The 144179-nt window shown below is 38.1% G+C and overlaps 7 protein-coding genes across 14 annotated transcripts in view; 5 read left to right on the top strand and 2 right to left on the bottom strand.

The window, feature by feature from the left end:
* Positions 1-27539: 27539 nt before the first annotated feature.
* Positions 27540-33626, bottom strand: LOC117407017 (tripartite motif-containing protein 16-like protein). Of its 2 annotated transcripts, XM_034011547.3 has the most exons (6): positions 33084-33624; positions 31028-31123; positions 30710-30943; positions 30210-30354; positions 30042-30125; positions 27540-29221 (listed from the first exon to the last, which is right to left on the bottom strand). In XM_034011547.3, the coding sequence occupies exons 1-6, from the start codon at positions 33576-33578 to the stop codon at positions 28713-28715; spliced, it is 1563 nt and encodes a 520-aa protein (XP_033867438.3). In that variant the 5' UTR covers positions 33579-33624; the 3' UTR covers positions 27540-28712. The 2 variants fall into 2 exon arrangements, with proteins under 2 accessions (XP_033867438.3, XP_058885114.1); XM_059029131.1 differs by lacking the exons at positions 27540-29221; positions 30042-30125 and having other exon boundaries at positions 30137-30354; positions 33084-33626.
* A 5820-nt stretch (positions 33627-39446) lies between these two features.
* Positions 39447-65704, bottom strand: LOC117406913 (CD276 antigen homolog). 2 transcript variants are annotated; one of them, XM_034011316.3, is made up of 8 exons: positions 65417-65704; positions 56434-56595; positions 55920-55996; positions 45430-45789; positions 44215-44514; positions 42965-43084; positions 42365-42403; positions 39447-41628 (listed from the first exon to the last, which is right to left on the bottom strand). In XM_034011316.3, the coding sequence occupies exons 2-8, from the start codon at positions 56439-56441 to the stop codon at positions 41525-41527; spliced, it is 1008 nt and encodes a 335-aa protein (XP_033867207.1). In that variant the 5' UTR covers positions 56442-56595; positions 65417-65704; the 3' UTR covers positions 39447-41524. The 2 variants fall into 2 exon arrangements, with proteins under 2 accessions (XP_033867207.1, XP_033867208.1); XM_034011317.3 differs by having other exon boundaries at positions 65421-65704.
* Positions 65705-73617: 7913 nt separating this feature from the next.
* LOC117406955 (uncharacterized protein C21orf62-like) lies at positions 73618-90458 on the top strand. Of its 3 annotated transcripts, none has more exons than XR_009329410.1 (3): positions 73618-73768; positions 83104-83167; positions 83991-84337. XR_009329410.1 is itself a non-coding variant. In XM_034011434.3 (3 exons), exon 3 carries the CDS (start codon positions 87521-87523, stop codon positions 88202-88204), a length of 684 nt encoding a protein of 227 aa, XP_033867325.3. In that variant the 5' UTR covers positions 73618-73768; positions 83104-83167; positions 87455-87520; the 3' UTR covers positions 88205-90458. The 3 variants fall into 3 exon arrangements, 2 of the variants coding, with proteins under 2 accessions (XP_033867325.3, XP_033867322.3); XM_034011434.3 differs by lacking the exon at positions 83991-84337 and adding an exon at positions 87455-90458; XM_034011431.3 differs by lacking the exons at positions 83104-83167; positions 83991-84337 and adding an exon at positions 87455-90458.
* Positions 90459-90790: 332 nt separating this feature from the next.
* Positions 90791-108439, top strand: LOC117406539 (uncharacterized). Its single transcript, XM_059029666.1, has 16 exons — positions 90791-91097; positions 92060-92293; positions 92870-92996; positions 93957-94135; positions 94242-94378; positions 95576-95738; positions 96628-96743; positions 97316-97982; positions 101452-101482; positions 101980-102089; positions 102366-102486; positions 102592-102770; positions 103210-103367; positions 103793-103961; positions 104598-104713; positions 104986-108439. The coding sequence occupies exons 2-16, from the start codon at positions 92245-92247 to the stop codon at positions 105670-105672; spliced, it is 3009 nt and encodes a 1002-aa protein (XP_058885649.1). The 5' UTR covers positions 90791-91097; positions 92060-92244; the 3' UTR covers positions 105673-108439.
* Positions 108440-108883: 444 nt separating this feature from the next.
* LOC117407285 (interferon alpha/beta receptor 2-like) lies at positions 108884-115365 on the top strand. Of its 2 annotated transcripts, none has more exons than XM_034012109.3 (7): positions 108884-109185; positions 109623-109706; positions 109860-110032; positions 110685-110839; positions 111206-111359; positions 112508-112623; positions 113661-115365. In XM_034012109.3, exons 2-7 carry the CDS (start codon positions 109690-109692, stop codon positions 114300-114302), a joined length of 1257 nt encoding a protein of 418 aa, XP_033868000.1. In that variant the 5' UTR covers positions 108884-109185; positions 109623-109689; the 3' UTR covers positions 114303-115365. The 2 variants fall into 2 exon arrangements, with proteins under 2 accessions (XP_033868000.1, XP_033867998.1); XM_034012107.2 differs by having other exon boundaries at positions 109623-109755.
* A 254-nt stretch (positions 115366-115619) lies between these two features.
* Positions 115620-127589, top strand: LOC117407286 (interleukin-10 receptor subunit beta-like). 2 transcript variants are annotated; one of them, XM_034012111.3, is made up of 7 exons: positions 115620-115802; positions 116837-116963; positions 119936-120108; positions 120850-121013; positions 122017-122152; positions 123937-124091; positions 125471-127589. In XM_034012111.3, exons 1-7 carry the CDS (start codon positions 115751-115753, stop codon positions 125699-125701), a joined length of 1038 nt encoding a protein of 345 aa, XP_033868002.3. In that variant the 5' UTR covers positions 115620-115750; the 3' UTR covers positions 125702-127589. The 2 variants fall into 2 exon arrangements, with proteins under 2 accessions (XP_033868002.3, XP_033868001.3); XM_034012110.3 differs by having other exon boundaries at positions 122017-122158.
* Positions 127590-139037: 11448 nt separating this feature from the next.
* The window catches only part of LOC117406763 (interferon alpha/beta receptor 1a-like), a 12389-nt gene continuing 7247 nt past the window's right edge, over positions 139038-144179 (top strand). Inside the window, exons 1-4 of one of the 2 annotated variants that reach the window (XM_034011050.3) lie at positions 139038-139189; positions 141382-141508; positions 141598-141782; positions 143410-143567. In XM_034011050.3, coding sequence (XP_033866941.2) covers positions 139129-139189; positions 141382-141508; positions 141598-141782; positions 143410-143567 — 531 coding nt within the window. In that variant the 5' untranslated portion in view covers positions 139038-139128. The remainder of the gene's footprint in view (positions 139190-141381; positions 141509-141597; positions 141783-143409; positions 143568-144179) is intronic. The other variant, XM_034011051.3, reaches the window with a different exon arrangement.

Genomic DNA, 144179 nt, shown 5'->3' with positions numbered 1-144179 from the left:
GGACTTAACAAAACTTTCCCGAGGGGGGGCAGACGACAGCAGAGAATTTTTAATTACTTTAAACAAAAACAGGAGAAAAAGAGACTTCTTGGTTTCTTTACATCAATGAAAATAAAAAAAGCTGACAAATTCATAACTTGCCAACAGGCTCTTTCAGTGGGGGGCAGCTGCAGCTCTCACAGAGAAGAGAGAGTTATTGTAGGGTCTTTGGGGATGTGGGTTCGACAGGGGCTGAATCACGGTGTATGGGGTGTTGCTATATCACAGTGTCGATATATCATAGGTGGGTGTTCATGCCCTTCCACTGCTGAATGCATTACAGAAATACAGTAAGTAAGTACTATACGTTTAGCATTATAATAATACTAAAAAAAAATTGATATAACTTTAATGTACTAGAACTCATTACATTTAAATATGACTTTAAGGATTACACTATTTTTAGGAAAGGAAGTGTCAACCTGTGTTGACTCCTTCCACCCTCCAGTAATGTAATGTGGTCCACCACCCTCCCTCCCCCTCCAAACAAACAAACAAAGAAAAAAATATCTCAATAAGGATGTTATTAATGAGCCTTACATTAGCATGAAGCAGCTAGTTAGCACTTGTTTCCCAATTACATGGCAAGTATTCATCACAATAAATTAACATTTATAAACTAGCATCCACACTATAATAAACAGAGTGCACAGATTAGAACTACCAGCAGCCCCTGTAATTAAAACGGTGGAGCGGTGCAGCTACACCACAGTGCTGCTGGCATTAAAGGTCTAATTAGGGTTTTGTTTGGAGAGCATTAGTTGATTGTTAAAGGTTACCTCGCACCTACTGCCAATTGAAATTCCAGTTTGCTAACATCATGTCAGGTTATATCCATCATCATCTGAATCAACAACATTGTGTGTGTGTGTGTGTGTGTGTGTGTGTGCGTGTGTGCGTGTGTGTGTGTGTGTGTGTGTGTTTTGCGTGTGTGTGTGTGTGTGTGTGTGTGTGTGTGACCATGTGTGTATCATACTTGCCTTATTAAGGTGTATAGTACCATGGTAAAATATATGAGGGTGTAGTAAAGCCAAAAAAAAGCATAGTGGAAGTACAGTAAAGCACAAGCATGCAAGGTAAAGAGCAATGGTTAAGCTTGGTGAAAGCATAGTTTAAGAATGGGAGAAGCAAGGTAAGCAAATTTACTTTACTTTTAACCCCTTTAATATTTCAATCTGTGGCACCGTTTACCATGTAAATTACAACAGATTACATTTGATATAATAATTGAAGTATTAATCCAAACTGATTTCAGTCTTAGCACCTTGGTGATTATTATTATTATTATTATTATTATTATTATTATTATTATTATTATTATTATTATTATTATTATTATTTTCACTAATATAATCAACTCTGAGTTAAGAATCATTTCTTTTTTGGCATTGAATGTTTATTTATTTATTTGTTTGTTTGGATACCCCTGGCACAGCTGAAGATAAAAATAAAATAAAAAAACACCAAGAACAATGATCATCAACAACCCTATTCAACAACAAATAAATGAAGGTGCTTACTGAGATGCTAGGATTCAAATTGATTTTGACTCATACTGTAGCTTGTTCAAGAAGACAACATTATTGTCCATCACCCCTGGTTATTCCCTCTGTGCCTGGTATTGTTGATTAATAAACTCTGGGTTACCGTAACAGGGTGAAGTTTTATGTGTGTGGGTCGTCACTGAATAATAATGAGGCAGACACAGAGCATTGGGTGTTGACACCTCTGCACAGATTTAATAAACACAAGTGCTGACACAAGGGTACCAGCAATGGTATAATAAAGAAAACAAAACAAAGCAAAGCTAAAAATAAAAGTTTGCCACACAAGGCAAGAACTAGCCACATTAAAACAGACATCCCGCCCCAGGAACCTACACTACGAAACCTTCGCTATATTGGCTGGAATTCACATCCCCTAAACTAACCTACTGTTGTTGCTCCCGAAGTCCCTGCCTTTCACAGGCATCGTCTTGCAGTTGAGGGGTTCCATGCTAGTTATCCTGCAGAGCTGTGGCGCAGATGCTTTTTGAGTTCCGCTCAGCATCCCCGGGCATGCCCCCCAGCCAATCCGGAAGTCCCAATTAGCTAAGCACCGGGCGAGCATAAATGCTCAATTGGTTGCCCAGCAATGCGTCTCCTGTTCTGCCTCCCAGCTGCACACATTTGCACAAGAACCAGCGACAGGGCTCTCTCTATCACAGTTACCAATACTTGTTTTTTTTTAATTCTGGTATTTTTGAGGGGTACTAGGTTTCCCCATAGCCTTGTGGTGGAGCTGTGTCAATGATATTGTAATCCCTATCCCATATCTTTCATTGGGCATACAATCCCCCAGGGTGACTGGACTTTAGAGTGGCCTAATTGAGGGAAGACAATGTTGTGATCACCCGTAGATAGTAATCATATTCAACAGGCCCTAAGCTGGTCTCTGCTCACTAGTTCTAAACAGATTGTAAGCTCTTCTACCTCCATTCTGTAGGCAAAAGCGACAGTTAGATCAGAAGCTTGTTAGCACTGGCTAACATCTGAAACACTCCCTTTCATTAATCTGTGCTTTTATTTTTAACTGTAGTTCCAACTACAAGTTGAATGCAAGCGACTGAGGGGGCGACTGAGGAGTTATTATTCTGAGAATGTGCGGTGCGGGGCCGGCAGAAGTAAAGGATGCAAATGGCCCCTGCTGTTCTGCACAATCCCCCAGTCTGAGCACAAACAGTTTCCATATTTCCCCACACTGGAAGCTGCCAACACAAAGCTGCTCCTGGATGACTATGTATTAATGCTCTTTTAGGGAAAGACAAAAGACTGGTTCCATTTCTACTAACCCACTATATAAGTACTGCTGACTCTTTTCTGTAAGACCGTGGTTGGAGCATGTATTTCCACAGAAGGTTGAAAGAGGTTGTTGGAACCATGTTTAAAACCTTGTCTGCACTTTTGCTGTCAACATCTCTGCAATACATATTTCAACATAATCCCTATTGTTTAGACGGTTTTATTCACACAACTTTTCTGCTGCATAATTATTATTTATTTCTTAGCAATAATAGTATTGTACGTTACCGGCAGTGTGTGTTACAATGAATAATACAATAATACAGTTAATTTGAGCAAGGGATGGTTTCTTCCTGGTTTATAGTGTTGATCTTAGATCAAACCATATATCTGAATGTTGGTTCTCACTGCAGGACGCTCAGTAAGTCCTTGGTATGCATTTACAGAACTCTTGTTCCTGAAGGCAAAGACCAAATGGAAAGGATTGGACTTAAGATGCATTAGCATGGCTTAGCTCTCTGAATGCTGGATCCATGCTCTAGGTTCATTATCTTAAGCCACCTACAGAGATAACAGTACATTATCTAAAGCTGGCTTGTAAGAGAAATCGTGCACAGCAGTACTGTTACTCAGTGCACTAAAGCCTTAGCATTTCACATTTCTGTGATCAAGTGGCACAACTTCTGAATTGTCCATGATTTATCACTGGCATTTATACATGTAAACTGTATCAGTGAACTATTCTAAAAATGAGCCAATGGGAAGTGTTTCACAGTAGTTGAAGGAGCACATTTCAACAGTAGAGATCTAGAAGTGGTTCTGGAGGGAAGGAATACAGGAAGAAGGATATCAGATCAACTAGAAAAGTGGCATACCAGAAAACAACATTTATTATGTACATACACTTACATGAACTTGTAAATTCCATTATTCAAGAAAATGATTAAGTTTAAAGTTTAAGTGGATAATTTTATTCTGATACAAATTATTATGTGTTTATGTGGTTGGTATTGTAAATTGTTTTGGTTCAGTGTTACCAGAATGTATGTTGCATGTTATGTGTGTGTTTGTGCATATGTGTGTGTTCTTGTCTGTGTGTGTCCCTGTGTATGTTTCTGGGGGGATTGGTACACTGTTACTACCAGCGTTCACTATTCAGCACTGGATGTCGCTTCACATATGGTTGATCCGCTTCCAATGTGTTCATGTACCCAGAAAATTCTATCATTCAGCTCTGTATTCTCCATGGGTTTGAACAGATTAAGATGTAATCCCTACTGAATACTGGGGCGGGTGATTGGGTTGAGGGGGGTGGGGTTAGGGTTGGGGAAGTAGGAGTGGGGGGGGGGGGGGGGGGGTTGGAGGTGATTGGTGATTCTTAAATCACAGATCCAGATGTAAGATTTCTTCTGTTATTTGTTATTTGAATATAATACATAGTACACCCCATTATTTCAGAAATATGTTACATGTCTTTGTATCGTGTAAACAGTATAATAGTAGCTATACTGTTTAATTATTATTATTTAACCTAATATGATAAAAAAAAGATACAACTTGATTTTCTGGTATCAGGTGACTTACTAGTGTATCACACAGAGATGTTTCATAGGACCTACCCCTAACACCCTGAAAGCATTTTTTTCAGACATTCCAATTCAATGTATAAAATTTGTAGTCAAACTATTACACTGTCATCTTATCACATTGCAATGTCATATGCTCGATGAGGCATTTGTATTTGTGATAAGTTTGTAAAAGCTGCTCTTGAAGGTTGTGCTTAGGAATTATATGTGGTTCCTGTTGTATCAACTCCGATTATCCTCCACAGCATTATTTAAGTCTGCCGAATTCCATGGTGATTCCTGTAACTCCAATGGGCCACATTTTCAAAGCGTTTATTAGTCTTTAACACATTTTTTTTAAAGAGAAAAACCCATGAGGTGTTACAAAACAAAGGAACAACAGACATTGGATTATATTGCTTAGCTGTGTGGTTCTCGTTTTCAAAAGTTTAGTTTGGTTACAAAACCATACATTATTTAAAGACTGGAGAAAACACTTTAAAAATATTAACCTGTTGCATATGTTTGGTTGATTAATACTATTTTTTTGGAAACAAATTATAAACTTATTAAAGCTTAGTAATGTGTGATTTGTCTTTTTCTCAGATCAAAACTGTCACAATATTTTTCTTAGCTTTATAATGTGAAATGCCAAGTACTTCCTATCTTTAACAAAACATTAACTGCGCAATATATAGAATAGCTAGGGTACTGAATGCATGCTGGTGTATTCTCCCTTATACCACTTGCAAAAACCTTAAGGGAATTCCATTTCTTTATCCTAGAGCACCTCTAGTCTACACTGCCAAAGAGGGCAGAACAATAGCTTTCAGCTTGGGCAGCATTTCTCCCAGGCAATGTGCTCGTGACATCACTACCCCTTGTGAAATGAGAGACTTTAATGTATTATTTAAAATACATTTTAATATGCTTGGAAATTCTCTGGGACATTTTCTGATCAAGCACTTAATACATAGATTGGACAAAGTAGTTTTTTTCTTTTTTTGGGGGGGTGGGGGGCAAATAAGACAAAGTTTGTATCTCAGAACTCCATCAAGGAGGTTCTGAACCCTGAGCATATATGAAGTCAGCTAAACAGTCTCCATTGCCCCTGATTATAAAATGCACACACAATAAACCCATTTCCCCATATAAAATTACACCAACACTAATTTACTCATGTGCAGGGCAATCGCCCTGCTACACTTACATTTACATTTTTTATATATATGGGGGGGAAAAAGAATACAATTAACTTAGCGTTTGACAAGAAAGTCTTCTCAAGAGTATTGTTCAGTGTGAGGAACTATTTAAGTATTTACCAAGTGTAAGAACTACTACAAAATGTACAAAAATGCAGTTATTTTCACAAGTTGGTAAGTGGCTTTATGTTGAATCGGGAACCATATTTTTATGTGAAAATAGTACATGTCTGCTTGGCTCAAGTGCATGGTGTATCATTAATGTATATAGGCTATCTGGTAGCAGACAGCTTGGCATTCAGACTAAAGAAAATTATTCTGGTACTTTTGTCATTACAGTAACTATTTCCTTAATAACATAGCCACATTTAGTCAGCAAGAGGTTCCCTGTGAGTGATGTTATTTTGACAAAAGTCCTTATCTCAATATAAATTAATGCATAAACTTAAAAAAAGAACTACATATTTACCTGCATCAACATAGAAACATAACTCTATACATAATCTAAATAATATTTTACCATTTATTTTTTAAAGTTAGCAAACAGGCACATGGGCACTTTTAGAATCAGTGTATATTCTTTCGATACTCAACCCTATTAAATACCTCATATGAAGAACCGTTTAGTGAACCTGTGACTGACATCTATCTCCATTGTGTTATTAGCTTCCTTGACTCAAGTGAATACCTCTTTGTAGGTCAAATGGATCTGTAAGCTTCTAACCAAAAAAAAAAAAGTATCTCCTAATTCTACCATGTTAATTCATTTGGAGCACATTTGTTCAAACAAGCTTTAGATGCCCATATAGTCATTCCCTTGTCTCTGGTCAGCTGTCACATGCTGTTGTATAAACAGGGTGCTCAGCACTTATAAAAGTGTCTTTCCTCACACAATGTAGGGCCGGACTGTGGAGAATCACAAAACAAATGGACATTTGGAGGTGGCAACTCTTCTGTTAAGGGAGGAGGAAGCAGCCTTTCAGCTATTCTTGTAAACTTACTTCCACTCCTGTGATTCCTCCACAGAGACCCTCGTGGAGGCATGAACCCCCCCTGGACAGCTAAAGGCCTGTTACAACCTGCCCAGGAGATAGAGCACTCACCCCTGAGCCCTAAGGTCACAAGTTTAAACCCTTCTACGGAACACCTTGCTGCTGTCCATCTGCCCTGTTCTAGCTGATCTGGACTAGGTGTACCATTGTACAGAGGAGACTCGCCAATTCTAAACACTTTATTATACAAGCTTCATGTATATACTTTCTGCATGTCAAAGGTGTATTTACCTTCCATGGCCCCTTGAGTTGAATGTAACTTGCATTCAGGGTATTTTGTTATGGCCTTACATTTAGGGATCCAACTTGTATTCAGAGGTGATGTCATTTTGAGTAGATTCAATAATTCATTAAAGTTGTGAAGACAAATGGGGTAAAAAATAGACATTCTAAAATGATGTAATAATAATAATAATAATAATAATAATAATAATAATAATAATAATAATTGTCAATAGGTCCCATCGTTTCCTGGAGATTGCTAGTTTTGATTTGCTAATCTGGTTGAGTCTAGAACATCTTCGTATGCATGGTATACTGTATTATAGTGCATCAGATAAATAACCCAAATAAATCACCTAAATGTAGAATAATGACCAAGATTACATTCACTTTAATAAGTAGCTTCCAAGCACAATCAAAGTGTAAATGCTTCTGGTCCCAGATGAATGCATGATGCTATTTTTAGTGATGTGAAACCACTGCTGCCTGTTGCTGGTCATCTTGCCAGGACACTCTTGTAAATGAGGCTTTTTAAAGAATAAACAAATAAATAAAGTGCAGCAGTGTGGAGTAGCGGTTAGGGCTCCGGACTCTTGACCGGAGGGTCGTGGGTTCAATCCCTGGTTGGGGACACTACTGCTGTACCCTTGAGCAAGGTATTTTACCTAGATTGCTCCAATAATATCCCAACTGTATAAATGGGTAATTGTATGTAAAAAAAAATAATATGATATCTGTATAATGTGGTATCTTGTAACAATTATAAGTCGCCCTGGATAAGGGCGTCTGCTAATAAATAATATAAATACATACAATTAAAATGTCTGACAGAGGAAATTGAAACAGTTTTAGAAACAAAATAATGTAGAATCATGTAGTCTTATTTGTAAGTAAAATGATTAATAATGTGTTATTGTCTTGCTTTTTTTATTTTTGCGTTTTTATAATTTACTATGTATGATATATCTACTTATCTCTGTGTTGTACCTATATCATGTACCTATGGTTGTGTTTAATTTTTTTTACAACATAAATAAAAACAATTATATAAAATAATAATTGGCAATTTTTGAATAGAGCATATATGGGTTACTATATGTGTTCCACAGTAACCATTACCCTATCTGCACTCTCTAAGGACTTATAAGCTAGTTTTGGGAGGCACAACAACAATAATAAAAAAAAATCTTTACAATAACAATAGGCATTTTTTGTATAGTAGGTGGACTTGCTGCCTGCAGACCTCTACCCATCTAGAAAAACTTAAATGTACCAAAACTCTGCTGTATCTTCTCCAGCAGCGCCTTTGCATATATCCCCCCCCCCCCCAAACTCCTTCCTTGGGATATTACAGCAGTCCCCTCATTTCAGCAATTAGAGGGCTGATAGGAGTTGGACTACAAGACTGCCAACTCCTTAATGATCTCTGATTAATCCAGCAGAAGCTTGGGGGTGGCTTGGGGGCAGTGTCTTTCCTGGAATGAACAAGGTCTACAAACGTATGTTGGATTGACATGGCAGTGGCACCATACTGGAACTAGCTACTTGTTCTACTAAAGAACTGGACTATTGACAATATACATACAGTACAGTAAGTGTTGGCACTTACATGATAACAAAATCAAAGAAGGAATAAGCAAATACTCAACTATTCATGTATTCACTAAACTTTAAAACTTCTATCAACATAATCTATATGTGTTGGTAATGATAATGTGAAATATGTAATGTTATTCAAAAATTGTAAGATATGTATAAAACATTGTCTACTTTTGGAAGCCCTCTTCCTGGTTGTCATGTCATTCTGTAAAAAACTTTAATGATACACTTCATGGGCAGCAGGATTTTTAACTTATAAAGTTTGCTGCTATTGTTTGCAATTTAGGACATTTAAATATATTGAACACATCATGTTAATGCATTGTCTGCTGTATAGATAGATAGATAGATAGATAGATAGATAGATAGATGAACAAAGCATTAAAATGATAACAAGAATGCAAAATGAATGTTCCATTTACTTTAATGTAGCTTTCTATGCTGTATATTTGTACTGTATTTCACATAAAACTGTTTTGTGTGGCAAATCTGTACCAGTTTCCTACTGGTGCTTCCTACATTTTATGTTTAAACATATATGTCAGAAACTTTTATTTCAAAAGGCATAATAGTCCGCGTGGAATGCATGATACGTCCAATAGCCTGGAGATCGCCGGTTCAAGTCCAGGCTATTCCACTGCTGACCATGGACAGGAGTTCCCAGGGGGCGGCGCACAATTGACCGAGCGCCGCCCAGGGGGGAAGGCTTAGGTCGGCCAGGGTGTCCTCAGCTCACCGCGCACCAGCGACCCCTGTAGTCTGGCCGGGCGCCTGCGGGCTTGCCTGTAAGCTGCCCAGAGCTGCGTTGTCCTCCGATGCTGTAGCTCTGGGTTGGCTGCATGGCGGGCCTGCAGAGTGAAAAGAAGCGGTCGGCTGACTGCACACGCTTCTTAGTAAAGCGTGTGTTCGTCTTCGCCGCTCCCAAATCAGCGCAGGGGTGGTAGTGGTGAGCTGAGCCTAAAAAAAATACAATTAGATATTTCAAATTGGGAGAAAAACAGGGTAAAATCAATTGGCGACTACTAAATTAAAAAAAAGGCTTAATAATATTTAAGTCAAGCTCCAGGCAATTACTGTGATACCATTTGCTGCTTTGGAGTTGCTTGATTGCAATTCCAATTAAATTACATATATCTAATACAGTATATGTGTTTAAAAATACAATATACCATAGAGAGTTATATTTAATCATTTATTTAGATAGATGCCATGCAAATGTATAATATTAAAACACAAGTATACTGTAAAGCACAAGGTTATTTACTTCTGACTATTGTGTAAAGAGAAATAGCACATATACCATAATGCTTCTTCTTGCTGCTATAATTCATAGACAAAGCAGGAGGTTGTGACCTTCTTAATGGCAGGCCAGCCTATGTGTTTGGTAATGCGGGAGTCTGTGGACTTTTCATCTCGGTGCCACTGAGATACAGCCAATTATATAGCACTGTACAGGCTCGTAGAATTTACAATACTGGAACAACAGTACCAATTCTGTCAGCTATAACACTGATCATTTGTTGAGGAAAAAGAAAAGTTGAAAAGAGATGTACTTTAGCTTACATGACACTATATTTATGCCATGGAGTTTCTTAAAGCGATAATGATCAGGAGCTTCATCATTACCGTTGAATAAAAGGTGAACCTTCACTGAACAATACCAGAGTCAGTTCAGCTAAGGAGTTTGTTAGGAGGCTAGTAAAACACATGAATTTAATAGATAGGGGTAATTTAGAATTTCATATGCAGTGTGTTTGACTTTTTCTCGGATAAATGCTCACCTTATCTTCTATGTGGAAATAGAACGTTTTGCTGTGTTTAATTTGTGTGTGTGCTCTAAGTTATTGATTTGATCGGATTGAGCTGTAGGTAAAGATAGAACACAGGTACCCTCTACAAGTCTACTAATTGGGTAAAAGCCTGTCGATGTGTTAAAATAACAGCTTCTTAATAATTTAAGCAATTTTTACAGTATATCACACAATATTCCAGATTCTAATACAAACTGTTAGGAGAGTATACACCCACACAACGCATGTACAGACACTTGCATTAATATTCAATAGCTTTGTGTTGAAATCAACCAGGTATATACTTAAACCTGCAAACCACTGCTCAATTACCTGTCATGAGAAAAAGTCCATCTAACTCAGTTTACTGGCAGCACTGTTTAAGAAAGCTTGAAATGTCTTATCTATTACACAGGTAGCAATACTCCCCAGCCCTCAGCTTGCACTCCCTAAATTCACTGACCATTATTTCATTAAATACTACAAAATAACAACTGACAGTAAGAGATGCATATCTGCTTTCCTCCAGAGAGGAGAAGGCGAGACAGGGAAGGAAGGAGAATCAAGTTATTTTTTTTTGTTCCTCCTGACTAACTAATGTAAAGCAACAGGCTCTCTTATTAGCAATGTTGGTCAGCCCTGTCATTTTATTTCTTGGTGTTTTTATGTGCCCCCCCCCCCCACCCCCCTTCATTTGTTGGCTCTGACATCACATTGTTACAGAGCCTCGCTGTTCAGGCCCTGCCCGGCTCCTTCGTTAGCTCTTGTTTAATGAGCAGCTTAATTGAGCTGTCTGCCTGGCCACCTGTCACCCTGCAGCCTTATTACCATACTAATGGGCTGACATTGTACTCAACTGACAGGCAATAGGGAGGGGGCTGGCTGCATGTCTGGAATCAAGGATTTTAGCATTTGGGGAACTGAAGGAAAGGTAACGGTGGTGGTGGTGGTGGTGGTGGTGTGTGTGTGTGTGTGTGTGTGTGTGTGTGTGTGTGTGTGTGTGTGTGTGTGTGTGTGTGTGTGTGTGTGTGTGTGTGTGTGTGTGTGTGTGTGTGTGTGTGTGTGTGTGTGTGTGTGTGTGTGTGTTGGGGTAGGGAAAGTAGGTGAGGGTCTACAGCATTAACCCTTCATAGAAATACATGTTTACTCTCAAGGTTCACCCATGTAATGTATATACATGTATATACAGTCTAGACATGATGCAACCAGGGGTGTGGGCTTGAAATGACAACCCTTTGGTCAGTACAATAGCACTCTACAGGGTCCTCTGTATTATTATTATTATTATTTGTTTATTTAGCAGACGCCTTTATCCAAGGCGACTTACAGAGACTCGGGTGTGTGAACTATGCATCAGCTGCAGAGTCACTTACAATTACGTCTCACCCGAAAGACGGAGCACAAGGAGGTTAAGTGACTTGCTCAGGATCACACAATGAGTCAGTGGCTGAACCGGGATTTGAACCGGGGACCTTCTGGTTACAAGCCCTTTTCTTTAACCACTGTAACTATAAAACACTTACAGTATTTGAGGTATTAGTAATAATACTAAACTTTTTTTTTTTTTTTTTTAAAGTAGAACATTCTGTGACAAACGCTTCCTCTATAAGTGGTTTTCAGTGTCTACAATGAATCTTACTGAAGGCTCAATAACGTCTCTCAAAGACATTGAGACAGGTTTCTAGTTGAAACTTTTGTACTCCTACTCTACAGGGTCAGCAAAAGAAGATTCATTTAACTAAGTTGGTGTCTCATTCAGTCTCATTCTTCCTCTGTAGAAAGACACTGGTGTTGTAGAGTTGCAGCAAGGAAACAGAACAACATAGGAATTGCTAGTTAGCTTACAGACTATCACTATACCAGAGAATAAAAAGGTCCTGTATTACTGTGCCATTAATCAAATAATTGGTGCAGACACCTATTTTTTTGTTGACTTTTTCTGGATTCAAATTGAAAAAGAATTGCACAATACAACTTGGTCTTGTAGCTACTGTATTGTGGCTATAACTGAAAGGATGCCGTTACTTAAATCCCATCGAAATTCAGGACACAATGCTACAATAGGAAAGAAATCAAGGGTCATTACCTATAATTATGTTATAGTACATAATGCTCATCATAGCAGCTGCAGTGTACAATATTACTTTAGGGGACTTATGTATACTGTACATAGATGGGCTGGTACAGCATGTGGACAGCTACACAATTGAAGGGGTCAGGCTCAGGTCAAGATAATGATGAACTTTGAAACAACTGAAAATGAGATTCTTGGTTGGATCAGATTGATACATTCATCAAAGAAATGGGTTATTTTTACCATGAACTTGTTTGTTTATTAATTGTTAATAACTTTTTGTTGTTAATGGTTTGTTCATACATACCGCTTCATGAAAACAAGTCACAATGTTACATATAAACGTTTTTCAAATAATGAAACATGTGTGAATGTGATCAAGCTGGTTGTAACCAAGAATAAACAAAAGCAATGTAATTCAGGTGATGAATTACTATTTAATAAATCCATACTTTTAACTGAACTTCAATTTTCAGTTGTTACATGCTTGGTTGCTTTTAAAAAGAAATTGAAATGGTGGTTTGTTCTTCTAAATGCTTAATGTTTTTGAGCAATATAATGTAAAATGGTGTAAATGAATTAAAATACTGTAGCATGTAGTATTATTATTATTTATTTTTTAGCAGATGCCCTTATCCAGGGTGACTTACAATTGTTACAAGATATCACATTATTTTTTACATTCAATTACCCATTTATACAGTTGGATTTTTACTGGAGCAATCTAGGTAAAGTACCTTGCTCAAGGGTACAGCAGCAGTGTCCACCACTGGGGATTGAACCCACAACCCACCGGTCAAGAGTCCAGAGCCCTAACCACTACTCCACACTGCTAGTATAGTAGGAAAGAAAGTTCTACTAAGATTGATAATATTTTCTAAATTTCATGAAAATGTGGGTACCAAATCTTGCCCAGGGCCCTTAAATAAAGGAATCTGCAATGCAAGTTGTATATATACTGAATGCACTGTACACAGGTGTATATAGTCAGATGGTCCATCTGTGCAGGAGGTTATTAATACGGGTGTGTACTACAGTTTATACAGTACATACACATACACATAAACATACACATACACATACACATACACACACACACACACACACACACACAATGGAGTCATGAATAGAGAGAAAATCAGTTTTGAAAAGAGCGCTTCTTGTTTTAAGAATCTTATCAATCTGAAAGAGCCACATCAACCCAGGCCGAGTTTGTGTAAATATATGTCCATCAAAACTATATTCAGGGCGCAATGCACACAGCGCCTGGGTCTGAAGGACACACAGAAGTTAATCCCTGCTTTTATAATTTATCATTTTGTGTAAAAGTCTTTGTTTTTTTTTGTGCTTTTTTTGTGTTGGCCTCAATCAGTGTTGACTGAAAGCTATATTAACCAGATTCTGCTACCATAGAAAATAGCTAATTCCCTCTAATGAGTGAGCATGCAGTGAACACGAGGAAGTCTTGCATGAGGCACTTTTGTTGACAAAATACAACAGATGGCACTCAAGCAAAAGCCTTTAGAAGTCAAAACCTAAAGTTGCTTTATTTAAAATCTTTGAGGTTTTCTGTTTGACACAAGGTTACTTACTTGCAACAAGGAGTTTTGAAAGGGATTAGCTAACCAAAGTACAGAATCTGTGTCAAATTAAACTAAACTTCTGGCAGGTTAAACTTACATATTCCTGCCTAGGCTGTAGCAAGTATCCTATGTTTTAACCCCTTCCCCACTGGTAGGAACTCAAATAAATAAAACAGCTTAAAGTGCAGTGAAAGTCCAGTAAATTGGGCCAAAAATATGAAAACATAGTTAGACATGGCAGGGTGTGTGGTAAGACATATCTTACCTGCCCCTGGGTGCGTTGTGAGGCATGAAGCCATAGGATGAGTGACTTCAACCACTCAGCAGTGGGTAAAATATGTCTTACCACACACCCTGGAGTGCGTTATTGTGCTTTTAAAATGGCTATTTTATAAAACAAAATAACAATTTTCTTATAAATAATTATAAGAATGACACATTTCATTGTTTTAAAATCACAAAGAAAAATGTACCAGGTATTAAATATTGTTCCAAACTAAAATATAGTCCCACCAGACAATTTATATAATTTCTTTGTTATACATTTCAGGATTCCAAGCTAAAATACGACCGCGTCATAATCAGGTTGACCCCATCAGGGTTAATGGACCCATGGGGTTAATGGACATTTTTAGAAAGCTGAAATCTTTACGTGTTCAGTTTAGGGTTGTCTTGCTATTAAATTTACTTTACCTGAAGCTGGTCTGAAAAAGAAGATCCCATCTGATCATCCCTTCATGTCAAAGTGAGACTGCTTTGAATTATCATCTGAGTTTTCACACCTTCATGTAAAAGCATTGTCTGAATTAGTATCCACAATGAGCCAAACTACTTGTTGGAAATAATAATAATAAAAAAAACCTTAATGCGGTAATAAATACATTGCAGTGCTAAGCCTTTAAATACAATTATCAAACCATCTGATTCCGCCAATCTGAGTCGTGTTACTATACACCTTTAAATTATTTTCTTTAATTTCAGGGGGTTTTTTGTGTTTCTTTTTTTAAATTGATATCATGACATTAAGGCATTCATTCAGCTTTACCACCTAAGAAAATAATGGTAGAACTGCACGTAGTATATATTGTGACAGACCAGGGGGAGGAAGGGGAAAAGATGTAGTCAAGGAGGGGCCAAAAGACTACATCCCCCAGAATGCCGCGGGAGGGAGCTAGGATGGGGTACACCTGGCTCTAATAACAAATGAATGTCACCTGCCTGCGATTAACAGGCAGGTATTTAAACCAGGAAAAATGTTTTTTTCTGGGCAGTCTGCAGTCAATGTGAAGGTTAGGGGCTGTCAATAATGAAAACATACTGTGGAAACCTTTTTGTGTATTGTTATGATGTGTAAAAGTGGTTTTGGATCTGGTAAACGGCTTAGCTGTCCAGGTTGGTAGTTAGGTTCCTGAACAGTTTAGTTAGCGCTCCAAAACAGAGTTAGGTTTTGTTTTGTTTTTGTTCATTTGTCTTTGATTTCTGTAATTAATAAAACGGCACAAAAGTGCTGTTCAAAACTTCAAATTCTTGTGTCTGGGTCTGATTTTAAGGGGCTACGAACCTTCAAATAAGTGATATCTTTCACTCTATATATATATTTAAGATTTATAAGTGAGTGTTCAAATTTGTGGATGAACATGCAGTATGTAAAATACAATATGCTCCTCTCAAGTAACTTAGCGTTCTTTTCTCTTCATATAGGAGTGTCTTCAGTTTCATACAATGTTAATTTAGTATTTAGATACATGTGGTATAGTTTACCATATTTATTCACTGCCAACCAATCAGAAGGCTCAGTTTGTCCAAGCCATTTTATAAAAAAAAAGTTACAGAAAAATCCCATTGCATACCTATTGACATTTTTATTGTTATTTTTTTAAATCTTATCATGCAGTTAAACTGAGCTGTTAGAGTATTTGTCTTAATATAATAAAATATCAAGCTATTAGTCATTGGTTTTAAAGAAATGGATGCTTAAAAATGGCAAACCTACAGGATAACAGAGAAACTGCTCTAACTATGAAATACAGGAAGATGATTGTTTAAAGCTAGAGCTAAAGATAATGCAATCTGGTTCGTTTCACACAAATGAAGAATTAAGACCGCTTTAGTTAAGTGATTTGTCTTCACCAGCAGTGTGTCACTGAAACAACATTTGGACAGTATTGGCAGGAAAAGAGGGACAGTCACATGCGAGCTGAGAAAATGTGAAATCCGCCTTCATTGTATATCTCTCTGTTCCCCTTAAAACAATGGTACTGCCTGTTCTACTTTGTCTTTCTTTGCTGTTCTCACACACTAGACCTCGTACCCTTGGCAAACGACCCCTGCTGCTAACTTATGACCCTTTGTCCTGAGCGTGTGAAGTGGTGAAGGAAGCAGTGCAGCCTAGTGGTGCTTTAACAGGGCCTACAGCTGCGAGACCCATGTCTTAAATTAAAGGGTCATTCTTTTCCCCTCGAGAAAATGCTGATGAAGGGATTTATTGAATTCAAATTCAAAATTCAAAAATTCAAAAAAGCTTTATTGTCCATTAAATAGAGCATAACCAGCAACATACCATACTCACATACAAACACACACACATGCACACACAAACACTTGTCTACCTTACTAACTGCATGTTATTTTAAAGTTAAAGAATAAACTAAAATGATAACAGTGACTTTAAGATGGCATTACTTTAAAGTAACCTTTAATTTTATATATATAGTTAATTATATATATATTTAATTATATATATACACACACAAATTAGAAATGATTTAATTAGGACGAGTCCACTGAGATGTAAGTACCTGGTTCGTATGGAACATCTTGACAGCAGCAAACAAAAAACAATCAACCAGTAATCAATCAGATATACAAGCTAAGCAATCATCACTTTAAACAAAACTAGAATCTTTTAAAATGGCTTGTTTAGAAGTATCAAAAGTTATGAATATTTCTACAATCAGCTGACAAATTAGTTCATGTTCTGCAAAGTAAAACAACTAGATTAAAAAATAAAGAAATACAATAATATAAAAAAAAAATCTGAACAAAAACTCCTCTTTCCAAGTCAAAACTTCACTCTAGATTACTTTCATCTCTTCAAACTGGATGCAGCATTAAAAAGAAATCTAGGGATTTGTGTCATATTTTCTTGAAAATGAATATGAAGTGAAGCTTGATGAAAAAATCTTCACTTAAAATATTCAGTTACATAAACATAATCTAAGTTTAGGAAAACATTTGAAAAATGAATATTAATGTTTCTTTAAGAGTTCATTTTAAAATTATATTTTTTACCAAATATAACATATATTAAGGTTTTCATCATCATCATCATTATTATTAGTAGTAGTAGTAGTAGTAGTAGTAGTAGTAGTAGTCGTATTGGTTACAGACTACTTAGGTAAAGCTTTTCCTTTTACTAAGAAAATGTATACATTTTTGTTTAGAACTTTTCTTTTTTAATATTTTGTATATTCGAGTCCCCCCCCCCCCCCCCCCCCAATATACTCATTACTCATTATTTATCACAACCTCACAAGGTAACTTAACTCCCTCTAAGCAGAGGTCAGGGATCATCTCTGCACCACATTTGTCCCAGGTCATGAACTTAGGTTTCACCAACTCTGCAACAAAGTGGACACTGGGCTAATCCTAGCTGTCTAACTTCTGCTGGCCAATACTATCCTAACCTGACCTTCACTGACCAGCAACCATGGCAGATGGTCAAGGGTCACTGCCTACAGATGGTCTTGAACTTTGTCCTTGCAGGCCAGTCCTCTGAATCCAGGAAGAGTTGAGTTCAGAGGTCTCTGGGTCTTCAGCCATTAACTCCTCCCCATTAACTTTTAATGACCTGGCTTTTCACCTTGCAGAACATCTAATGGCCCCATTAGACAAGGTCATTTCTGTGGATGCTGTGAAACAGTTTTTGTAAGCCTGTATTCATTAATTATGCATGTCTCGATAAAGCCAATATGCTTATGCTTATTTCCCTCATTGTCAGTAATATGTATTTATTTATATATGTCTCGAGAAAGCCAATAGGTTTGTTTCCTTCATTGTCATAGCAAAGTGGGGGTGGGTTGTCCCTGGAGAGCATAAACACTCACATATGCAGGTCACCCAGGCCAACAATGTTAATACAATCACTGTGACACGTGGCAAGTCTGATATACAGAGTTATCATGTTAATCTATTAAAAAACATTCATACCCATTGATAAATTATTGATCAATACATAGTAACCCACCATGATGATCACAAGCTGATACCAATGAAATGGTTTAGTTATGATGGCACAGGTTGATGCAACATAAATGAGGTGATCTCTAGAGCAAACAGAGGAATCAAGATTGGCTTGTGTCTGCAATTGTCATGGGAAATGGGTTTGTGTCCATTGAAAAAAGTGTTTTATTTTTTATTCAATTACACATTCACTGAAGTTTAGTTACAAGTTTATAGATATGCAGTATGGATTATTTTGTATGTCCACCACTAGCCTTCCAATGTTGTGCTCATATCCTACAGTATGAATAATGCATCACCTAGCATTTTAGCATTGAGATATACTTTTTTTTTTAAACTATATGAACATAATTTAGATATTTTATTTAACATCATGTAATCAAAGAAAACCATAATATGTTTTTCTACTTTTAATAACAACATGCCAAAAGATGGTGTGCATTTAAAATGACACACCAATATTATATTGCCAAAATAATAATGCTGTTAGGCCTAATCAAAAAGATGAATGTATACAGGTAGCCTATCTATGATGTTAAATATGACTGCTAACTAGATGGTAACTTTACAAGTAAAGTTGTGGGGCTTGCTTTATTGGGAAAGTGGTCAAAGTAGCTGATTTGTGTCAAAAGTCAGATTGTTTACTAATTGTCTCATGCTTAGAATGTGCTAGAATTTGATATTTCTCAAAGTTCTATGACAGTTAATTCAACAGTGGGAAGTAGCCTACTGAAAGAAGCTGATGCGTTTACAGCTGTACCTCTTGATTGGTAGATGCCATTCCTGTTTTGATTTCATATTTGAATAGCTGAGAAGTAGAGGAAGATTTCTTTTGCTCTAAGTATTTGTCTAACTTGTTGGGAAAGTGGTCAAAATGGCAGTTTATAAAAGTTAGAGAAAATTGAGTTGGTGCGGTTACTAAAACAGGTGTACCTCTTGATTGGTAAAAGTTATTTGTTTTGATTTCAGATTTGAATAGCAGAGAAGTAGAGGAAGATTCCATATACTCTAACTTTTTGTCTTGCTTGTTGGGAAAGTGGTCAAAGTAGCTGATTTGTGTCAAAAGTTACATCATTGACAGTAAACAGAATGTTGGAAGTCTGGGAGTTTTTAAACAATGGGGAGCTTTAGAACGTTGAAAAAAATCCCATCAAAGTGAATGAAGATGGACAAAAAAGGACAAAAAGCTTAATAGTTTAAAAAGTATAGCAGACATCAAAAAGTTGTATACAAGCACACTATTCCAGACCAGTCTACACGTTTTAAAGTTTGAACGGCGTTTGTAGCTTAAACGGTGCAAGAGGAGTAGCGTGCCAAAAAATAATAAGAAGTAGTATGTCGAAGATTTAAAGTGGGGACTCTTGCTTCGCAAGCCCCACTAATAATGTGAAAAGTACAGTATATAGCATGTCTTACAAACAAACTTGCTTTTGGTCCGGAATACTATTTCTTTAAATATGTCACTGCAAAGCCATGATTTTTTTTTATTTATTTTTTTAAACTTCGTAGCACCTTAAAATCAGACCCAGGCACACAAATTTGAAGTTTTTAATAGCACTTCTGTGCTGTTTTATTAATTACAGAAACCAAAGCCCAAAAAGAACAAAAAAAACAAAACAAAACCTAACTCCATTCTTGGAGCGCTAACTAAACTGTTCAGAAACCTAACTAACAACCTGGACGACTAAGCTGTTTACCAGTTACAAAACTATTCCTACACATAACCACAACACACAAACGGTTTAAACAGTACCTTTTTCTTACTGACCCCCTCTAGCCTTCACACTGACTGCAGACTGCCCAGAACAAGCATTTGTCCTTGTTTAAATACCTGCCTGCTAATTGCAGGCAGGTGGCATTCATTTTATTATTAGAGACAGGTGTACCCCATCCTGGCTCCCTCCAGTGGCATTCTGGGGGATGCAGCCTTTTGGCCCCTCTTTGACTACATCTTTTCTCCTTCCTCCCCCGGTCTGTTACAACTTAAAGGTTTGCTTTGCTCTTCATTGCATTAGGGGAAACTGTATACAGTACATGCCCACATTCATCAGACTTTAGTGCTAAGTCAGATATAAAAGTGTAACCCTCTTCTGCTCAAGCTTTAATGCCACTCCTCCTCTGGTCCTTACTGCCTGACTTTGTACCCTGTAAACTGGAACACTGCCATTAATTCCCAACTTCTGGCAAAGTTTCTCGAATGACACCCATAGATCCAAGTCCAGACTCGGGACCAACATCTAGTTCTCTCAGCAAGTGACAACAAAGCATATTGGTACCAATTCAAGGGTTAAGCTTGATGATACTAAACTTACCACGAAATCAATTAAATTCCTATCTTTGCTTCATTCATCAGTTATCTGCATGCACCAAGCTTAATCAAAGCGCAATCCTATTTTACTGGTATTCACAGTAGTGCACTTGCTTACAGTATAATGATCAGTACAAAAGGATACTATTTAACTCAGTTTATATGCCCAGCGTTAGTTGAATCAAGGAGATCACAGAGATGGATATCATTATAACTAAGCTAACAGCAATCAACACAAGCCAGTTACAGATAAACTCTTAAATAGACCAGCTCAGTACTGTACTGGAGATTTGCATAACTGATACCTTGACATTTAGCTCATAATGATCTGCATAGTAAATATATGGTAGCTACATTCATGCAGGTTTCTGGTAATGACTCATTGCCAAGCAGACAAGTCTGCACATGTTAAATAACTACACACAGTTACTGACACATATTATAAGTAAGTTGAAAGTGATCAATAACACAGTTCAGCTCATTAGGACCTCTATACTGTAGGCTGATGTTGTGTCAATTACTTGTTTTTGTTAATGCCATGGGAATCGACTCAAACGCATACATTTGTTTTCAAAAGTAACCCATACACAGGAAGTAATAATTCCTCATTAGGTTGACACCATGCAATGTGTTTACAGTAATTATAAACTTAGTTATGTACCATGTAAACAACACAGGTCAATAACGTTATCCCTAGGCACATAATAATTGAACAGTCAGGAATGTGCTACATATTTAGTGAGCATATCCCTTAAATTGTGTTGTCACAATGTGCAGCAGTACTGATGTGTGTGCTCATTGTTGCTTCATCCGAATGTTAATAATGCTAACGCTAGCCTTAACCAGCACATCTAAAAAATCCTAAACTTAAATAACAATTTCACTTCATTTGCATTCATGACACTCCTATAAAGGCTAGAAAACATGTGAATTGTCCTTGATAATTACTTTGACAACCAACATAACTTAATCCTAATCTTAAAGCCTCTCTCAAACAGCAAATTTACTATGTTGTCCCCTAGTGGTACAAATTAAATAATCTATCCATCCATTACCATTAACCGCTTACTCCTTTACAGGGTTGCGGTGAGCCAGAGCCTAACCCAGCATACACAGGGCGCAAGGCGAGACTACACCCTGGACAGGACGCCAGTCCATCGCAGGGCACCACACACACTCACTCACACAGAAGGCAATTTAGAGTGACCAATCAACCTGGACAGCATGTCTTTGGACTGTGGGAGGAAACCGGTTTACCCGGAGAAAACCCACGCGAACACGGGGAGAACATGCAAACTCCACACAGACAGTACCCTAGGCCGGATTCAGACCTAGGACCCTGGCGCTGTGAGGCAGCAGCGCTAAACACTACGCCACCGTGCCACCCCAAATTAAATAATTCTCAGTAAGACACCTCAACTGCAAACAAAGATGTGTGAAAATGGAACCAAGATGAAAAAAATATATTCGTCTTAGCAGTCAAGCATAGGCTTGTTTGGGACGCATTCATTTATAGGTCCCTTAATTTGAAGGTGTTCTCAGGCCTGTAAACTGTTGTAACTGGATGGTTGGACTCTGATCTGTCAGATGGCACTCCTTGAAGAGTACACAGTTTACACACCTTGGTCTTTAGTTTTTCACCCCATTAGTGTCTCACACTTCCTGACACGCAAGAGCAAGAGCTGGTGCAAAGAACGAGTTACAATTTAGTGATTGGGTTGGACGGCCCCATACCGAATCCATGGTATTGTTCTTTTTTTAAGTTCAGCATTGTTTGACTTTCACGTGGTAAGTAGTGGGAGTACACTTATCATAAGCATGTCATTCTTGTAACCCTACTATAACTGTGCTGTACCTGCTTTTGTTATGACTGAAAACTTGCCGTACATACCTGGTGTTGTTAGCCATCCCTCCTAACCCATATCATGTTGAGTGAAAGACCCTATTTATCTTTTATTTCCTCGTGCTTCATGTCATGGCAGTGTTCTGTTTACATGCTTTTGCTGCTATATCAGTTAAAACTCAAGTCAGCTTTGCCTAGATATGGCATACATGAAACTGAAGAAAGTCCTAGTTGCCTGCTTTTATAAAACGTGATTGCAGGTAAAAGATGGATCTTTGCGTCCAAAAAACTTAGCATCCTGGTTTTCACAGGGACAGCACTAGGGTTTCTAGGGCCCTGGCAGTATTATATATTAAGATTACACTGAAACACGCTGCAACATATAATGGGAATCTTATTAGAATGTGAAAGAATGCAAAGAACGGATAAAACTACCATAAAGGTGAGACTCATTAGGAAGGAAGGAGAAAGCCTTTCAGTGATTTTCTCAGCTAATGCGTAAAGGGAGTGGGTTGTGAGGCACGGTGTTGGCAATGCATTCATCTGCAAAAGAATAACAGATCCGCGCAACCATATGCTAATCGGTGCTTCCATTTAAACAGCAAATGCAGAACACCCATGCCCCCTTTTTTTCTCTTCTGGGCTAATTGCCGCTTTAGACGACTCTGTTGTAAATTAGGCCCTGCATTGTTTCCTTTTTTTGCAAATTGCTTTCAGCCACCTTGCACACATATTGGTCTCGATTTTGAGTCACTTGTCGAGCATATGCATCGGGTCTCAGTGTTATCTAACCCCCCTATCTGGGACAAAGCCCTCTTACAGGCCCCCCTCCCCTAGCTGTGGTTATGGAAGCCTAGGACCCCTGCTGGGACTAACAAGGCATCCCGCTATGGGGAAGCAGGCAAGGTCAATGCCGACGGACCTAGGCATCTGTAGACACGACACGCTCCCTTCCCTTATTTTTCCACTCTTGTGGCCATTGTTAGGCCCCCACTGACCAGCTGCCTCTGATCACTGGGCCAAAACAGACAGCAAGGAAAAAAGGGGGGAACACACAGATGCCATTCAAGCCAGATTAAATGGCTAAAATGAGCCACGCCTCAGGACAATGGTTTCGTAAAAGGGAACCAGCGATCAATGCTGTGGGTTCCCATTCAGAATTGCTTTTTAAAAAAGGAATAGGAGGTGTCGCTTATGGTAAAACTACCCAGCTCGGCACCCAGCACTGCCATCCCAGCTTGTCCTTTCTTTATCAATAGACAGACTGTTCTTAGCCATTTTTTTCCACAAGAGACGGCTTTGATCTGGAAATTAGGCATTGAGGAATCAACCAAAAAGCTTAGCTCTCACCATAGGCCCAAGCCAAAGTAACTGAGCTATAGGGATGTAGCTGTACTTTGTTTGATAGGCCTTGTCTTTGGTGTAAACTCAAGACTTGCTTCCTTTCCAGACTACAACCATAGGGAATCATATTTTCTTCTTATCTACAATGTTCATCATGTTGTTTATTCTACCACTCAAGTCTATAATCATATTCACCCAATACAAACAGAAATAGTTTACAAGTAGCTGGGATGACAATTATCAAAACATTTTGATGACTATCATGTCAGCAGTGTGGAGTAGTGGTTAGGGCTCTGGACTCTTGACCGGAGGGTTGTGGGTTCAATCCCCAGTGGGGGACACTGCTGTTGTACCCTTGAGCAAGGTACTTTACCTAGATTGCTCCAGTAAAAACCCAACTGTATAAATGGGTAATTGTATGTAAAAATAATGTGATATATGTATAATGTGAAATAATATATAATGTGATATGTTGTAACATTTGTAAGTCGGCCTGGATAAGGGCGTCTGCTAAGAAATAAATAATAATAATAATAATCATGTCACCCAAGTCATAGGACTTGATTCCCCATGCTGACTAAAGATCCTGGTATCCCTAAACATAATTATCCCAGCTTCAAATACATGCAATCCTTAGCACAGGTCCCCGAATAGTATCCAATACTAGACATGCAAAACAACATGGTGTGACATTTGTTCTTCATTTTAGCCTTTAAAATAGTTTTCTGCCATTCTCATCACCCTGGTCGACTTTGTTTAAATAGATTTTTTTTCAGATATCCTCCTGTTTTACTATTTGTATACCTACAATGTTACATGTTTTAGTTTATTTATCCTTTGGTGTGCCATATTGTATATGTAATTCAGTTTCGGACACAGAAACATAGTTCATAATTATGTTAAAGTAATTATATAATTTAGAAGAAAAAGAAAACAGATGGTGACTCATCCTGCAATTCGAAGGATTTTCTCCAAACCCTACAAGTGGTTGGGAAAATAAGAAAATGTGCTGTCAACTTCTGGATTTCTTATCGCCCCCACAGTCTTTCCTTTATAAACAGACACTTGACCTGATGTTGTGGACGGCCTAATCCGCTGATCAGCATGCCAGGGAGTCGCACGCTACTCCCGGCCTAGTGGTAGGGGAGATTGTCTGAAGCACTTGGAGTAATACACTGAGGCCTGGGCCTATTGTCAGGCCACCCCTAAACTCAATTTAACCAAGAAAAAATCAAGAGACAGAAAAGTGAGATGTGGGGCTGGATTTTATGTATTATGCAGCTAATGAAACACTCTATTATACAATTGTGTGAAGTGAGAGAAAGAGAGAAAATCCTCCAACATCCATCCTCCCAGGCCTGGACACAGGTTAAAGCTTTACACATGAAGTCAAACAAAGGGATGAATGGCCTGACTTTGGAATGGGAAGGCTTTTCGAAACAGCTTGGCACACAAACAGTTAGCCCTTGTGTTTGGACCTGGATTGAAGGCTCCAGGTCCCTCAAATCCACAGATTTGTCATGACAAATTGGCTGGCCTTGAGAATGTTTGCTGAGGCCTTTGGAGAAAAAGATCCTGTTCCATCAGGATTTACACAGCCAAGCAGGCTGAGGGGTTCAGGAGCATGTCACTCATATCGGGAAATATCCTATTACACAGAGATCTCCTTGAATGTAAAGACTGTTTAGTAAGTAAGCTCCTATATATAGGAAACTTAACAATTTGGCTAAAAATATAAGAATTGTGTATGTTGTGCTAGGATTTTGACATCCTTCAACCCCCAACTGCTTTGTCATTGCAGGTAGAGGAGGACATTGATGACTGAGCAGAGATCTAGCAGTTTAGGTTCTCTAGACCTGATCTCTTACCACCATCTGATGCACCTATTGTTAGCCCTGACCCATGTGGAGACATTCCCCAATGCATGGTTGTGTCCAGTGCAAGAGGCATGCCTGCATGGGGGTGAGCTGAGGTATTAACATGTCCTGGGTGGAAGTGGGGATCCTTTTGTTATTAGGTGGCAGGAAATGGACAACGTGCTGATGTTTACTCTAATTAAACCCTTTGACCGTTGGTAGTGTTGCGTGGCACCATATGAACTCCGATTCCTGTCCGGCATCCTTCTAAACTAAACTATGACTAATCCCATTTATTATACTTTGCCCCCTGGGGCCTGGGCCTTTGAGACAGAGCTTGTGGCAGACCTGGAGATCCTGAGGGTGGGAGGTCCAGGAAACCTCTTCAGGACAAGAGTTAATTTGCAGCTAGTTTGTCCCTGCAGGAGGTAGCCAACTGATGCACCGAGCTTCTGGCAGCTACTGCAGTGTTACCCAGTTAACCAGCCTATTAATGAGTGTTTAATTAAAGTTAGAAAACAGGAATGCAAAAGTTAGAAACCATAAAATGTATACTCTTCCTCTCTCAAATGTGCCTTCCCACTCTTGAAAATAGAGGGGTAAGATATTAATGCTGCAGCTGTAAAAATCTGTTATGTTAATATGAGTTGTTTTTGCAAATAAGGCAGCCCTTACTCAGTTCTGAGTCAGTACTGTAGTTTGAAGTAGACACAGTAAGTAGGTTCTGGAGATAAGCTGGAACTTTTACAATTATTTTCTTTAAATAAGCATGCACCAGTAATTAAGGTCTGGTACTCAAAAAAAGCACAATTCATCAGTCCCTATACGTCACAATGGTGAGTTCTATTTTAATGATATAAACAGTGATGAGTCCTATAAGGCGCTCCATTAGTTAATTTGCATCTTGCACAACTAATTGGTATGAAGTGTCCGATTCAAGCTAGTGGGCCCAGTCAACAATAGGACAATACCGATTGCATACCAAGGCTAAAAACTTATTTAGTGATAGTTTTTATAAGTATGTGGTCAAAGAAATTTTGTTAAAAAAAAAAAAAAAAACATACACATGAGAAATATAAGTGCAGCATTTATTTTCTATTTTTCCTACCTTAGAAAAATAAAAAGCAAACCCATCTTGAATGAAAGTAACAAGAGTTAATGTTTGTTTAACAAGGGAACAAGGCTGCATGTAGTGCAATATGCGCATAGCTTCACTGAAGGTGAATATTTGCGTTGCGAGCGGGAGTGAGTAGGAGGGGGGTGTTATTATCTGTAAACCCCCTGCGTGTCTCATCAGGAGTGTGGACGTTTTCAGCTAGGTCTGGGACTTCTGAAGACAAAAAGTAATCAGCCTGTCAGTTAGGACCTGAAAGGGAGGAGGTTGGCATTGAGAGGCAGGATGCAGCCCCTCTTGCTACATGCCTTTCTTTTCTTTTTTTTCCTCTTTCTGAAAGAAAGATGGCACCTCTGAAGTGCCACTACTGGATTCCCTTCTCCATTACCTGTGGCTTTAATTAACATCTGAAGTCTCTTTGTACTCAGGCTGATGATGCCAGCATTGCTCATTGAATTCTGAACAACCTCCCTCTTCCTGGCTTGTAATCAAGTTCCTTTTCAATGAGGCCTACACAGCCTGGAGTTTGTCTTCTCCCTAATCCCTGTGTTTTACAGCACAAGGTGGAACACAATAGCCAGCTCTTCTAGCCTCTCTGATCTTGATACTGCTTGACGCGTCCAGCCCCTCTTTCAGGGTTAGCCCATCAAGTACGAGCTACTTTGGCATATTTCACATCAGATTACTCTCCACAAGTGTCCTTCAGGTAGCTCAGCGACAGTGCTGGACAAAAAAAAAAGTAAAGGACAGAGTCTGGAGAAGTATTGGAGAGAAAAAGGGAAACAGATGGAGGGAGAGAGGCTTTCAAATGCATTGTGTACACCTTGAAAAATAAATTGATCTTACTAATTAAAGGGCCAGTTAACTAGCTTACACCCATGCAGTGCTAGTTTCATTGTTTGGAGAAAAATAAAAGAAGAGACAGATTTTCAGAAACAGTTTTTTTTAATCAGAATGGGACAATATCTAATAGTTCAAATAACTTCCGAAAAACACTTTCTGCACATTTTCAAAGTAAACCTCAATTATGCTACTTGCGACCGATATACTGTATATCAATGTAATTGTGAATGATGTGAATAGCAGTCAGCTGGTACCAACATTGTTCATTGCACATTATTTAGTGTTATTAATTGTCAATATTGATTACAGAATACTAGAGTACTGGTTAATTGCTTGTTTTGGCTGCTATTTTAAGGAGCACTAACCAAGGTTTTAAATCAATTTCCTTATTTCTTAATAATATTAGCTATATTAGCTCTGCCCCCATTTTTCTTTTGTTGAAGATTTTTGTATTCATTGCTCGTATTTTATAATTCAATTTGGAAAATGCTGCTGTTTTTTGGTTCCTAATTTCTTCATGTACTGCAGTTCAAACTCACTCTCCCAGCAACCCACCTCAGGATGTAGGTCGACAAGCTTTGACCCGAGTTGAGCGAGACAAAATGCTTGACGGCCATTCGTGAACCGACGCAATAACAAACAGCCACGCCTGCGTGAAGGTTTCACTTCCACAAGGAACATTTCTGTTTAGCCATATTTTTGTTGACTGAGACATAGCATGAGCCAGATTGCAGCAGGGATGTAGAAAAATTGGCTCTAATCAACATTTGGCCCGATGGTTCAATCCAGAGAAGCTTCGATGGAAGACAGTTTTCTGCTGACACCTGCTGATAATGTTAGGAAATGCAACAGATTGCTTTCGTTCCAAACCAGAAAAGAGCTTGTGATAAACCAGCTTGTGATACAGACATTGTAAGTAACATTGAGAGTTAATATGCTTTATTCTCACATGAATCTGAATATATACATATCAGCACTTCTGAACAATTTATTTTAAGTTTTTGCATTTTTCTATTTAATGTTTGCTGTATTACGTTTAATTTGACTCAGAACTTCATTAAAAAAAGATCGGTAAAAACAAACTTGTGTAATTTAATTAAAACATTATTTATCAAAACCTCTTTAAATTAAACGTGACAGACACCTCAAAATCTTAAGCGTTCCCTCATCCTTTTAAAAACAGTTGACCGATTTGCTGAATTTCATTTTACTTTTTGTATTTTACTTTGAGTCCAGCATACTTCTTATTCGTATTCTTAAAGGTGTAAAGAGCTGCTTTTACTTAGACACAATATGGGATAAAGGGGTTCTGTAAACCTGGTTTTGAATGAGTGCAGCAAATACATTTCATGTGTAGATTCAATTCCATAAAATGTGAGAATACCTTCAGGATAATCCAAGTACACACCTATTACAGGAAAATACCTGCCTGAGCACTGTTCGGTCCTATTTCCATGAAGTGCATAAAAACCAGTGCTCCATTGAAGACCCCATGAGCTTCTATCAGATCCCAAAAGAACCCCCTTTCTTGCTATTTTTTTATATGTCATTCCAAGTTTTAGATTTCCCTGGATTGTAGCCTCCCAGTAATAGCAGCCCTTGTTCAAACCTTCACGACACATCACTTGACAACAGCTTAAAAACCTCTCTGGGTGGGTAGGATGAGGTTGTAAATGTGGCTCTGTGTTTGTCACCTCTCTGTTATCTTGAGAAACCCAGAGATATTCATGTGCTGTGTTTGGATCCAGTTTAGGTTTACAGTCATCTGGTGAAAAAAAAAACATATATTCATGACTTGTATACAAATATCCTATCAAACAGGTTTAAAAACAAGAAGATACATGAATGTGGCCCTTTAGGACCATTTAGGAAGCTTTATAGATGTACAGAGTATAACATGCTATTTGTTGAGCAAGGTATACAAATGCACAGAAGCCATAGGACCTACAATGTAATGTTGAATCCAACGTATTGAATGATATACTGTATATGCATTGCTGTGGAGTGTCAAAGCTGATGGACTCACAGTATGGTATCTTATGCAACATTGTGAAGTTTCAGTGCAATCCGGCATTCTAAAATCTACTGTAGTTGTGACCAAATGGAAGTAAGCAGATAATAAATAAGTTGCAAAAACCCACTAGGCAAGAAGATAGTAACAGGCAGTATTGGCTATCAGGCAGGCTAGCCTGCTACAATACATTCAGTAGTTTGGTCACCATGGTTGAGCTGCTGCATAAGCCACTCATTACTGTGACTGATGCTAAGACACTGGACACAAGATTTGGCTCCTGTAGTTTAAGGGGTTTAAGCAATTACATATGTCTTAAGACGTGACTTATGCACACCATGTCATGTGTTTGACAACTTTATTATCAAAGTGTATTTTCAGTTTTTTGTTTTGTTTTCTGTTACTGGAATATCAGACTAAAATGTATCTTATTCAGATTTAATGGCATCTCTTCCAATATAGCTATATCTGGTAGGGGGGGCTGTTTGTTTTCATATTGGATTTAATGTTGTTTATTAGCAAACGTATTAATAATGAAAAACAACTGTTTGAAAGATCTATAGATATATTTTACATTTTTTGAAGTCCTTCCTTGTTTTTGGCTTCTGTTTCGGACTGGACGTACTGTTTACTTCAACCGTAAACATAACTCCTTCCCCTGTAACAGAGTTGTAATTAATTATTGTTCTTTCATACACAGGTGTGGCTAATATTTTCAAAGCAATCTACTGGTCTGGCAAACCTTTCCAAATTGTATTCACATGCTTGTTGCAGATGTCCAGCAGCTCCTTCTTTAGAGCAGAACCTCCTGAAAATGTAATTTCCTCATCTAGTTTCAAATCGACGGCAGGTAAATCCAGCAGTTCCTGTTTCAAAGACTTGCATTTCTGGATTCATACAAAAAAATCATGAACACACACACACACACACACACACACACAAAATTATTCTATTGAACTGTGCTTGTGAACATTTGATTAAAGCATTTAAGTATTTAAACCATATGTGACACAAGGTAGTATGATGAATATTGGGTGTTTGAGCACAATTTAGATTGTGAAAAGAAAAATCAATTATACTAGGTGTCAATGTGTTTTTAGACTCAGAGATAAGGTGTGTGTGCAAGGGGAGGGGGGGAGCTAGAGCCATCAAACGGGTTAAAAAACAAAGTGTTACTCTATAGAATATAAAAGGCAGTGTGTATATATATATATATAATATATATATATGTGTGTGTGTTACCTTTAATAGCTGGACACCATTGTCATTTTTCAGAGTCTTCTCAATATGGTCTATATTCTTTTCTAGTTTGGTGCATTTCTGTTCCAACCTTTTGAACTGTTCTTCTGCTTTTTTCAGTGCACGCCTCTCTTGACTGTCTATATCGTCAATCGCTTTCTTCTGGTATTGTTCAATGGCTTTGATGAAGTCAGCGAAATCATTTCCAACGTGTTCTTTCTCTTTGTCAGCGGAGATCTGATGTGTATAAACATTTTGGTTAGGTGAAGAATAAATGCCTTTTAAATGGTGTTTTGGTATTTAAAAAAAAAACATGATTACCTTTATTAACTCCATGCAACCTTTTACTTTGCTTATCTCGCTTTTCACCAAGTGCACATGGCTTTGGAGAGTTCTTTGTTTTCTGACCAGCTCTTGCTATAAAGAGAAATATTACAACTGTTAAATAAATATTATAAACCTAATAAAAAGTTGGACAGTGCCTCAGCCAATCAAGATGCAGCATTTCAAGTCATTTTCTACCAGTGAACGCCTGCTTTTGTAAACAAAAAGCCTGATTTCTGTGTTAACAAGCACTATCAATCTAATTTAACCCTTTAGGGTCTGAGACATTTTCACCTGTTTTTTTTACTGCTGTTAGATGTGTGCCTATAACTCTTTAACTATAAAAGGTTACAGGTACATGTCATACATGATCCAGAACTCCGCTGCCCGCCTGGTGTTTTCTCTCCTTCGCTTCTCCCATGCAACTCCACTACTCCGCTCACTCCACTGGCTCCCGATCACCGCTCGCATCCAGTTCAAGACTCTTGTACTAGCCTACAAATGCCTTGACCAGACTGCACCCAGCTACATCCAGACCCTCATCTCTCCCTACACCTCCACTCGACCTCTCCGCTCCGCCTGCACTAGAAGACTGGCTCTACCTCCTCTACGCTCCCCTGACTCCAGAGCCCGCTCCTTCTCCACACTCCCCGCAGTGGTGGAATGACCTTCCTACAGAGGTCAGGACTGCCCAGTCCCTGACCACATTCCGGCGCCTCCTCAAGACTCACCTCTTCAGAAAGCACCTGTAGAACTCCTCTGTTTTTCCCCTGGGACACATTTCACCCTTCCTTAAATGCGCTTTACTTGCTCTTTTCTGCCCCCTATGTTACTGCATTCAATCCTGTACTTCAGAGTACTGTAATCTGCCAAGTGTTTAATCTGTAGTATTTTGTATTTAATCATATCCTGATGTAACTATCACTGGCACTTATCTGCTGTATTATTGAATTGTATTTTGTCACACTTGTACTTGCTTGAACCAAAGTCATTGTATTTATCTTGCTCTTAATTGTATTATTACTTGTACTGTGATACTTAATGTATTTGCTTACGATTGTAAGTCGCCCTGGATAAGGGCGTCTGCTAAGAAAATAAATAATAATAATAATAAATACATGAAATAAATGTGCATACACTAGGCTTTCATTAAAAAAAAGTTATACAGATAACAAAAACCACAAAGAGACACTTTTTAGAAGAAAAAAAAAACATAATTTATTGTTTATAAAAAATATTTTAGCATGGCCAGCTCAAATCTGACAGTGTACAATGAAACTTCAAACATGTAAGGAACATGGAAAAAAATTGAACAAATTGGATAGCAAATAAGGGAACTATGGCCATATATACAAAAGAGACAAAAAAAACTGATTCATTGAAAATGTGCAAAAGAAAAAAAAAACATTCAAATTATTCGTCCCAGACACCCTGATCATGTGGTACAAGATGGGGCTGTTCACTGTGGCCTGAATGGCCAACAAGGTGGTTACCTGAGCTACATACCCCTAAAAGAGCTTTTGTACAGTGGTATCGGCGCTATGCTTTAGTGCGAGAGATCTCGGGTTCACACCCGCCCTCCGCCTGTGTGTGGATTGCCTGCCTGCGTTAACCGAGATCGCCACAATACAATGCTTTGGCCCAACCACCCCCTTAGGTTATTATCTGCCAGTTAGAGACCTCTACATCGCTCAATAATGCTTAAATATGTTCAACAGTATCCTACCTATGCTGAAGTAAAAGAAACATAAAGAGTATTTAATAGAAAAAACAAAAAAAACATAATGTTAGAAGAAACGGAAAACAGCAAAACTGTAAATGTTTATAAGGGTGGGGCTGGCATCATTGCAAAACGTAGCTGTGCAAATGCAGTAAATAAAAAAAGCTTCCACTTAAATACTAATACTATGTTAAATTACTTAAAATTACATTGAACATATGTTATTTACATACTTAGTGAATAAAGCTGTAAAATAGTTCTAAAGTAAGGCCAGTTCTATAAAAATCAACTGTTTATGCTAAGTGTTAATGTATTTTCTGTTTAGGAAATTACCTTCATTTTAGGTATTTCTTCTTCAATAGGAATCACATCATGGTGTTCATGCTCTTGAAATGCACACAAGGAGCACATGCAGGTCTGGTCTTTTCTGCAAAAAAGACTCACGGGTTCATTATGCTTGCTGCAGTGGTTTTGTTTGATACCCACTGGATCGTCCGGTGACTTTTTTATGTTCAGCGTTCTAGAGTTTGGGAAAATGAGTGATCCAAGGCATGAAACTGGTCTTCCCAAAGTTCCAGAGTTTAATTTGCCCATGGTCTTTGCCACTGTTTCTAAGACATGGTTAACTGCAAGTTCTGGTCTCTCAGAAAATGTCTTCATACAAACAGGACATGTGTTGTCTTTGTTGTCTGCTCGATCCCAAAATCTCTTTATGCAAGCAATGCAGAAATTGTGTCCACATGGAATAGTAACTGGATTCGAAAATATATCTAAACAGATTGGGCAAGTAAATTGTTCTGCCGCAGATTGATCCCCAGCAGTTGCCATTTTTGCAACAACAGCCAACAGTCTAAGTTATGTAGAGCATTAAAAAGGGTTGGTTTTTTTTTTCAGACTGAATGGTAACAGGCTGAAATGCAAGAACAAGAAATAACAAGTACAGACAGTTTTCTTTAGTAACCTGGAGGGAAGGAGTTCTATAACAGACAATAGTTTAAATCACTCAGGCTGTGGGAGTCAGGCTGTGGGAGGTTGTTTTGTTCACCACGTTGGCATTTCTGCCAGTCTTAACTCAAAACAGTCAAACATGCCTTGATATGCTAGATTTCTGCCCACTTGTTGTTATAAGGTTGAACCCAATTAAACAGTTCCAAAGGAACAAAAAGATTGGTGCCCAATAAAGATGTGCCATAGTCACGGAGCATGTGCTGGACTGCACAGTAAGACTTACATACATTTTAGGCAGACAAGACTTACCAACCATGCCAGAGTCCAGGATAGACATGTTATGGATTGTAGAGGATATTAGGCCATTCATTTAAAAAAAGATTTGGTCAGGACACCAAAATTATTCAGATTTATAAAAAATGCTAGTATGTAGAAGGGCTTGATTAGAGAGGTTTTCACTGTGTATTTGGATACAAAATCCAATGCATTCTCCTAAAATGTGTGTGCCATTTAAACTTATATAGTGTACTTTATTATGATATAATGTCTGTGTTACATTTGGTGCTGCATTTCTAATTTTTATTTTAAGGGGATATATAAATGGGCTATTGTGGCAAAGTGGTAAATGAATACAGGTAAGTGCAGTGCAGAGCGGATACAAAACAGACAGACAATGATTTCCAGGTGCAAGGGTGTTTATTGATTTAATTAACAATGTCCAGAGCCTTATGGCAAACACCTGTAAATAATAATGTTGGAGTGATACAGCGGCGTTTATCACTCTGTATTTGTAATTCCCCGGGTTTGACCCGTAACCAAAAGTCCAGTTTTACACACCAACACTAAACACAAAACACAAACACAGTTCTTAGTGATACGTGCAAGAGGTGTAGTACAGTTCTCCGTGAAATGCAGGGGTGAAAGTGATGTCCTGGTTTATGCTGGCTTTTGCTATAGCTCCATATCGTGTAACTGGTAGTCTATTAAAAACAGACGACAGTTAACAAAACTCACGGTTCTCGATACAGCACACAGACTTCTTGTAGGTTTTCAACACTAACCATTTACAAAGGAACAGATCATGTACGCTAAGTCCCCTATTTATATCCTCACTCATGACCCCAAGGTTAACGAGCGCATCCGCTCCTCCAATCCTCAGATGCCACACCGTTTACTGTCTGGGTCATTGAGTTTGGATACCGTAGCTGCACCCCTTTCCTAAATGACCAACTTCCACCTACTCTACGAAATAAATTGGCGTGCCATTTAGTTAAGGGTACTCTGTTCCCGTTACACAGTGCCCTCACAGGTCGAGAGGGAGATCTAACACCAAGCACCATTCAATCTCTGTCACAGCTATATAAGAGCAATTTTGAAGCTGCCTTTACAAATGCACCTGTATTACCAAATAATGATATGTTTTTATACCATGTTACCAGACACACCCCCTACAGATAAGCTGCAAAATACCCTTTGTACAGCAAGCTGTTGTATTATCAAACCCAGAAAAATACAACATTCATAGTCTATGGAGAAAGCTGTACATTGATTGTGAGTTGGAAACAAATGCAGTTTTTGATTGGTTAACTGTAAGTTCTGGTCTCTCAGAAAATGTCTTCATACAAACAGGACATGTGTTGTCTTTGTTCTCTGCTCGATCCCAAAATCTCTTTATGCAAGCAATGCAGAAATTGTGTCCACATGGAATAGTAACTGGATTCGAAAATATATCTGAACAGATTGGCGAAGTGAATTGTTCTGCAGCAGATCGATCCCCAGCAGTTGCCATTTTTGCAACAACAGCCAACAGTCTAAGTCATGAAGCTCATTAAAAAGGGTGTGTTTTTGTGTTTTTTTCAGATTTAATGGTAACAGGATGAAATGCAAAACCAAGAAATAACAAGTACAGACAGTTTTCTTTAGTAACCTGGAGGGAAGGAGTTCTATAACAGACAATAGTTTAAATCACTCAGGCTGTGGGAGTCAGGCTGTGGGAGGTTGTTTTGTTCACCACGTTGTCATTTCTGCCAGTCTTAACTCAAAACAGTCAAACATGCCTTGATATGCTATATTTCTACCAACTTGTTGTTATAAGGTTGAACCCAATTAAGTAGTTCCAAAGGAACAAAAAGATTGGTGCCCAATAAAGATGTACCATAGTCATGGGGCATGTGCTGGACTGCACAGTAAGACTGACATACATTTTAGGCACACAAGACTTAACAACCATGCCAGAGTCCAGGATAGACATGTTATGGATTATAGAAGGTATTAGGTCATTCATTTCAAAAGAGATTTGGTCAGGACACCAAAATTAGTCAGCTTTCTAAAAAATGCTGGCATGTAGAAGGGCTTGATTAGACAGGTTTTCACTGTGTATTTGGATACAAAATCCAGTGCATTTTCCTAAAATGTGTGTGCCATTTACACTTGTAGTGTACTTTGGTATGATATAATGTCTGTTATATTTGGTTCAAATGCTGCATTTCTTATTACTTTTATTTCAAGGGGATCTTTAAGTTGGCTATGTAAGAGCCATTTTGAAGATGCCTTTACAAATGCACCTGTATTACCAAATGCGGGTTCAACAACATTTGAAAGATGTGTTTTTATACCATGTTAACTGACACACCCCCTACAGATAAACTGCAAAACACCCTTTGTACAGCACCTTGAATTTGTTGTTTTAATACCAACATGTATCCATTTACAGTAGCTCAGGCACAGACAGAATTTAGATTTAATTTCACCCCCAGATCAGGAAACAAACATGGTTCCTCTAAAATCGCCAATAACTTGGCTCACTGAGTAAATATGTTCTTTATTTATGTGCATTTGATTCCAACTCACAATCAATATTGTATGTTGTATTTTTCTGGGTTTGACAATACAACAGCTTTCAGCAACAAAACACATTACTTACCATTGCTACCTACATTATCATATTTTTATAATTTGTATTTTATTTAATCAATTGTCATAAATAGGTAATAAAGTACCAGGACTGCCAAAGCATCCATTATAAACACTAAAGCTTGTTCAGCAATGCTTTAATGACAAATACAGATTGCAGGATATTAAGAAAGCCAAATCATTCAATACATATGTGGCAGAGCAGGGCTCTGCCTTTGGAAATACTGGCAGGGATGGAGTTAAATTCTCCTCCCTGCCTAGGTTGATTGCGTCAGGTGGGAGCAATCAGTTAGTTAATTATCCAATTAAGGACCCAGCCACCTGGCATAAAAGGAGGCCTCAGCCTCCCATTTGGGGGAGAGTGTTCTAGAAGGAGAAGCAGCAAGAGTGTTTTGTGTGTGCTGTTTTTCTGTTTGTTTTTGACCAGTAAAGGCAATGCCCAGCCTGGAAGCCGTATTTTTGTAAGTTTTGTTTTGTATATTTTGTGTTTTGAAACCTTTTTGTTTGGCCTTGTGCCGGTTTATTTTTGTATTTTTGTTTATTAAAAACTTTATTTTTGAACTTTCAAACTGTCTCTGAGTCTCAACCTCTGTCATCCTTGTCACATTTGGTGTTAGGGGTGGGATAACACCACCTGGAGGCTCAGGGCAGTATTTTTTTTGCGGCAGCAGCGACTGGAGGACCCAGCCAGCCTTTTTCCCTGGTGCTCTTGGTGCAGAAAGGAGGACCATCGCTGGAGATCCTGCCCAGAGGTGCCACCAGCGGACTGGTGTGGGTGCTGTGAGGTCTACGGCCACAACTGGGCAGGATGCTCCTACACCCTGGCCCAGGAGGAGGCAGAGAACGACGGAGTTGTTTTTAAAAAGTCTCGCGGCAGAGTTGTGCCCCGGCTGTGGAGCATATGGGCACACAGTGGCCATCTGCCCCATGCAAACAGAGGGGAGAAGAAGGAGGCAGAGAGGAAGGAAGACATGGGAGGAAGAGGAGTGGTGCACCCAGTGCATGCAGTATGGGCACAAGGAGCACCAATGCCTGGAGCTGTTACAGGACACAGACCTGGAGTGGGAGGAGCCAGAACGTCCTGCGCCTGAGTGGGAGGAGCCAGAACGTCCTGCGCCTGAGTGGGAGGAGCCAGAACGTCCTGCGCCTGAGTGGGAGGAGCCAGAACGTCCTGCGCCTGAGTGGGAGGAGCCAGAACGTCCTGCGCCTGAGTAGGGGGGAGTCGGTGCGTCCAGAGCCCAAGAGGGGGAAGGCCGAACGTCCACAGTCCAGGTATCCACCAGCAGAGGGAGAGTTCCTGCTGGTTTTGCCTCCCATCGCCGCCACAAGCAGAGGGAGCATGCCTGCTAGTTCCCCTGCTGCTGCCGTCCCGAGAGCCAGAGGGGGTGGAGCTGCCGTCCCGAGAGCCAGAGGGGGTGGAGCTGCCGTCCCGAGAGCCAGAGGGGGTGGAGCTGCCGTCCCGAGAGCCAGAGGGGGTGGAGCTGCCGTCCCGAGAGCCAGAGGGGGTGGGGCCAGTGACCCGAGAGCCAGAAGGGGAGGAGCCACGGACCCGAGAGCCAGAAGGGGAGAAGGCTGAAGCCCCTTAGCAGTCCTTGCACATGCTGCTGAGAGGAGCTCAGGGGAGGCGCATCCGACTGCGACGGCAGGAGGTGCCAGGCCGACTTCAGAGGCCACTAGAATGGCCACAGCCACCACCGCCAATGCCGGAGTGTCTGGAACCGTTGCCACTGGAGGGGCTGAAGGAGAAGAAGCAAGAGTGTTTTGTGTGTGCTGTTTTTCTGTTTGTTTTTGACCAGTGAAGGCAATGCCCAGCCTGGAAGCCGTATTTTTGTAAGTTTTGTTTTGTGTTTTGAAAACTTTTTGTTTGGCCCTTGTGCCGGTTTATTTTTGTATTTTTGTTTATTAAAAACTTTATTTTTGAACTTTCAAACTGTCTCTGAGTCTCAAACCTCTGTCATCCTTGTCACAACATATCTTAAGAATTTTTTTTTTTTTTTTTTCGAAATGATACAGACCAGTACAGTAGTAACACATACCGTAGTGTATAAATTGCATTAAACCCGTACAGTGCTTGGAATGGCACACATCTTTTAGGCCACAAGGAAAAAATATCCTACTTTTGATAGGCATCAATCATACAATAAGATGGTTATGACATCCCTCCTGCAAAATGACCACTTCCTTTTGCCCATCTGATGTTAATAAGCACTTTACAATTAGTATAAACTTACATACTGGGCCCATCGGCCCCCAAAAATAATACAACTATATTCACAGTTTTAACATACAGTTGCTGAAGAAACTTTCAATCTGAAAATATCAATCTATAAGCTACTGTTAATATTGAATCAAAATTGATCAAGATTATTGAAATATAATTATAAGCTGTTCTGTGTTCACTTTGACAGTTCTGTTACAAAGAAAACCAGTGAATACATGAAGATCAAGCTCTATTTTTGTGAATTAGTGCCCATAAAGTCACGTAAACAAACGTTTGTTCTTATGATAAAAGATACTAGTAATATATTATTTTGACCCTTAGTAATATAAATAAGGTGACCAGTTTTTTAAGTCCTTAAAGTGGGACAGTATGGAAATACTGTAAATAACTTCCAACGTCCAAGCTACGGGGAAGATCTCAGGTTTTTGGAAATGTTTGATATTATATCATATTGAAAATGAATAGAGACTTGTGGTGATATTCTGAGTGGAATCTTTTACTTTCAAAAACTTTTTTTATGAATAAATGATCTTATTGTCTTTGTAATGTAATTTCTACACAACAGGTAGTCATTACATTACACAGTAGCAATTCAATAATATCAGATTCCGAGATTCTGCTTTATTGCTGATTACTGCTGCAAAACTAATCCCTTTGCTGCCTAAGAAACTGGATCTTCTCTCTTTGAGTTTCACTTTCTGTCTCACTCTATCTCTATGCTATCCTAGTTACTTCATAGGATCTTTTTTTTTAATATTAAATCACAATGACATGGTATTTGTTTTGTATATTTTTTCTATTGCAGTTTCTGATTGGATCATTGTTTTTCTTCTTTTAAACTAAAAGCTGTGATAAAGTAAAATACCGTTTAGAGCTACCACACCTACAGTATGCAACAGATAGCATTAATCTTAAATTCGAGTACTCCATTATCTCTATTTTCTTCTTAAACTTTGCAGAATAAAATATACATTTAACAGAAATAAAAATAAGGGGTCACCAAATTATTTGTATCATATACAGTACTCAATTATCAATGTAAATATGTTTTTAAAGACATTAAATTGGCACCAGGAGACCTGAAACTATTGTATTTCATTGCTAAAAACAACATAACATACTTAATGATTTGCACTCGCTGTACTTTTTAATGCTACTGGTCGTTCAACCTTCTTTAGTCACATCAAGTGTTGTACTGTAATAAGTTAGATATGGTAGAAACACAGAAGCCTGCATGAAAATACAATACAATATGAAATGAGCGTCCCAAGAAAGGTTCTGGGGACACTGGGACCAGTGTTTCAAAAGTGGTTTGGTCACCTTAAATGTTAATATTACTAGCCCAGGACCCATTAATATGTTGTCAAAATAGCACACTGCACCCGCACTCACATTATTGTAAATTACTTCACCACAGACTTCTTCAGTGAAATACAAAAACAAATACACTATATTTTAATTGAAAGACCAAAGCAACTCTTAAATATTGTATTGCATGTATTTTACTTTTATTATGTTTATAAGAATTCATAGAAAAATGTATTCATAATTTAAAATGCCATTCATTTTAGCTGCTCCAATTGTTCTCTGCTCACTTTGATAGATAGATAGATAGACAGATAGACAGATAGATAGATAGATAGATAGATAGATAGATAGATAGATAGATAGATAGATAGATGTGGAAAAGTTGAAACTAGAATTCTGTCAGTAACAGCAAAATACCTTGGAAGCTTCAGTGTGATGACTAGTTTTGTTTACTTAATTGTTAGTGGTCATGCCAATTTCACAACTAAATTAAGTTAAAGACTGTCATTGCATCACCTTAAACCTTGCAGTCATTCTTAATCAAGTTCTACCGATAAAACTGGGCTGTGCAGTACATCATTGAGTGCAGGTTTTAGTGGCCTCTCTTTCTGCCTTAATAACACAGTCTTCGCATGAAGGCAATAAATTAATAAAGCAATTTCAAAATCAAGGTCCGGAGAGACTTTAGCACACCACAGCCTCTTTTCAAGATGTTTAGGTCTTAAAATGTTTTACGTTAATGTAAACACAAACAAGTGGGCAATGTAAGGTGATGCAGGCCAAGAATCAGTCTTGAGTGCAGCATGAACACCAGTTTCGCATGTGGAAAGCTAATCTAATACAGTTCTTGTTTTTGGATTTTCTTTTCTTCCATTTTTTTTATTTCAGTCCTCAGGTGATTTTCTTAAAGTTCTACTTAGAAATTAATACCACCAGCCAGAAAAGTGAATAGCAGTCTTCTCCCAAGTGTTGAGAGCAATATTCTTTCCTTACTTAATCTCCTTAATTTCTTCTACATTATTATCATTATTTATTTCTTAGCAGATGCCCTTATCCAGGGCGACTTACAGTCGTAAACAAAAATACATTTGGCAAATGCAGTGCTCATGAAAGGGGAAGGACAACAACACAATGATTCCAGTCCACCTCAGTCCTGACCTGAACACCCCCTGCCATTCAGTCCTCAACCTTTCTCAAGCAGGGAGCAGAAGCAATTGTGCTAAATTGTGTGGTGGTTTTGTGATGTCCATGGGATTAGGCTGAGATCACCAGTCAATTCACTGATGTGATCTGACTTTGAACTCACATCTCCAGCGAGGCTAATGAATTAGCACACGTACCACCTAGCCAGCATTAGATTGGTCCTTTTTATGCAGTAAACATGTCAACTTGTGTGCTTAATGTTCTCTGTTTTGTTCAGTGGAAGTCTTTCCTCATTCCCTTTCTTTCCCAGTTCTTGTACTTCAACAGTATAACTTGACTGCTGGTCTGAAAGAGGAACATTTAACAAAACATATTTAAAAACAAGAGGGTATTAGCGTTAGAGCACACAACAAAATACTGCAACAGTAAATACTGGGTTTATTATGAAACATACAGTATAGATTTAAACAGGAATGTATTTTTAGCAATAAGCACAAGTTGTCAATTAAATGTTTCTTAATAACCATAGGCAAGTTAACCAGAAAATGTCAATTATTCAAATGAATATCTATAAACCTCCAAAGAAATGCTAAATTAGTCAATACATTATGAACTGTTTGTGAATGGCATGATGTTATTGTTAGTTGTGTATGGTTGAAGAATTATGATAATACTGAGATAAGATATTTGAAAAAAAACAGCTCAAGTGATAAGCCCTGGCAAGCATTGAGGCTGTAAAGGTTATTGTTGATAAAATTCCTTTAAAGTGTATTAAATAACATTTTATTATACTGGGTTTCAATTTTCCAAGTGTTTGGAAATTAAAATGGTGGTCTATATATCAAGGTGGTTTATATACATAAACTTTACAGTTAGATCATTTCTCAAAGGTATGAATTGGTGATTAGGCAAACATTTGTGTGTGTTTTTATGAAACAAACCAATAACATTTTAGAACATTTTACATGAATAATAGAAGTTTATTCAAGATTATTCAAAACATTCTTGAGTTAAAGCTTTGTGAATAGGGTCCACAATTAAATAAATATTTCAGAGAAAGGAAAGTGAATTAGAAACTCACCTTCTGAAACTGCATTTAACTGACTTGCATCTGGGTTTCCTAGATAAAAGAAACAGAAACAGCAGTTCAGAATTTAAAAGAACACTTTTTAAATGCAATTATTAAGCAAAACATACTTCTTAATCATTCACCAACACTATAAACCAGTAGCCCTCATATAACAGTCTGCAGACCACATGTGGCACCTCAGAATTGATGTGATTTATAATATTGTGAATTAAACACCCCTACTGTCACTTCACTTGAGGCTGCCTTTTGTTGTTCATTACTTTTTTTTTTTTTTTTTGTCAAACCCACCTACAATTTTGTGTCAGTTCAGTTAACAATGACCTGCTTTCTCTTTTATCAATAAAACAATACTGTATGTTCCCTCGTGTCATCTATAAATGATCTAAACCACAATTGTTTGCATATAGTAAATGTATATACTGTATGCTACTACTGTTGGTCCTCGAGTAATCACTTGCATTGGGAAATATAGCTGTATTAATTAGATTTTACCCAGATCTGCCTAACTGGTTAGTATATTTATACAAAATTTTGTTTCCACTAGGTGGTGCTTGTGAATAATGACTTCAATAATAATAGCACAGAACTTACTTTTGCTGAAAAACTTGATCCAGACGAAAACTCCAGCTATCACCAAAACAATTACAATTACGATTGCTGCTGCACCAAGCAAAATCTCTACTGGGAAGCCAGGAGGGTCTGTGATTAGACCTGAAATAGGACCAGAGCTTCAGATAGAGTTTTAAATATACTACAAGTTTCAGTTTTAATATTATTTTAATATTATTTGTATTCCATTTGTATTCTATCATCTTGAACAGTTTTGGTACTTTCATTATGAAAAGTGGGTTGAAAAACTTGTATAAATCAAATTTTTTTACTTTTGGCTTAGAGAGGAAATGAGCAGGAACAGTGCTTGTGACAATGGATAGGAAAAGCTAGGGTCAACTCTTGGCTCGTTGGAGCCTACAGCTGGGAAGTGAATTTACTTGGGAGCGTGGGAAAGCAGAAAGAAAAGCAACCCGGATCCCCCCACCTTCCACATTCAGGTGACCACTCTTGGTGAGGGTGTTGGCATGGCCCGGTCACACCAGTTCAAAGCAAGAGCGTGGATCACCTGGGGGGGAAGACTGAGACATGGGAAATGGAAAAAGGAAGGAAAGATGGTCAGAAGGAAGGAAGGATAAAAGAGGTAGATTTGAGTGAACACAGGAAAGGGGTATTGGTATAGGTGTGGCGAGGGGTCCCTCTGTGAGGCGGCGCAGGTTGCAAGGTCCAGAAGTGATTTTCACTTAGCCCCAGAGGGAGAACAGTTGCAGATGTAGCGTAGCATAGTGGAGGAGGATGGGAGGAAGAAGAATTTGAGAAGGAAATGAAGGTTGACAGAAAGTACATTGGCAGGAATGATGGAGACTGAGAGGAAGCAGAACCCTGAAACTCACTCTGAGGTTACAGTTCTACCGAGTCCATGTACAAATTCCAGCTACAAAGATGCATGTGAAGCTTGCGTGGAAAAGTTGAATTGAAAAGGAATACAGTGTGTATTGTTTTATCATGCAAATACAGTATAAATGCTGATTCATACATTTCAGAAATTCAATGGGATTTAAAGAACCAGACGACTATTCATCTTATTGAGATTTGGTCTTTTTGCAAGTAGTACCCATGAGTCATAGTCTAGTTGCAAAGTCAACAATATCTGGGGTTGAAAACAAAATAATGATCATGTTCAAAATACTTGAACATGAAAAAAAATAGTTCTTGTTCCTCGATCTCCTGCTTCGCTGCTGGGAAAATCCTTTTAAATACAAATATGAATTATGTTTGAAATTGGAACTCACAGCCTCGCAAAGATGATGTTTTGTTCTCTCCTGTTTTCTGGTTCTCAATGGAGCAGCTGATGGTAAGCCCTTCAGTAAGGTTGACAGTCACCTGACTGTCAATAATGTACAGTCCACTGTCAGGATCCTTTGTAAAGTTTGTCTGTCCCTGCGGATGCACAAGGGTTTCTCCATTCTGTATGGTCCAATGTACTTGAGGCTTTGGATATCCTCCATTTGAAATGCAACTTACATTTCTTTCTACTTGTTCCTCACTTTTCCAACAAGGGCCTAGGTTTATTGATGGGTCTGTAAAACTTGCTAAAGGAAAAACAAAGACAAAACAAAACTGGGAGCAAAATCAGGCATTCCTGGTAGCAAATCATATCATGGTTCATAAACATGAAGTAAAATGGAAATGTGAAAAAGACCGATTCACTGTCCTATCCAAAGTGTTAAAGCAATATGACAGTGAAAGGGTCTTAACGGAGGAAAATCAAAGATACAGACACAAAACAATAACTTAAAAATGTACTGTCTCTATGTAGCTGTAACTCAATATGGCAGCCATATTAGGTTCAAGGTCAATTTCTCGGTCAGTAAACATTTAGCATGAATGGTTTACCAAACCCTGCAAATATAAAGTCACTGCCTAAATGGTTTCTGACATACAGTACTTTGACACTGTAGCAGAATCTCTTTTACAAAGAAACTATCAGAAATGGATCAGAAATGTACGACATCCCACGACCGAACTTGACCGAGAGAATCACAGTATACACCTGTGGACCTAGCATAAAGGCATTATCTAAAAGTGTTAGGTCTTTATCATCCAGAAACCAAAAACTCACATTGTGAAAGTGAAGGGTCCCATTAGATTTTGCCTGCAGAGTTCCACAAAACTGAACATTTGAAGTTACCAGTAAACCATAAATGGTTTATGAGATGCACAGATAAAACTGTGCATAATAAAGCTTAATAAAACATCACCTATATTTGAACTGACAAGAGCCCAGCAGACAATTTGCAACTTTCTGAATTTCTGACTTTCACGCTAATATATATCTTGAGAAGTACTTTTTCAATAATGATGAAACTTGATCTTGACATTTCGTGAGTTTAATTTGAAATTCACAGTCGTAGCGAGGATGACATCCTTGTTCATATAAAAACCCAAATCTTAATATAATTCACCATGACCAGGTTTTATTATCATAACCATACTTCAAATCTTACCTGTGACTTCCAGTTTAACGGTGCATGGGTTTGACATGGGGCCTCTGCCATCATTAAAGTAGCAGATGTAAACATTGTCATCTGTGTGTCTAACTGGGGCTATCTGTAAAGAGAAATTTCCTTTTTCCAACTGATCTAGAAAAATTCTTGTCCTGTTCTTATATGCTTCGCCCAGATGCTGCAAGTCTTCTTTTCCCTTACTGAACTCATGGACCACGTCCTCATCTTTAGTCTGCCAGTATATCACCAAAAGTTCCTGCCTTTCTTTAAGAACTGCTGTAAGGCTGCAAGGAAGTGTCACTGTTTTTCCGATTTCCCCACTGATTACGGTGTCCCAGGACTTTCCTTGGCATACTGTAACTAAGAAGAAAGAAAATAATAGGATCATATTCATTTGTTTGTTTGTTTTTTTCCCCCTCAAAATTCCATTTCCGGTTGGGATAAGTTTAGATGGGATAAGTGTCAGTGAGGCACTTTTTATCTGTGTGGTTGGCACGCAAATGGTTTAGCAACACACTGGGATCTATTTTATTGATCTTACTAATGTCACTCTTTAACTCTACATAAATTATACCCAAGGGTGTTTTAATGACCACATTATTGACATTTCTACATGCAATAAAAATGTAATTAAAACAGATCCACACAAAATAGGTTTATATATTTGATGGCTCCATTATTAGGATCCGCTAGTGTTTTGATCATCATTTGATATGTTAATTAGTACTAAATATGCATAATTTGAAAACGAAAGATTTTGCAAGTACTGTAGAAGACGCAAAGTAGGGTTGTGCCAGATTTGGATTTGAAGAACAAACCAGAAGTGGAGGTAGTCATAGCAACAGTGGGGTACATTTCTAACCAACAGAATACATTATTACACAACTTCAGTTTTTTTTTATTTATTTATTTATTTATTTTATTTTTTGACTGCTGCAAAACCATAAAACCATAAGAGTTTTCAAGCATTTTTTTTGTAAATTGCAAGTGTTAGTCACCAGTCCAGTAAATGTTTTTTTTCAAAATGAGAGTACATGGAAAAAAGGCCTGTTACCTAAATTTACACACTTTCAGTTCACAATGAAAACAAATATTGCAAGTGGCTGAGATGTATCAAATCAACTAGGAAGGACTGTAAGGTTGTGGTCTACTGTAGTAAACCTTCACTCATGAAGCTAATTACATTAATCCCTGCAACAGCAGTACATTCAAATGTTAACATTAGACCATCATTAACATGTAAAAGCAGATAATCATAGCCTACATACACTGTATGTAAACATAGAAAAGGAAGTGTGACAGACATACAGACAGAATGGATAGAAAGACAGACTCTATACTCTGATATTCTGATATATTCAATAATTTGTACAAAAGAAGTTCCATCACAATTGCCGATGCAGTTATCTAAGATATATGTGAAACTATATGACATACAGAAAGACATTTGGACGAACGGACAGACAGTTTCCATACACCCAAAGATACACTCAGTAAGTTGTGTTAAAGAAGGTCTTTAGCAAATTTTATCAGAATTGGAGAAAGGTTTTTTTAGATCTATATGCAGGAATGTAAGTGTAACAACCATACAGACAAACAGTCACATTGACAGACAAAAAGCCTCCAAATACAATACCAAAGAAGGTGTTTAGCAAGTTTTGTCACAACCAGTTGTTCTCTAGATGTTCTCTAGATGTATTCAAAACCCAACCAACCAACCAACCAACCAACCACTCTCTCTCTCTCTCTCTCTCTCTCTCTCTCTCTCTCTCTCTCTCTCTCTCTCTCTCTCTCTCTCTCTCTCTCTCTCTCTCTCTCTCTCTCTCTCTCTCTCTCTCTCTCTCTCTCTCATACCAAAATGCATAATCAGACCAATAATAAATTCACCTGAAATGCCAAGCCAAGGACCTGTTGAAGCATCAGGCATAATAGTGCACTAAAGACCTTACTGCAAACCACTTTTAAAACAATAAAAAAAGGTCTAAAATTTGCCATGAAATATGAACAGGAATCTGAAGCAATCTTTTCTGAAGCAAATTACTTTTCTCCAAAAATGGACCACAGTATGTTTGGAGAACAAAAGGGAACACTTTCAATGAAGAAATCCTTGTACCTACAGTTAAACAAGGAGGTGGTTCAATCATGATACAGGGGGTTATTTTAGCAGTTCAGGGACTGGAGACATTCATGTGATTGAAGATTGAATGAATACAGCCATGTACTGAAACACTGATACCATCTGCTCGTAGGCTGATTGGTAGACAGTTTATCTTCCAACACGACAACATACCAGAGGTTACAGCTAAGTCAAGTCTGGATTTATTGAAGAAAACAAAGACAAATGTTCTGTAATGGCCTTCACCATCACCAGATCTCAATAAAATAGAAATGCTTTGGACTGGTCTGAAAAAAGCTGTAGCCAAGTATTGTGCATCCAGGAAATATGCAAGACAGAGTGGACTTAGATTTCACCAACAAGATGTAACATACTGGTTAAGAATTATCATAAACGTCTGAAAGCCGTAATAAAAACAAAAGGAGGACACACAAAATACTAAAGCAGCGGTGCCAATGTGTCATGAACAAATACTGTTAGTTAGTTTTTTTTTATATAAAGATTGTTTGTTAAATTACTAGAAATTGTGGATTTTGCTTTTGTTTTATAAAAAAGTGGTTCAAGTTTATCCAAATGTTTGTCCTTAACCTGTTACCTGGTATAATAAGCGTAGGGTGCCAAGGAGCCAATACTTTTTTCTGTGACTGAATATATTTGACATTCCTGCATTTCTTGAAAACTTGGCATAGACTAGGACAGAAGGTTTGGGCTTTGCATTTTTTTAAGGTCAGGAAAGTCCCAAATGATCTCACAAATCAAACAGAAACTGTGAATTCCAAAAAAATAGACATATGGTTGTCGATATTTTAATTGTTTACTCGCATTGCACTCTCAAGCAAACATAATCTGGTTTCTGTTGATGTGTGTCTTGGATATATATACATCTGTGAAATTGTGTGGTTTTTACATATTGTCATTTTGCTACAACTTTCAAAGGATTATTCTGGGAATACTAAATTCACGGTTTTTAATAAATGTAAATGTACATTTTTTTTATTTAGCCTATTAGGCTACATGACGGGGTACACCCCACCCTTGTGTGTGTGTGTGTGTGTGTATTATTTTGTATTTGTTGTATTATTATTTCAAATGTATGTTTTGTGTATGAAAACACAATGTTTTTTTTATTATTGTTTGCAGCCTGGATGGGGTTAAAATGCCCCATCCAGATAAATTTGTGAGAATGCATGGTTATTGATAAACTGGCTGTTGACTGTTGTATGATAAAACCCGTGGTGAATGTGCTTGAGGGGTAAATTAGGTAATTGATAGGCAGTTGACTCCTCGGCCACAGTATAAAAGACCTGCAGCTTTGGCTGAACGGGGTGGGCTACCCAGAAGAGGAAAGAGAGAAGTAAGAACAGATACTGAAAGGAAACAATTGCTACTTGTTTGATTTAGTGTTCACTTTTTTGTGTTTTGTCTGTTTGGTTTGGCCAGTGAGCCATTTTGTTTTGTTAAGTGTTTTGTTTTTGTTTAAATATTTTATTTAATAAAGAAACAAGCACATTTGTGTCTTGCCTGTTGTGTATTCCATTCATTTCCTGGCCTGGTTAGTCACCACAAAGTCAACCTGCCACAGCTATTCACACCACATTTATTCAGAGGCCAACTAAGCCAAAATACCTCAAAATGTTTATTTTTTCTAAACGATTATACAGACCTGATTGGAAAATGACAGCATGATTCACAGATCCGGCTAAGACTCAGCGATCATACAGTATGGGTATTTATTGGTTGAAGGTGTAAAGGTACATTTCCCTAAAAAAACTGGCCATGTCCTGTGATGATAAATGTAGCTCTCACCCTGGGAAATGCAAACTATTGTACCTTGAATTTGTATAGCTTTCCCAATGTACCAGCATTTATTATAAAAAAAAAAAAATGTTAAAAAAATTGCAGTAGCGTACTTCAGTCAGGTTCCTCATGGTGTCTCTCCATAGCACCCTACATGACTATGAAACCATTACTTTTTGTTGAAAATGAAACAATAAACATTAAAAGAGGTTCACAACAAACAATGCTAGTCAAATTTTAAGATGAAAAAGCTATTTGTAGCTATATGGCAGTGTAGCAAGGCAATTGTCCTGCACATGTGTAAATTAGTGTTGGTGTAATTTTACATGGGGAAATGGGTTTATTGTGTGTCTTTTTTTGTTGATTTGTGTGATTAAATTATTGTTTACAGACGGGCGCTCGTTTGAGACAATGCTGCCTGATGGGTTTGGTTGAGAGGAGGGGCAGTGGATGATTGGCTGTGCCGGTCCCCAATCAGCAGGTGGGCGGGTCTCGACAGAGTATCCATCTGTTTAAAAACACCCGGTGGAGCTCGCTCGGGACGACTGCAACGCCATGTAGAGAGGGAAGGGGAGCTGTGTATATTCGAGAGGAGCGAGTCCGCTCTGCAGGAACGATAACTACGCAACCCTGAAACTGCAAGCGGTGTTTATGAAGGCAATGCCCAGCCAAGGCCGTATGAAGCAGCAGGAGTCGTCGTATGACTACCGGCTCATAAGTAGGTTAGTTTAGGGGATAGTGATCTCAAGTAATGTATAGCGAGGGTTACGTAGTGTAGCCGGTTCCTGGAGCGGGACACCATAAGGCTAGCGCTCGCCCTGTGTGGCACCTTTTATTTGTAGTTTTTGTACTGTGTTTTATTTTGCCTTTTGTACAGCTTGCTGTATGTGTCCTCTGTGCGTTACCATAGCTGGTAACGTCACATGACCCCTTTATTTACTTTCTTTTTGTATTAATAAATCCTGCACGCCTCTGCTGGCATTTCAACTCCACCTCCCTTGTCTCTCTGTATTGCAGCGGATACCCACACACGTGACACGAGCGAGACCCTGTCACAGGCAGCTAACTAGAAATCTCAAAGTGATGTACATTCTTGCACCTTACAGAGGTTGTTGTGATGTAGATTTGAGATGTCGACTACAAGTGACTGTAAAATTGTAACTTCAGCTGGGGGAATTCTGCTGCCTTTAATGCCAGTTTGTCAACAGCATTAATACTTTGTTGTCTGCATTTAAAATGGCTGGTTCTGGGCGTAGCACTTTACTGTTCTTTGGAAGTTGAGTCAGCAGCAATCATTATATTATAAAGCAGAGCTAGTAAAAACAGAACAGAATCTTGTGGGCAGGAATTTCCAAATGCGTAAATCTAAAATATCTTCCATGTCAATGTTCCCTTTTGTTTCCTATGAAGCTTGGCTGTTTTTTTGTTTTCTTTAACCCCTCCCAGTAGGGCCTGTGGATTCTGTATTTGAGGCCCAAATGTACAAATTGGCTTTTTAATTTTTCATTGATATGAATTTTTCTTTTCTGTAAACTGGTTTAAGATGTAACTTGTTTCATATCGGGTCATTTAAACTTTAGCACCACTAAAACTTTGACTTCCTGTTTTTAAATTCATTTTTAGTTATTCTTTATTGGTTTTAGTCTACGACACTTGTGGACAAATCATGAAATACCAACCTTCTATAATCTCTTTGACATTCAATGCAGACCACAAAGAATGACCACAGCATTGTTGAGTAGACATTCCCTCAATGTATATTTTCAGCCAGCCTTAAACCATAAAACAATATACGGTAACATGTCACAGCCAACTATTAATAATAATTGGTACTGCATTAAAATGCCAGTGTAAACCTCAGAAAATGGTGCACTCTGCTCTCAGTGGGATTTTGCAGCCTAATACTAAAACTGTCTAATTGTGGCAACTGAAAAAAAAATTAGATTTGTAAATGTTTGGTAACACAGCCACCAATAAACATTTCTACATCATCCCATTGTTTATCAAAATGTTAATACAAATCAAAAGTGGGTGGCCTGAAAAGGAAACTGTGCAATAAAAGCATATGCAATTAGTTATAACATTTTCCAAGTTTCTGCCCCAGCCACTTGCGATGCCACATTGGTTGACGAATGAGGTAATAGCCATTTGACTGACAAATGTTCTGGTAATCAGGGTGCCTAATATACATGCTGTTTACGATTTTAATCTAGTTTAAAAGTGAGTTTCCTGCCTGAACCACCTCTTTGCTGAATTTTCACAGACCCGGATTACCCTTAATCTTGGACACTACCTAATATTAATTTATATTACCTTCAGTACAATTTAGATAAGATTAGCATTGGTCCACCTTTTTTGTAATAAGGGGCAACTCGCTCTTAAGTGAACATGGCAAAATGCATCTTATGCAACTTCCTGTTTGACTCTCTAGCCCAAGCAAAATAAGGAACAACTTTTCTGTGCTGACCTTGTTGTACCAGTATGTAGTGTTGTCTGTATATTCTGTCACGTTGCATTTATTTACTGATGGGAAGTTATTAATCGTGATGCTCTGCATCACCAGACTAGTATACAGCAGTCAGCATTGTTGTTTCAAGCACTTTGATATCATTTCAGGAACAGAAAACACTACAAGCATCTTTCATAAAAAAAAAAAAAGTGTAATAGGAAGGTAAAAGATATCTTAGCAGTGGGAAATTCTCCACAAAAATATAACAGTGGTAACCTATGTTTCTGTCAGTCAGTCATTTCAAATGCTATTTTTACTTCAGCTTTTATATATTAACTGCAGGTGTGGAAACTGAAACTGGGACCGATTCATACAACATAATTCCCCAGAGGAATTCCCAAAACAATGTGTAATTTTCTAGGAGTTCACTGTTTTAAAAATTAACAAGAACACAGCTGTACAACTTAAACAACACTGGTAGTTTTTACATGATAGTAATGTTATCTATTTTATAGGATAAAAAAAGGGTTGGCAAGGAGACAAAGGTATGGCTATTTTTTTCGGTTGTAATATATATATATATATATATATATATATATATATATATATATATATATATATATATATATATATATATATATCGTGCATTGTTTATCTGACCCTGCCGTACCTTATACATTTTATTTTTTATTTTTTTTGGATGCTTCTCGTGCCCCCTTTGGATTGCTTCGTGCCCCCTCTGTTGAGAACCACTGGGTAAATGTGATGGACTAGCCATCACAAGACCTCACACCAGCTGCCCATGCACAGTTCACCCTGGGTTGCCTTGATCACGGGTTCTTGAAGACCCCAATCAATGCGAACCAAAGACAGCTAAACGACAAGCCTGGCCTCCCCCCATCCAAACCAAGCTGCATCAACAACAGTCAAAGCTGCCACATCAGCAGAAAACACCTGTGGAGACCCGGAGTAAATCACTGATGCTCACAACATTGATATACATTGTAACTCCTGAATGTGGCTAAGACTTATGCACAGCAGTATATATATATATATATATATATATATATATATATATATATATATATATATATATAGTGCCGTGAAAAAGTATTTGCCCCCTGTCTGATTTTCTGCATTTTTGCACATTTTTTCACATTGTATTTGGTCAGATTTTGTTGTGGGTTGTAGCAGTATATAGAGGGAGTCAGAGAAAAAATGACACCAAAGTTTGGTGCTTCTTTCATTTGTTTGGTGTGCAAGGTAATCAAACATGCAATCTTCAGGTGTGAAAAAGTTATTGCCCCCCCTAGTTAACTCAACCCAATTAAAGGAATAATTAGGGTCAGCTGTTTGAGTAGAACCAGGCTTGATTTGGACCAGCCCTGCCCAATATAAATCTGACTAACTTTGGCCCTTACCATCAGAGTGAAGTTGTCAGCACACAGGTTCTAGAGGCACATCATGCCACGAACAAAAGAAATTCCTGAAAACCTCCGGAAAAAAGTTGTTGATGCCTATCAGTCTGCAAAGGGTTGCAAAGCCATTTCTAAGGCTCTGGGACTCCACCGAACCACAGTCAGAGCCATATTGTCCAAATGGAGAAAGTTTGGGACAGTAGTGAATCTTCCCAGGAGTGGCTGTCCTGCCAAAATCTCTCCAAGAGCAAGGTGTAAAATCGTCCAGGAAGTCACAAAGAACCCTAGAACAACATCCAGAGATCTGCAGGCCTCTCTCATCTCAGCTAAGGTCAGTGTTCATGACTCCACCATCAGAAAGACACTGGGCAAAAATGGGATTCATGGCAGAGTAGCAAGGCGGAAACCATTGCTCACTAAGAAGGACATGAATGCTTGTCTCAAGTTTACCAAAAAGCACCTGGATGATCCTCAAGAGTTCTGGAACAATGTTCTATGGACAGATGAGTCAAAACTGGAACTTTTTGGCCGACATGGGCCCCGTTATGTCTGGCGAAAACCAAACACAGTAAGAACCTCATACCAACGGTCAAGCATGGTGGTGGTAGTGTCATGGTTTGGGGATGCTTTGCTGCATCAGGACCTGGATGCCTTGCCATCATTGAAGGAACCATGAATTCTGCTCTGTATCAGAGAATTCTACAGGAGAATATCTGGCCATCCATCTGTGAGCTGAAGCGCAGCTGGGTCATGCAGCAAGACAATGATCCAAAGCACACAAGTAAGTCTACATCAGAATGGTTGAAGAACAAGAAATTTAAAGTTTTGGAATGGTCTAGTCAAAGTCCAGACCTAAACCCCACTGAGATGTTGTGGCAGAACCTGAAACGAGCAGTTCATGCACGAAAACACACAAATGTCACTGAGTTGAAGCAGTTCTGCATGGAGGAGTGGGCCAAAATTCCTCTATGGGACTGTGAGAGACTAATCAATAACTACAGGAAGCGTTTGGTTGCAGTTATTGCTGCTAAAGGTGGCGTAACCAGTTATTGAGTCTAAGGGGGCGATTACTTTTTCACACGGGGGCATTGGGTGTTGCATAACTTTCTTTAATAAATAAATGAAATATGTATCAATTTTTTGTGTTATTTGTTCACTCAGGGTCCCTTGTATCTAATATTAGGTTTTGGTTGAAGATCTAATAACATTCAGTGTCAAAAAGAAGCAAAAATGCAGAAAATCAGACAGGGGCAAATACTTTTTCACGGCACTGTATATATATATATATATATATATATATATATATATATATATATATATATATATATATATATATATATATATTATAATTTGATACAAATGCCAGATCCAATGCCAACTTAAATATGTACATGTTTGTTTAAAAATAGATCTCAACAATCACAAAGATACAAAAACTATAGAGATTTATACCCTAATTATTTTATGATAATAGCAGGGAAAGCCCACTATGTAGTCTAATTATGAAACTGAAGCTAAATGAATAAGAGTATCACTGATGATTGTTATGTGGCTTTAATAAGTAGTTTTACTGGAACTGATGTACAAATCTAAAATATGCAAAGTTTGGTGTCATCTTGCTTACTGTAATACATCCTTACAGCAAGCAGTAGAATGTACTGAACATTGCTGTTTTCTTGGTTACAACTCTGTAAGTGTTTTCTGATTGGTTGGATTCACTTACTGTGGAATGAATTAGCTTGCATTTTAGATATGGGGCTGTGGGGACAGGACAAAATCACTTTCTTGTGAAACAACAGATAAATGGTGCATCATTTGCATGATTTAGGGGATTATTGAAATTTATATAACGATAAGATCCTGCCTTCATTTTTTCTTTCAACTGAAATTAAGTATATTGAACATTTCAGTTAAAGTCCATGTAACTGTTCATAATGTATTCTAAACATTACCTTTACAATACAATGCATTGGTTTCTAATATGACTTCATGAAATACTTATTTTATTAAAGACAGTGCTTACTTACTGTCTTGGTAAATAGAATGTGTTTTGTCAGTTACTCCTACACAAGTAAAAATCATAAGCCACCCATGACTTCAAACACTAAACTATGACTTATGAGGTAAAACTATAATAGACTGAATTAGACAAAGACAACCTTCTGCAGTGTAAATGGATGTATGGCTATTACACTGTAGAAGCATTTTCTAGCTGCCCCTGCTTTAATAGAAATACAAAGGAAGAGTATATAATAAAGTTGTAATGAGTATGATCATGTTAACCTTGTTGTCACACTATCAGTCTCCTACATTTGTTAGATTCCCACTGATAGCTTAAATAACTTTCTTAAACTTTCTTTTGTCTTCTTTTCATTTTATCAACTTAACTTTCCTGCCTGTGAGATGTTTGCTCCTCTTCTCTTCCACAGCCACTAAATAAACAATCAATTTCCCTTACTCATTGCCCATTCCCCACTATTTGAGTTAAAGTTTTGTACTGTACAGAAACATTCAAAGGTATAGAATCGTAAAAAATAACAACCTTACAAGCACACTGCGTGTTCTTCAGTTTGTATACAACATTACTTACATGTGCATTACTCAGTATGATTGGGACAATAACAAAAAGCTTTCTGTGAATTCTAAAAGAAGATGTTTCAGTCCCAGTCTTTGCTACTGTTATGTTGTAATAATGAGGTTCAACCCTTACCTGCCGATAAGAACAGCAAAAACAAGCATTTCAGGAAGCCCCTGTCCTTGGAAGCAAATGCATCTGCCATTGATAGTCTAAAATGAAATACAGACTGATTAGACTTTCTAAATAAAGCATGGAGGAGTGCTGCAGAAGTGCATTCCTTCCAGTAAGTTACACCATGTGAAACTGCGCGGTCCGTTACCTTTAGTCATATTCACCAAAATGTGTCATACACTTTACAGCTTGTAGTGTTAGTTTATGGCATTGGTAAATTCCCTATATCCTAAATATGTGTACATATTTTCACATAACTTTGTATAACTTCTTGTTATCTATATACATGTTGGCAACAGTATAACACTGTATGTATGTTGTTTTCATTTTAACCAGAATACACATGTTCTTGTTATATTTTATCTTTGTAATTATTGATCTATTTTTGTTTCTTTATTGTTTATATATATATATATATATATATATATATATATATATATATATATATATATATAGTTACTCAAAAAAAGCTCACCCATACATGACTTTCAAAGTTTACTGGAAAGCAGCAGTCCTGTTCTGTTGGTGGTGCTTGTCCTGTAATCCTTACACTGAAGCAATGAGAAAGGTTTCACGGGGATTTCTATAGAGAAAATCCCTTCTCCTTCTCCTGTTTTGTGTACTTTGGCCTTTCCATCTGAAACCACAGTTTATACACACAAGAGAAAACCCAAATCAGAAAAAAGGGAAGCATCGTTATTTTTTCTTAAAGGTGTTGCTGTCATAAACTGGAAACAAAAATAGTTGTTTCCTGCACTACATCTCTTTTTTCTAACCTCATGTCCAGTCCGTGATTGCACAGGGTGGTAGGGTAGATTATTATTATTTGTTTATTTAGCAGACGCTTTTATCCAAGGCGACTTAAAGAGATTAGGGTGTGTGAACTATGCATCAGCTGCAGAGTTACTTACAAATACGTCTCACCCCAAAGACGGAGCACAAGGAGGTTAAGTGACTTGCTCAGGGTCACACAATGAGTCAGTGGTTGAGGTGGGATTTGAACCAGGGACCTTCTGGTTACAAGTCCGTTTCTTTAACCACTGGACCACACAGCCTCCTATCATTGGGCCTAATTCATACTTATACTGTATCAGCTGGGCCTAATGCAGATGTAGACACACCCTTTATTATATTGGCGCTGCAAAAGATACAATAAATAATTGGTTGCAAACATCTTGCCATTGAATGGAATTGAAGAGTAAAGGTTGCCTAGCCCTGGTCAATTTAAAACGTATGTTACTACTCTATTGAACTTCAGCACTCATTTTCAGCACAACAAGTTAGTTTTAGATCTTTAATACCAAATATTCAATTTTCAACTCTTCATTGTCTTCTTGTCCTATTATCTACCTACTGACGATATGCATCATGGTCATCAACTTTATCGGCATCCTGATAGCTCTAATTTTGAATTTCAAAAATACTTGTTTACCTATCATCTGCCACAGATGTAACTACAAACAAAAAGTGCATACGTATATATAGTAATGAGCTGGCACTTTAAAAGCCTAGGGCTCTGGTTTTTCCACTGAAGTGGGCAATCTGCCTGCAATTTTGCCTATAGTGGAACATATAGTTCCAGATCTTTACCAAGTTCCATTTCATTTGCATAAAAGGTTTTCTAGCCACATGCGACATTTAAACAACACTCCAGTTTTTAACACAAACAAAGGTCATGACACTTGAAGTACTATCCAGTCATATAGGTAACTGGTTTCTGTGTGTCTGTCAAAGTGATTGACATGTAATAGGAGAGCACATTGAACCTTTTTTGGGGGGGTGGGGGTTTGACATGTTTCTTTTATTTTTAATAATTATTAGGTAGCTCTAATGTAGCAACACATAGTGGCAAGGATAAAAAAAATAAAAAATGAATGAATTAATAAGATCAAAATAGACCAGTTCAAGATCTTCGGGGTTCACACTGAATCCTACATTTTATACTGCCTACAAAATAAACCCAGTGCCAATACTTCACAATGAACACAAGAGGGCATTAGACTTTTTGCAGTGTAGTTTAAATTTTTTTTTTTTTTCCTGACAAAATGTACTATCAAATGCTCAAATTATCCTATGCTGTTTAAAAAAAGTTCCCTACCATGTGGATGCGTAATATTTTCATTGGAGGCTTTTCTTTGATTAGATTAATTAATGATGTGTTCTTGTACTATATAATGCCAGTTCAAATAATGAAACCAACCTGTTCTAAACAGAATAGGAAATTCTCTAACAACACATGACAACACCATTTAGTTCTGACTTCACAATATGCTTGTGTGACTTCTGATTCCCCTTCCAATGGTGTTATTCAATATCTTCTGTGGGAAAATATTTCTGTTTAGGTTTAGATTTGTTGGCGTGTTCATTCTTTCTATGTTAAATTAAAAGCATAATTCTTTGTGTTAGAGGTAAGAAGCATTTTGGGGGGGGGGGGGGGGGAATCCTATCTAGCAGCACAAGATATAGACTGAGATTTAAAAATCTTGCTTTATTATTATTATTATTATTATTATTATTATTATTATTATTATTATTATTATTATTATTATTATTTACACATTAATAGATATATGCCTGCCTTAATCAATCATTTCAATATACACATTTCCTGCTCTAAAGGCCTGATTGTCAAAGTCTGGTAACTTAAAAAATAAAATCTTTAGTAAATCTCTGATAATAAAAATATATATATATTTATGACTACATTTACTCAATAAGTTTTGAGTATTGGTTTCCAAGTATCCACAAAACACAAGACACAGTAATATAGCCACATATCCGCCCAAACCGTTTACGATTGAACAGAGAACATTAGTTCAGAGATTGTCGGTCGCACTTTTCGTACACTGTGTTGTATGTAGTCCGTGTATTACCATTGCTGGTTGTGTGAGCTGTTCAGTGTGTTGATATAGAGTATTAACCATAGGTAAGTGTGTGTAATAAGCATGTCAAGGGCTTCGAGGGGTTATGGGACATCATAGGCCACGAGAAATATATATCAAATATTCATTGTAAAGCTGAAAAATGTATTTTTTTTATTTATGTTTTCCTTTCTGTGCCTTGGTTTTCTTGTTCTTGAATAAAACTATCCACATCAGCCTCACTGACTTCTAGAAATCTTTAGTCTGGTGTTTTTTCTGACACTGTGATTCTGACACGGTGATGATGTCACTGCCATGGCCTGTAATCGATTACACACACTTACATGGTAGTACTAAGACTGTAAGCTTCATCAACCTCTATGGGAGATAACAACTATAAACTATATAAAATGTAAATAAATTCTGTTCGCCTGCGGGGGGTATCAACTTCAACCTCCGTCTCGATCGCCTGCTGTCAGCAGCGAATGTACCCACACGGCAGATGGCTACCCTGTCACAAGCATTAACCCTGAAGATGGAAATTAAAATAATACATTTATTGGGTGATTACTAATCATCTTAAATAATAAAAATAATCTTATGAAAGTTTTTTTTTTTTTTTTTTTTTTTTTTTTAATTCAGGGTAAATTTGAAAAACTTATAATTAGGTTCACTTACTTTTCCCCTGTCATCAACTTTCCTTTCTTGGTACTAGCGTTAGGTGCAAATAAGTTAGTTCCACGCAGGTAGAAATATGATTCTCGAATACTCCGGTTTATTTTAACAAACAATTTTATGAAAACAACCACTGTCACTGCAGTAACGCTAAAACAACTTAGCTCCAGACCACCTAGCTCAGGAGAAGGGGTTGTAGCATTCTGTGGACCACTCAACGCTGTGACGTCACAGTGGTCCGGACCACTCGGACCACTCAGTCACAGTGGTCCGGACCACTCCAGCTGTCGCTGTTATGTTATGATTTCACAGTTTCCTTTTCATTTTCTTTATTGGCAGTTATGTTATTTTCCAAATACGTATCTTTCAGTAATTCATACCAGTGTTTAAGTTTATAATAATGTGCTTGGGACCCATTACTACTGTCATGTGTATTTAGAAAATTGATTTTACACTTCCAGAAACGTTATCTTTTATATAAGGTAAATATTTTCTTGTTTTAAAACTTGCTGGTATAATATATAGCCTACATATGCATTATGATAGCCTTAACTACAAAACACACAATGACAATAATAAAACAAACATGGTGTAGCGGGTTCTCTGAACAGTTTCATAGAGATTTAGTTGTCGTAGATATATTGTTTTTAAATGTCTTACGATGTTTTCCTATGTGTTGTTTAAAGTTATGTTGACGTTGAATAGTACTTTTGCACTTTTGACAATGCCAGTGGCTTCTGTTTACTTTTTAAGAAACTTTCATTTCAGCACAATAACAGGGAATAAGGCACATGTCTGTGAAAATAAACAATAATAATATATACTGCTAATTATAATAAGCTTGATTTTATATATAGCGCCTTTCATAACCAAATATCTCAAAGCGCTTCACAAATAAGGGAAAAACAGATAAAATAACACTAAAACAACCATGACATATACAAAGTGATCTACAAAATACAAACACAATTAGAAATAAAGAATATAATAACAGCAGAAAAAAAAGGCAATTTAAATAAGTGGCTTTTTAGGCGAGATTCAAAAACAGACAGCAACTCATAATCTCTGATCTCAATAGGAAATGTTTCTATTTCTACAGGTGCATAGAATAATATTACATGAGAAAAAAGTTTGCAAATTCGAAAGGATTGTATAATTGTTATTAACCAATGATAATGATTGAAGTAAGAATAACATGTTTAAAGCGTTGCGAGTTTAAGAAATTAATAATCACTGTGTGTCTTCTTCCAATTATTTAAGAAACAAAAACGATACAAATACAATGTCTTTTGTGTGTGATTACCTCACCTACCAGCCCTACTGCTGCCTACCCCCGTGCACGCTACAATATCTATCTATCTATCTATATATATATATATTGTAACACGATTCGCACTCACTCGGGTTCGTGCCCCTTTAAAAATACGACCCAGCACACAGAAATGGATTTTCTTGCGCGGTTGCGCTAATTTTTTTAATAAAGACAAAATAAAACAAATACACAAAATAAACACCTAGCTCTGTACGAGCACTAACTAACACACGGGAACACCCTTCCTAACACGGGACAGCTAAGCTGTTTTCCCGACTTTTCAAAAAAACCTCAAACTTAAAACACACACTGGTTTGACACCGCACTTATTTTTTTCTCTGGCTACTCGGAGACAGAGCACCTCTTCTGCCTCCTTCTACTCAGCAGCCTCGAGCAGACTGCTTGCTCTCCTTTTTAAACTCCCACACCTGGACCTAATTTTTAATAACGCCCAGGTGCGGATGATAATTAACAATAAAACAATTAAACTAAACAATAAGCAAATCAATTAGCAAATTAAGTGAAACAATAAAGCAATACAAATCAAACAAAAAGGTGCATTTTCACAAGTTTTTCTTTGCAGGGAGGTTTTAACCCCCTCCCTGCCGTCTCTCACAACCCGCTATATTACACATCCCCCCCCCCCTTGTCTTTACAAGACACAGGCCACGAGACGGCCACCTCCTCCCCTAAAACACAACCACCCACCCTCGAGTCCACAAAAGTCAATTCTCGCCCTCTTCCACGGGCGAACTCGAGGGTGGATCGGTCCACATCCCGGCTCAGCCAGGTAGGGACCGCACACCGGCGACGAGGGACCCCACCGGTTTGTCAGGGGCGACCGGAACGACAAATGGAGCACTGGAGGCTGCAGTAGTGGGCAGAGGTCTGCAGCTGGGACCCAGTGCAGAGACGTCCGGTCAGCAAGGGGGAGCGAAGTAGTGACCAGGGGGAGCGTATGCGACGTCTGGGAACAGCACAGCGACGTCTTAATGTCCGGGAGGAGCGGAGCAGGGGACCAGGTGGAGAACTGTGCCCGATCCTGCCGACTCCTGGGCTCCAGGTCAAGTGAAGGGAGGTCCAGGCTAACCGACAGGGTGTCCAGGAGCAAGGGGTGAGGGACTGGACGCAGCGACGCCGGACTGGACCGTAGGGGTGGTGGTCGGGGCTGTGGTGGCGGTACGCTTGTCACCTCCTCCCTAGGCTCCGGAAGCGGCAGCTCCTCCCCTCTGGGCTCTGGCAGCGGCAGCTCCTCCCCTCTGGGCTCTGGCAGCGGCAGCTCCTCCCCTCTGGGCTCTGGCAGCGGCAGCTCCTCCCCTCTGGGCTCTGGCAGCGGCAGCTCCTCCCCTCTGGGCTCTGGCAGCGGCAGCTCCTCCCCTCTGGGCTCCGGCAGCGGCAGCTCCTCCCCTCTGGGCTCCGGCAGCGGCGGCTCCTCCCCCTCTGGCTCGGGAGATTGCGGAGCTGCGCTAGCCTGCTCCCATCTCTGGAGCAACAGCTCCAACTCTGTTGGCTCCATTTTCTTCAGTGGTGCCAACCCCCACTCGCTCATCTGTCTCTCCATTCTCGCAGTCTGCTCTCTTTGAGCAGCAGTATTGCGATTGATTCGCGCAAATAACTCCTCGATGCTCTCCATTTCTCGGGTCGTAGGGGCGCCCACACACTCTGCCACCATATGTAACACGATTCGCACTCACTCGGGTTCGTGCCCCTTTAAAAATACGACCCAGCACACAGAAAACTGATTTTCTTGCGCGGTTGCGCTAATTTTTTTTTAATAAAGACAAAATAAAACAAATACACAAAATAAACACCTAGCTCTGTACGAGCACTAACTAACACACGGGAACACCCTTCCTAACACGGGACAGCTAAGCTGTTTTCCCGACTTTTCAAAAAAACCTCAAACTTAAACACACACTGGTTTGACACCGCACTTATTTTTTTCTCTGGCTACTCGGAGACAGAGCACCTCTTCTGCCTCCTTCTACTCAGCAGCCTCAAGCAGACTGCTTGCTCTCCTTTTTAAACTCCCGCACCTGGACCTAATTTTTAATAACGCCCAGGTGCGGATGATAATTAACAATAAAACAATTAAACTAAACAATAAGCAAATCAATTAGCAAATTAAGTGAAACAATAAAGCAATACAAATCAAACAAAAAGGTGCATTTTCACAAGTTTTTCTTTGCAGGGAGGTTTTAACCCCCTCCCTGCCGTCTCTCACAACCCGCTATATTACAATATATATATATATATATATATATATATATATATATATATATATAAAGATGTGTAAATAAAATAGGTTAGGATTGTCTGTTAGGAAATATCTGTTTTGCACTGTATTTGTGTCGTTTTTGTTTCTTAATGTTAAATAATTGGAAGAAGATACACTGTGATTATTAATTTCTTAAACTCGCAACGCTTTAAACATGTTATTCTTAGTTCAATCAGTGTCATTGCTTAATAACAATTATACAATTATACAATTAGCGGCTATCTCTGCTTGCCATGCCCCCATAGACTTGGTGTCTCCGGGCGCGCATTTTTTGGCTACCCATTTTCTTAAAGGCTGTCACAAAGACGGCCAGAGTGGGTGGCGTCAGACCAGAAGCAGGAAGGAATACAGAGAGACTTGGGGTTTTGGTATAGCTGAGCGCGTGATCGCGCTCAGCATTTAATAAACAGAACAGAAAATAAAAAGGTTGTAACAAAAACACAGGACACGGCACTTGACGCCAAAATAAACAGACAGACAAAACGACTGACACTAAACAAACGGTGCACGGAGAGACAAACAAACACGGTGAGAACAAACACTTATATTTACGCTTTCTTTCACTATTTAGTTTCTCCTTCTCCACACCCGTTCTCCACTCTCGAACACCCAACCCTGAGTGCAAGAAATGTGCGTCTATATATACTGTTGTGCTGGGATTCAATTACTAATTAATTATTCACTTGAATCCCAGCACGTGAATTAATTCTGTGCAACCCCCTGCTCACATATTACATTTAACCAGCACGTGAAGTGATTTGTGCTCTCCTCGTGCCTAAATACAAATCTACACTTTTTAAATACACGTGAAACACAGACCCGTTTATATCCCGTGTACCAATGACTATACACCAACATTAACACACGCACGCAACACACAACACACAAATGCACACAGGGGCGGGGCGCATTGCCACATATACCCCCCCTTGTGCGCAAACATTAAGAAACAAAAACGACACAAATACAGTGCAAAACAGATATTTCCTGACAGACAATCCTGACCTATTTTATTTACACATCTTATATATATATATATATATATATATATATATATATATATATATATATATATATATATATATATATAGATAGATAGATAGATAGATAGATAGATAGATAGATAGATATGGTAGGTGAGGTAATCACACACAAAAGACATTGTATTTGTATCGTTTTTGTTTCTTAAATAATTGGTAGAAGATACACTGTGATTATTAATTTCTTAAAATCGCAACGCTTTAAACATGTTATTCTTACTTCAATCAATGTCATTGGTTAATAACAATTATACAATCCTTTCGAATTTGCAAACTTTTTTTCTCATGTAATATTATTCTACGCACCTGTAGAAATAGAAACACTTCCTATTGAGATCAGAGATTATGAGTTGCTGTCTGTTTTTGAATCTTATTAAATTTAAATTGCCTTTTTTTCTGCTGTTATATTCTTTATTTCTAATTGTGTTAGTATTTCATGGTTGTTTTAGTGTTATTTTATCTGTTTTTCCCTTATTTGTGAAGCTCTTTGAGATATTTGATTATGAAAGGCGCTATATAAAATCAAGCTTATTATAATTAGCAGTATATATTATTATTGTTTATTTTCACAGACATGTGCCTTTGTCAAAAGTGCAAAAGTACTATTCAACGTCAACATAACTTTAAACAACACATAGAAAAACTAAGACATTTAAAAACAATACATCTACAACAACTAAATCTCTATGAAACTCATCAGAAAACCCGCTACACCATGTTTGTTTTATTATTGTCATTGTGTGTTTTGTAGTTAAGGCTATCATAATGCATATGTAGGCTATATATTATACCAGCAAGTTTGAAAACAAGAAAATATTTACCTTATATAAAAGATAACGTTTCTGGAAGTGTAAAATCAGTTTTCTAAATACACTTGATAATGGTAACGGGTTCCAAGCACATTATTATAAACTTAAACACTAGTATGAATTACTGAAAGATACGTAACTGCCAATAAAGAAAATGAAAAGGAAACTGTGAAATCATAACATAACAGCGACAGCTGGAGTGGTCCTGACCACTGTGAAATGCTACAACCCCTTCTCACTCAAATACAAGCAATAAACAACGTCAGTATAATGTGTCGTGTGCCCACTGGGGTATGTCTTTCTAAACAATGGATTTAGAGGAGCTCCCTAATAAAAGCTGAATCTCAAAACAATAATTGTGTGAATATAGTAATTGTTACAGCTGTGTATAATATTTAAAACAGAATTAATTTTACATATCCACCAGGAACGTGGTTTATCACAACTTAATAAAAAATAAATTTTAAAAAAACTATTACTTACTTACTGTATTTTGCCTTATGCGAAGTCTCCCGAGTCTTGACTTTCTGAAAAAGTTGTTTTTAAAAACATTCAGCAGTGGACCATACTGGTGGGTTCTATATTCATCAAAAAGACGAAACTGTAACAACCGTCTCTATCGCTGTAGGGTTAGCTCTCTTCATCCAGCGAGGTACAATTAATGGATGAATATGAATTTTGCCAAATGCTTAAAACTTGATCTCATTCTGTGACGTAAGAAAGCGCCGTATGTCTTGTCTATTCATTTCTGTGCCACACGACCATTTCTCTGCAAAGTTCTGTTTTACAGGAGTCGCGGAATTCCCCGTGCTTTCAAAGTGAAACAAAAAGTTGTTGATGTAGTAAACATGTAGATATATGTATTTGGATTAAATTGTGTTACAAATTATAATGGAAAAAATAATAGATACTAATTCAGATGTATTAACAAAACGTGAATATAAATAGCATACATTTTCCTAGTATTTTTAAAATATGTGTTGTGTATGATTCTCTATAGTTATGTATGCTAAGATCATTATCCATGCTTTTTAACAAGTTTATAAAAATAAAAAAATACCCCAGAAAAGACTCAACACGACTAATTGTGGCAAAGTGGGGTGGGGAAGCATAGTGTTGCCCCTGTGCACTAAAGGTCAAACTATAGGTGAAGTTATTAACGGTGCTGAAGCTGGCTTTTTATTTGCCAGCTTCTTATTCGCATCCCGCACATGTAACACAAATTGAATAAGTAGCTGGCGTATTTCGGGGGTTAAATCGTTTTGGGCCACTTATTTCAAAGTTGATTCTCACAGAGGGGGAACGCCTCTACATCCCCCATGGGTATTTATCCCGGCCCAAAACGGATTTTGATAAGAAAACATCAGGCAAACATGGCACAGATAGCGCATTCCAGCTTCTATTCGCAGCAAATGTAACACAAATTGAACAAGTAACTGGGGTATTTCAGAGATTAAATCGCTCTGGACCACTAATTGCAAAGTTGATCCTCACAGAGGCAGAACCCCTCTACCTCCCCCATGTGTATTTATCCCGGTCCAAAACACATTTTGATACAAAAACGCCTGGTAAACATGGCACAGATAGCAAGTTGCCATGTTATCCAATAACGCAATTTGAATAAGTAACTGGGGTATTTCGGGTGTTAAATCGTTTTGGGACACTTATTTGAAAGTTGATTCTCACAGAGGGGCAACCCCTCTATGTCACCCATGGGTATTTACCCCAGCCCAAAATGTATTTTGATACGAAAACACAGGGCAAAAATGACACAGATGGTAAGCTGGCATGGGGTTTGGTGCAGTATTTCAAAACAGATATCCAGTGGAAACCTTGTACATGATCCATATGTATTCTTCCCTGTCTAACCATTTGTTTTCCTTTTTTTTATCTTGTCCGATAATCCATTTTTAAGAAATGTAACCTATTTTAGCCAACTGAGTTTAGTGCTTTTCCCATTTAAGTACACTGCTGTGCAAAAATCTTAGACATGTTGAATTTTTCTACTCTGATGCATTATGAGCATCAACAATTTACTCAAAGCCTCCACTAGTGTTTTCTACTTTTATAACAACCTTGACTTGCATAAAGAAGGAAAAAACATTCTGTCAGTTCTGTTGTCAATTCAACGCTTGTCTTCTTTCTATTCCTTAAGGATATTATCTTCAAGTATTGCTAATCCTTGTTAGACAGCTTTTTGAGTCTTCCAGTCCTGGGATTGTCAATTACAGATGATGCTTCTCTGTACTTGTTGATTATGCTTTGGATACTACACCCTGAAAATCAAGTGATGCGAGCTATTTCACTCAATGTGACTTTGCGGTTGGTGGTCTTCTTCTCTTTCAGGGAACCAGGGTTACGGTAAGTAACCTAACGTTCCCTTTCAATTCGAAGACGACCACCAAGACATTACGTATGGGATAATGTATACCAGAGCCGTCTCGAGGGAGAAGGAACGGCAGCATATGAGGGACGCACAAGCACTGTCTAACCCAGAGGTTAGCAGTGTGAACTTACACCTTCAAGGACCCTTGTGCCTAATGAAGGCAGGGCAGGGTCTACCACATTAAGGCGGTACAACCTGGAGAAGGTATGCAGCGTAGCCCAGCTAGCCGCAGTACAAATCATCGAGGCAAGTCAGCACCATTATACGCAGTTGAGATTGTGTCCACAATCCAATGTGACAGACGCTGCTTAGAGAGGGGCTGTCCTAGGGTCCGTGTCCCGTGACAGATGAAGAACTGGTCAGATTGACGTAGAGCTCTTGTCCTATGCACGTAGCATCTCAATGCCCGCACTGGGAAGAGGAAATTCAATCTCTCATCCTCCGCTGAAGCAAACAGAGGTGGATGGAAGGACTCCAGTTCCACAGACTGATTAACGTGGATGGCTGTGATCACCTTGGGGAGGAAAGCAGGGTTGGTGCGCAGACACACCCTGCTGCCATCCTCCCAAATACACATGCAGGAGCTGTGCACAGACAACGCCTGCAGCTCACTGACCCGCTTAGCGGAGGTGATAGCCACGAGGAAGGCTGTCTTCATAGACAGGTACTTCAACTCTATGGAGTGTATGGGCTCAACGGGGCCTTCGTGAGAGCCTCCAGTACAATATTAAGGCTCAATTTGGGGAGAACAGCCCTCCTGGGAGGGCATAATCGCCGAGCGCCTTTAAGAAAATGGGTAGCCAAAAAATGCGCGCCCGGAGACACCGAGTCTATGGGGGCATGGCAAGCAGAGATAGCCGCTAAATACACCTTCAAAGTGGAAGGTGACCTACCAGCATCAAGCAGTTCTTGCAGAAACTGTAAGATGACTGGCATAGGGCAATATATGGGTTCATGGCTTCTAGCCAGACACCAAGCTTGGAAATATCTCCACTTATAGGTGTACAAGGACCTAGTGGAGTCTGCCCTAGCGCTCTGCAAATTACCCACAACCGCATCTGATAGCCCTAGGGCTAACTAGCGGTCCCTTTCAGGGGCCAGACCCATAGCCGGAACCTGCCCGGTTCCGGGTGCCAAAGAGAGCCTTTCGCCTGACTGAAGAGATCCATGCGCAGTGGGATCTCCCAGGGCTGGCCATGTAACAGCTGGCACAGGGTCGAAACCCAGATTCTCCTGGGCCACCTGGGGGCCACTAGGAGAACTGACGCTTCCTCTAACCGGACCTTTTCAAAAAAGGTGAGGAGCAGCAGTATAGGCGGGAAAGCGTACAAAAGCGCTTTGGGCCATTCGTGCGCTAGGGCGTCTATGCCGAGTAGACCATCTAAGTGGTGGAGGGAGTACCACAGGGGGCAATGCATCGTCTCTGCCGAGGCGAAGAGATCAACCTGCGCCTTCCCAAAACGTTCCCAAATGCACTCCACTATCTGAGGGCGGAGTCGCCTCTCTGAAAGATGTGGACCCTTCCTAGAGAGGAGGTCCACTGCCCAGTTCATGTCAATAGCCGGAAGGTCATGCGATGCAACCCCGGGGAGAAGGGGCCTATCGGCAGCTCTGGTATAGAGAGATCAGCAATACCTGCCCAATGGGCAGGCATATCCCCATACGTAATGTCATTGGTGGTTGTCTTCGAATTGAAAGGGAACTACAGTGTTAATTTAATTGGTTCAGGTGTATAAAAAGACGTGTAGGTAAAACAAAGGAGGGTTACCAGGTTTTTGAATTGTGAGCTCAGAGCACGGGTTGTTGAAATGCTGTTTGGTAAGATTGTTTGCTGAAACTTTATTATGCATGCACTGGAAATTGGCTGGGGCGCTAGGTGCTAGTGTTAAACCTTTGCTATTCATATTGAATAGTTTGGTCCGCTCTGTATTAGAGTGGTTTGGTAAATTAACCCTCGTGCTCTCAGACTGTGGTAGCTGTTTTGTATGGTTAAGGCCCTGTGAAAATCCCAATACCGCGATTTTTACAGTATTCTTAAGAAATAAAAATAATTTCATAATTATTTGTATTTCATACAAAAAAAATCACATTAAGGAAACTGTATAGCTCTGTGTCTGCGTGTAACATTCGCCATGCACACAGTGCTGTGCAATGATTATGTCATGTCACTATATGCAATTTAAGCATGAAATTAAAATACTACACACGGTAAACAAGAAAATGGATGTCTCTAAAAAAGGCTAAACATGTGTCTGGAGCAGATCACGTAAGCAGTATCCATGCAGGAGTTACACAGCGATGGATGTAAGCTCTTCTGTACGCCCTGCAACGTTACTGTAGATCACTACCAAAACTGTGAAAATCGCGGAAATTAACATATTTCCGTGCATTTTATTTGTTTTGCAAGACCTTGACAGGCATTTAGATTGAAATATTAACCGAAAGTTCAGGCGGAAATCCAGAGCACTACTGCGACTGCTTTACTTGCAAAGAAACAAAAAACGGTGACTTCCATATTCCAAATGTAGGGACTAACTTATTAAATTTTGACCTGACAGGCGTTTGTTTGCGCAAATATCCCTTTTGAAAAACTAGACAACCAAAAGTTACGGAAATTCTTCAGAGAGAGTGTAGCGAATGGTGGAGTGATTCCTTCATCATCCCAACTGAGACGTGAATACTTAGCTAAAGTTGCCGAGTATCACAAGCAGGAGATTAAGGAATCTGTTGCTTGTCAGTGATCACACTGACGAGTCGATTGATGCACAAGTATGGGTTACACATTTTATTTGTTTTGCAAGACCTTAATGATGAACATGCACCTGACGTACTAACTGAAAGCTGCAGATACACTTTACCTGCAGGCTGTTAATTACAACACCGTTTCACAAGCTATTGTAAAGTGCTTGAATAACTTTGATGTTCATTTGATATCAGTGCATTTATCTGTATATTTGCTGTTTTAAAAATAATAATAATAATACTCTGTACACGTAATTTATAATATATTTCCGTGCACATTCCGCGAAATACGGTGCTTTGCTTTACCCGTGACACTGCCATGAATTTTAAAGAACATTTCCGCGATTTTCACAGGACCTTCTGTGTGGGTCGAGTTTAAAATAAAAGGAAACTGGTCTTTTTAACTTTGAAAGACATATCGTAATACCTCCTTTTTGACTATTGCCGTCTCGAGTTAAAATTACACTTACACCTCGGTAGTTTGTTTGGATCTATGTGCAATACCCCCTCAAGTACTGTGTAATAAATCTCTAGCGGCTGTTAAAGCTGCAGAACCAGCGTCTTTTTGTTTGATTCGTGTTCTCGTTGTCTGGGTGTGATGATACCCCGGTGAAGTTAGGTTGATATTGGATATCGGATATTCGGGTGGATATTCGCGCAAAACACTAATATTTCACCCAATGAAAGATGTCATGCTAAGGAGTAATTTAAGCCATGTCTCGTTGATTTGCGACTAAGCAGTCTAGTTATGAACATGAAAAATACGCATTCATTTTCACTTTACATTGTACAGTAGGTTACGTCATTTAATGTTACACAGCTCCTACATAAAAACTCGCAAATTACTGTTATTTCACCTCATGAAAGATGTCATGCAAAGGAGTACTTTAAGCCGTGTCTCGTTGATTTGCGAGTAAGCTGGCAGATGCAGTTCTTTCATGACGTGAAATAGCAGTTATTTGTGAGTTTTTATGTAGGAGCTATGAACCATTATATGGCGTAGCCTATTGTCCAATGTAAAGTGAATATGAATGCAAATATGAAGGAAAGTGGCCTAGAGCGATTTATCTGTGCCATGTTTGCCCACTGTTTTCTTATCAAAATTAGTTTTGGGCCGGGAAAAATACACATGGGGGACGAGGAGGGGTTCCATCTCTGTGAGAATCAACCTTGAAATAAGTGTCCCAGAGCAATTTAACCCCCAAAAAACCCCAGTTAATTATTCAATTTGTGTTATATTTCTATGTGAATAAGAAGCTGGAATGTGCTCTCTGTGCCATGTTTGCCAGGCTTTTTCATATCAAAATCCATTTTGGGCCAGAATAAATACGCATGCAGGTCGTAGAGGGGCTCCCCTCTGTGAGAATCAACTTTGAAATAAGTGGCCCAAAACGATTTAACCTGTGAAATAACCCAGTTACTTATTCAATTTGTGGTATACGAATAAGAAGCTGGAATGTGGAATCTGTGCCATGTTTGCCTGCTGTTTTCGTATCAAAATCAGTTTTGGGCCAGGATAAATACCCATGGGGGATGTAGAGGGGTTCCCCCTCTGTGAGAGTCAACTTTTAAATAAGTGCCCAAAGCGATTTAACCCCTGAAATACCCCAGTTACATATTCAATTTGTGTTACATTTGCGGGATGCAAATAAGAAGCTGGCCAAATAAGAAGCCAACTTCAGCGGCCGAATAAGAAGACAACTTCAGCATCGTAACTTATTATTACAATATTATTATTATTTATTTCTTAGCAGACGCCCTTATCCAGGGCGACTTACCGTTGTTACAAAATATCAAAATAACTGAAGTCTGTTCAAAGAATGTTTTTGCAGGGGGTCTTTATATAGCCCATGTTTATTATTTGTTTCAGAATTGTAATTTGAGTAAAAGGCTTTCACAATCTGGCCACAGTATGGGCAGGCATGCCCTCATACCAAGACAGTACAGAAGACAAGCAGGCTTCAGACACCACTGATAAAGACCTAGGTGCAGCTAAATTGTGTAAAGGTTGCTAGGATAGAGTATACAAAAGGTTGATACAAAAAACAACACACATAACTTCTACAATACAGTGCAAGAGTACATATAACATTGTATGTCCAAACGCTAAGCTATCAGCAGCATTCCTGTGCCACTGAGGTGGGGAAGCATTTACATTTTTTATAATTGTTATTGCTATCATTGCAACTATTGTTGACTTTAATGACTCATTTAAGGGTGAACATGTTAGGTGTATATGTTATTCCTTGGGAATTGCCCAAAATAATGTTAAAAACAAACAGTGGAAGAAAATCCATTTGTAAATGACAAAGCTGTTTTAGTAAAGTTAATAAATGTAAAAAGTACCCAAATTTTCCTTTTTTTTTGTGACAGTTTAATTTCCTGAAAGGTTTGATTTAAGGGATAATGGCATTGTTACAATTTATTAATAGGACTCAAAAGTCCCATTAATAAAGGTCATTATTTAAACAAGTGAGTTTCATTCTTACCAAGAAACATGCCAAAGTAATGTCATTATTAGTATGATACTCTTATTAATAACCATAGTAGTCCACCGAGTGTCCCAGGGAAGCATTTCGTCAGCAGTGGTTTATGCGGTGAACAGCGTTATTTAGGGTGATCTTTTTCATATTGAGCAGCCTAATAGCAGAAAGGCTGACCATAAAAAACTGAGCAGTGTCTGGTTGTTGTATAATATAGTAGAACACCCGTCTAGATGAACCCACAATGATGTCTAAACCCTGTCTATCTAACATGCTATGGGTGATTAATCTTTTGAGGCATATCTCAAGACAGCTTCAGAGCAGCATATACTCCTTGTGACTGAGAACAAATACTTAAACCTACATGATCAAGATCTGAAGCTAACCAAATACACACTACTTCTACCAGATTGACAGTGGAAACCTGTGCACAAGGACGTACACTTAGGCACGTTTATTTGTGGCTATTGAGATACTATGCCAAGTATTCTACTATGATTCACTGAATTTTAAATACAAATCTAATTAGTTAAGAATAATTTATTTCTGGGAAAATTAATTCTTCAACCCCATTTGTTCATAAAAACAATGACCAGTATATATTTTGAGAGTACCAGGCCACTGACCGATATCTGCTCAAGGGCACCACATAATGAGGGATGGTATATGAAGAAAACGGTGGAAATGATTCAAGAACAAGTAACTGTTCAAATTAAATCTATTGAAATACGGGTCAATGTTTCAATTCAATAAATCACAATAGCCACAAATGAAAGATGGGCGAATAAAAGTTATTAGCTTTAGCATGTTTGTTTAAGACGTTTTGTATACTCCCTGTTATGTGCTTTTGAAATTAGCTTATGTCTGCCATCTGTACATTTTGGAACAAGCTGTTTAAAGTTCTGAACAACTGTGACAATCTCAATTAATGGTTTGGGGGAGTTTCTATAGAAAGGGCTTTGCTTGTCCTGCTGATTTAATAATTAAATCAGTAGGCCACAGACTCCACTTCTGGTTGCTATGGAGACACGGGGGGGGGGGGGGGGGCAGAAAAGCAAAGGAGCAGAGCAAGTGCAGAGGCTGCATTCCATCTAGAGATTCTTAAGATTAGGAGGACTGGTATCTAAAGTGGGTCATCAAGAAAACAGAAACGTGAGAAAACGCCTGCAAGTCCTTTTCAGTTTTCTTATGAAAAGGTGGCAAAATATTACTAAAGAAAAAAAGGTAAGTACTTTTTAATTTATAATTCACCATTAATATGGATGCTCTGGCTCCTTTGCTCCTATTTAATATATACCCCCATGCTTTGAACATAATGCCTTATATTGTGTGACAGTTAGGAGCTTGTAAAATCAGCAGATTCACTTGTGGCTGGTGACATACTATTCACTGTTTTGATTAATCCAGCTTTAAACTGTGAGTTTGAGAGGACTAAGAATGCATTTTAACAGAAGAATCTGCAGACTCATTCCTGTCACTGAGAAATGTATCAGACTTGGCCTAAAGTGTAGCCAACGCAAGAGTTAAAAAGATCAGGTCAATTTGGCGATACAGGAAATAGCATATAGGAGTAGTATACTATACAGGCAAATGTGATGAGCATGGTAAACAAAATGGTAAACAAAAAAATTTAACGAGTCAGAGGAAAACTAAGGCATGTCAAAGTGTGGAAAATGACTACAGTAAAGTACAGAATATTATTTACTGAGATAACATTTCAGGAGCATCTGTCTTTGTTTTCTGTGGATTTTAGTTGAGCAGTAGCCTTTGAAACCCCTTATATACTGACAATACCATTACAGTGTGGAGAAGTTATTCATCCAAATATCCATTTACCCATCAGTAATACAAAATATCCATTTACCCATCAGTAATACAAAATGAGCAGTAGAAACTACAGTACTTTTCTCATTTGTAAAACTAGTCTAGGTTCTCTAGCATTTTATATGTTTATTTATTATTATTATTATTATTATTATTATTATTATTATTATTATTATTATTATTATTATTATTATTAATTAGTCATTTAGCAAACGCTTTTATCCAAAGCAACTTAGAGACTAGTGGGTGGACTATGCATCAACAACTTTTGCTGTAGAGTCACTTACAATAGGACCTCGGTTTTACGTCTCATCCAAAGGACATATCACAAGGAGGTTGTGTGACTTGCTCAGAGTCACGCACAGTAAGTCAGTGGCTGATCTGGGATTTGAACTGGGAATCTCGGTATTAATCTTTAGATTTATTTATTTTTATTAAAATCTTTCAGGTTGTTTTTCCTGTCTGAAATAATAGTAAATGGCCAGCTACTCATTTGGTTATTTTGAAAATATAAAGGTATATACAACTCCAGAAGAAGGTGTTTCAGATTATGCCAGTCATGTCATGTCTTATGATTGGCAAATGTAAAGCTGCAGGGTTCTACAATCATATTCAATGACTACTTTGTGTATCTCAGAAAGAATGTGTTTTCTGGTCAAATTGCATAGGAGACACTGATACGAATATCCCAAAACTTATTATATATATATATATATATATATATATATATATATATATATATATATATATATATATATATATATATATATATACAGACGTGCTCAAATTTGTTGGTACCCTAACAGCTCATAGAAATAATGCTTCATTCCTCCTGAAAAGTGATGAAATTAAAAGCTATTTTATCATGTATACTTGCATGCCTTTGGTATGTCATAGAATAAAGCAAAGAAGCTGTGAAAAGAGATGAATTATTGCTTATTCTACAAAGATATTCTAAAATGGCCTGGACACATTTGTTGGTACCCCTTAGAAAAGATAATATATAATTGGATTATAGTGATATTTCAAACTAATTAGTTTCTTTAATTAACTGGCTGTGGTTGAGACGGAAAGATTCTGGCTGGGGACAGGTAAGTAAGCTGGGCTGAGTTGAGTGGGGGACGGAGGGGGGTGATGCTGGGACGCCAGAATCACCGTCGAGCCCTCTTGAGGTGTCGTGGGCTAGTCGACGAAACACTGAGGATGGAAGGTGCCCACTTGAAAACCCCAGAGATGTACCCTACTTAGCTCAATCCAGACGGTTGTCATGCTGATGCGCTGGGGAGGCCGCACTTTGGTTGATCCCTGGAGCCAGCATCGCAGCCGTTGTGTGTGCTGATGCGCCAGGGAGGCAAAATAAGCTGATCCCTGGAGCCAGCATTACACTTCAGCCATTAACACCAGACAGAAGGATATCTACATCATCATATGGAAGGAAACGTAAATGGATGGAGACGCATATGGATCACATTAGTTTACTGTAAAGCTACGTCTTAGTTGGTGCTTATCTTGGCGAGAGCCGAGTTCAAATCAGCATGAAGTTTTAACATCTACTCTCGTGTAATGGAAATCATGAAGATCTGGATACGTCCAGTGACTGCTGTGAATAGTGCAGCTGGCAACAAGGGAAAGACCTTGTGACAGCCTGGAGAGACAGCTGACAGGAGGAAAGAGACCCCATTGGGGCTGGTAAGGGTTAGCTACCCTTGTCGGCAGTATCCAGCTCTGTGTTTACAGGATGCTGGAGACACCCGCCCAAGGCTTCTAAGAAATTAAAGAGAAAAATACCCCTAGAGTCTGCGAGAGCGGGGGCGGAAGATGACTCAACGTTGGACAACACGGTTAACGACTTGGGAACGGAAACGGATATGAGTATGGAGAGTACTTCACAAAAGACTAGTTCAAGATCTGCAGTTAACAAAGACATGGAACTCCAGGTTTGTGTCTGCGGCTGGAGCAAGGCGACAACGGTCAGGGGTTTGAAGATTCATCAAGGGAGAATGAAATGCTTGAGGGAGAAGGGACAAGGGCCTCGCATTGATCAGTACTTCTTACGAAGTCAGTCAAGTCAGTCGAATGAAATCCAGCGACAGGAAGCAAACCACAGTTCGCAGGATATCAGCACCCCTGTCATAGATGTGAGGAGGACTTGCATGGACACAGTTAGTGATGAACCTAATGATCCTTGTGAACCCGGTCAGACAAACCAGCATAAGAGAGAAAAGAACCTCAACGGGCACAAGCCTGGAGTTAAATGGCCAAGAGCTTGTGAGAAAACTGCATGGGACACAGTAAACACAGATCTCTGCGTTGCATTGGAAAGATTAAGTGGAACAGTTGAAAAGAAGCTGGATAAATTTGGGGACATCATCTACGCATATGGAAGTGAGAGGTTTGGAGTTGAAAAAAGGAAGGAAAAAGTACAAACTATTCCTGGAAAGTCTAGACGGCAGCAGGAGATTGAACGCTTAGTTAGAGAAAGGAGACAGCTGAGGAACCAATGGAGAAGAGCAGAACAAAGTCAGAAGGAGGGACTCAATCTCTTACAAAGGGTCATAAAAGATAAGCTTGCAACATTGCGCAGAGCTGAGCGCCTACGGAAACGCTACAAAAAGAAGGAGCGTGCGAGAACTAACTTTTATAAAGACCCATTCAAATTTGTAAAGAAGTTATTCACCAGTGAGAAGAATGGCACACTAAAAGCATCTAAGGTTGAGCTGGAGAGATATTTGGAGGAAACACATACAGATTCAAAAAGGCAGGAGCCTATGTCAATTCCGTCAGACATCCCACCTATCAATCCACCAGAATACCAAATGGAGGACTGTGCACCTAAGTGGAAAGAAATAGAGCAAGCTGTGAAAAAAGCAAGGGCTTCATCATCTCCAGGGCCTAATGGAGTTCCGTACAGAGTGTACAAGAGTGCTTCAGGAGTTCTACGAATTCTGTGGAAATTGATGAAAGTGGCATGGGAAAAACAGGTTGTACCAAGAGCATGGCGCCGAGCAGGTGGAGTCTTTATACCTAAAGAAAAAGATTCTACAAGCATCAGTCAGTTTCGTCCCATTTCCCTATTAAACGTAGAAGGCAAGATTTTCTTCAGCATTATTGCTCAGAGATTGTCAGCTTACCTATTAAAGAACTGCTTCATTGACACTTCAATACAAAAAGCGGGCATTCCAGGTTTCCCAGGTTGCTTAGAACACATCAATGTGATCTGGCAACAAATTCAATCAGCTAAAAAGGAGAGGAAGGAGCTCCATGTGACATTCCTGGATTTGGCTAATGCATATGGTTCAGTGCCACATGAACTACTTTGGGCAGCATTTGATTTTTTCAGTGTACCGATGACAATAACAAATTTAGTGAAAGCCTATTTTGGAGATTTGCAATTCAGTTTTTCAACTTCAGAATTCACCACTACATGGCAATGCCTAGAGGTTGGAATAATGGCAGGATGCACCATTTCTCCACTGGCTTTTACCATGGCAATGGAAGTAATCATTAGGGCATCAAAATGGGTAGTAGGAGGAGAGCGCTTGGCTTCTGGAATGCGACTACCACCAATTCGAGCATACATGGATGACATGACAACCATGACTACAACAGTAGCCTGCACTAATCGATTATTGGGCAAGTTAACCAATAACATTGAATGGGCACGAATGCAATTCAAGCCCACTAAATCAAGGAGCATCTCTATAATTAAAGGCAAAGTAGTAGATAAAACATTCTTCATTAATGGTGAGGCAATACCAACAGTGTCTGAGAAGCCAGTGAAGAGTCTTGGGAGATGGTACGACGGGGATCTAAAGGACACAGTTCGTGTGGGAGAAGTTAGACAACAAGCAGTGGAAGGGTTGAAGAGCATAGACAGCTGCGCTCTACCAGGTAAACTAAAACTCTGGTGCTTTCAGTTTGGTCTACTGCCGAGGTTGCTGTGGCCACTGACTGTGTACGAGGTTTCTTTGACAACAGTAGAGAAGCTGGAAGCTTTAATCAGTTCATACATCAGGAAATGGTTGGGAGTTCCACGCTGCCTCAGCAGAGTGGGACTTTATGGTAAAGGAATACTGCAGCTACCAGTCTCTGCTCTAACCGAGGAGTTTAAGTGCGCCAAGGTCAGACTGGAAATGACATTAGTAGAGTCACGCGATAAATGCGTAAGGGAGGCAGCACCTGTGTTGAAAACTGGAAGAAAGTGGGCGGCAAAGAAAGCTGTGGAAGATGCAAAGGCTGCCCTTCGAATTGGTGATATCATGGGGCAAGTTCAGCATGGAAGAGGGGGTCTTGGTTTCAGTTCAACTCCTCCTACATGGCACAAGGCGGCCCCAGCTCAAAGAAGGAAGCTGGTAGTCAACGAGGTGCAAAAGCAGGAGGAGAGGATGAGGTGTATAAAGGCCATTTCCCAGGCCAAACAGGGAGAATGGATGAGATGGGAGAGTGTGGAACAACGCAAGATTGGCTGGCAAGACCTATGGTCAATGGAACAGAGCAGGATCAGTTTCCTCATCAGGTCAACATATGATGTTCTCCCATCACCACAGAACCTAAACCTCTGGGTAGGAGAGGATCCCTCATGTCCTTTGTGTTCATCACCTGCAACATTAAGGCACATTTTGACAGGATGTAAGGTGGCTCTTAGCCAAGGACGGTTTACTTGGCGCCATGACCAGGTGCTGCGATGTTTGGCCTTAGCATTGGAAGACAAGCGTAACATGACCAATAAGTTGCCACCTGTTCCATCAAAACATTACACACAAAAGACAACATTCCTCCGCCCAGGAGAGCAACCACCAAGAAAAGGTGTTAAAACCAATCCTCGCCCAGGACAACTGGAAGCTGCTAGAGACTGGAATATGCTGGCAGATGTTGGTCAACGGCTTATTTTTCCACCTGAGATTGCCACCACTAACCTTCGACCAGATATTGTCTTGTGGTCTGGATCAGCACGCCTTGTTCACCTGGTAGAGTTAACAGTGCCATGGGAGGACGCTGTAGATGAGGCGTATGAGAGGAAGAAACTGCGGTATGCTCAACTAGCCACTGAAGCGGAACAGCGAGGATGGAGAGTTCGGGTTTACCCAGTGGAAGTGGGTTGTCGAGGATTTGTGGCACATTCTACAACCCGGTTTCTCAGAGATGTCGGATTCAGTGGCCAAGAGTTGCGTCGCACAGTGAAGAACTTATCTGAAGCAGCAGAGAGGAGCAGCAACTGGCTGTGGTTGAGACGGAAAGATTCTGGCTGGGGACAGGTAAGTAAGCTGGGCTGAGTTGAGTGGGGGACGGAGGGGGGTGATGCTGGGACGCCAGAATCACCGTCGAGCCCTCTTGAGGTGTCGTGGGCTAGTCGACGAAACACTGAGGATGGAAGGTGCCCACTTGAAAACCCCAGAGATGTACCCTACTTAGCTCAATCCAGACGGTTGTCATGCTGATGCGCTGGGGAGGCCGCACTTTGGTTGATCCCTGGAGCCAGCATCGCAGCCGTTGTGTGTGCTGATGCGCCAGGGAGGCAAAATAAGCTGATCCCTGGAGCCAGCATTACACTTCAGCCATTAACACCAGACAGAAGGATATCTACATCATCATATGGAAGGAAACGTAAATGGATGGAGACGCATATGGATCACATTAGTTTACTGTAAAGCTACGTCTTAGTTGGTGCTTATCTTGGCGAGAGCCGAGTTCAAATCAGCATGAAGTTTTAACATCTACTCTCGTGTAATGGAAATCACACATGTCTCCAATCTTGTAATCAGTCATTTAGCCTATTTAAATGGCGAAAAGTAGTCACTGTGCTGTTTGGTATCATTGTGTGCACCACACTGAACATGGACCAGAGAAAGCAAAGGAGAGAGTTGTCTGAGGAGATCAGAAAGAAAATAATAGACAAGCATGGTAAAGGTAAAGGCTACAAGACCATCTCCAAGCAGCTTGATGTTCCTGTGACAACAGTTAGCAAATATTATGAAGAAGTTTAAGGTCCATGGAACTGTAGCCAACCTCCCTGGGCGCGGCCGCAAGAGGAAAATCGACCCCAGATTGAACAGAAGGATAGTACGAATGGTAGAAAAAGAACCAAGGATAACTGCCAAAGAGATACAAGCTGAATTCCAAGGTGAAGGTACGTCAGTTTCTGATCGCACCATCCGTCACTTTTTGAGCGAAAGTGGGCTCCATGGAAGAAGACCCAGGAGGACTCCACTTTTGACAGAAAAACATAAAAAAGCCAGACTGGAATTTGCTAAAATGCATATTGACAAGCCACAATCCTTCTGGGAGAATGTCCTTTGGACAGATGAGTCAAAACTGGAGCTTTTTGGCAATTCACATCAGCTCTATGTTCACAGGCGAAAAAATGAAGCTTTCAAAGAAAAGAACACCATACCTACAGTGAAACATGGAGGAGGCTCGGTTATGTTTTGGGGCTGCTTTGCTGCGCCTGGCACAGGGTGCCTTGAATCTGTGCAGGGCACAATGAAATCTCAAGACTATCAAGGCATTCTGGAGCGAAACGTACTGCCCAGTGTCAGAAAGCTCTGTCTCAGTCGCAGGTCATGGGTCCTCCAACAGGATAATGACCCAAAACACACAGCTAAAAGCACCCAAGAATGGATAAGAACAAAACATTGGACTATTCTGAAGTGGCCTTCTATGAGTCCTGATCTGAATCCTATCGAACATCTATGGAAAGAGCTGAAACTTGCAGTCTGGAGAAGGCACCCATCAAACCTGAGACAGCTGGAGCAGTTTGCTCAGGAAGAGTGGGCCAAACTACCTGTTAACAGGTGCAGAAGTCTCATTGAGAGCTACAGAAAACGTTTGATTGCAGTGATTGCCTCTAAAGGTTGTGCAACAAAATATTAGGTTAGCGGTCCCATCATTTTTGTCCATGCCATTTTCATTTGTTTTATTATTTACAATATTATGTTGAATAAAAAATCAAAAGCAAAGTCTGATTTCTATTAAATATGGAATAAACAATGGTGGATGCCAATTACTTTTGTCAGTTTCAAGTTATTTCAGAAAAAATTGTGCATTCTTCGTTTTTTGTGGAGGGGTACCAACAAATTTGAGCACGTCTGTATATATAAAAATGATTTCCATTACACAAGAGTAGATGTTAAAACTTCATGCTGATTTGAACTCGGCTTTAGCCAAGATAAGCACCAACTAAGACGTAGCTTTACAGTAAACTAATGTGATCCATAGGTGTCTCCATCCATTTGCACTTCCTTCTATATGATGATGTAGATATCCTTCTGTCGGGTGTTGATTGCTGAAGTGTAATGCTGGCTCCAGGGATTAGCTTATTTTGCCTCCCTAGTGCATCAGCACACACAACGGCTGCAATGCTGGCTCCGGGGATCAACCACAGTGCGGTCTCCCCAGCGCATCAGCATGACAACCGTCTGGATTGAGCTAAGTAGGGCTAAGTAGGGTACATCTCTGGGGTCTTCAAGTGGGCACCTTCCATCCTCGGTGTTTCGTCGACTAGCCCACGACACCTCAAGAGGGCTCGACGATATATATTCAAAATACATATGAGACACTACATTTTTAAAATTACACAAAGAGGGTAGAAGTGTATATGACACCAATACTAAACGAAAAGAAAAATGCCCAGATTTGTTCATAATATTCGTTTTATCAGAACTTCATAGCAGATTTGGTATGTCTGTGTGCCACCCCTAGTGAGGACATCACATTACTTTGGGATTATAACCATGGGGTGTATGTGTGAAGATTCAAAGCCTCCCAGGCCATCACAGTGGACAGCTATAAGCTCTTCTCAAGGAGAGAAGAGAATGCTTTGCTGAATAACCTTTGATGCAGTGGGTTTTCTTCATTCATTTTAATTTTTTTTGTTTTATTCGTAGGACAATAAAAGACATAATGTGTGCCATGAAGAAACTCATTGTGTTAGCCCATAGCTGTCTGAAAGCACTTCAGAGACCGGTCTGATTCTCACACGCTCATTGACAGATGTTTGTCTCCTCAGTTTGGACACGCGCACAATGCTGTGCTTATTATGGTCAGGCATTCCAAAATGAATTCAATTGTATTATTTTGATCATTCAACACTTGCCTGTTACACAGTATCTATGGGGCGCAGAAAATGTAATTGTATATAATGCAATCCAATATTGTTCTATGTACAAACATCTCAAATTCCTTTACAAACAGGAGATGACTTTTCAAATTCAACAAGGCAGTTGCTTTAGCTTAAGGTTCCACCACCACAGGACTCTGTGTGGTGTCTCAGAGCTGAAGGTTTGAGTGTTGATTTCATTATATTACCAGAGAATATTGCAGAGGGTGAGAACATGAAGAAGTTACTGAGCCGCTAATGAAATTCGACCAACAGCATTGCTGTTAATTTGGGTTATTAATCACAGCCCAGTGGGAGTTTATAACCCGCCTTGCACTCTTGAGGGAGTGCTCCTCAGGAAGGGGAGAATGCCTTCACTTAGAGAAAACAACACTACCAGATACAGTACCAGGCATAAACTTTTATAAGGAAACATGTCATTTTACTGCAAAAGCTTTTACAATTCTTAAAATGCACAGGTAATAACAAACTAGATGGACAGAAAGATAGCAAGTCATACATTAATCAGTTTTGTAGTTCAGCTAACAATTGTCCCTTAGCCATAAAACTGACTTCATAATCTTTTGGCATGATATCTAACCAATATACTTCATTCAATCACTAAACATGATTGTAACAGGAATGGCTGGGCGGTGACGTCAGGTCAGAAGCAGGAATGAAACACACCAGTACTGCAGATCAAAGTAAGTGACGCGGCGCGCCTTTTTATTTTTAAATAACAAAATAAATAAAAGGTATAAACCAAAAAGAAACTTGCTCACAGAGCGAAAATAAATATTTTAACTAAAACAAATCACAAACACAAAATATAAATACAGGTCAGGCTGGGCAGTCGCTGTCACTGTTCCTGTATATTTTAAAGCTCGTTTTCTCTCGCTCCTATTACACCTACCAGCTAAACAGCAGGTATTTTATATCCTGGCCGAGGGGTTAACTGACTATCAATTCTTTCATTACCCCTCGGCCACAGTCTGCACAGGTAGCATTACTATGCGTGACTGCCAGCTAATTCAATAATCACCAGCTGACAGTCACGCATTCCCACAAGGTTTTTTAAACCAAAACACGGCTACGCCGTAAATACATTTTTAAATAAATACAAATCCACACGGCGCCTCGCCGTCATAAATAGTAAATACATAAACAAACAAGCACGACTTTCGCCGTCATACATTTAAATACAATAAAACAAATAAACAATACAAAATAACACGGGCGGAAAAATAACTCGGGCGGAGGGGGAGACCCGTTCTAAAAATAAACAAACCCTGTACAGGGCTGCTCGCCCTGTTACAATGATGTTTTAGAGTTTACTTTTCATGTTAGATATTAACTGTAGCAGATTTATTTTGTTCACAAACTCACCATTAGATGTGATTCAGTAAATGGGACATTATCAAGCCTTAACTCACACACTGCAAACTGTTTTTAAGGGAAGAAAACTAAACTGTATAATAAAACGTCTGTCTGTTTTTTTCATTATTTTCATTATTTGTTATTTTAAAGGAAGATCAAGGCCAATCATTTCATTGGAACTATCAACAACCACAATGGGAAGTCATTTACTGGTACAAGTAATATACAAGATTGGGTTTGACAACATGTTAAAGATGGACATTTTATGGACATTTTATAGAGGTCAGAGTCCATTTAAATATGTATTTTCAAAATGTTTACTACAATATTTCTCCCTACATCATGCTCCTAATACTGGTGGCATCAGAGTCTCAGAGGGTCTCCGTTAATGTATGGTTCAAATGAACTTCCAGTGCGGTCATTACATTTAGGCAGCAGCTATTATATAGGGCAGCAGTGTGGAGTAGTGGTTAGGGCTCTGGACTCTTGACTGGAGGGTTGTGGGTTCAATCTGCTGTTGTACCCTTGAGCAAGGTACTTTACCTAGATTGCTCCAGTAATAACCCAACTGTATAAATGGGTAATTGTATGTAAAAATAATGTGATATCTGTAAAAAAAAAAAAAAAAAAAAAAAGTGAAATAATGTATAATGTGATATGTTGTAACAATTGTAAGTCGCCCTGGATAAGGGCGTCTGCTAAGAAATAAATAATAATAATAATAATAATAATATTTGGTTAACTATAATTTAGGAACTCTTGACAGAAGCATAAGGAATAAAAAAAAATCAAAGGCAGTTAGGTTGACAGGAGTCTGGGATTCTGGTTTGATGTGAGCATTACAACATGGGGAAGTGTCCAGGGTCTGTCTTCTTTGAACAATTACAAAGTGCATTCATCTTCAGAAACCCACAGAATGAAGAACTCAAGGACCACCCACAAAAGGGCTCTGTGCAGCAAGGGGGTAAGAAAGTCTGACAAAGATTTGGAAGGACTGGGCACTGCAATGGCAGTGTAATTATTATTATTAGTATACCTCATATTTTTGGATTCCCAGTATTAATGTTTCATATCAATGATATTATTAATACATTATTGCCCAGTTAATTTAATATGATAAGTGTAAAGTCAAATGATCACTTTCTGCTGCTATTGTGAAAATCTAGTATGTCAGTTGCAGTTTTGAACAAAACACACATAATATAAAACATTCTATCTGGTTCCACATTAGGTTAAAGAAAGCTGTGTTTGCATGTCTGGTGTGGTGAAATGACCTAGACTCTTTCTTTTACTGTACCTTTGCAATTAATATTTGCTTCTTTCAAAACTGCATACCTGAGACCTACATAGCGCATGGGAATGCAAGCGAGATTTCTGGAATTATTTCACCAGCTATAATGTGTATCCATGTGAACATTTGCATTTGGATATATTTGTGATTGAACCCCTGTAGAGAATATACTAGTAGTGCAGGGTGCTAATCTTACCATGGAAATATATTTTATCAGCAACACAAAAGGTCCCTTTCCCAATAATTATGACCAGAAAGTGACCAGTTCAAATCTTTCTTGGTTTTAAACTTGAACATTATTTCCCAGCATCTATAATTTTGCTCTCGAGGCACCTCTGAATAGAAGTAAAAGCAATGCCCTATCTGCTCTGCATGTTAATGAAGGAGAGCAAGGACACAGACGTTCCCCTGGCCAAATTCTCAAGACATTCCCTGAATATCAAAAGAACAGTAATGCTTTTTGGGCACACACCAGGTACCAAATCATTATTTGTTAATGTTAAACATAATAACAGAATGGTATTTTTCATTCAAAGCCTGTTCGTTAATTTGTCAACGAGCATTGAGCCATTAAATAAGTCCAAGTAACACAAGCATGATATACTGTTAAAAAGGTTTTTGTTTGTTTGTTTGTTTGTTTTCTTGTATTTGACAGCACACCCAGTGCGGTCACAATGGGTATGGTGTCTTCTTTCCATAATTAAAAATACATACAGGAAGATTAAGAACAGACAAAACATCTAGACAATATATTCTCAAAAGAAAAATCAGTTTTAAAAATAGAATTGTGTCACTTTCTCCAATTATATGCAGTGAGAACTGGTGTGTAAGTAAGCTTTTGTTATCATGACGTTTGCATGGATGTTTTTCTTTGTTGAGAGGTGGTTTCTGTTCCCTTTCAGTGGTCTTTAAATGTGATTTACTTTTGCTCCAATCTTGCGCTTTAAACAGATGTCGTCAGCACTGCATTTCCATGAAGGTGTCATTAAGAAATGTCAAAGATTTTTAAAGTTAAAGTCTAAATTTGTTTTTTTAACAAACAAAAAAAAGAGACATTTTAACCTAGTTATTATTATTATTTATTTCTTAGCAGACGCCCTTATCCAGGGTGACTTACAATCGTAAGCAAAGTTACCCTTTAAAGGTAGCATAAGTAGCGCTTCCCTGTTTTGGATAAATTGAGAGTTGAAAGTGTGGTTTTTAAAAACATGAACTGACACATGGAAACCGTTAAAACTTTTTATCCATCATTTAAAAAAAAAAAAAAAAAAAAAAGCTAATACAATATATTGCCTTCCTCTGTAATCAAACACTTCAATATAAGTGGTAAATTTAGAAATACTAAAATAATTTATTGACAAACAGTTTGTCTTTTTTTAATGTCTCCAATTTGAAATATGACTTTTCTTATTTCTGCAGACATCTCCTTCACGTGATACTTTCTCTCTATTTCGGTGCATGATTGTCTGAGCTATTACAGGTCTATTGTATTACACTGTTTGGACACTTGTTCTTAGAAGATACTCCACACTGTGTGAAGAAAGATCCCACTGAAGTACATTTTCATGGTACTGACACCTGATTGGCTGAGCTATTGAAGATTACAGCTTGGGAACCACTCACATTTCATTACACTTTGAAAGGACATTTCTCACAAGTTACTTCACATTCTACACCGTCACAACCTTTCCACCACTTCATTCTCATAGGATATGTTCTCAGCCATAACCAGAGCTGACATTCTACCGAGGTCAAACTTAGGTTTCAAGCTATAGCTGCAGTATTTATATGACTGCTTGGTATTTACTATTCAACCTCCAAATCTATGTTATACGGCAAACCAACAGAGAAAATGAAGGAGTCTTTTGTACATTACATGAGCATCAGCATTTATGATGCAAAAAAACAACTGATGACACGACCTTGGTGTCCTCATAGCTAGTTATGGCCATGGATATGTTACAATACATTATGGCTTTTTGATTTATGTAGTGTATCAACTGGAATGAAAACATTCCATTACTACAGCAACTATTGAGACCTGCAGAAGTGTGTTAAGTAAAAAGCAAAAACAAATTGATTCAAGTATCTGAGAACAAAAAGAAAAAGAGAATAAAACATTTAAGGTCTAATGGTGTATAATAGCATTGATTTGTTTTTAAATGCAGTGAACTTGGAGTTAAACATTCCAAATCCTAAACTAAAATGTATTAGAATTCAGAATGTTCAACTCCTCCTATACCACACTTAAAAATGAATCATTGCTCTGTAAAACAGCTCAGATGTACAGTATTTACATTATTGATATACTTATTATTTTCAGATTGCAGCCGATGAGTAACTAGAGATGCAGGTGACCATGCAGGAATGCTGAGACAACTCTCTCAAAATGGTTTCTAGGACACCCCAGTTTCCTTTCTTAATAAGCACTCTGAGTCTCTGTACAGTCCTTGTACCCCTCGCTGCAGCTAAACCCCACAACAGCACCCTCATCTACCACAACAACAACAACAACAACAGCGTCCGCAACTGCAGCTGTGCCTCCAGGGTCGAGGACTGCAACAAAGCCCAGGCAAACATGCTGTGCAGCTGCAGGACAGTCCCTCTGTCCAGCATCACAGGCAGCACTGGGTTTACCTATCAGGGCGGGCTGACAGTTTGGCTGAAGGACCCATGGGTACTCAGGCTGCTGGTTAACTACAGTTCTGTGCCAGATCTCAGGCTTGCCGCATGTGGGGCCAATCCCCTCCCCCCAGAGTACCTGACCGTGTTCGGTTTAAAGAGGCTGAGGATATACAATAGCGCCGTGGGGGTGGAGTTCCCAGAGCAAGGCCTCAGCATAGAAGGCTTGGAGAAAGCTAGAGGCAAACAAAGACCATTGCCTCAAGAGACCCCACACATATCCTTCATGGTTTCCTTTCTGGACCTGGCCCTACTTAATGGTGGCTCTTCTCTGAAAGCCTACAGTGTGAAACATCTCCCCAGCATTGGGGGATATTTCCCAAACCTCCTCTTCCCCAGCCCCTTTGAGCCAGCTGACAGCCAACATTGCCTAGTCACCTTCATCTACTAACATGAAACTAATAATTAAAAGAAAAAAAAAACTTTTGGTTTATGGATCACAAGCTGTTTTTTAGAAAGGCAATCGAGTACCACATGATATGTCTCCATTGAACATAAATTATGTGAGTTTTTTGTAAAGCAGGTATGAAGAATAATATATAATTCCTAATGACTAAATGATGGTTCAAATTAATATTCAGTGTTTAGACAGTGTTTAGAATTGCTGATATTTTAAAAATCACTGTAAATGTACTCATATAACAAAAACATTTTTAAAAAAAACCTGAAACCAACCTGAATGTATACCTGCTGTACTTAGTATAGCAGCAGTGTGGAGTAGTGGTTAGGGCTGTGGACTCTTGACCGGAGGGTTGTGGGTTCAATTCCAGGTGGAGGACACTGCTGCTGTACCCTTGAGCAACGTACTTTACCTAGATTGCTCCAGTAAAAACCCAACTGTATAAATGAGTAATTGTATATTATGTATAACACTATGTAACACAATTTTTGTTCCTGGGTAGTAAGTGTTATTTCCTAATTGCTTATGCCTCAAAAGTATAGAAAATGGCTATTATTCCCCACAAACTTTGCTTTTGTGACCAGGACAGTGATATTTTGAAATTTACCTATTTCCAATGAGAAAACGGGCGAATTTGTGTCTTTTCGTTCACATAAAGTCAGAAAAAAACAACATATGAATCCAAATTAACATGTATGTATACTAAAGTAATACAAAAATGACTACAAAAGGTTTAGAAGTGAGTAGTCTTTTTGGTTGGGGTAGTATGGGTTTCTCTCCTCAGCTCCACCTCTGAAATTGTCATCTGGATCTACAACGTCTTCCTCGCTCTCTGACTTGCTGCTCTCTTCTAAAGACGGCTGCTCTCTCTCCGGAGGAGTGGATACGGGGAGCTCATGGCAGTGTGGCACCGGGGCGATGGATGAAGGAAGGTCCGGATACGTGATAGCAGGTGCATTCTTGCCAGTCCGACGTTTGGAAGGGTCCACCATGCAGAAGTAGCAGTTGCTTGAGTGGTCAGTGGGTTCCCGCCAAATTCTTGGGATAGCGAACTTCATGGCTCTCTTTTCCCCTCTGTACCATCCTACAAAAATACATTTATTTCACCCATGACTAATGTGTAAGAGATTCTCGCAACATTTTTCATATATGATATATTTTTTCAATAACATTGAAAATTGTAAAACATTTTAAAATTAAAAACTTTTACAATTTTAAAAATGTTAACAAATTTTATAACATAAAATTCCGAGCAACAATTGTCCATCTTACCTTCCAGAGTTTTTTTGCAGTGCTCGCAGGTGAAATGAGGTGCCCAGGGTTTGTCTTGATCCCCGACAGGCATGCCGAAATATGCCTTGTAGGCCTCACACATCTTAGCAGATGCTTCCACGGAGTACTTTTTCGCTCTTGTCTTGATAAATTGGCCGCAGACATAGCAAAATGCGTCTGCCGAATGCTTGCAGCCTGTTGATGCCATCTCAGAAAAATGCAGATATATATCCACTTAGGCAGCTGGAACTAAACTGAACTGGTGGGCTTAAGGCCCCTGTATTTATACTACTATTTATATTACTGGAAAGTTCTAGAAAGTTCTAGAAGTTACTCCAAGTTTACTCAGCACTGAATCTAACTGGAATGTTCTGGAAAATAGGTAAATTTCAAAATATCACTGTCCTGGTCACAAAAGCAAAGTTTGTGGGGAATAATAGCCATTTTCTATACTTTTGAGGCATAAGCAATTAGGAAATAACACTTACTACCCATGAACAAAAAAAAATAATAATTGTTACACGGTGTAATCTGCATAATGTGAAATAATGTGATAACTTGTAACTCTGGATAAGGGCGTCTGTTAAGAAATAAATAATAATAATAATAATAATAATAATAATAATAATAATAATAATAATAATACTGTATAGTAATAATGTAATGGAGCTAATTGAATTAATCCAGCTGTTGTAGAGCTGAGCAGTGGCATTCACAAGCACTAGGATTCTCATCACGGCTTTTCACCCAATCTCAAAAAAACATAAAGATTGTTATGGCAATACAATATAGTGTTTAACCCTCAGTGATATTAACAGCTGTAAGTACACTGTAACAACAAACCTCATGCCTGGCACAGCTATCAGTGAAGGTTCAGGTAGACACAGTGATCTTACTTTCCTCAGAATAACTTTCACTTGCTGATATGTGCTCTGCTGTAAATAAAATAAGTATTCTGCACAGAAAAGGAACAGTGTCTTAATTAAAACTGCGTGACGTGTGTGTCATTTCAGTATTGTTTTATTGTAACTGTACCAAAATATTGCATTATACTTCGGTTCGAATAGCTGCAGCACTACAATACTGTACTGTGTAAGAGGGGAGACTGGTGGTATGAACAGAAGTCAATCAATACAGCTAAATGTCTTCACATTTTCTATTTGACACCCAATTCCAGGTAACATTAAACACATACATTACAGGAGAAGAATATTGCGTGCACATGTTTTTATGCAGTGTAGGCTATAACATGTTCTTGTCGTTCCTAGTCTAACCTGTTTCATTTGACGTATTACTCACTGCCCTACCCCTTCCATGTGGGAGTGTCGTCATTTTTACCACCAGTTCCATACGCCTGTGGAGAAATCACCTGACTTCATTCGTTGGAAGTACTCCAAGGGGCATTTCGGAGACATAATTGCCAAATTAACTGACGAGCTCATAGTACAAAGTCACGTAGTGGTTTCAGTTTTTGATCTTCAAGGAGAAGTAATAGCACGCATTTGCAAACAGCAGTTCTCTTTAATTGTTTTCGTAGAATCAAAGTTTGAATTTAACACTCGTGTATGTGGTTTTGTTTTGGAATTCAGTCAGAACGTGAAATAGAAAAAAGGTAAGCATTAACATAAACGTTTCTCTTTAATCACATTTTTCTCAGTAAGAACGTGGAAAGATATATGTCATAATTTGTTATACGGTAGCTTTTACGTATATAAAAAATATCTGGGTCCAAGCTGCAGGAAGTTACGCTTGTACAGGACAATCTGTATTTTTTCCCCATGGCGTACACAGCAAGTGCTTAATGTTATGAGAATGGACCGCTGGACTAAAAAACAGATCATGTTTGACATTGTAAAGCCGTAAATTGAAAATTTTAAGCTGTAGTCTGCGATATTTAAGTCTTATCTGTAATTTACTATTAACACTGACAATTCGATTTGCAGGGCAAAGATATTCCATATATTAAAGTACTCGCTCTGCCTTTACTTCACGGAGCGCGCAAAGGATTATGGGATGTAAATGGAACAGTGTCAAATATCGCAGATATTTTACAGATTTTCGCTGTTAAAAAATGCATCAAACCTTTGAAATACATTTCAGTTTTGTGCAAGGTCTCTTGAAGAAAATTCTAACAAATTAGTACGTAATTATTATGAAAAATACTATTTTCTGAACACAGTCTCGTATTGTGTACCATACCTTGTTCTGAATTAACATGTTTTCATGCATATATAGTTGCATAAAACTATACCATTTTAAGTACGATTTTAATTTACTATGGTTAGAGAATTTTTTTTTTTTTTTCTCACACACGTCTTTATGATTGTGTCGGCATACCATGGCAGCATTTCCGTGTGTTTTTTTTTTTTTTTTTTTTACAGTGTAAAAAAAGTGCTCCACTTTTCTCATAGTATATATTTTCCTCAACGTAATTAACTTTTTAGTTTACTGATCACAGTATTAACCCAGTATCCACAAATTAAATGCTTTACATTCTCAAAACAGCTGTGTTGCTTAGAAACAAAACACCGACTCACAAGCAGGGGGTTACCTCTTTTGTTTGTTTAATTTTAGGGCTGAGAAAATGGGGGAAAGGACACAGAAAAAGCCTGATTTGTTCTAAAGCAATGACACATTTAATCCAAGTTGTATGTTTTGTACAACTGGCTTCAATTGGTAAGTTTCAGATATCAATACTTGTTTGACGGCTGAAAAAATGGGGGAAAGGACACAGAAAAAGCCTGATTTGTTCTAAAGCAATGACACATTTAATCCAAGTTGTATGTTTTGTACAACTGGCTTCAATTGGTAAGTTTCAGATATCAATACTTGTTTGACTGCCAACCAGGGCAGTGTTGTGATTGTCATGTGCTGTTTAATTTTACAGTTTTGCGTAGAAGTGAGTGTAAGACTGGACAAACATTGTATGTGCTTGTGTGTTTGAATGAGATAATAATAATAATAATAATAAACATTTGGAAAACGGCATGGATGCAGCATGTTCCATTTAGAGGCATGTTATTGTTTTAAACTATCCTCAGCACATGAAACATAGTTACTTGTTTTCATTTAACCATAGCTATTATTAAAGAATGAAGCAATGACTGCCCACAAAAGCTGAAAGCAGTTCTGCTCGATTTTAAATCCGTTCAAATGTGTTTCCCTTGTTGTAGTTGGCCCTTCCAGTCTAAAGCCCTGTTCTAAATTGTGTAATTAAACCAGTTAAACCTTCATCCAGACCCTGAACGTAGTTAATTATGTCGTTTTACCTGTTAAACCTGGAGTGGAATGGTCTTCCAAGACTGTGATTGGACACCCCTGTTGTAGTTCATTTCTTTATGTTGATGTCTGCATTGCATAACTATTCTTTTTATTTTATTTCAGCTCTTTCTGTTCTTCCAGATCCTGTCAATGTGATTATTGACTCAAATAACTTTGATCATATCCTGAGATGGGATCCAGGAGCTGGCACTCCCATGGGGATTAATTACAGTGTTGAGTGGTGTTGCAGGTATGTGTACTGTACACTAGAAAGAAAGACTCAGTTCAGATCAAGCAACGAGGAGTAGCATCCTTGTTATGTGAACAGAACCATTTCATTTAAAAGAAACAAGAGTGACAGTTCATGCTTCACCTCTACAGGCACATGTATTTTGACAATGACATTAACCTGCCAACACCAACATGTCTTTTTGGATGCAAAAAAATTAAAAACTGCCTTTTTTGTTTTTCTGAGTAGTGTAACAGTACGTCATTAACATGTTTTATTTCATTAGTGTTTTATATTAGTAGAACTGAATTGGATATGTTACTGAAGCAGATGCTTTATGATTACGTTGCTTAGACCTTAGAGGATTATGATTGTTTTAGCTGTTTTTTTTTTTGTTATAACAAGCACGTACAGTACTTTTTTCTTTTTTATATAAAAAAACATAAAACAAAAAACAAAAGAACAGCTGGTTTAATTGGTTATGTTCCAAGCTTTCATTTATCCTCTGTACTGTTATTTTGCCTGTATAACCTAACTGAGTTATCAGCAGCGCCTGGATTTCTCTGCTGGGGCAGCTGCATTTTGCACTGCTAATATCTTATATACCATTTCAGCTGACAAACTGCATTTTTTTTTTAGTTTTATGGAAACTTTTCTGACAAAATCTAACATGGATGTACTCCATGATTGTCTTAAAGTTCCGTTACTGGTGTCCAGTAACATTAACCATTTCAATGCCACATTTTTAAACCTCCGACTATAATAATGATACAGACCACTTGCTGTCAGACTGTTTGTTTGTAAAAACAGTATTGTATGATTCTCTCAATAAGGTTCCAATACAGGCGGTGTCCAGTAGAAACTACCCTTTTCACTGCCATATTGTTTTTAACCTCTGGACATATACATCTTGTCACAAAATCCTGTTGCAAGTGTTATTATAGACTAGCGTCTAAACTGAATCATGCCTTTGTTTTTCAGAAAGAAGAATAAGTGGTCGCAGGTGAGATGTCTGAACGAAAAAGATGGAAGAGAGTGCAACTTAACAAAAACGTTTCAGGATGTCCTTGGAGAATATAAGGCTCGTGTTAAAGCCATTACTGAGACACAGCAATCCAACTGGACTGAGACGAGCAAATGTTTCCAACCTGTTTCACAAAGTGAGCCAGTATTTCTTAACTAGGTGTATAGACAACTTTAAAAAGTTTTTTTAGTGTCACTTGACTAAATGTTACCAACCCCCCCCCCCCCCCCCCCCCCCCCCAGCAATCTTGGGCCCACCAGAAGTGTCTGTCTCTGGGTGTGGAGATTGTCTTTTGCTGCAGTTCAGACCTCTGGAATCTCTGTTGGATATCTATTACGGGTTTGACTATTCAATTGTCATGAAAAGGGCTGGAGAGAAGGTGAGCTCACAGATATGTTCAGGAAATTTAAAGGGGCTTCACTCAGAATGTATTCATCTTACCTGAGTTTTTATATATATATATATATATATATATATATATATATATATATATATATATATATATATATATATATAAAAACTCAGGTAAGATGAATACATTCACAGTTGAAGAGTCCACACAAAGCAATGGCTTTCCTGTGCTTACCAAACTAACATAACAAAGGCTACGTAGACACACACACACTGCAGTTGGCTCGATAACCGTATTTACAAACAGCACTTGCTGACATTGTTTGTTGTACACACACCTTTCATCACTGAAGTGAGTGCACTCCCTGTTTAAACAAACTGCTGAACTCGGCCCATCATTACATGCCGATCGTGAGGTTTTGTGAGAACATGGAGGCTGTGTTTTTGTTGATGCTTTTGGAAGAACGTACTGTACGTAATCCATCGAGAGCTCATCAAGCACAGCTATGCTCTTTTCTGCAAAACCAGTGGAGACACAGTTTTGCTTTTTCTGCACTGCTAAATACAGTGGCGATGATTTGCAGCACCATGACGTTAGAGCGAAACATTTGTGCGATCTTCCGACCAGAAGAATGATGGGAACGACTTGATTGGTCTCCAAATGACTGGATTAAAAATGTACGCATGTCTAAGGAGTCGTATCTGCGTCTTTGTCATTTACTGAGACATTTCCTTGAGTGCTAAAACACAGGCATCGGTGGAAAAAAGAGTTGCGCTGAGCACCAACTGCGGTTCAGTTAGTACGGTTATAGTACACATACACAGTTAGTGTGCATTAGCTAACCAAACTGAATTAATAATCGCAAGATTAACTAGTGCGGTTGTCGCTGCCCTTTGTAACCGAACTGTGTGTGTATACAAACTGTATTAAGAGCAAAAGGTGAACTCCCAGCCGCATTTAGCCTGTGTGTGTACGTAGCCTTGTGCATAGCGAGGACACAATATGCCAAATAACTACAGTTAAGAAGTCTGAGCGTGTGAATGGCTGTAACCATTGCAGGCAAGCACAGATTTCACATAATGTTTAGTAAAACTTGGTAAAGACGTTCGTTGGCACAAGTTATTGAGAGTATCAGAGGCTGGGTAGCAATTATTTTTTCAGTCATGGGCGTGAATATGTGCTGTGTTACTAATGTACTACTTTTTGCATACACCTCTTTTTCAGACTTCTTCAAAAGTGATAACAACATTAAATGAATACAAAATCAACAACTTGGAGCGTGCTACAAATTACTGCGTCAGCGTGAGCATGTCAGCCAATACAAATGGAAACTCAAAGGTTTCGCAGTGGCACTGTGCATTCACAAGCCCTGAGGGTAAAAGCAAAGGTACTGTACTGTGCTGTTTTTACTATGGATATACGCTTGTTTAAAATAATAGGTTTTTCATTTTTAAAATAATTCATAGTTCAAAAGTATGTCTTATAAAGTTTAATGGATGATGTCATAAGGATGTGTATTGTGCCCCCTCTTGTTAAAAAATACTGCTGTAGATTCTGTTGTCCTTTCCCTTTTCCTGAAGATGGTGCTGTTGAGTTGTTGTCTGGAGTGCAGAATGAATACAATTATTGCTACTGGTTTATTATGTTCAGTCATGCTTTTTTAGTATGGTTTTAAATGGTATACAAACTTGGCTAATTGAATGTAGTGTGGGAATTGCAAACAATGTGGCATTTTAGTGTTTAAGTGAAAATGACAACTTATTTGTATTGGCTTTGTTTTGTTTCAATTATTAAAATCTGGAGGGCTGATAGTAGGCAGGTATGTGTGCAAAACAATAGGTTTGTACAAGGCAGGAGTCTATGAAAAAGGTTTGGAGAAGTCACTGCTGTGTTTACCATGTGCAGTGTGACAGACAGACACAGTCAGTGCCTGTCCATAACCAGCAGAATTGTCATGGTAATGGGGGGGGGGGGGGTCTGCTGTTACTATATAGGCCAAATGAGGATTCATCAATGTACTACTTCAGGTAAGAAATCCATTGGTAGTCTCTCTTTAGCCTCCTGTGGACATTATTCCATATCACAAAGCCAGTACACCACTCACAGTAAGTGCCAGTTTCCTCCTAATGCTAAGTACAGGGAATATTCAGATAGGTATTGATGCATGTTCACAAAGCTAATTGGAGTGGTTTTATTACCCCTCAGATACCAAGAACACTACAATTGACAAAACGGTGATTTGTATGTTGTTGTTGTTGTTGTTGTTGTTTTGCTAGTCTCCTTTCTGCTGGTTGCTGTGTGTGTTCCCCTTGTGTTGAGTGCAGCAGTTATGGCAGCCTTGGTCTACAGTGGTTACCTGTGCAAGCCGAGGACACAGCTCCCCAAAGTGCTGGTAAGGATACTTATTTGAACAGGATTGTGTTGTAATACTCTACAATGTTTTGTAGGCTTGCAGGAAGATTCTTGCTCATGTGCCATTAAATGAGGGATGTATCACTATATTGGATATAGTATTGGATATGATGACCTACTTTTTCCTGGTTTGCAGTGACACCAGTATATTTATTTTATAGAAGAAATGTATCCAAGGTGTACATTCAACTGTAAATCATTCTGGTAAAGACCACAGCACAAAGCAGTGATACAGAACAGCTGGGCAGCAGTGTGGAGTAGTGGTTAGGGCCCTGGACTCTTGACCAGAGGGTCGTGGGTTCAATTCCAGGTGGGGGACACTGCTGTTGTACCCTAGAGCAAGGTACTTTACCTAGATTGCTCCAGTAAAAACCCAACTGTATAAATGGGTAATTGTATGTAAAAATAATGTGATATCTTGTAACAATTGTAAGTCCCTGACGCCTGATGGATCAGTTAATGTTGTGTATTTTGGATGGATCAGTTAATGATGTGCAATTTGTAAATAATACTTAATAGTCAAAGTCTTTCTCCTCTCTCTCGTGTCCTCAGGCCTCTTTTACACTACATCACAGTTCCTGCAGTCTACAGCAGTGCCTAGTAGCAGAGAGGTGCCCTGTAGTACCTGTATTCATCTACAAACAGGATCACAAGCTGAAAAGCCGAAGTCAGACACTTCTGGACTCCAGTGAAAGCGAGGACACCGACAGTGGGGGTGAAGATGGGTATGAAGCACAAACCATGCTGCCTGCTGTCTGCCTCTGTTCATCTTCCCTGTTGGGGGAGCCTAAGCAAGCCTATGATCCAGATGACCCGGCACAGAAGCAGCGTTTGCTTGTGTGTGATGAGCTTCTAGTGGAGCTGCCACAAGACCAACCAGATCTGGAGGAGAAAGAACCATTAATTGAGGGGAGAGACTCTGAACAGGAGGAAAGCCATCAAGACATCCCTTTGTTTTCAGTACTGTTGGAGAGGCATGATGATGACGATGATGATGATGATGAAATCTTGGAGAGTCCTCCAGTGGAGGTGGCTGTGGACCAAGAGGATAGCAAACTTCTGCAAGAACAGCAAGAATCTCCACTAATGGGGTCTATAGAATCTGTAAACTGCATTACCGACCACCTCAATATAGAACTGAAAGACAATGAGGAGCAGAGATACTATTCAGACTCTGAGGAGGAGGAGGATGACTGTGAGCTTTCTGGGTACATGAGACGTTAGGTTAGGTGGATGTGTAGCTTTCCCCGGATGTAGCTTGCACCACCTGTTCCTTTTGATTCTCAGTTCTCATTCCTGGAAGCTTTGCAGGTTCTTTTTTTTTATTTGTTTATGATGCTGTGGAATTCAGTTTGTTCACCTTTTTTTTTTTTTTTTTTATATAACTGGAATAACAAGCAAATCTTACAACAAAAAAACAAAGTTGTACATGCTGTACTGTAGGGGCCCTTGTATTAGCAAACTGAATTATTTGATAAGTACATGTTTAGTGAATATGACCCCATATTAGTGGTACAGTTCTTAAGTGTGTTTCTCAGCTGGTAAAGGGAGTTGAAATAATGTTAGGAGGCAGTGTGGTCCAGTGGTTAAAGTCCAGGGCTTGTAACCAGAAGGTCATCGGTTTAAATCCCACCTCTGCCACTGACTGACTCACTGTGTGACCCTGAGCAAGTCACTTAACCTCCTTGTGCTCCATCCTGCGGATGAGATGTTAAATCAATGTCCTATTGTAAGTGACTTTGCATATACTGCGCAGTTCACAGCCTACCTCTGTGAAGCACTTTTTGATGGTGGTCCACTATGAAAGGAGCTATATAAAAATAAAGATTATTATTATTATTATTATTATTATTATTATTATTATTATAGATGTAAAGAGCAGTGGTCAGCACATATAAGATAGTCCAAAGCCCGTTTTCAAAGCATGAATCCTGATGGGACTTGAGATTAACTGCACTTTTTTTCAGCATATGTATTTATTAAAAGGGATATATAGCTGGTGGTGGAGTGGCACAAAAAAACACTGGAATAAACATTTTTAATTCAAGCAATGATTGTTCAAATATCTTCATGTTTGCCTTGGCACTAAGTCAACATGTGTTATTTATGTTCACTAATAGGAAGTACAGAGCATTTTGGAATAGTTTGAGAAAGATTATCCTAAATTTAAATGAAATAAAAGGAAACACGTTGCCTCGAGGAACTTACTGAGACAAACACCGTACAGTACCATGGGCTGAAATGTTTTGCTGGTTAATTCAGTTTCCTGTCTGACACCTTTTGATGGGGGTAAATCTGCCATTTCCTGTAGATGCTGAACTCATTTTGTAGGTAGAATCTCAGCTGTGAGTTATCACTTTGCTGTATAAATCAAACTTAATACTGCTGGAATAAAACAGCATTGTTCTTGTTAAAAGATTGAAACACTGCAGTATAATTAGAACATTTGAAAGTTTATAGTTTCTGACCACTACAATTTCAGATTTAAAAAAGAAATGTAATAGGCAGTGTATTATGTGAAATAGACTGAGGACAGTATTTTGTAAAGGACAATTTGCTCATATGTTTCATGGAAAGAACATCAGCTTGCAGAGAAGGTAGGTTTAAGACTGTCCTCTCTTATTTAACATTGATTTAAGCAACACAATATAACCTTCTGATGATCGCTTTATTAAGCTACCCACATACATGGTTCATGGTCTGTATGTAACAAATATTCATACTGGCAGTGTGTACATACCTGTTCCCTGTGTTCTTACTGTGGACCAGAAGTACAAGAGCTGGGAAGAACTGAGGTAGTCAAATATGAGTCACCCAGAAATCCAGCCAACATAGCATTTGATGTAAACTAATTCATAGAACCAATATGCTTACTTTCACTAGCACAAAAGATGATTATGTCCTCCTTGTTTGCTGCTGAAACCTTGATTATATTATTTTAGGGATATACTGTGCTATGTTTTAAACAGTGGCCACATAAAATGGGCAAAACGTTTCCTCCATTATGTAATGACTATTTTTTGAAAGGAGAAAGAATCATGTTAATTTTACAAAATAATAATACAAAAAACACGGGAGTGCTTAAGAGGAATCAAAATATATAACTTCATTGTTTGGTTCTACTTTTGCAAAATCAGCAGGTGGTTTGCTTCAAAAAACAGGCGTGAATTTAAAGAAAATCTTTGAAAACAAGGCCCATTGTTTCTTGTCAAACTAATCTAACAGTACCTTCAGTTCTGTTTGCTTTTGCCTCCACATTTGTGTTGTAACATGGCTCAAAGTGGTGTATTGTGTATTCTTTATCTGCTTATTATTTTTTTTTAAATGGAAAAGGAATAAACCGTTGCTTCTAAAGGTAGATACAGCAGCCCAGGAGAGCATGTGTGACACATTTTGCCTCGTGTAACAAGGTCTGGAGTTCTGGATAATCTGCCATGTGTCAAGTATGAACAAACTCAGTAGATTTCTTGCGTTATGTAATCAATTAACAACACTGAGAAACTGTCACGCAGTTCTAATCAAATTCAGCATCTGGTTGCAGAATTAACTATTGTAAGCGCTTTTAGTTCAGGTAAGCAAAACAAAAATATCAACTAACGAAAACAAAATGTAAAAAAAAAATAATAATAAAAAGTATGCTTGTATGTATGCTTTATGTAGCCTATACCCATAGGTGTATTTTTTATTTAATTTTATATAAATAAGATCTACAATAAACAGGTGTCAGACGTTCAGAACACGACCTGTGATGTTTTGGAAATGCACTGCAGTAAAAGCATAGCCGTGTAGTAGCCTACACTTTTGAATTTGAACACGCTAAATGCAAAATTACAATAGTCATAAATATGTTGTACAATCAAACTGATAACAGTAATCTGACAGTGCATAGGCAACAGCTCTCATGTACTTCATTACATTATTAACACATTTCTGAAGAATATGTGCATGACCCTGACGCGAATTTGGGAATCCCCCGATGCCAATTCTGAGAAAGGCTGCTGCTTGCTAAACTAGGAAATGATCACGTGACTGTGAATAACGGGTTTAGAAATCTCAACAAAGGACTAGCAACAATATAAAATACTATTTTCAACTAGGCACGATTTTATTAACACTATAATAATTAGTATTTTCAAGCCGCCGGTGTGTGGTTCTTGAAGCCAATGTCTACTAAGTAAGACTTTACACAGTACTTTACTGTCAGGGCGCGGGAGTGGTGGAAATTACATCGATGCGCGTCAGTGTTTAAATAAAGTTCAAATGCCAGCAAAATGGCGAAATAATGTTTGGTGGTTTTGTTCGCACATGAATTTGGACTACACAATGAGGCAGCTACAAGGTGACGGTCTTTCGTTGCTAATAATATTGTAACCACCTAAAAAATACCGGAGCAGCATTGGAAGTGAACCAGAGGAAAAAAAAAAAGTATGCATTTAAAATACTGTTTGTGTTTATGCTTGCACTTTTATTTTCAATTTTGCTTTATTATTAATTTGCACTACAATCGTTTCCTTTTTTTCTGTTGTTTATCTGTCTCACAATTAATTGCTTTTAGATTATTTTTACCAAATAAACGTTTCCGTTTGGGAAGCCTTTTTGGTTAGTTATTTGTTACAGAAGGTATTTTGCACAAATCTGCATTTATTAGAATTAGCATTTGGAAGGGATCTATTTCGTTGTTTTTATAGTACTGCGGTCAGTGGTCCCTACTCTGAAAAGGTTGGTAATCAATCACTACAGAGCTGTGTAACTTATAGGTTCACAAAGTAATTGTAATTGTAACCTCTAACTGCTGTTAGAGTGGGATCTAGAGGGTTTCCCTTACAGATTTACTTTGATAAATTAGGGGGTACGAAGTATTACATAATGTAAATAAGCATCAATACACTTTCCATGCCTCACTGCTTTAGTATGATGATATCCAACTGCCTACAGACACTAGTGTTTTAATCATTCAACTTTGCCTACCGTGCAGTTATGTAAGGTACAATGTCTGTCTGTTCAAAATGTTCTGAATTTAGCAAACCCAATGATGGCATTGTTCTATCACTGGTATGTGACAGGTGAGGTATGTATTTAGATGAATTGACATACAAAAAAAAGATAAGATATGTGTGTTGTTTTTTGTTTTTTTATGAATTTTCTTTCCAGATTATGCCTGGAGTCTGTCTGATTCTCACAGTAAGCATACTGAATATTCATTCATTCACATGAAGTCACAGAGGGATAGTCTGTGATCTTTTGGGAGAAATATGGAGTGAAGACTCGTTTTATGAAATGGTACAGTTCATAAAACTCATGTGCTTTCTTCATCTGGTTCCCATTGGTAAGTAGCATTTAAAGTTGCAAAACCTAGATTATATTTACTTGGACAAGATTGTAAGCCTTTTCTATAATGTTAAAAAAAAGAATAGGATACAATTCTAGATTACTCTAATAATATTCTGTTTTATTTAATGGTACAATATTATTTTGTTTGTGTTGTTGTTGTGAAATGACTGTAAGCCCAAAGAACAATTCATATTTTAAAATTATTAAAGTGGCCTTGGTCCTAACCAAACAATGATTTATAATTCTGTATTATTTTGCGTTCCCAAATCAGCCAGTTGCGAGTTTCCAGCTCCTGTCAATGTGACCCTCATCTCTCACAACTTTCAGCATATACTGAGATGGGAACCAGGACCTGGAACTCCAGAGAGGGTACAATACAGGGTCAGGTACAAGTAAGTAAGCAGCAGATATTTCAAATGCTTCTTTTTATAGATACTATTTGTGTCACGGTACATCAATTTCAATTTTCTTTTTCCATCACCTTCTTTATGATGTAGCTCCATCAAATGTTTTTTGATGAAGTCATGCCTGAATGTCACCAATACAAGAGAGTGTGATCTAACAGTAGTGTTTGATGATGTCAACGAGCACTATGCCGCTCAGGTTCAGGCCTTCAATGAGACGCAGCACTCCGACTGGACTTCGATGAGCTCCACTTTCAAACCTTTTTCAGACAGTAAGCCAGATTTTTGTATTCTGTTCCATTGAGCAAGTGTAAATATAGAGATCATTTGCCACTCGACACATAGAGATTTATGAATATTGTCACGAAATGACCAATCCATTTGACTGCTATTGCCCCAGACTTCACAGATCCACTACTATGCATTGTTGAAGCTGTGGTGCATGCCATAGACTGTTTTGCTCAGTGCAGACCATTTATTTGGGTAAAATGTAGCTGTCATGTAGACAAGTAGACACTGTGAAAGTATTATTCCCAACAATGTACCTCTTGCACTCTGAGTACCCAAATCTACAGGTTGTGCATTAAATAAATAAATAAATATAAATAAATATATATATATATATATATATATATATATATATATATATATATATATATAATATATATATATATATAATATTTTATTTATTTATTTTTTTTCCTCTGCTAGCAATCCTTGGTCCACCGGAGGTGTCTGTCTCTGGGTGTGGAAATTGTCTCAGCTTGCAGATCAAACCTCCCACAGGAAAAGGAAACATGACTTTGTTGCAAGTTTACTATCAGTTTGAATATATAATTGAAATACAGAATATGAAAGATGGGTACAAGGTAAGTGTGAAATCCTATTATAAAACAAATGGAACAAAAGCCTGCTTTCAATTGATTGAGAACTAGTTATTAACAGTTAAAATTGCCTTTTTCAATATTAAAAAAAAATCACAGAAATACATATACAGTAAGAATATACATTCGTCTACTGCAGTAGTATTACGAGATTTCCTTGTTTTAGAAGATGAATTGACCTTTCTTGTTTGCATTCAGCATGATCCCCCAAGAAACCATTCAGCACTTTGTCTTCTGACTTCATGCAATTCACTGTCTCCCAAAGTTGAAAGCTTAAAAATATATTGCTTTAAAATGTAAAAGTGAAACCTACAGTAAATCTTAAATGGGAAAACGCATTTTGGCATTGGAATAAACACACAAAAACTACCTTTTGTTATGAACTTGCATTTTTTATTTAAATGTTACAGTTCTCAGACACATTGGAAAAATGTAAAGGCACAGTGAATCACAGTAAAGAGCTGGAGCCTGGCACAGAGTACTGTGTAACAGTGTGGATGTACCGCATTGGAATGAATATGAACTCAAAGCCCTCTGAGCCACAATGTGCATTCACTAGTCCTCAGCCTGTCAGCAAAGGTACATTGCAGTCGTGTAATTATTGTTCTGAGATTTATTTTTATTTTTCTGTAACCTTAAAGGATAACTACCTTCAAATGGCATTTTGTTTATTTGTTACCTTGCAGAATGTTTCAGTCATTCTGAGTGTTTCTGAGTTCTGTTCAGTGGGCTGTTGTGTTGCTCCAATACAGAAATGTTATGATTTTTCTCTGTATCAAAATCCACCTGGCATTATCTGAGGAAATATGAAGTACTTAAACTTAATGGAAACTTGAGTTTCAAAAGCTCAAGTAATGCCAGGTATGTGCGGATACACTGAAAATAATTTTTTAAAACATCAGTTTTGGAGCAAAAGAACCTATAATTACTCAGCATAAAAAAAGTAATAGTGGTGAAAAAACACCAAGTCATATTGTAGGTTACCATGTGTTAACCTTGAACACATTTTTTTCCTAACCCTTGAATTCTTTATCACAGGTTATATTTGCACACCTTTCATGTCACCTGGAATTTTTTTTTTCTGTTAAAATATCAGGACCTTTTCTATTGAATTTTCTTTCAAATCTAAGAATTCTCGTACCCTTCGACTTGTTTGAGTCAATACTATACTGTATTTCAAAGAAAGAAGTGCCACCTCTCTCTTGTGTTTTCCAGTTCCAGGTGTTCTGGTTTCATTGTTCATCTTCTTCCTGTTGATGGCTCTGGTGGTGTCTTCCCTGATATATTCTGGGTATCTGTGCTCAGTGAAGGCAAACCTCCCCCAAGTGTTGGTAAGGAATTGTCCTCTGCCATTAGTCTTAACTGCAGAGTTTAAAAAAAAAAAAAAAAAAAAAACATTAATCATTATTTGAAGACTGTTTTAATTTAATATTCTTCAAGAACAAGCATGTAAGTAACATTCACCCCCTGCCATAACTGGTAGATTCAAAATAGCCATCAGCAACATGAAAAAGTTGATCACCATTACCTATATCCACTGTATGCACATGTAAAAATGTAAGTTTGACGTATAGGTGATGGACATAATGTGTTTTCTCTGCAGGCTTCCTGTACTGTACACAGTGCCAATTTAAAGAGGGTATTTGTTCCAGAGAGTTGCACTGTTGTGGAGCATGTCTCCCTTTCCCACAAGTATTGCAGCATAAAGAAAAGAAACGGTCGGAAACTTCTAGACTCCAGTGAAAGTGAGCACTCTGACAGTGGAGAGATCGATGGGTATGAAAACTGTGCCTTCTGGGTTCCAGACAAAGAGAGTTCCAATAATGAACCTGTGGACACTGAAGAGACTGTCACTCCTGTGGAGCTGGGGCAAGCCCTTGTTCCAGGTGATCCAGCACAGGCATTGTGTCTGGTTGTGTGTGGGAAGACAGCAGGGCCTCCAGTGGAACAGCCAGACCCAGAGCAACTTGAACCCTTACTTGAGAGGAGAGACTCTGTAGAGGAGGAAATCTGCCAAGATGTCAATTTGTTTTCAGTGATTTTGGGGGCTACTGATGAAGACATCTTTGAGAGCCCTTCAGTTGAGGTGGTTCTGGTTGTAGAGGATCAACCGCAGGGCTGCTGTAATATGCAAGAAGATCCACAAGAAGATCTACAAGAATCACCACTGATGGTGGCTCTAGAATCTGTAGAAATTGAAGACAAAGAGCAGTTGAGCTGCTGTTCAGAGTCAGAGTCAGAGGAGAGTGACTGTGAGCCTTCTGGCTACATGAGGCGTTCGGTACAGTAGCTGTATGACCTATACGAGTGCTTGGGATCACCTTGGAAAGTCTTTTTTACCAAACCTTTGCAGGTCTTGTTTCAAGGGTCCACATATTGAATAACGGGAGCACATTTCCAAGGTTTTTAATTATTTTCTAAAAAAAGAAAAACATTTTTTTTTTTTTACAAAACTAGAATCAAACTCCACAATCTAATTGAGGGTTTCTTAAGCACTCTTCAAGTTGTTTGAAGCTCATTTTGTAAAATTAAAGAGTATGTAGTTTCAAATGAAATGTTCATATATAATTATTTTTTACTGTCCTCTTACCTTTTTTAAAGTTACTCAAATATTGTATTAAATTCATTTTTTACATGGCTTGATGAAGCGTGCTTTGACCTGAGTTGAAGAGCACTTCTCAAGCTGTAGTTGCCAGATTCTGTTTTCCACAGTTGTGTAGCACAGTGTAGATCAGCATCGTTTTGGAAAGAGCCAGAGCCAGTGCTATCTAATAAAGAAGTACAGTAGTGCGCATCAAGTTTCCTTTTGTATTGCTGCCACTAAGCAGTAGCTGTTTAATAGATGATGCAATACAAATGCTGACTCTCAGGCAACCAAAGCTGAAGATCCACAGACTACATATATCAAAAACACAGTATTTGGGTAATTGCAATAATAAACATATTGAACATCTAATTTGAAGTCACATGCTAAGATTAAGCATGTTTGTACTGTAACTGGATTGGACACACAGTAAAGGTTGTTAGACGCTCCTACCGTTTCAAACAGAGGTTCAGCAAGGTGGAAATGCAACAGAAGGCAACACTGAGATATTTTCAGGTTTTATTTGCCCTTTGAAACAAAGCAACACGTTTGTAAAAGGATGTAGTTTAAACATCAGTGTTTGAGGACATTAACATTATTATTTGTTTATTTAGCAGATGCCTTTATCCAAGGCGACTTGCAGAGACTAGGGTGTGTGAACTATGCATCAGCTGCAGAGTCACTTACAATTACGTCCCACCCAAAAGACAGAGCACAAGGAGGTTAAGTGACTTGCTCAGGGTCACACAATGAGTCAGTGGCTGAGGTGGGATTTGAACCGGGGACCTCCTAGTTACAAGCCCTTTTCTTTAACCACTGGACCACACAGCCTCTTATGCTGCCCTGAAACCTGAACCTGCCTAATACGAACCCTACTAACTTTACACAGTCAGGAAGGTGGTGCTGTTTTGTATGGGCCATGTTTCCAGGATTTGTACTGTGGTTCTCCAATCTGTCAGTATTGGTGGGTGTGCCAGTTACAATTGCTGCCAATCTAATTGGTGTCTGTACTGCTGCTTAAGACTGGAGCCAGAGATCTCAGAGACTTAACATTTTGAATCGCCGACCACAATTAATCTTTCACATTATAATATGCAGTCATTATCTTACTTTTGTATCAAGTAAATATATACATGCACAAACATACAGGTAGTGGACAAAAAATTTGAAACACCTAGGTAAATGTGGGACACCAAGTATATTGAAAGCAAGGGCTTTCACACAGGTGTGGCTCATGTGTTAATTAAGCAAATAACATCCCAGCATGCTTAGTGTCATGTATAAACATGCTGGACAGGCCTGGTTGCCTATAATTATGGCTAGCATGGCTGCAAGAGGAGACCTCAGTGACTTTGAAAGAGGGGTGATTGTTGGGGTGTGTTTGGCAGCAGCTTCAGTGACCAAGACAGCTCAACTTGCTGATGTTTCACGAGCAACGGTGTCTAAGGTGATGTCGGCATGGAACTCTTAAGGGAAAGACATCTTCAGCAAAGGGCAACAGTGGGCGGAAACGCATACTCCAGGATCATGATATCGGTGCATTAATTTGAAGTGCAAGGCAAAACAGGAGAACAACTGCAGATCAACTAACTGCAAATTTCAAACGGTCTGCCGAGAACTCCACAGAGCGGGATACCATAGTGGCCCGACGCCCTATTAAGTGACTTTACATTGGTGTTTCCATTTTTATGTCCACTACCTGTATATGCTACTTTTGTACAGAATGTAACAGCTTTTTTTTTGTTTGTTTTATACGTGTACCAGTGCTGAATGTCTCCTCCATGTACATGTAGGCACATCCTATGTAATCTACTGTGAAAACTTAGGATCTATTGATTTAACTCATTTGACATGAAAAAAGGTTTCTCATGCGTTAGGTCTGAACATCATTGTGTAATTAATTGCACTGTATTTTAAGATGAAAACTGCTGGAGTAAAACTAAATATATTTTTTGGGTGATTTACATGCCAAAGGAACAAATGGTCAAGTCCACCTTGATTTCAACTTCTGATAGTAGCTGTTTACAAGCACAATGCCCTGTTTTAGCTTCCTGTCTTGTCTATTTTATGGCTATTATGGTAACTTTTCTACCTGTGGGATCAATTTAGTAATCTTTTTGTGAATGTAAATTAGAATCACAAAAAGGTGAATCTTTGGTAGATATGGAGAAATTAAACAAGATTAAACATTTCTGCATTTTTTTTTGCCATTCATTCCTGACAGATTCATGAAGTCTCTTGGATGTTTCTTGCTGCTAGACTTTGGTTGCAGTGTGTCAGAGGGTTAGAATAGGAAGCCATAATGTGTGCAGCAGGTCTAAAGCACTGTCCCTGAAATCAGTTTTAGTTGAAATCAGTGAAGATCCGTTTCCTGTAATTAGGTTGATGCCACTTTTGTTATATATGTCTTTATATAATTACAGATAAATGTATATGTCTTTTATATAATTACAAATAAACATATTTTTCATTTGTTCAGACTCGTATGATTTATTCTGACTTGGACTCTTGAGAGGACTATTTCAGAAAAATGTATATGAGAAATGCTTTGAATCCATTTCAAAGGCAAGTTTTCTATATTGAAAACATACAGAGAAAAATTAAAGTGTGGTTAGTATGCAATTGCTTTCCTCAATGTCTATTAATAACACCAATCATTTACCGTGTTTATTTCTTAGGTACAACTGGATAGAAAAAGTAAAATAAATAACTATCTTACTGTGAGTGTCACTAAGCCTCATCCTGAGTTCTGTTATGTTTTAAGCTTAATAAGTTAACATACAATGAATATTGGTAAACTTTTATTTGTCATTTTTAATTAAATAAATTAATGAAGTACTGTATATGTTTCTTAATGATTAACAATCTGCCACACACAGAAAAAACAAACAAAACATTAGGAACACGGCAATTACCTGAGAGCAAGGAAGGTGCTTTCCAGAACCAGCTTTTTAAGGTGTTTGTAGCAATTGTATGTTATTTCTTTTCAGTACATTCCTTTTTTCTGCATGATCCATCTCCTGCTGTAATACAGGCTGTTTAGTACAATATTTCTGTCTCTCTGTCTGTGGGAGGGACTTGCAGGGAAAGTGAAACTTAACCAGTTTCCAACGTGCTATAAATAAAGCAACAGCAGCTAAAATCTCATTTCACATTCAGCTGTTGAAACAATGGCATATTTCATCCAAATCCTGTATTTTCTACAACTGGCCCCTCATGGTAAGTAATATTTAAGATAAATACTGGGTTATGTTATATATTTCTTTTTGCATGACAGATAATATACAGATAATAATGGTTTAGGAAAATGGGCTACTTTTATATGTTCATTAAGGAGATTTTGTTTTAGGTTTATTTTTTTTAATCTGGCCTGTGTCTGGCCTACTGAATTAACACTAGTTTTTAAGTTTATGCTGTACAAAGACAGTACTCGTTGGGTTTTTGTCTTTAAATTTGGTACACAGCTATATTCTATGAACCTCACAATAAAGTTCCATTATAGGTGTCCAAAACTAATCAAATTGTTCAGATACCCAATTTATTTAATGTTTACAAACCTTTCAATCAGAGATGCCATTCCACTTACATTATGATGGGGATGCTTTCATTTTGTGCTCAAAATATCATGACCTATTTTTTTTTCCTCCCCCCAACAGCTCTCTGTGTGTCTCCAGATCCTGTCGATGTGACCATTGACTCTCAAAACTTTCAGCATTTCCTGAGATGGCAACCTGGAGCAGGTACTCCTGTGGGGACACAATACAGAGTAGAGTATAAATGTTCTGAATGGTATGCTAACATCAGATTGTTGAGACGTATTTTTTTGCAGATACAGTACTATTGTAAAATAAATGCATCACTAAATAAACCAAGATAATTCCTTGTACTTCCAGTGAATCTTGGTCCTCAGTGACAACATGCACGAATGTATCCAGCTCTGGAGAGTGTGAGGTGACAGAAGAGTTTAAGGTTTGGCTTTCTCACTATAGGGCTCGGGTTCAAGCCTTTAATGGAGCAAGTCAATCCAACTGGATTTCATCCGCCAACTTCATGCCTCTTTCAGACAGTAAGAACTTTCTTTATTTGTATTTATTTTTTAATGCTGTCACCGACTTTTAACTCAGGATTATTACCTCCAGAGGTGAGGCATATCCCTGGCAATGGGGATACAATGGAGACCCCCATAATTATGCCTACATGTGTCCATAAGGAGAGTTTAAATGTTTGGAATTCCAGAGCTACTTCAATAGCTTTTATCTCATGAACCATTTGAGATGATAACTTCATATTTTTCATATTTTATGTTATGAAAACACCTCGCTGTGGTCATGTGCCATTTCGGTTTCTGTATGATTAAGAGGATTTGAAATGTTGACTTCATGTTTTTCGGTACATCTTATTCTAGTATTTCATAGCACTAAAGAATCACTATATTGCAGCAACCACCTATCCATGGTTATCCCAGGATTACACCACAATAAATGGTTGATGCAATTCAGAGGGATTCCCTAGTACTGTGAAATGTCCCCAAAGAAAATCCAGCTGTGGTTTACCCTGGCATATTTTATTGTTTGATCAAATCAGCTCTCAGAGCTGTTTCAGTAATGACTGCTATTGTATGACAATGTCGAATCTCTAGAAACAAAATCTTCAATGTCATTATCACATTTTTCTGGACCGAATTTATTCAAAGTTTTCAAACCCATCATTCTGTCTAGCAATCCTGGGTCCACCTGACGTGTCTGTCACTGGATGTGGAGATTGTCTTTTGCTGAAGCTCAAACCTCCCATAGGAAAAGGCCCAAAACCTCTGCTGGACATTTACCATGAGTTTGACTATACCATTATTATGAAAAACAATGGCGAGAGAGAGGTAAGTGTGAAATTCCACTGCAGATATAAATGAGTCTGTGCACAGGCTTTTTTTAACCTGGTCTTGTGTGCTGCATGCACTGACTATAATATTGGCTCCCTGAGAAATTGAGTTTTTCTGCAGTATACCTTTGACTGTCACTTTTTTATGAAGAGCTAATAGAGTTAATTGCTTAAGCATTCTTTTCAGTTCAGTGTTAATCAGCAGGGAAATAGTTACAGTCCCAATTTCTACCTGATTGCCAACAAATATGAAACACAGGGAAAAGATGTAGGAATTACTAAATTGGAAACAATAAATAACTGAAAGACATAATGCAAACGAAGCATTATGCAATACTTCCCTTTCTTCTTTTTCTTTTTTCAGATTTCCGCCAGTAAACCAGAGTTTGTTCTTGAGAAGTTGGAGCCTGGCACAGAGTACTGTGTAACAGTGTGGATGTACCGCATTGGAATGAATATGAACTCAAAGCCCTCTGAGCCACAATGTGCATTCACTAGTCCTCAGCCTGTCAGCAAAGGTACATTGCAGTTAAGTAGAAATGTTGGAATGGTCTATAAACTGTACATATAATGTGTGTGTGTGTGTAGATATGGTTATATAAATAAATAGCATTACACTTTCCATTTCAATGAAAGTCCATACGCGGTGGAGCTTTTTAACACTGAAACATCTTTCTGCAGTTGCAACTGCAACAGGTAGCGTGACCAAAAGCACCAGTAGGTGGAATACATCAGGATACACAAGTCCCAGGTCGTGTTCTTTACAGACCTTCATCGTTCTGGCAAAGACATTGCATTGTCAGGTTCCTGAGTGTTAAAATAGGCTCAGTGTGGTGTACAAACAAATCATATTGCATTTCAGGAACTCTGCATTGAAATTCTTGATTCAGCTTCACAAGTGCTTTCCCTTTAGTATATTAACAGTTTTCAGGTTTTCACTTTAGCATAAAATAACATAATTTAAAAAATGTGAGGTTTTTCCACTAAGTGTACTACTGCAGCTGGACTCAAACATTAAGGGGACACACACGCCAGTCCTTAACTGCACCTTATGGGGGAACATGTGCAAACCGAGTACACGCGTGTCCATAACTGAACATTATGAGGAAATACATTTAGTTTGTGAGTGTCAGTGACAGAAAGTGCAAACGTAATATATTGAATATATTGATAAGCAGAAATCAATATTTTGGAGATGATTATTGGAGGGGCCAGTGCCCCTGCTTGCCCCCCCCCCCCCCCCCCCTCCCCCTCCCCCTGTGCACTCCCTTGACAGTATCTCATGTACTTCCTGGGTCATTTCACCTCAATAGTGTATTCTGGGTCAAAGCATTTTACTGGACGAAAGCATTTCAGTCAATAGAGGAAGCAGCTGGTTGGAAAACGACAGCAAAGAAGCCATTTAAGGAGTGGGGACAGTTTCACACTCCAGGTGAAATGACCAAGCACGTGCTACACTATCTGAAAGCATGGCTGACACACCAAGATTTATTCTTTAACCGAGTGCGATAACATATATCATGTTTTAAAATACAAATGGTGTGTACTGTACCATCGGAACTGCACAAATGAGACCAGTATAAGACATGGAAGTGTACAGCAGGTACAATTTATGGAATTATTTTGTTAGCTACAATCCATTAAATGTCCTTGCTTGTTTTCCCAGTTGCTTTTCAGGTGGTTCCATTGTGTATCATTTTGCTGCTGTGTGGAGTGCTAGTGGCTGCCTTGTTCTATAGTGGCTTCCTATGCCCACTTAAGATACCCTTCCCTAAAGTACTGGTAAGAAAGCACCCAGCGTGGCATATTTACTTGGTTTCTGTAATCAAAAAAGCAAGAACAACCCTTGTAAAAGTTTACCATAGTAAAAGTATAGCAAAGTGTAATGAAGCACAGTGAAAGCATGGTAAAGCATTGGTAAGCATTGTAAAGAATAGGGAGGTATGGTAAAGGATATTAATAAACATGGTAAAATGGTAAACTATGTTAAATGCATCGTATAACCATGGGAAAAACGGTAAAATACCATGAAAAAATACCATGGTAAACTTTCATAAGGGAACAGAGATCCATACATTGGTAAAATTGGCGAATGAGTATTGGTAATAGTTAGAAAATAATTTCCTACATTATGCTATGCTAACATCTGTGCATCTCCATATGCTGTATATTAAAATATTATAATCCCTATTTGTGATAATTTCCTTATAAGGACCAGTTCACCATTTAACCCTGATTAGAGAGCATTAACCGTATGTACCGATCCATGTACCGTATGTCTGACTTCCTTTTCAATTTTTTAAAACTGACATCGACCGTGTGGTAGTGTCCCCTAATGGAGCATCCTGATTATTGGATGTAATCTCTGTCAGATCTACTCAATAGGGAGATAATCTGAAAATCATCCTCAATTAGGGCCAGCTCTCTATTAAGATCGCTTTACTCTGTCCCTGTGGTGGTGGTAAAAGAGGGTTTCCATTGTACTATACAGTCAACTCTCGTTAAAACAAACTCGGATTAGATGGATTTCCTGATACTACGAATTTTCTACATGGACCCCAAAAATAAACACTAGAAAGTTCCAGCCCTAATTCTAGAAGTTATATATTGAGATCCATCCCCAAATGATCTGTTGAAATTACATGAAGTTGGTGATGTGGTTATTGGATGATTTAGATTATTTATTGCTCATGTATTTTTGTTGCTCCTTGTTTAACATGTTTTTGTATTACAAGACATACTAAGTAGTTAGCTTTCTAATGTGATATTTCGTTACACCTCTATCCAGTAACTGACACAGAAAATCTATTTCTCTGCAGGCTTCTTTTACTTCTGCTAGCAGAGCCTGCAACCTACAGAAGTGTTTAGTTCTAGAGAGATGCCCTGTGGACCATGTCACTGTTCTCTCTAAACGAGATGGCAGGGAGAAAAGCAGAGGTAAAATGTGCAAAGACTCCAGTGAGAGCGAGGAGACTGACAGTGAGGAGGCATATTTGTACGAAAAGTGGATTCCAGGCCAAAGAAGTTGCAATAGCGAACCTATTGACAATCAAGTGATTCCTGTGGAGAATGGGCAAGCCCTTGATCCAAGTGATCCAGCACAGGCATTGTGTCTGGTTGTGTGTGGGAAGACAGCAGGGCCTCCAGTGGAGCAGCCAGACCTGGAGCCACTTGAGCCCTTACTTGAGAGGAGAGACTCTGTAGAGGAGGAAAGCTGCCAAGATGTCAATTTGTTTTCAGTGACGTTCGGGACTACTGATGAAGAAATCTTAGAGATCCCTTCAGTTGAGATGGAAGTAGAGAAGCAACCGGAGGATAGCAAACGCCTTCCAGAAAAACTGCAACAGTCTCCATTATTATACCTTCTTAATACAGAAATTAAAGACGAAAAGGAGCAGAGATTGTGTTCGGATTCGGAGGAGGAGGATGACTCTGAGTTTTCTGGGTACATGAAGCGTTAATCCTTAACAAGAAAAAATTCAGACCACCTACTATATTTCAAGTCTGAGCGTTTGCCATGTTTTGATGAATGACAAAGGTTTCGAGAGTGGTAATAGTTTGTAAACGGATGATAACACAGTACAGATCTTCAGTCTAAATATCTGTATTTTAGACTTACTACCTTTTAAGGATATGTTGGGAAGGTCAGAAGAAGCTCTGTGAATGAAGATCAAATACTGGTAACCAGGTTAAAGAGTGAGCAGCTTCAAAAAGAAAATTGTTGTTAAGGGGCTTTTACCTGAGTTCAGGAGCTCCTTTTCAGTTCTAGGAAACGGACAGTAATCAAAAAAAAGGTTTTTAAGAGACCAACATATCAAAAGAGCTGGCCTCCACCTTCTGAGCAGACAGACAAGTCCCAACATCCTGTCAGCCCAGCTAGTCACTGGAGATCGCTGGAGATATGACTCCTTCCGTGTGGCTCTGCAGATTTGGGAATACTGTATCTCTATGTTCTGCATGGCCCCAGTATTGAATGTTTGGAGCTATAGTTTAAACAATTTATATGTTGGTGTGCCAGTTGAGATTGTTTCCAGCAATCGCCATTATGAACTACAATTAATGCTGGTCAAGACTGATGCCACCAAAGTGCTTGAACTGGGGACAGCTTCTTTTGTGGATTACTTCACGAGATAGGCTGCAAATAGACGGAAATAGACTGCACAATGTGCTTATGTTGTTGGTCAGGAACATTGCTGAGGTTTAATTGTATTCTTGATATGTATTTTTGCATACAACTGTATGGGTAAATAAATAATAATAAAAGAAAGTAATATTTAAATTGAGTGATAAATTGTGCTGCCTACGGACTAAAATCGGTTATTTGCTTTACTATCTGCTGGCAAACTGGCAGTTGTGTCCCAATTGAAAAATACTAAATTTTAAAGCTTAAAGTTGGGACTTTTTCGTATTACAGCAGTCATCTATGGCTGTATAAACAGTTTCCGAACCAACACAACAGAAGACAAACCGATCATGAATGTAGGCGGTGTAAATGTATCTGGACTCCGCTGTAGCCCAGCAGTATTCTTGCTGCCATCTTACGTTTTCAAAATACATAACCGCATTAAACATTCGTTTAGTTTCTATTCGTACAGTTTCAGATTTGTTTCACTTGATACATTCTATGTGTTGTTTGTTCAGTCATTGCAGGAATCTCGTTCACTTTATGTTTATATGTCGTTTTTCTTTTAATGATTAACAAACACTTGCGTTACCTCAAGGTTTTGACCTGCGTACAAAATATGAAGTTTGCAGTTACTTGGTAAGTGGTTGAGTTTCGTTTTCCCAGAAAGCTCCGCCCACTGTCAAAGGAGTACGTTCGGGTAAAAGGACAGTACAAGGATTTCAACATTATTTAGCAGCTACGTAACCACAGATAAACTCACGTACAGCAACAGAATCAAATAACATGGATACAGACTTCTTAAGCTGCCTTTTGACAAGCATCATTATATTCCCAGGTCGGTACTTGCATTCATTACGTTTTTGTTTACACCACAGTTAGCAATCGAAGTGTTGTTGTTTCGTAATAAATTCCATTAATGAATATTTAAAGTACTATGATTAGGCCTATTGTATTTTATACAGTTGTATAAATAACTAACGTACTTAGATATCTATCTATCTATCTATCTATCTATCTATCTATCTATCCACGTACGTTGTGTTTTGTTGTATGGTCTGGTATTGTATAACATTATGGAACAAGGTATATTACTGTACAGGTCTATGACGGGCACAGATGTAATGTCCCATGTGTACGAAACAATATGTTGTATGTCAATATGTTAAAGTATATTAATACATATATCAGCGTATGAAAAGCAACAATCATCTGTTCATATGGACAGGTTTACACATTTCATTATAATCATTCCAATATATTACTTAATAACAGGTGGGTACTGTACAACCCATTCATCTATACTTTTTGGAAAAATATGAATAATAATGGGTATATTTAAATACACTTTATTTTTATTTCAGTAACACCTAGTTTTAGGTCATGTTAGCATACTGTAGTTTTTTGTTTTACTGATACATTTATTATTATTATTATTATTTGTTTATTTAGCGGACACCTTTATCCAAGGCGACTTACAGAGACTAGGGTGTGTGAACTATGCATCAGCTGCAGAGTCACTTACAACTACCTCGCACCCAAAAGACTAGCACAAGGAGGTTAAGTGACTTGCTCAGGGTCACACAATGAGTCAGTGGCTGAGGTGGGATTTGAACCGGGGACTTCCTGGTTACATGCCCTTTTCTTTAACCACTGGACAATATATTCATTAGCTATTTTGCTGTGAATTTTCAAAATACAGTACTGGCTTATTTAATGAAATGATGTAATGTACTCTATGTTAAGGAAGGCATTCATTCATTCCACTCCCTTACTAAACAGACCTCAATTTCACTGAAGAAGCTGAACCCCCCCTCCACTGTATATAAACTCTCTACATGCTCATGCCACGCTGTTTCTCGGATTTTGCAGGCTTAGTGCTTGGAACTGTGCCGGAACCAAAACATGTAACAGTTTCTTCAGTGAACTTGGGTGCCGTTCTTCAGTGGGATCCTGTCACCTCTGAAGACAATATCACCTACACAGCAGAGTTTGCAAGGTACAGTACACTTGTGTAAGATAATCCAAGACTATAGGATCGCTTAAAAATAATCCAAAAACGACTGTACAGTTATGCCAGTGGTGGTAACTATATAACATATTAAAATGTCTGAAAAGTAGGGGCTCCCGAGTGGCGCATCCAGTAAAGGCGCTCCTCGCAGGATGTGCCCTATAGCCTGGAGATCGCAGGTTCGAATCCAGGCTATGTCACAGCTGACCGTGACCGAGAGTTCCTAGGGGGCGGCGCACAATTGGCTGAGCGCTTTCCGGGTAGGGAGGGCTTAGGTCGGCAGGGGAATCCACGGCTCACCGCGCATCAGCGACCCCTGTGGCTTATAGGGCGCCTGTGGCTCTGCAGCGGAGCCGCCAGATCTGTGTTGTCCTCCGGCACTATAGGTCTGGTAGCATTGCTGTGGATCTGCAGTGCGAAAAATGACGGCTTGGAAGGAGCACGTTTCGGAGGACGCGTGTTTCAGCCTCCGTTTCCTGAGTCGGCGGGGGGGTTGCGAGCGGAGAGCCGGGGATACAGATAATAATTGGGCATGCTAAATTGGTGTGAAAACCGGGGTAAAAATAATTGGCGACGACTAAATTATATAAAAAAAAAAAAAAAAAAGTCTGAAAAGTAAAATGCAGACCAGTTGACAATTAATAGTAATAATTTGACTCAAATTAAAGCATATATATATATATATATATATATATATATATATATATATATAGAGAGAGAGAGAGAGAGAGTTAGTGACTCATCCTCCATTTCCTCTATAAATTTCTGAGAATTTCTTCTTAATATTATGAAAGATAATTAAAGAGAACTAGTGAATAATACCTTCACAATCAGTGAAGAAGATGCAGCTTCCTCTGTACAAAGAAATAGGAACTTGGTGCAGACTAGATTTGAAGTTATGAATGCATGTTTATTCTATGAAGCTTCAGGTCTGATACCGACATTAAGAATATCTAATTGTATTTCATAAGTACCGGTAGGTAAAATCTAGACCACAAATTGGTAATATTTTAAAGGTATTTGTATTCTGAAATCATTTGTAACCAGGTTAATGCAAAATGTGGCCATTTTTGTATCTGGAATGTTTGAAATGGGACTATTCAATCCCCTGAATTAAGTTAATATTATGTTGCTAATATACTTATAACAAACAACAGTTGTGATATGATAACTGATGGTTTTGGCATTTTATTTATTGGTAGCATTAAATAATTTCACACAGTTATTATAGTTTTTGTTATATGGTACTTTTTAAAAGATGCTATAGGAATAGGATCACCATCATTTTAATTTAATCCTAGGATTGGTTAAGTTTAGGTTTTAAGTACTCTATGTTACAATTAACTGGTACAGTGCCTATAGTAAGTATTCACCCCTCTTGGACATTTTCACAGTTTGTTGTGTTACAACCTGAAATCTTGATGCATTTAAATGGGATTTAGTTTCCTTTTGATTTACACAACCTACTCAACACTTTGAAGAGGCAAGATAATTTTTATTGTAAAACAGTTAATGAAAAATATAAAAAAACTGAAATGTCTTGGTTAGATACGTATTCACCCCCCTGAGTAAATACTTGGTAGAACCACCTTTGGCAGCAATTACAGCTGTGAGTCTTTTGGGGTAAGTCTCTACCAGGTTTGCACATCTGGATCGTGCAATATTCGCCCATTCTTCTTGGCAAAATTGTTCAAGCTCTGTCAAGTTGGATGGGGATCGTTGGTGGACAGCAATCTTCAAGTCTTGCCACAGATTCTCAATCGGATTCAAGTCTGGGCTTTGACTGGGCCACTCTAGGACATTTACTTTCCTGTTTTTAAGCCACTCCAGTGTTGCTTTGGCTGTGTGCTTGGGGTCATTGGCCTGCTGAAAGGTGAATCTCCGTCCCAGTCTTAGGTCTTTTGCAGACTGAAGCAGGTTTTCCTCAAGGACTTGCCTGTATTTAGCTCCATCCATTTTGCCCGCTACCCTGACAAGCTTCCCAGTCCCTGCCGATGAAAAGCATCCCCATAGCATGATGCTGCCACCACCATGCTTCACAGTAGGGATGGTGTTACCTGGGTGATGTGCTGTGTTGGGTTTGCACCAGACATAATGCTTTGCATTTAGGCCAAATCATTTTTGTTTCATCAGACAACAGAATCTTTTGCCACATCTTTTCAGAGTCTCCCACATGCCTTTTTGCAAATTCCAAGAGGAATTTTACATGGGCTTTTTTCAGAAATGGCTTCCTTCTTGCCAGTCTTCCATACATGCCAGCTTTGTGGAGTACCTGAGCAATTGTTGACATATGGACAGTTTCTTCCATCTCAGCCATGGAATGTTGTAGGTCTTTCAGAGTTGTCATTGGCCTCTTGCTGGCTTCTCTGACCAATGCCCTTCTTACCCGGCTGCTCAGTTTGGGAGGACGGCCTGCTTTAACCAGATTCTAGGTGGTGCCGTATACCTTCCACTTCTTAATGGTCGACTTGATCTGTGCCTTTCCACAACTTTATCCTGGAGTTGTTTTGGTCTTCATGGTAGTATCTTTACTTTGAATGCACTACCCAAATGTGGAACCTTATAGAGACAGGTGTATTTAATCTGAAATCATGCGAACCACTTTAATTGCACACAGATGGACTCCATTTAACTTACTGTGTGAATTGTGAAGGTAATTGGTTGCACCTGAGCTTATTTAGGAGTGTCATAGCAAAGGGGGTGAATACTTATCTAATGAAGACTTTTCAGGTTTTTATTTTTAATTGATTTGTTTTTTCACCCCCCCATTTTTTCACACATTGAAAGTGTTGAGTAGGTTGTGTAAATCAAAGGAAAAAAAAGCCTATTTAAATGCATCAAGATTTCAGGTTGTAACACAACAAACTGTGAAAACATCCAAGGGGTGAATACTTCCTATAGGCACTGTATATATGTCAAGAGAATGTGATGATAATTACTGTTTGTGTTTTATTTAACAGAGCATACAATGAAAACCATTACATCGAAGTGTGTCAAAATATCAGAGACACAAAATGTGATTTCACTGGAAACATCTCTGCTTTTGGCATATTCCACTTCCGTGTGAAGTCTGTTCAGCAGGGCAATGCATCCCAGTGGGTTTATGTGAAGACTTTTACACCAGACCAAGACAGTATGTTCATTTACCATTTTATCATTTAGAATGAAGTAAAGAATACAAGTGCAGCCTAATTTTGTGATATTGCCTGCCACTTACATGACAGATTAGTTTGTTTAGCAAATGCACGTATTTTCTGTAATATTAAAAAAGCTCCCTTTTGCAAAACAAGGATTGCCACGACTCGCTCGGCAGGTGCACACTCTACTACATTACAATATTTTACTAATCTAAAAGGTTTCACATTGACGACAGTTTCCTTGAATAAATTACAGTAGTCCTGTACCCCTTTTGAATGATTTAAACACGGTCAGTGCAGTCCTACCTGATGAATCAGCAACTGCTTCTATTTTTTTTTATCCAACCCCTGTGCTAAAATTAATCATGTTTTCATTCTCATCCAGCTCTGACTGTAGATCACACGTTTCACCTAAACCTCTCTGGTAGTGACAAATCGTATTTGCATCTTTTGACTGCTTTTGTTGCCAATGTAGAATATATGTTGGTCTCGGGCTTGTGTCTGTTTAACCGTTGTTCACATTCCAAACCCACAATCACAAAGTGATCTATTATGTAGCAACCAGCAGTTCCGCTGCTTTATACACGGCAGCCCAGAGGTCTAAACTGAGCTAGCTGAGGCCCTCTGGCCGCAATTGCAAAGACTCTCATCACCAAACTTGACAAATAAACTTGTACATGATACTAAATAATGTTACTATTACATGATTGGTTATTTGTGTTTCTTTTCCTCTGTAGCACGTATCGGGCCTCCCTCGGATGTGAAGTTAAAATCCAGATCTGGGTTTCTGGATATCAACATTTCAGATCCGCCGATGAAAATGAAAGACATGACTTTACGTAACACTTTTGTTCACGTTTCATATTTGGTTAGTTACTGGAAAAACACGTCAAGGGAGGAGGTGAGCTTCCTTCCCATCATATTTTTTATTCCTTCATTTCCTCTTTGAGATATTGGACATGTTCCATAAAACTTTAAGGAGTGTTTTAAGGTAGGACTAAGGAAAGGCTTTAAAAATAATTAACAGATGGATTTTGTTTTCCATTTTCTCACCATTCATTATTTAAAAAGTGTAAAGTAAATTACCAAAAATGTATTACGATTGGGTCATTTAATGTGTTCAAAGGTCATGATTCAGTGACCAATACATATTAAAATACGTGTTCTTAACCAGTATTTTTGGTCTGAAAAATATGACTGTACATTGAATGGTTTTGTGCACTTTTGGAAAGACGTACCTCATTTATTTTTCGATACACACAAACACAAATAATTGGCAAAAAAGAATACACGTTTTTGCCTTGTATGGCATATAGACAAAAAAGTAATATGTTGACCTTTCAATTTTCTATATATATATAAAAACATTTCTATATATCTATTCTTTTAAAGAAAACAACAAATGGCATTTTTGGGAAAAATATTAGAATATAACAAATTATATGCAGTAAAAAGCACCCGTGAGTGTGTCAGTCAGCACACGGATTTCCTACAATAAATCTTTTTTTTTTTTTAATTAAAAAATGTTCTCTATGTTTGTGTCCCTCATAGTTACTCTGTATTTTAGACGCAGTGCTAGCCCGTCCAGTCCATTCTTTTTCATTACTTTTTACACTTACAGGCAGCACATTTTGTGTTGACATCGTAGCAGGATTTCTGAGAACTGCCTGCTGTAGGTGTCTTTTTTTGCATATACTGTATATGATTTGTGCTGTGTATATGTGATACTGTAATTTGTCATCACGATTTGAGACAGTATGTCAACAATCCCAAGCTGAATCAATCCCGATTTCAGCTTTCTGAAACTGGGAAAAAACCTTCAATCTCTCAGGTTGATATGTGGCTGTATTTCCATTTGTGATTCGAACATGCAGAATTATTACTGAATATTCTATTTAATTCAGGTCAAGACCATTAGAAGTGAGCAAACATTCTTAGTCCTGGAAAACCTGGAACCCTGGAGTACATACTGTGTTCAGGTTCAGATATCTGTTTCATTCAACACTGCGGAGACCAGTAGACCAGTCTGCGAGAGTACCAGTGAGGGTAACATTTCATTTTATTTTAAACTTCTGAACTTCTATATTGCACTGCAGATTTTCATTAAGATTTACACACTGTTTTTGTGTGTGTGTGTGTGTGTCTTTTTAACATTTGAATTTTTAAGTGGTAGTAATCAGGGCTTAATATATATATATATATATATATATATATATATATATATATATTTTTTTTTTTTTCTTTCTTTTCATTAGCATAATACATATCTTGCCAGTCTATTATTGTTTGTAAATTGCTTCCCACACTTTTCTTTTTGTCTCTGGCGAATCAGTATAAAGTTTCACTCCCTGTGCAGTAGGTATTGGGATCCCACCTGAAACTTACCACTCACTTTGTTGTACATAGAAGTCAGGGTTCTGACATCTGCTGGACAGGAAGTCAATCTACAGCTATGGCCAAAGGTTTTGCATCACCCTATAGAATGAACTAATTTTGTTTAATAAAGTCAAATGAAACTGGCTGAATAATGTTATGTTAACATATTGTCTTACATACCACTTTGCAGTTTTCCATATACTGACACAAATTAAAAGTACTGTACTACTATTAAGGCTTCCGGTAGACTGATGTTAAATAAAAGATGTAAATTATGTTCATATAGTTTTTGTTTTTTTAATGATGTCTCAATCCTAAAATTCTAGGTGATGCAAAGCTTTTGCCCATAGCTGTACAGTGTGGTGGCAGACTAAATGGACATCAAAGTGAAAATAAAGACTGGACTAAATGTACCGCTATGGTAATAACAATGAGACATAACAAAATGTTTTGAAAAACGTTATTACCCCATTATACAGGAACATTATAATTGTTTCTTTTGTCCAGGACTGTGTTTTCACAAAACAATGTACCTTGTCATTGTCTCATCTCTTCTTTAACATTTATAGAACTGTGTACCTGCTCTCACCTGTTCCTCTTTTTAACAATTGGGCCCATCAGTGCACATATCTGACTGTTTCATCCTTTTTAAAACAAAAAAAAAAAACATTTGATTACTGTTATTGTAAAAGGTTTTTACATTACTTTTCTAGCTGATTTTTCAATATAATTAGGGCTTCTGATTTTCGATTTTAACTGATAAAAAAACATAAAATGCCCCTGATACAAAATAATATGAAATTGGTGTATAGCTAATAAACTGGGAAATGGTGGAAATGGTTTCTCAATTCACATTAACCACTCTTTTCCCATTAAAAAAACAACCTTTCCCAGTGCAGTTGGGCAATGTCCATCCTTCCTGACTTGTATCTATCATTGATTCGCTCTGAATACTTTAAACCCACCCCAACTACTGAGTGACAGCACATTCCTACATTTCTATCGGAGACTCCGCTTGTGAGATTTTAAACAAGATTACAATTAGGAATGCTTGCTCGTGGCATTTAAATCTGTATTACAGTTAAGATACAGAGGATTTAAAACAATTACAAATTGTGGTGAAATGTAAAAAAATGGCTATATGCAAAAACCCCAGAAGAATGTGCCTGTTACCATCAGGATATAGTTGGGGAAGACAGCAAAGGAAAGCAGGTACAACTTAAGTGTGCAAGTACTGTCAAGTTACTACTATACATATTTTGAAAGAAAAAAATGCCCAAGCATTGTGGAAAGTAACCAATAAGCACTGAAAAATGAAATTATTAAAAACCAAAAAACAGAAGCCCTCAATATAATATGTCTTGTTTTGTATGCACGGTTGTTAAATTGTCTAAAGGTCTTTATAGAATTCATATATTAATGTATGTGATTTCACCTTGCTGTTCCAGGTAAGACTCCTGGATGGATGATTGCTGTCATCCTGATTTGCAGTTTGGTAGCAGTTGCTGCTGTCATACTTTTCCTCTTCTTTGTTGGATTCTATACTTACAAAACAGTGCACTTTTTCTTTCCTTCCTGCAAGCTCCCAGAGCACTACAAAGAGGTAAGACAGTCCATGGATACCTACAAAGATTATAAAAAACATCAACAGGTTCAGTTAAACATACATAGGGACACGTGGCTAGTCCTCAATGACACAGCCTCTTAAACCTGCCCCAGACATCCATACTGGGATCTGGCAGAAAGTGGTCGCCTACTGTGTAACAGACAGTCTTACACAACAAGTTTAAATAGAATTGACTAAAGCAAATCTAAAGGTAACTATAATACCGACATTGACCATAATCACCTGTATTACAGAATACATGGCGTTTGCAAAACTAAATAGTCAGTCATGGGAGCCCATGATTCAGACAATTGTGTTATATATTACAGGTATTAGCACTTAGTTAAAAAGAACTACTCTTCTTTCACCTTTAATTTACAGCTTTAATTTACTCTTTACAACAATACAGTCTGTCAGATGTTCTTTTAAAATGATTGAGGATTGATGCAAACTAACAAATGGAGTACTTCTGTCCAGGGTGGCATCTGTTTTAATTATGCTGTACTCGGATTGAATGAATCAAGAATAAGAACATAAGAACATAAGAAAGTTTACAAATGAGAGGAGGCCATTCGGCCCATCTTGCTCGTTTGGTTGTAAGTAGCTTATTGATCCCAGAATCTCATCAAGCAGCTTCTTGAAGGATCCCAGGGTGTAAGCTTCAACAACATTACTGGGGAGTTGGTTTTACAATTCTATGTGTAAAAAAGTGCCTCCTATTTTCTATTCTGAATGCCCCTTTATCTAATCTCCATTTGTCACCCCTGGTGCTTGTTTCTTTTTTCAGGTCGAAAAAGTTCCCTGGGTCGACATTGTCAATACCTTTTAGAATTTTGAATGCTTTAGAATTTTGAATGCATCTTTTATAGAATAGTATCCTGGGATACCTTTCAAAAAGTTGTGGAATGTTTGGAAACTGTGGCATATCTATTTTCCCCCCCCTGAATATCTATTAAGAAAGTTTCCAACGCTTTCCAAAAAAACACCAAAACAAAAAAAGCATCCTGGAGTCTAGTAGAACTCAGTGGAAAACACAGAAAATGATTTAACAGCTATTCTCCTGAACTACCCCACCTCTTTCTGTAATTGGTCAATTCGCTCTCTCATTTTGGCTGCAGTTCCTTTTTTTGCTTGGAAAGAGGTAGAGGGGAAGTCTTCTGGGTCCCATCATTTGTATTCTGTTTCCTGTAGAGACTTGAATATTTCTGAATTGTATAACAGATTAAAGAAAATTGAGATAGGAATATGGAATATGAAATTTAAAGTTTAAATATCACTGAAAATCCAATATGATTTAAGTGGAATATACTCCTTTGATACTGTAATATGTTGTGGCCGAATCTTGAGAACCACTTTTTCTTGTGTTTGTTTGACAGCTGCTGACAATAACTCCCAATTCCTTTGCATTCCTGGACATACAAAACAACAAAGAGCTGGATGAGATCTGCGATGAGATCAGCATTGTATTGGAGCAGCCAGCATCTCCCATTGAGGCCATGAAGACAGAGCAGGACAGCAAGGAAACCCTGGAAGAACAGCCACTAGTGGAGGGGGAAGACGATCCAGAATTGAGAAAGGACATACCACACTATGGGAATTTGAGTTAGCCTTTTTGTCTGGATTACCAATGCTCTATCCTGATATTTATCACCTTGAGTTGGTTATACCATTGTGTTTTTTAGTGGTCTTTTTCATGGATATATGTACGAAAGACCTGTCTACCATTCAACCATATTGGCAAGTGATTCTTTACTCCAGTGAAGTGGGATCGGACTACTGTAGCTTCCTTTGTCTGTAGAGTATTATTTTATACCAAAGATTTTCTAATTCATCTGTATGTGGTGCATGACATAGCTTTTTACAGACATGGAAACTTTCATATCTGGCAGTGCTGCCAGCACCATACCACCTCCCAATGTCTCCATGTCCCATATCAGTTATGACCACACAGCCAACTTGTATAATTGCTGTACAATTTTCTCAGTGATGCTTGAATTCAGTTTAATATGTTTTTTTTTAAACTGAACACAAACTGAATGGGCTAAACATTACACAGAACAATAATTAAACTGCTCTGTTAAGTTGTTTATTTCTAGTTTTATACTGGTAACAATTGTTTTATTTATCTTTAAAAGTCTTTCAGCTGATACTGTACTGTTGCCAAAAAAAATGACTGAGGTAATTCTACCATTTGTTTTTTATGTACATCCTATGGAATCTTGCCACATTTTTTTTCAAAGAAAAAGAGGAACTTGATAGAGCAGTTTTACCTAATAAAATGAACATTCTGCAACATGGAAGCAGGCGCAAGTCTCAGAGCTTACAAAGAGTTTCTTAAATGTTTTTTTTTTTAATGTCTATACAGGTTTCTTCATATCCTCAAGTTGTTATATTCCCAGCTGAGGCAGAATGGCGAAATACTCAAAATTGACCCTATTCAGAGCATTTGTAACATCAAAAACAAAACTGAAAAGTCCTGCTTCTGATAATTTCCAAAACTGCTATTTGCCTGAAAACTGACAACACTGAGGCAGCAAAGACATGTACAGATAAGGGAAGTGCAAGTTTAAACCTGTATTCTCAATAGGAGGAGCTATGAAGCTAGGCTTACAAAAAGGTCTCTAGCTCAGTGGGGTTCATTCTTGTTTGTTATTTGTCTTTCTTATTTGTTGCTTACACATAAACAGACCTCACACAGAAAAATAATTTAGTTACCATAATTTCTCATCAGCGGCAGTAATTGTAACATACAGTTCCCCACTCTTTTTAATTAACTGCCTATTTACCGTAAATACTGCTCATGCCCCCTATAAAAATACAATAAGATAAAAGAGAAAATATACATTTACAGTGCCCTACTATTGGGAGGCTGTCATAATAATTGCACATACAGCAATCTACCCATTAAAAAACTATAGGAATTGTATTTCAATCCCATTGCACTGAAGCAAGGCTCCAGTATACAAAACAAGCTTGGGGTTTCTCAGTATTTAAACACTAAGCAACGCAAAACCAAAACAGCATTTGCTCCAGTGCAGTTTGCACCATTTGAAATAAAACAAAGAATTAGCATATGAATACAAAATATAAGTAAACAAGTCATATTTCTCCAAAAGGAATAAACAGCTAATGCTTAACGACGGTATCAAATGACTCGCTCCAAATGATGCATCTGCGCAAGTGCTAGTCAGAGCTTCCGTTTCCCTTTAGACCATGTCTTGACAACTACAATTGCAAGTATTTATTTAAAGTATTTTTTGTATATCCTCCCAATTTAAAAATGTCATTATGTTTGCTTTATAATGGTTTTTCGTTTTATATTTTCATTTAGTTTTATTTGTTTTATATGTTGCATTTCGTTTAATTTCATGCTATTTCGGATTTGCGAAAAACACAGGGCTCTATTTATAGTCCTTTATGAAGCTAATTCTGTTTTATTATACTGTATGTCTCTATTTTATGTATACTGTACTAGCAATAAAAAGTAAATATTAATTTCACTGACAAGCTTCCCTACTTGGTACACTATGTATTGCTTCATCTAAATGGACGGAAATTTTGAAATTGCGAAACGTTTGCAGGGGTGGGAATACAAGTTCTGCAGTAAGTCTGACTCACTGTTTACTTTGCACAGAGTTTCCATCTGCCACTTAGTCATTTGAAAGAATTTTGAAGAGCCGTTTGTTTCCTTCTGTAGGAGAACAAATTTAAATCAATTTCAATTGGGACTTTGAAGGAGTCAAATACAAAGGATGAATAAATTCCCGTGCTAAACATGTAGACAGTCTTTCATCTGTTATCTTTGCAGATCGAATTGTAGAGAGTTGATGTAACCAGCAAGAGCCCAAAACCTACAGCAATACTGGACCAAGATGACTCCTACTTTTGTAGCACAGTTTCACGCAGATGGAAATGTAAACTCTAAAACCCGAAAATTCTGTAATACTACAGTAGACAACTACTGTAAGTATACAAGTCATCCCTGGGTGCAGTCTTGTTAGTAGTGCTCACTGTGCGCTTAAAAAGGATTGAATCCAGTTATGTAAATATGTGAAGGCTAATTAACATGAAATGGACTTCATTTAAAATACACTGATTTTAGTAACAAAAACAAAACTGTGTATCTGGTTCATGCATATTGACACTTTTTTTTAACAAACGTTCTTTTGTCTTTCCCTGCCTGAACACAAAACTTTGATTTCTTAGCACTTGAAGATAATATGGAATTTTTTTCATAAGTAGATTACTTTAATCTATCTACAGTTTTGGTACCGTTGTTTGGTGTGGGTTTGCAGCTGTTTGTTCTGTCAGTGATTTCAGATTATGAAATGTCCTTGTGGCTGCCAAACATATAATAGCTATTTATGCAAATAACTATTTCTTTAATCTCTTCATCTTTCATGGCATTTTTCAAGTGCATAGTGTATGCTTTATTTGTGTAGGAACCCATGACTCCTATTGCCTGCTGTGATATAAAATACATGGATGAAGGCTATATTTGCATCAGTGTGGAGTAGTGGTTAGGGCTCTGGACTCTTGACCGGAGGGTTGTGGGTTCAATCCCCGGTGGAGGACACTACTGCTGTACCCTTGAGCAAGGTACTTTACCTAGATTGCTCCAGTAAAAAAAACCCAACTGTATAAATGGGTAATTGTGTGTAAAAATAATGTGATATCTTGTAACAATTGTAAGTCGCCCTGGATAAGGGCGTCTGCTAAGAAATAAATAATAATAATCCTGAGCCATTTGAAAAAAAGTGATAATAATACCACAGTAGTGACGTCAAAAAGTCATAATTCCTCTAGAGGAAAATATACTTGAACTTTGACCCATTCGACTCCTCGAGACCGTCACTTTCAATTCAAACACAAAATGTCTAGTTTTCAATCACTCGACAACACCCACAGTACAGAAATGTTCATGAATGATCAACAAAATGAGAATACATTAAAAAAAATGTAAAGCTGGTGCATTTGTATCTCAGAGAAACTAAATGGATAACAACATAGAATGTCTGTACAGTACTGAAAAACTATTTAAAAAACAACAAAAAACAACTGTACTGCTGAACCTCGTCTTCTTTAATATTGGCAGCACAAGGGTATCCATGTATTATATAAAATAATAGATGGGCCTCTTCAGTGAGTTACAGTAAAACAATTCCATCTCGGGTTTCTGTGACAGTTTATAAATTACCTTCTGTCTCATAATTTATGACCACAGAAACCTTGGATGGAATTGTTTTCCATTTTAGGAAAAATCTTTTGTAGCAAAAATTTTGCTTGTGGATGAGGAAAAAAATTGACAATTATTTATTTCAGCATTTTTTTTTGCAAAACTCCAAAAGTATTCATACCCTTTAATGCTATGATAGTATTGTCTACAAGGTGCTAGAAATTTAAATTTGATAATGCAGAACCTAATTCTAGAAAAGTATATATATATATATATATATATATATATATATATATATATATATATATATATATATATATAAAGTTTGAGAAAAAGGAAAATGCTGTGTACCAAAATGATCAATAAGAAAAAAGAAAAAAGAAAAGGATATTTCAGGTACTTAAAAAGGTAGAATAATTGATTACAAATCAATTATCAGGACGTTTCGGACTACAAGTCCTTTTTTTTCTTTTTTCTTATTGATCATTTTGGTACACAGCAGTTTTCCTTGTTCTCAAACTTTACATATCTTTTTACTGCTACTTAAGAACTATGACTTCCATACGAAAAATAACATCACAGTGCTTCCAAGAACTAACAAGATTTACCAGTTTTTTGAACCCAAGAATAACTCCAATTTATATCAAACTTGCAAGATCAACATGGTACAAGACAAGATTTACCAACCATATTAATTTCATTAAGAACTGTTTAAAAGTAAACCTCATTCCTGAAGGCTTCAGAATGAATTTCCATCCAAGCTACAACCATAGAGGATATTACAGGCAAGTGCAATCTACTTTATTTAAATGTAGTAAAAGTACCATGAAGCATACTATCAAAAATGATCAATATATATAAAATCTGCCAACAGTTGCTTGAGAGGTATTTTTTAACCTTTGGGTGGTGAGTGGAAGAGTCGGTGCTGAAACTGGGACTAACTTCCTGCTGCTCATGAATTCTGTGAGCTTCAGTCGCTTTGCAGGTGCATTCCCTTTCTGGAGGGACAACAGACACAGATACCCTGCCTTTGCCAAGCTGGCCTGCAAGTACCTGGAGATACCTGCTTCATCAACAGCTGTTGAGAGGTTTTATAGAATCACAGGGAAAATCTTCCGCCCAGAAAGGTGTAAACTGACAGATGTTTAATTTGTAACAGCAAGTTGAATTGATTTTATACATTTGTATTATAATTGTGCAATTGCATGTGTTGTTGACAAGTTGTATACACGTGTTTGCTCAATAAAGCTTATGTTGTAAAAGGGATTGGAATTGGAGTTAGAATGGGGAATTTATTTTAAAAAGGAATTGGAAATGGAATTGGAATTGCCAAAAAGCAATTGACCCCAACCAGGTCACCTGGCACGCAGCAAGTGTGCATGTTAACCACTAAGCAAAAGAACCGGTCTCTTCTGCATTCGTGGTTTTACAGCTTTTCACCTCATCTCATCACACCGACAGGAATACGACTCCGTAACGGCACGGCAGTGTATCACACAACACTGCCCCTTACACGCACAGCTTGTTGATTTGCTTTATTTTCTCTTGATTTGTGTGGGACTGTTTGCAGCAGGAAGAAATATTAAATACATAAATACAAATTTGGACCACAAATGTTATAAGCAAAACTAAAATACAAGGAAACACAGTCCAAAATATTTAACTTGCAATGAAATGTTTTTTTTTTAATCAATGAAAGTTGGTTTTGCTTGTTTGCTTTATTCGTTTTTACTTGTGCGTTTGTAGACGGTCCCTAAATTGCAGTCGGCCTGTTTCCTGAGCCTGTGTATTTCCTGGCGTACTCTGATTTGAAGCTTTGCTGTATTGCTGGATATTTTGAAATGATCTTCTAAAGCATGGGGCTATGATACTTGTTATTCGGACGCCTGCTTTGTTGGTGGTTATATTGATACATATATACACAGGTAAGATCTAATTGTGTTCTGTATTGCTGGTTTATTGCCATGAGTTTCCTGGATTTACAATTTTGTTTTGTGAGTATGCCATGGAATTAGACTCCATGGCATAACAATAGCGTAACAATATGGGTTACATTAAACAATGATATGTCAACTACGATAAAGGGAACAACAAAAACATTAACCAAGGCATATTTATTTGAACATACCAGTAAAATATAATTGATACTTTGTAGGCCTATACCTTGTATGTATTAGTTGGTGTGTGAAGCTGTACAGAACTAACTGGATTGATACAATGATGTGCTCCCCATACTCTACCAGTCATAAAGTATGCTTTTTGACAGTTGTTTTGAAAGATTATATGTTCTTATTCATATTTCGTTATGTTAATTAATACACATTATTCTTATCTTTGGAGTTTCCAGATACTGTTGGTTTACTCCAAGGTGGCACTGTAAATATTAGCAACATGTTACATGTTACTGTATGGAAAAACTACTGTGTGTTTCGCAAAGTATGCGACATAGAAGTTACAGTACAGAACACATCTCTCCCTACACCCCCACTCGACCTCTCCGCTCTGCCTGCACTAGAAGACTAGCTCTACCTCCGCTACGCTCCCCTGCCTCCAGAGCCTGTTCCTTCTCCACCCTTGCTCCCCAGTGGTGGAATGACCTTCCTACAGATGTCAGGACTGCCCAGTCCCTGACCACATTCCGGCGCCTCCTTAAGACTCACCTCTTCAAAGAGCACCTGTAGAACTCCTCTGTTTGTATCCTGGGACACTATCACCCTTCATGTAAATGTGCTTTATTTTGCTCTTATCTGCCCCCTATTTTACTGCATTTAATCCTGTACTTCAGAATACTGTAATCTGCCAAGTGTTTAACCTGTAGTACTTTGTATTTAATCACATCCTGATGTAACTATCACTATTTAATCATATCCTGATGTAACTATCACTATTACCTGCTGTATTATTGAATTGTGGTTTGTCACACTTGTACCTTGCTTGAACAAAAGTTATTGTATTCTTGCTCTTATTGTATTACTTGTATTGTAACACTTGAAATGTATTTGCTTACGATTGTAAGTCGCCCTGGATAAGGGCGTCTGCTAAGAAATAAATAATAATAATAATAATAATAATAGATGATGTGGTTTTGTAGAATGTATATGACTATGCCTGTACTACAGACTATATTTAATGTAATATACACAACCTCTGGCCTGTACACTGTCAGTCATATTCATAAACATTTCTGCTACGCCAAGTTTGTACATTTGTTTGTAAAATGGAAAACAAAAAGATCTAGCAAGAAACAGTGACATGCAACACTGTTCTTTATTAGCTTTCTATATTAGTGAAGTACTGATCTCCATTGAATTGTAATGAGCATTCACCTGTAAGAAACTATTTACAGAACAAGGTGCATAATCAGATTACTGTTACTGTAAATTTAAGGATAGGTCTTACTGAGGAAAATACTATAGTTAGACATTTTAAAAATATAATAAATAAATGACCAACAAAATAATGATAAATAAAATTTAATTCTGAAGCAAGGTGCATTACAATTCAAAGAAACAAACAAACAGTGCTCTTAATTAAAGAAAAAAAAAACACTCTATATGCATTTGCTATGTCCTTCTAAAAGCTTCATTCCTTTCACTTGTCAGTATGGGCATCTGAGGTCATCAATGTGGGTGGGCACACCTCTGTTGATTGGCTTAAACAGGCAAATGGGAGGGAGGCATGCCACCCTTCGCTATTTTTTAAATGGCTTTACTCGGTGTTCCAGGCAAGCCAGCTGAAGCAATGGAAGAAAATGATTGGCTAATAGACGTGCTAATCATAACTGCAGAGGAGACAAGAGCGCATCTGCCTCATCCGAACGTGCTGTGCATCTCTCACTGAGTGGAGAATTGGACATGTTAAAGCTATGTATTTATTGTTGCATATTGCATAAAAATGAAAAAGCTTTTTTATTTAAAAAATTTCAAGTAGGTCTTCTGACGAGCCGCCACTGATAGAAAACATTAATAACATAAAGTTCCATTTTGGGGTGGAAAAACAAATACTAGTTGAACAGATACCGTTAAAAGTCAAAATGAAAAACAAAAAGCTACATGTTTTGTGTTCTATTTAGGATCCTATTTTGGTGTTATGAGAAAGCATTGTATTGAAAACTTTGTAGTGATCACCTTCCTGTTTGTTACAGTACATGTTTTACAAGTTATGACATTCTACTGTATAAACAGGGTAGAGTTACACCTTGTGGATCATGTCAGTTTACAGTAGTTAATCGTCCCTTGTGCTGGATTTCGAGTACTCTGATCTCACATGTGCCCTAGTGCTGAAAGAATGGTTGGGTGAGGATACCTTTACAAACAAAAGTCACTGTCTGATTCACAGACCAATCAAAAATGAATCAACCATATTCAATGTCAACATTGAAATTAGAATGGCCAGTTAGTTCAATTCTGTCTTGTTTACCTTGTCCATTTCTGGATGGAAAATCCTTGAACATTAAGGGAAACATTCCCTTTAATGTTATGCCCCAAAGCCACAGTATGCATCGTCTCTCTGCCCACTTGGTTCTCAGCAGGTTTCACTGCTTTTTCAACTCTGACTCGATGTTGATTCATTGTGGTTTTTACTGCAAGCTTCTCTTTTGTTTTTCTTCTTTTTTTTTCTATTCCCTACATAGGAAGGGAATTTTAGGGTTAATATTTTTTTATTTGAACTATATTACTTATACTTACTGTCCTGTCCTATGGCCCAATTTTGGTGTTTTTTTTTTTTTTTTTTTTTTTTACTAAATAATATATAATATATTGTATTATTTTTTGTAACCAGGAAATCCTGTTTTAGAAAAAGCACACTCTGGTCATGGCATGTAGATTTTGATTGTGGTTTTTTATTACATCACATTTGCAAAACTACTAACTAGCATCTAGATAGCAGTTCTATTTGAAATCTTAAAATCAGGCTATTGTTTTGTTAGTTCCAAAGAGCTGACAACACTGGTTTGAAAATTCCTCAATATTAAAGCGCCATCGCTATCTAGTTTGTGTGTATAATGGCAATTGAACTGTGCTGTGGTGTATATATAATATATAATATATATATTATATATATATATATATATGTATGTAATTGTTTTTAGCTTTCACTGTATGCGCCAGGATACAAAGTATATAATGACACAATCATTATTTAAAAATTAAGCATCAGGTGTATTTATTGCAGATTACAACAACTCATTATTTTCTTCCTATTGTCATCTAGTCAAAACATGTTAATTGTACATAAAAACAGATTAGAAAAAATAAATCAGCTATTACCATTTAAATATGTGATATACACAATCAATTATTAAACACGTAATGCATAAGATTGTTTATTTTATTTTGAATGCTGCAAACGCAACCGAATAAATTACTCTGCTATTAGTTAACTTGCCGAGCACACTGATACTGTTTTGTACTTAAAAAAAAAAAAAAAAAAGTTGAATAGCAAATAGCAAAATGGTCACGATTTGTTTCCGACAGCTGCGTTTATACTACAAAAAAAAATACCTAATCACCTCGGAGTTGACTTAAAAGTGGCTAGTGTAAACGGATTATACTTGTACCTCCGGGAAAAGTGATGAGGAGAAAATATCTACCCACAGCATTCCAGACTGTTGTAAAAAATAACATCACAGTTTCCATAAGTGTGAGAGAGGAGTACTATAGGACAATGACTTTTTGATTGTTATTTCTATGAAATGGGATGTGTGTACACTAAATTGCTATGCTTCTTCTTCGTCGAGTCTCTGACACCAACTAGATGGATAGTTCCTAGAATTCTGTGCATGTAGGGGATGTGCATCTTAATTTTCTAGTTCCAGGGAATGTTTAATTGTACTTTCTTCAATAACATAATGCCCCTCTGTTTTACAGTAGTGATAAATATGAAATGAAAGGTTCAGAGAAGATGAACTATTCTAAAATGTACCGTCTGCGCCTAAGAGCGAAAAGTGGATGGGAAACATCCCCCGGGTCAACATAGAGTTCTGTGCAGAGGAAGATGGTGAGACATGTTTTTAACCAAGTCGAGGAACGTTCTTGAAATCAGATGGTTGATATGCCAACCAAGTTCCTGGTTTTATTGTTTGCTTTGCTGGTTTTTCAAAATGACATGTCTTACTATTAGCTAGAATCTAGTGCCTTTTTTAAGTCTTGTTATTTTACAGCTGACCTGGGTCTCCCATCCAGAGTCAATATCATATCCAAAAAAGGAATGCTGGAAGTTAATATAGCCGATCCAATGGCCTCTGAAAACAAGTCGATGCGCGAACTCCAGAACATTTACTTTATGATAGATTATTGGAAAAATACATCTGGTGCAAAGGTACATTCTGTAAGCTGCTGCTTTGCCTTTGCCTTTAACCACTTTCTGTGCTCCACTGGGTTGCATATCCCTGTCGATATATATCGTATGTGTATGTACTGTACATATGTCACAATTAAGAGTTTTATATCTAAATCTGTAGAGCACCGCTAATCCAATTGTTTGACACAATTTACTGAGACGAATAGGTATATATGGAGGTGCCTGTCTGTATCTTTATGCACATGAACATACTACCCTGTAACAGGGAAGTGCTGTGTGAGTGCATGCATTTGCTGCTGAGTGACAGGCAGAAGCTAGAGACGGAGATTGGAGCTTGATACACCCCCGCAGGAGCACCAGTTTTATTTACATAGACACGCTGGAACAGCTCACATGACATTACCAACAATGGTAGCACACTAATTCACTCATTCTTATTAGTACACGAATAAACAAACACTGACCTGCCTACACATGCGGCTGTCGGCAGTTTCGGCTTCTTCTGAAGGCTTCAGTCCCGGTTTACCTTCACGGCAATCGGATCATTTCAGTAAGATGCTTGGGTAGTGTGGACGGTCCTAATCCTGACGGGACCTTTTTAAACCTCATGCCCCGCTGGGACACACCTACCTGCTGATTAGATTCCACAGCTGGTAATGACACACAGCAGGCAGGCTCTCCCAGGAGTGTCAGGTACTTAATTAATGATTTACAATAATTACACACTATTTACAACACACATATACACATGTGCAGCCATTTGTACATTGATCTTCAGAATCGCTAATCCAATTGTGATGAAACTTGGTTACAAACATTACTAATACTCTCAGACTCTGGGAATGTGTGTAGCTTTTTTATGTGTGCCAAGTCAAGCTACTTTTCTTAATAGAAACAAGGTGTAATGTGGTTTATGAATAAAAAACAAACTAAAACAAGCTGTACTGTATCCATAACTTAAACATCAGTTAAACCTAAATACAAAATTAATTCAGGTCTACAAAGATTTAGCATTACTAATGTGAATTAAAGATCCATTTGGAAGGGTTAGTCCCTCCAAATGGGAGTTCATTTTTTGACACAGTATTCTGGAGAAGCACAAGTGAACTTTGAAAGAAAAAAAGGGATACAAATGATTTCAAAATATGTAAAAAGAAAATGTAAATGTTTTTCTTTTTCTGCAGAACGTAAGCCTTATTGAATACAAAAATGTGGCTATACTTATGGGTCTTGAACCCTGGAACAAACAAATGTCATTAAGGCTAAGGCTGAGAAGGAGGCGGAGGAGAGACAGAGCGTCCTGCCATGTGTTCGTAAAGTTCGAAAGCTATTAGCTGAAAGACATTCTATAATTAGCACATTTACTTTCCAACAACCAAGACTTTCATTTGACAAGCGTTTTGTCAAGCCTCATTATCATAATGTTTATTATTATCACAACTCCTATATGCCTATTATAATTGTTCAATTTTAAACCATCAAAAATGAAAGGCTAATTACAAAATGATTATTTTTTTAATCAAACAACTCATCCCCAAACATGTCCGGTATAGCGATGGACTATTTATTATGAAAACCTTTTTGATAGAAAAATATTTTTGATTTGGGGGTGAAGGTGGGTGGGGGGCCCACTGGAGGGACTGCAAACGATACCTGTGTGGTATGCTTCGGCTGTGTTTGGAGTAAATGGGCTTTGCCTGGCCCTGTTTAGGTAGGGTTAGCAAAAGAATTATAGCAAGCCAGATTATCATTTAGAGATATCTCAAATTGCATTTTAAGATATCTTGAAATATTTAAAGATATCTCTAAATCATTTTGAGATATTTCAAATTGAATTCCAGATATTTTTAATTGTGTAGTTTTTAAGATATCTAAAATTCATTTTAAGATATCTGTAAATCAATTAGAAATATCTAAAAATGAAATAAAACTATCTCAAATTGATTTACAGATATCTTTAAATGCTGTGGAAGCCATGTGGATTCTGTCATTTAGAGATATCTTAAAATGAGGGTTTTAAAGATATCTCTAAATCATTTGAAGATATCTCTAAATGACTTCCTGATCATTTAAAGATATCTCTAAATCATTTGAAGATATAATGAAAAAACTTCCAGTTCATTTAGATATCTTTAAATTGTTTTAAGATATTTTGAAATAACTTCCTTTTCATTTAGATATCTTTAAATCATTTAGAGATATCTAAATAACTTCCTTTTCATTTGGAGATATCGCCAAATGGACAGGAAGTCCATTTAAAACATAGAGCATTTTCACAGGAAGTAATTTTGAGATATCTTGAAATGACTTCCTGTTCATTTGAAGATATCTTCAAATGATTTAGAGAGATTGCTAAATGAACAGGAACTTATTTAGAGATATCTCTAAATGCTACAGGAATAAACAGGAACTTATTTAGAGATATCTCTAAATAATTTAGTTATCTCTGACGAGGAAGTTATTTTTAGATATCTCAAATTATTTACAGATATCTCTAAATGAACAGGAAGTCATTTTAAGAGATCTTAAATTGAATTTCAGATATCTTTAAATGATTTAAAGATATCTCAAACTGTATTGTAGCGTGCACGGGGGAAGGCAGCAGTAGGGCTGGTAGGTGACGTAATCACACCCAGAGACATAAGCTCGATATACGGTCCTTGCAAGGGAGCCGGCTGTTTTGTACAATGGTATCGGCGCTGTGCTTTAGTGTGAGAGGTCCCGGGTTTGCGCCCGTCCTCCGCCTGTGTGTGGACTGCCTGGCCCTGTGTGATGCGCCTGCCTGCGGAAACCGAGATCGCTACAGTATTTTATACACCTTAAAATGATTTAGAAATATCTTTAAATATTTAGAGATATCTCTAAATTAATTTGAGATATCTCTGAATGATAATTCAGCTTGCCATAAATTAACCAATGTAGTCAGTACTCCAGTGGGAGTTAGGTTTTTGTTTGTTTTGTGTAAATAATAGAAATGCGCAAAAGCGCTAAAATACACCTTACAGACTCAGAGAGTTTATTGGCACACCCGCACAAAATGGTGATAAAGCCCTGGGCCATTCCTGACACAAAGGGGCTTTGCCACACTATATATCAACTCAATTAGTGTGTTCTGTGATTTCGATTGTATCCAATACACTGTCATCTTGGATAATTATGGAAACATATATAGTAAAAATTTACTAAGAATAAACAGACTATGGAGTAGCAGGGAATTTGCCTGCAAGTTGCCCATAGTGTAAAATACAGGCCCTAATCCTTTAACCAAATCATAAGATGTGCCTCGATAAACTTGTGTTTTTTCAGCTGCAACAGCTAAGCTATGAACCTTAATGCTGGAAGGTCTGAATTGTGCCTGCAATTCTAACATTGTTCAAAACACATTTCCTTCTTAAAGTCGTTTCTTAAAATGCGGTGCATTTAATAAAAGTGATTTGTAGACACTCCCTAAATGTGCTAAATTGTCTGTGGTTTCTAGTATATCAGACACAGTGTAAAGCTGAGGCTGATGTTGGGGGAATTGTATAACATGGACTTTCTGAATCTTTGAAGAAAATGATAGCTGTGCAAATGTTTTTATTCCTGGATCTACTCATTATGACAAACGTATGCAAAGGTAAGGACAAAAGAGAAAGCATTGTTCTGGTGATGTGACAAAGCTCCTTTTCATACATTGTATAGCACACACAAGAGCAGCCTTTCAAGCATCCCACAGGAAGTCGAGTGACAAAATAATAATGGTTTCCGAGAAAGCTGTTTAACAGCAGATATGTTAAGAAAAGCTCATACTGTATTTTTTTGTTGTCGTCAATAATAATAATAATAATAATAATAATAATTTGATGTTCACTCCACTATTATGCTAAGCATTTTTAAATATCGTTATAGATAACGAGGGATACAATAGGTACAAATGAGGGAGCCGGAGTTTCACACTTGAAACTTTGTTTGACTTTGTTTCTTGTACCTGACACCTATGAAAGTACAACTTGAAACAAACGGCACTGAAAAAGTATTGACTTTTATTAAATTGTATTACTTTTCACAATTGTTATTCATTAACAAAATCTTTCTCACATATTATTTGAGGAAATGTCTTTTTACAGATGTTTTGTCTGACGTTGAAGGGAGTAAGAATCCACACAACCTATGTTGTCTGATTAGTATACTTGACTATCAGTAATTTGTATATAACACATCGAAGCTCAACAATAACAACAATTCAGCAGCAGTGTGCATGATCATTATTTTGTATCTGTTTACCATTCCATGGTATACATATCCTGATAGAAATAAATAATACATTTATGCTGTTGAATTATTTTAATGTATGCAGTTACATTCTACTAAATTTAGACACCTGTAGTTTTTCTTCTCTTCTACAGCAGCTAATTTCAGTTCCCTGAACTGGTTTGGGCTAGTAGCCAAAATAAACAGATGTAAAAATCAAAACTTAAACAATTAAGCAAATGGCACTCCTTGCAAGTCACTATGAAGTAGAAATCAAAACAACAACAGAATAGGGGGAAAAAATCAGATACATTTTCCACCCACAAACAAACTTTACCTAGAGCATCAGAGAATACTCCTGGGTACAAAGTATGAAGACAATATCTATCATCCAGAAACCAAAAAGTCACATGACCCTAATATGGCTGAGATCACGGGACAAATGTGAAGTTTCCACAATTCTGGAATTTTGAAGTTGCCAGCTTAAACGATTTATGAGATATTAGCAGTAGCGACTTTCAGCATTAAAGACAGACAGACTTTCATGCTGTCTTTCAAAGCAGTCCCACTTGGAATATTTACAGTACAGCAATTGTAAAAGGAATTGCCCCACCAAACATAAGAAGAAAGACAGCAGGAGACAATTACCATTTAAAACAAGAAACTGACAACCACCACCCGCTTCACAAACACAAACATGTCCACCAACGCCTGTCCTCAAGGAAGAGCTTTCTCGCCACGACAGAACCACTAATAACCTCAGAGAAATCTGCGGAAGAGAGCCTCTGGCGTGAGGAGTGGGAGGAACTTGGAGACAGATCAATTAAAGCAGTGTGCAGTAGATGTTAGGGCTCTGGACTCTTGACCGGAGGGTTGTGGGTTCAATCCCAGGTTGGGGACACTGCTGCTGTACCCTTGAGCAAGGTACTTGACCTAGATTGCTACAGTAAAAACCCAACTGTATAAATGGGTAATTGTATGTAAAAATAATGTGATATCTTGTAACAACTGTAAGTTGCCCTGGATAAGGGTGTCTGCTAAGAAATAAATAATAATAATTCAAACTTTTCAAAACTACACATTTAGATTAAACAGAAAATCACTGTTAATGTAAAGAAGACCTTAGAAATCTTGCTTGATAAATGTTAAACATGGTTCCCATCAGAAGTAAGAGACTTACTTAAAATGGAGTTAACAAGTAAATAGTTCTTCGGGAAGTCCTATGGTGGTGAGCCAAAAGCTTATTTTGAGTCTCTGGGCTCTATCCTCAGGACTCAACGCACCTTTCATTTTCCCCACATTCAGCTACAGTACAAATGTCAATTATATTTATCTTACATGACAAGGCACTTTGATGTGTATTACAATAGTGTTACAGATCTGGGTGACTGTTTACTGTGTGAAGTAATTTAAAGCATTAGTGCAAATTCAAAGCACACACACACACAAAAAAACAATTAAGAGGTAGTTTTTGTTTTAAGGTTTGGTTTGTCAACCTATATTTTTAGAAAACTTGTTTTAAGAATCCAACACTGTTTAGAGGACCAATGCAATATATATCTTATTCGTATTTTTTAGTAACAGGAGAGCTGCCATTTCCACAGAACATAAGAGTCAAGGCTGTGAACACTCAGTACATCTTGGAATGGGACTGGAACCCACAACAATATGACGAAAGAGTCAGGTTTACCGTGGAGTATATTTTGTAAGGCATTTTTTGCTTTCTTTGTTTTTACTGAGAAGCTAGTCAACTTTCTGTGGATGTTCTGAATGTTTTTCTCTTTTTTTTTACAGTGCATATCAGAGACATTTAAAAGTGCAATCCAGTAATCGTGTGTGTTACAGGATCTCACAGACCCAGTGTGACTTCACTTACCATGACATTCATTATTCTGGAGAATACTACCTGCGCCTGAGAGCGGAAAGCAAAAATATGACTTCCATGTGGAAAGAGATAAAGTTCTGTCCTGAGGAACATTGTAAGAGTTACCTTCAAACTTTTATATGGTAATCAGCATCATAACCAGCGCTGACATTCTGCCGAGGTCACACTTAGGTTTTCAAGCTATAGCTGCAGTATTTATATGACTGCTTGGTATTTACTATTCAACCTCCAAATCTATGTTACACAGCAAACAAACAAGAGAAAATTAAGGAGATTTTTGTACCAGAATTTTTGCATGATACCAACATTGATAATGCAAAAAAAAAAACAACTGAGGACACAGCCTCAGTGTCCTCATAGCTACTTACGGCCATGATTGTAACTATGTATTGTTATTTAAAGATAAGGACTGTTTGAGGAAAATAACACATGCTGTAGCAGACATATATTTTCATTTCAAAACATGGTATCTGTTACAGCTTTAGGTTAAAGAAAGTTCTAATTTAGATGCCCCTTTCTTGTGAAGTATGTTATACTTGCACTTCCTAGGTCATTTTACCTCAGCATTTTATTCTGGTTCATAGCATGTCAGTCAATCAATATGGGAAGCAGCTGATTGGTTGTTGATAGAAAAAAAGCCATTGATGGGATGGGATGACAAAGCAAGTGCAATGCTATCTGAAATATTTCTTTAATCATTTCCATATAATGACTGAAAGTGCACAGCAGCTACAATCACTTTAACCAAAGAACAATAGTCCCTAATAATAATTCCTTAAACAGTTTTGTGAAGAGAGCCCACGGCAATCAAATATTACTGGAAACTACACATGCAAATGAAACTCCATTCTTCACACATATCAAACATGGTGTTTATTCTACTGTTGGGAGAACCCCTAATGAACTACTGTACCTTTACCAAATGATCTTCTTTTCGCATGCTAAGATATTAGTCATTGTTCCACAGTGAGAACTAAGAGAAGAAACAAATCTGAAATAGACACTGTACATTTAACCCAAGTTACTAAAATGTGGCACAGTGAGTCAGACAGGGTGGGAGAAATGGAAGCACTGTAATGTTTAGATTAATAAATGCATACAGTAGAATAGTTTACTGTAGCTGTATTAGCTACTACTGTAAAACTACACTGGGGCAAATGATTTGCTTACAGGTCTTGGTAGGCTATACTGTGTGAGCACTTATACCCAAAATGGCTGCTATAAGATGTTGGGCAGCACAGTAGCTCAGAGCAATTTGTGTGGGTTGCAGGCTAAAACAACAGCTTTTACGCATTCCAAAGCCATTGTCTTTGCAACTGTCCAATACCCAGATGGATGAGTGCTTTTTAAACTTATATCCCAGGGGTCAGCATGAACTGTAATGGGGGTGCATCCCACAACACGATCCTGGATGGGACCTTGAAATGCCTTTATACCGCTTGGTGGGCATTGAGGAATATTACAATAGGTTATAGAGATAAAACAATAATACAATTAGGAGCGTTCATGAGGAAATTACGTGGAGTATGATTATAACATATGTGTGTGTTAAATGTGTTACAAACAGATGCTTTGTTTATTTGAAATTGAATAATGTCCCATGTTCGTACATAAATATATTTTAATTATTGACAATTATCAATAGAGATGAAACAGTAAATTGGAATATGCTGTATTATTATTATTATTATTATTATTATTATTCACTTTTTACATTTCAGCTGCCTTGGGGCCTCCTTCTAAAGTCGATGTTGAATCCAGGAATGGAGTTCTGAAAGTGTACATAACTGATCCATTGACCCATAAGAATGAGTCGATGCAAAATCTAATGAAAATTTACTTCTTGATAGTTTACTGGAAAAACACATCCATGGCCGAGGTAGGTCCTACATAGTGATTTGCTGTTAAGCCATCGCTTCTTGTAATTCTCTTTTGTTTTGTGCAGTCTACTGTATTTTTCTCATAATTCTACCAGTTTGCCATGTTTACTTTTATACGTGCTATACATGTATATTTTTAAAATGGGTGGACTCTGCCTCTCATTGCTTAATTTGTACAGAGAGGTGCCGTGGTGCAAGCAGTAATAATAATACCGTTCTCGGCACATTCAAAATCATAACATGTTTATTTGAAAGAGTACTGTATTAGTGTTTACAAGTTTACCATCACGTATACCGGATTGTATATTATGCCGTCTTAAAATGCTAAATTCTCAGACAACATGCATTTGAGAGCAAAACATAGTAGGGTGTGTTTAACTTAATAATGTAAGAGGTGCCAAGGCTGTGCCATCAGGCCCCAGAGGCACCTGGGCTGCGCCCCGCTGTACTGTCACAATATGCCTCCCTGTCAGAATTTGCTACCGGTAGATATAATTGCCAGAAATTGCCACCTTTGTATATTTTATAGGAAAGGAAGGTAGTAAATAATGGTGAATCATACTGTAGTGTCATAAAATACCACCCTAGTGTGGAGTAGTAGTTAGGGCTCT

Source organism: Acipenser ruthenus, chromosome 8 (assembly GCF_902713425.1).
Source record: "Acipenser ruthenus chromosome 8, fAciRut3.2 maternal haplotype, whole genome shotgun sequence".
In the NCBI taxonomy this organism is placed as follows: Eukaryota; Metazoa; Chordata; class Actinopteri; order Acipenseriformes; family Acipenseridae; genus Acipenser; species Acipenser ruthenus.
This window is presented reverse-complemented; position numbering and strand designations above follow the sequence as displayed.

Bases quoted from the DNA above. Each gene is read 5' to 3' on its own strand.
- LOC117407017 (XM_034011547.3), bottom strand. From the start codon at position 33,578: ATGGCAACTGCTGGGGATCAATCTGCGGCAGAACAATTTACTTGCCCA. The intron at 30,126-30,209 runs GTTTGCCAGACC...ACTCTGTTACAG, and splicing joins TGTGAATACAATTTGGAAAG to GGGAAGGAGTTATGTTTACG. The intron at 29,222-30,041 runs GTAAAATATATC...TTTTTTCACCAG, and splicing joins AAGGAAGGACTTCAAAAAAT to ATGACTGTAAACCTAAACTG.
- LOC117406913 (XM_034011316.3), bottom strand. The intron at 45,790-55,919 runs GTAAGGGTTGAA...CTTTCTTCTTAG, and splicing joins TTTGCTGTTCTTATCGGCAG to TTACAGTATGCCAAGGAAAG. The intron at 41,629-42,364 runs GTGAGTTTCTAA...TTCCTCTTTCAG, and splicing joins GTTAAATGCAGTTTCAGAAG to ACCAGCAGTCAAGTTATACT.
- LOC117406955 (XM_034011431.3), top strand. From the start codon at position 87,521: ATGGTTTCTAGGACACCCCAGTTTCCTTTCTTAATAAGCACTCTGAGT.
- LOC117406539 (XM_059029666.1), top strand. From the start codon at position 92,245: ATGACACATTTAATCCAAGTTGTATGTTTTGTACAACTGGCTTCAATT. The intron at 101,483-101,979 runs GTTGGTAATCAA...ATTCACATGAAG, and splicing joins GTGGTCCCTACTCTGAAAAG to TCACAGAGGGATAGTCTGTG. The intron at 102,771-103,209 runs GTAAGCCAGATT...TTCCTCTGCTAG, and splicing joins TTTCAAACCTTTTTCAGACA to CAATCCTTGGTCCACCGGAG.
- LOC117407285 (XM_034012107.2), top strand. From the start codon at position 109,137: ATGGCATATTTCATCCAAATCCTGTATTTTCTACAACTGGCCCCTCAT. The intron at 110,840-111,205 runs GTAAGTGTGAAA...TTCTTTTTTCAG, and splicing joins AAAACAATGGCGAGAGAGAG to ATTTCCGCCAGTAAACCAGA. The intron at 111,360-112,507 runs GTACATTGCAGT...TTGTTTTCCCAG, and splicing joins TCCTCAGCCTGTCAGCAAAG to TTGCTTTTCAGGTGGTTCCA.
- LOC117407286 (XM_034012110.3), top strand. From the start codon at position 115,751: ATGGATACAGACTTCTTAAGCTGCCTTTTGACAAGCATCATTATATTC. The intron at 116,964-119,935 runs GTACAGTACACT...TTTATTTAACAG, and splicing joins TACACAGCAGAGTTTGCAAG to AGCATACAATGAAAACCATT. The intron at 124,092-125,470 runs GTAAGACAGTCC...TTTGTTTGACAG, and splicing joins TCCCAGAGCACTACAAAGAG to CTGCTGACAATAACTCCCAA.